At 43.1% G+C, this 134,620-nt stretch overlaps 4 protein-coding genes across 8 annotated transcripts; 1 reads left to right on the top strand and 3 right to left on the bottom strand.

Annotated features, from left to right (window-relative positions):
- Nucleotides 1-30,728: 30,728 nt before the first annotated feature.
- Nucleotides 30,729-46,373, bottom strand: C1QTNF12 (C1q and TNF related 12). The gene is made up of 8 exons (XM_010216220.2): nt 46,132-46,373; nt 40,350-40,469; nt 39,080-39,191; nt 38,648-38,829; nt 34,276-34,384; nt 33,925-34,015; nt 31,648-31,726; nt 30,729-31,051 (listed from the first exon to the last, which is right to left on the bottom strand). The coding sequence occupies exons 1-8, from the start codon at nt 46,300-46,302 to the stop codon at nt 30,953-30,955; spliced, it is 963 nt and encodes a 320-aa protein (XP_010214522.1). The 5' UTR covers nt 46,303-46,373; the 3' UTR covers nt 30,729-30,952.
- A 5,304-nt stretch (nt 46,374-51,677) lies between these two features.
- Nucleotides 51,678-55,776, bottom strand: UBE2J2 (ubiquitin conjugating enzyme E2 J2). Its single transcript, XM_010216217.2, has 6 exons — nt 55,646-55,776; nt 55,370-55,410; nt 54,385-54,487; nt 54,128-54,266; nt 53,765-53,845; nt 51,678-53,445 (listed from the first exon to the last, which is right to left on the bottom strand). Exons 1-6 carry the CDS (start codon nt 55,774-55,776, stop codon nt 53,161-53,163), a joined length of 780 nt encoding a protein of 259 aa, XP_010214519.1. The 3' UTR covers nt 51,678-53,160.
- A 15,478-nt stretch (nt 55,777-71,254) lies between these two features.
- Nucleotides 71,255-95,474, top strand: PIK3CD (phosphatidylinositol-4,5-bisphosphate 3-kinase catalytic subunit delta). 2 transcript variants are annotated; one of them, XM_088536135.1, is made up of 23 exons: nt 71,255-71,287; nt 77,973-78,136; nt 79,587-79,815; nt 79,899-80,128; nt 80,993-81,172; nt 81,775-81,924; nt 82,549-82,638; nt 83,277-83,498; nt 86,237-86,333; nt 86,734-86,864; nt 87,770-87,829; nt 88,031-88,198; nt 88,668-88,789; nt 89,011-89,154; nt 89,926-90,025; nt 90,528-90,706; nt 90,938-91,047; nt 91,708-91,786; nt 92,150-92,317; nt 92,490-92,613; nt 94,226-94,371; nt 94,721-94,853; nt 95,332-95,474. In XM_088536135.1, the coding sequence occupies exons 2-23, from the start codon at nt 77,996-77,998 to the stop codon at nt 95,467-95,469; spliced, it is 3,141 nt and encodes a 1,046-aa protein (XP_088392261.1). In that variant the 5' UTR covers nt 71,255-71,287; nt 77,973-77,995; the 3' UTR covers nt 95,470-95,474. The 2 variants fall into 2 exon arrangements, with proteins under 2 accessions (XP_088392261.1, XP_088392260.1); XM_088536134.1 differs by lacking the exon at nt 71,255-71,287 and adding an exon at nt 72,389-72,555.
- A 4,700-nt stretch (nt 95,475-100,174) lies between these two features.
- On the bottom strand, nt 100,175-134,052 carry CLSTN1 (calsyntenin 1). 4 transcript variants are annotated; one of them, XM_088536121.1, is made up of 19 exons: nt 133,971-134,052; nt 126,069-126,191; nt 118,646-118,675; nt 116,979-117,174; nt 115,922-116,130; nt 114,832-114,981; nt 114,544-114,729; nt 113,254-113,502; nt 111,898-112,019; nt 111,057-111,219; nt 108,848-108,898; nt 106,908-107,065; nt 106,084-106,232; nt 105,624-105,850; nt 105,055-105,225; nt 104,467-104,612; nt 102,823-102,958; nt 101,925-102,109; nt 100,175-101,247 (listed from the first exon to the last, which is right to left on the bottom strand). In XM_088536121.1, exons 1-19 carry the CDS (start codon nt 134,032-134,034, stop codon nt 101,053-101,055), a joined length of 2,910 nt encoding a protein of 969 aa, XP_088392247.1. In that variant the 5' UTR covers nt 134,035-134,052; the 3' UTR covers nt 100,175-101,052. The 4 variants fall into 4 exon arrangements, with proteins under 4 accessions (XP_088392247.1, XP_088392249.1, XP_088392248.1 ...); XM_088536123.1 differs by lacking the exon at nt 108,848-108,898; XM_088536122.1 differs by lacking the exon at nt 118,646-118,675.
- Nucleotides 134,053-134,620: the final 568 nt, after the last annotated feature.

Raw genomic sequence — 134,620 nt, 5'->3', positions numbered from 1 at the left:
GTTGGGAAGGGATGATGAGGCAGGAAGGGAAGCAGAGAGGTTCAGATGATCGTTTTCATGGTGGAGGTGGAGCAACCAATGCTGACATTCCTCATCTTACAACTCCTGGGGGCACAGTACCATTCCTCAGCCTTACAACCGCCTTGCTGACCAGCCTGAGCCTCCATGGAGTGGTGCAACAGTGTCCCCAGAAGCCACCAGGCAGCTTCGTTCATTCTCTTAAAACTCTGACAAACTCCAAATTTCTCCTCTGCTTGTGCTTTTGTATTGCCTGATGAGAGGGTCTGGCCCCAAGATCCCCCAGCTCTGTCAATACACAACGCACTGCCCACCTTCGCATGCCAAATGTTGTTGAAATTGAGGAACAGGAACCTGAGCATTTCACAACCAGGCCATGAGGAAAAGGAGAACCCAGAAAACCTTCCCAAAACTCCCAGGTGCAGCTGGTAATACACACTACTCACATAAGAGGGCACCAGCATGTTTTTAATCGGGTTCCAGCTGCTCATAAGCAAATGCAAGGGAATAAAAACCAGCGAGGTTTTTAGTCTGGTCACTGTACATAAATGCTGCTTGCAAAGACAGCCCTTGGTGACCCCTGGCACCGTACAGGCAGAAAAGGAAGGACTATCATTAAATGCTGAAGAGGAATTACGGCAAATCCTAATTTCAGTCTTCCCCATATGTACCTGGAGTCAGACTCAGCAAGCTGGGGTGTTATTTCAGATTAGACCAGGGTTAGTGAGAATCGAACGTAAATCACTGAACTAAGCAGAAATGACCCCCAAAATACACTGTTCTTGACAGAGCCAGACAGATTCTGAGGTTGATTTTGGGCTTTGTGGTTTGTGTTCAAATCTGGATTGATATCCAAGTCCAGCAGCACTGAGATCTTACAACTTTATATGGAAGGAAAATTTCATAGTGCTCTGAGCTGATGGGATTTCTGCCATACTGAATGGCATAAATCTAGGAAGATTTGCGGAGTACTGGAGCCATTTACTATATTTGGCCCCAACTCCTCTCCTGAGGAGCAGCTATCGCTGGAATGCTTCTATACTCCCAGCTCCCTTGCAGCTCTCTCCATTTCTCAGGCCTTATGCACCAGAAGGGGAAGTGTTCCTGTCTAAAGGAAACCATCCCTCAGACAACTGGGGGCAGCACAGCAGATACAAAGATGTAGCAAAACCCAAAAACAGACAAACAGAACCCTGAAGAGCTGAAGATGGCCAAACAAACACCAAAAAAAGTCTAGCTGCGACTTCATCACATCTACCAAATGAGGGTACAAAAAGGTGCAAATGGAGCTAAGGGCATAAGAGGGGGGCAAAGGTGAAGATAAGAGAAAAAAAAACTCTGGATAATGTCCTAGTATCCACAGCTCACATCCTGCAGGACGACACCTCGACGGCTAATTCATTATTTCCCTCTAGGGACTGCTGTAGAAGTTACTTAATTTCTGTGGGCTCCCAAGGCCCAGCCCCAGCAATGGCCACAGAGCCCTACATCCTCACTCTCAAGACATCAGGTATTTCTTGTTGCATTTACACTCATTTGCCATTGAAATGCCTGATCCAGTGGAACCAATGATTAGCAGAACTCACCATTCATTCATTGATCCAAAGCGCCAGGATCTTTCCTGGACACCAGACTTACCCATTAGAAATAAAATCTTTCATATGCAAATTGCTTTCTGGCATCTGGTGTCCAGAGACTAAAGGCAGATGTTACCACTAATCAGAGTCTTCCAGATGGTCACCAGCCCCAGGATGTTTGTCTTACACAACGTGGAGCCAAGAACCAAAGAGCTCCCTCATAGCCAAAACTCAATATGACCAAGGGAAATACTGTGTTTGTGCTCTCACAGGGGGTGAATATGTCCTAACTCCTTCAGAAAGAGCACTATTTGGCATTTGGGCAGCTTCTTATCCTATCCAAGATCTCCAAGTGCTTTGATAACATTAATTAATGGGGCTTCCTCAAGCCTTACAGGCACATCCTTGTGAGGCAAGCAAGGATTTATTCTGCCTCATACACAGAAGGAAACATAAAGGCATTTCAAAATGAAGTGCCTTGTCTTGGGCAGAGTTATTGAATCTCATAGTCTTAGCATGAATATTGTGATATATTATTAATGCAATATCATACTCATGATGTCTCAAGTCAATTTTTTGAAGCTTTATAATAGGCAACAGTATCAACACAGCCAACTTGCAGAAAATCAGTAGTGCACAACCCCATTTAGTTTTCTTTCAAGCATGGAGAAGTCACAGCTTGGCTAGCAAGCATATACTTGCTAGGAGACACAGGCCCTGCACTCATGGGAAACACCTCATTGCCTGTTTTTAAAGTTTGAATCAACCTCATACATCTTTGTTTGCTTTGTAACTCAGATGATCTAAAAACTGCCTAAACCTCTGCTGTTTACTTTAGAAACAATAGAAAATGACTGGCTTTTACTCACATGTATCCCAAGACTTTTTTTCTTAAAGGTAATTAGAGTCCATGGCTAATTAAATTCTCCAGTCAATGAAAACAAATTTCCTGGAATGAATATCATCTTGATTCGCTTTGGGCAAAGCCAGGCATACGTGCTTGTCCTGCTCTGTTCTCCAAGTGTGTTGGCTCTGTTTCTGAAGCCTTCTTGTCAATGCAGGAGAAGAGTCTGATACTGGAGCATTCGTGCTCATGTCCCAAGAAATGGTGTCTTCTCTATTCCTTTTTTCTGCTTCGTGTGATTTTATAGAGCTTTATTATCTCCATTAATCTATTTTCTAAGCAGAAAAATCATAGTCTATTTAACCTTGTATACTACTAAGACATACGGTAGAAATACAACTCATTTTCTTATGTACAGAACTCAGGATGCCAGTTCTCTACATGGTTTACTTCTTTTCTCGGACATTTCTATGAATTTCTGTCTCCTTATGAGGGTGTTGATGGTAACCGACTGATAAAGGAAATCAAAAGCACTGATTTGGGAACACTGAAGACCCAATATCTTGCTATTCTGTCACGTCTCCCTTCTAAGAAAAGTTTCCATGTACCTGTCACAATTCCTGACATGGTCTACAGGTGCACAGCAGTTGATTTTTATTGCCAATGCAGCCACATATTTGGAAGAAATTCCTAGAACTTAGTCACAATGATTAAGTTAATAAATTATCTTCAATGTCCAACTTCACCAAGAAAACAGTTTAAGAAAATAGCACTGTTTTACCTGAGTGTGGCTCACGGTGAAGAGATGCATCCTTTTGCTTGATCATCCTCTTTTTGATTTGAGAGCTATTTGCTCAAGATCACCAGGAATTAGTTTACAAGACAGTTGGGTGTGAAGTGGGGAAGACACTCCCAACGCAAGCAAAAATCCATACCTGGAAAAATCATCTCTTTTCCTAAGCTTGTTTCCTGGTTCTCACGTCTCTTGCAAGTCTGTGTGTTGTCCTGTGTGTTCCCAGGGGCAAGCAGACATATATTCTGTATTTGGCAGTCAAATGGAGTTGAAATCAGCTTAAAATAGATGATAAATCACTATCCTGGTCAGACTGAGCACATGTCTTTGAAGGCCATCCATTTCAAAGGCAAATCCTTCCCACTCTGACATTTACTTTCCTGTTTATTCTTTTCAAAGCATCCATAAACGGTGCCCAGTTCTCCATCATCTTTTGACACAGAACTGTTGGTGGCCTCCAGTCATGTCTTGATGGTAAACACCATCACACTTCCTCATGCACTGGAAACCCTCATTCTTCAGACACACTTTCAGCTTGTTGTTCTCTCATCCAGTTTCCACCGCCCTGTCAGAAAGGAGATCTGGAAAGATAAGACAGAAACAAGGTGCCACTTCACACCTGATCAAAAGCATGTTGTGATAGAAGGTGGGCTCAGAGGTCCTACAAAGCGGAGCATCTCTTGCTTGTTCACTTAGGTACATGAACCAGGATAGCTGTGTTAGCACATAGATATTTTTCATGGATGTTTAGAGTATGATCAGCTGCATTTTTGTCTAATGAGATATCATTCGTCTTCTGTGCTGCTGTGACTGGTGGTGAGAACACTCCAGGCTCTACAAAAAAAAGATGGAGGTGTCTAACTTGCACCAAACTTAGAAAATTAAGAGCATCCACAAGCACTTCTACAGTTATTTTTTGGATCAATGGTAATACAAAGCCATCTCTTTACTTTGCAAATCATGTTTTTACTTTGCAATGAGAAGCAGCATGGACATGTTCAGATGCCACGTCCCACATGAAGATGGTGGCATATTCCTACCTCTCTCTATTGTCATAATTACCCTCAGAATATTCTGCTTCCAGAACTAAAGTTACTCTGTGGTCATTTGAGTACCTCAATGCTGTGTTCCACCTTGCAGCATAGACAAACTATGAGTTGTCTTCCAACCATCACACAGTTAGATGTGCAACCTGTGTTTGCAGCCCTCTACCCGGAGAAAAATTGCATCCTGACAGTGGTGCAGAAACTAGTTGTCCAGCTCTTACTCTACTCACAAAATTATCTTAAAGCATGAGAATTTTAATTTTTTTTCTTGTGGGATTGGCAGCTGTGGGACTTACATTTTCAACCAGCTATGCATCAGATGTACATTTTAAACAAATGTTGAATGTCCTACATCCTCACATGATTCCATAGTTTGGAACTTTAAGTAAAAAACAGTATCTTAGGATAAAAGTTATGACAGTTGCTAACACCATAGTTCTACAACAATTCTGCTTGGAAGATAGAAACATTTCCTAAGCCTTATATTCAAATTTTAGGTTATCATGAACAATTTTAAATATACTGCAAATCTGTATTTTTTTTACATTTTAGAGCTAAGCCACTTGTTTCCTCTTTTCCCCGCCCCCCCTTCCTTGGAAACACTTCTATTACAAATTCATCATTGGATATTCCCAGCTCTTTGCTAAAATAGCATAAAACAAGTAGACTATTCTCACCTAACGGTCTCAGGCCAGGACAGAACAGAAATGCCGTGTTAGAAATGAAATGGACATGATCTCATTTTGTGAGAACTGTAGCTCCTGGATTACTGTTGTTTACTTAGTAATATGTGAGCTGCTATGTGTGAAATTACAAGTCTACTGAATCAATTAACTTCATTATGCATGGAATATTGAAGAACCTAGCAGTAAAATGCTGATTTCACACATTGCCTTGTGTTGCCAAGACGTTAGCTCATGTGTCTGCTCAAGCACGAGCTGCAGAACGGTGAAGAACTGGAAGACACCAACTCTACTGAGAGCCACCGTTATCACATCTCTTGACCCACTCAATAGCTCAGCTTCCCTCTAGGTAAAATGGAACAGATTCTTAGGATTGGGGGCAGAATTAACATCTGTGGAATGTTTTGGAAGAATAACATGCCATAGAAGAAGATTCTGCTGGATTTTATGCGTCTTTCTGGAGGTAGATTTCCCTAATAGAGGAGAAACAGATGGAAGACACCTCAGCATTAACTGTATCACAAGACAAAATGACCACAGTGACTATGGCAGGATTCCCCTCTCAATAGCATCTAGACAAAAATACTGCCAGAGAGAGAGTCAAATGATTCAGCCAGAAAACACGGGCCTAGGCAGTTGCCTCCAGCACAGCAAGGCCATTCCCTCCTACACATGCCCTGTTGGAAAATAAGGATAATGATGAGTTTATGAAGGGTAAGGAACATTGTGCAAGGTGAAGGGAAGATAGCAGAGAGAGGAAAGCCCTTTCCCTCAGCCGTCTCCTCTTTTTTCACCACCTTTGGCAAGTTCAACAAGGCCAGCTTGGACTAAGAATCAGCTCTGAAACAGAAAGAAATACACCTTAAAACAATTTTCCAAACTGCAACATGCAAATAAACACATTAGCCATCTTTTCCCCAGCAACCACAAGACATCTTCCCAAAAGCAACACAGCAAGTCACTTAATAGAGGCTTAATGAGCTGTGGAAAAATAACACTATTCATTCTCAGCTACTCATTCTCTGTCCCTTCTGAAGTCATAACTCAGGCCACCACAGAACCACACAGGCAGCCTCATGGGCACAAGTACAAGCACACTTCAGCACACAAGTTCCCAAATAGCCTTTACTGGCTCAAGGCTTTGGCTCTGACCTGATTTGACTCCATCCCCAGCTGTGCAAGCCCCAAATCCAAATTGGGCTGATCTCATGAAAGCTGGAAATTACTACCAGAGAATGGTGGGAAGAGTTACTCCACCTAGCAGTTGATTAACCATGCTCCATTCTTACTTTATAGCAACCATAGGTAATACTACAACACTTTTTTAAATCCAGAATCTCAAAGTACATCATGAAATGAATAAGGACCATTCATATCTTAGAATAAGGAAACCATGTACAAAAGGATTAAATGAATTGACCACTTCAGATAGTGTCTAGAAGCATATGGGAACTGTTTTCTATTGTTTCACTAAGCTCCCAAGCACATTGGCTAGTCCAACAAGCTTCTACCAAGTTAAATGGATGCTCTCCTTCCTATGCTCTTCACCTTAATGCTGTGATGAGCACCGATCCCTTCCTTCAAAATCAAAAGGTTTGCCTGTTCTTCTCTCACATTGGCTCTGAGATGCATCACACAGAGAACGTGCTTATACTTTCTTGACCATTACCGATACCTGCGCTACCAGTGCCAGCTCCTTCACTTCCCAGAAATGAAACAGAAGCCTTCAGGAAAGTGGTATTTTTTCATTCCTCATTTTTTTTTTCATTCTTCCCTGTTTTTACATTGCCAATAGGCAGCCCTGAAAAGGCTGTGAGCTCAAGTGGAGTTGCCTGGGCTCCTTTCAATAACACTATTGATCATATTGACTACAGTTCCCAACAGCAATGACACATCTTCTGTTATCAGAGTGCTCCAGGACTCAAACACCCTTCTACATATAGATAAGTTGCAGTCCTGGAGGCTTCTTTTTTGGACCTGGGCTCTTCAGTACTCAATACAGTTGCAAGATGGAAGGTCCATATTACTCCATGCTGAATGCACTGCAGCAGCCGGTGGTAATGAGAAAACGCTGCCCTCTCTCTCAGTTTCTGCCACTCAGTAAATACACAGATAGTATTAAATATTACAAAAACATGGGCACTCCCCATAGAGTTGCTTTCTACTGAAGAAATGTTGGAGACTACTTTAAAGCTTTCTTTGATTTGTTTTTAAAAGGACTAATACGGAATAGACTGCAAGAAGGGGGAAAGGGCTGGCCACTTTGAAGCAGTTTGGAAAACAACTCTAAGCCAAATCCCCTCTGCTTAAGAGAGCTTGAGCCCATATCTCCATGGAAAATACCCTAAGCTTTCAAGCCTTTCTTCTTCATTTTATTTTAGTATTAAACCTTCCATCAATACAGGCAGCATAAAATGAAACCCCGACAGACAATTGCTAAGCAGATAAAGCTGATAAATTCCCATACATATCAAATTATGAAATACAAAAAGTGTTTGAAATATTTGTAACTGGATGAAGGGCTGTATCAACCACAGCGACCGAAGAAGGGACTCTAACACAGCCACGTTTTAGCATCCCCTTTAATATCTCTGAAGAGAGACACTTTCAAATGCAGCTTTCTCTTCTAATTCTTCCTAAGACCTTCACACTGGAGGCCTGAGTTCTGGAAATGAGGTATTTTACACCCGAATCTGAAAGAAGAAGTACTGGATGTTATAGGAAGCGTTCTAGCTTTCACAAGCTTTCTACTTGATTTTTGAAGTAGCTTCGTTAGTCAGAAAAGAAAGGTTGGAGAGCTTCTCCCTAGACATTGCAGCCCTCCCCTACAGCTCTCCATTTATCACCTACACAAGATCAGTGAGAAAAGAAGGGCCCTTCTCAAGCTCAAATCACTCATTTGGGGAGGTCTCAGGCTGCTGTAGTTACATGCCAGGGTGTTAGGCCCAAGAGCGATAAAAGCAGATGGACCTGAACCTCAAAGGGACCAGTTTTGCTTTATAGAAGTGCCAGTCCCAACCCGAGAAGCTCAGTTAATGAGCAGGGAGTTGGCTGGCAGTACACAGGCCTTTCCCAGTCAACTAACTCCCTTTTCCACAGCCAGTCAGGTCCCACGGAAACGCTTAATGGCTGAGCAGGGGTGAATAAAACCATCCTTGCAAAATTTGACCAAGAAAAGTTCATGACTGACTTTTTAAGATGACCTTAATTTGGACTCTTTTCTCCCAGGCTAGGCTGGACCCATCACCCACTTCATTTGCAAGGATGTATCCTTGTACAGCACAAGAAAATAAGCATGTGCAACCATCTATTTCATCCCGTTGTCAAGGACAGGATAAACTACGTGAGGTTGGGGGCATTTTTGTTTGTTTGTTTGCTTGTTGAATGCAAACCTACCTTCAAAAGGGCCACCCGTGAAGCATCAAAGTCACGTACCATCCAGTACCAGTCCTGCTTAAGCCCAGACTGCTGCAACCACCGCTTGAAATCGGTACTTTTTTAAACACTGACTCTAAGGATTTCTCTCAAAAACTTAAGCGGTAGAGAAATGCGAGCAAAGTGACAAAAATGAAAGAAGGTTGTGTTTGTTTCTTCAGTTCGTCAGGCAAAGCAGAGGGAGACACTGCCAGACCACACAGTTCTGTTATTCAGTTAAAAAGAAAAAAGAAAAAAAAAAAGAAAAAAAGAGGGAAAAAAAAAAAGACAGCTTCATTTTTGTTTCTTTGATTCATAAATAGAGCACGTGTGTGGTCTCCGGAGTAACACAGCAGCCTGGCTCTCCCACCTCCTGGTCTCCTCCCAACCATTTTAGGCACTGCTAATACCTGATGGGAACATCATTAGTGTATTTCCCTAGCCAAGGAAAACCCTTCACATGGAATGACGCTGGGGCCGCTCTCCGAAAGGGACAACGAGTCCCTCTTTGCTGCTGCTGCAGCTACCTTCCTTTGTGCCAGGTTTCGTGTTTGCAGTTAAATTTGCAGACACCAGTGCTAGCTTTAAAAAGGTCCTTACTGTTCTAATATTTCTGCAGCTCTTTTGTCCTGCATTATCATAATATACTAAAATTGTTTACTGATATATAACAAATGCATGGTCATGCAAATGTTCAGATACCGATAGAGTATAAACTGAACTCTTTATATTTTTCAGCATGCAATCAGATATTCATTTCGCATGAATCAATATTGACTGAAGTCAGTATTATTATTTCTGAGCTTTGAGGTCTGCAAAGATGGGGTTGTATCTGGTCTCCATGCAAACAGGGAGAAGGGGTAGGTCCATGACACTTGCTTAAAACCATTCAAGAATGAACCAGAACACTCTTTTTATGCAGAAGTATCTATCAACTGTAATCTAAACTAGGCTGCTGCACCAAATCAGTAGATTTAAGCTAACCAGACGATTTCCCTTCCTCTCCCACTCACGGTGCAGTTGTTGAGAAACCCTGTTAGCTTAGCATGCATTTCCCTGCTTTTGAACAACTCTATTTCTAGCCCCAGTGACCCTTCTGCTCCTATTTTCATACTTAATGCAAAGCAGAACAGTCTCCTGGTCCTTCAGGCAAGTCATGGGACCATTTCTTCCTCACCATCTTTTAAATATAAAAAGCATGTAATATAATATTCCCTTCAGTCATGAAAAATACTATATAATCTTAAGTAAATATTAGCATTCCACTTACGTAAATACAAACTGCTGTTGAGGGCTAAAGCACTGAGCCTGTCAAAGCCCCCAACTGAGCGTATTTCTTTGGAAAGGACAGTAAGGGTCAGGAGTGAAAGACATTTTGGTGTTTGTTATGAGTTAGGGGAAGACTGCTGGAAAAAGAATGAGCCAAGAAAGAGCTTCATCCCAAAGCTCTTGGAAGACAGAGACACTGCTTGAGCTCATGTTTTCTAGCTCAATTTCTAAATGAACATCTTGTGATTGCAGTTCTATCTCTGCAAGTTGGAAGGTGCAGGGACACAACATCTTTTTCCAACAGAGTTAAGAGGTGCATCTAGCTCCAAGGAAACATTTGCCAGAAAGGAATACCTCTGGAACTTTGCTGATCAAAGCCAAGCACCCCTTGGCCCTCTTAGGATTCCCATCACGCATCATGAGTCATTCACTTCTGGAGATCAAAGGGTTTCGTATACACTAATGACTGTGTCATGGTCTGGAAAAAGGCAGTTTTATTCTTTATTCTTCTCATTGGATCTGAGAGACCTTAAGTTGCAGGAAAACAAAGCAACATGACTGAAGTCAGCCAAGGACTCAAAGGTAGATATTGAATGTGTATCTTCCAATCCCTGGCCATGAGTTTCACCTTTGGTACTGTCTCCCTCAAGCAGGGCAGAGCAATAAAGAAGGCTGGATCTTTCAGTGACAGTGCTTAATTTCTATCAATTTTTATTAGTCTCTAAATCACTAGAGACATTCTACACTTGGAAGCTGGCTGCAATCACCCCACTATTACTTTCTCTAATCATTAATTTCAGCCCTTTTTCTTCCTGTCTCTTGCCCTTTTCTAATTCTAAATTAAAGACCTGCTTAGTTGTCATGACTTTGATATAGACATTCACTTTCAGAAGAGGATTTCATTAAAATAAAGTTTCTCGCTAACATCATGAGAAGAAATCAAAGTGTGCTGCACATCTCTGCCCTTGGTTTCCTGCATGCAAGAACTGTCCATTGGGCTTTCATACAGCACATCCACAGAAGTGCTGGCTTCAGTAGTCAGGAGCCTTTTTTTCTAATGGAGAGGAATGGGCAGCAGTAAAACACACCCCACAGAAACACCAGATGATATCCAGAAAAAGCCAGGGCAAGTCTAGTCTTCTGCACAGTGATAAACTAGGAGACACCCAAGGCCCTTCCTAGTGCCGCATCCATCCTGTTTGCTCAAATGAATGGGCATCCAGACTTTCAAATTCAGCCCGTAGGCACTGCATGTTACGTGTGCTCAAATATTTTCCTGGAATTCACTAGCAGCACATAGAGGAGCTCTGGTTCCACGCGGTGATAGTGCTCACCTCTGTCACATGCAGACCAGCTTGCTATTTTTACTGAAAACAGCATTTCTCTCTTGCTTGCTCACTAGCAGGAGACAGCTCTTCATTTGTAAATAGTGCCTGCAGCCACAAAAGCATTTACGTGCCAAATCCTCACTGACTTCAGTGGGATTTAGACACCCAAATACCTTTATGAATCTACACCACTTGCACAAAATGTCAAGAGCCAGTAATAGCTAAAATACTTGGGGGAAGGGGGGCAGGAGGGAGATGAATTGATGAGCTTAAACTCTCAGCCTTGCAGTCAGACTAAACGAACCCAGCTTCTTGCCCCGGCTTTTACTCCTTAGTACATACAACTCTGAGCAGCAGAGGATAATCACCTATATTCAGTTGCACTTCCTAAGCCTTCCTCCACCCAGCTCCGCTTTATGACGCTCGGAGCATGCACAACCCATTTTAACATTTTCCAGCCTGAGAGCTGTAGTCCAACCAGGGTGGCAAACAAACGTCTTGTCACCGCCAAGTATGGCCCAACGTTGGCTCCGGCAAGAAATTTCCAGCCACTATGGAGCCAGACACATTTACATTCCTCTATTTGAAGTAAAACCCTAATCCTCTGGAAGATTTGCAGTCTGAGCAAGAGCTGTGCTCTCAGCCGTGCCTCTGAGGTTTCTGTCTGCCTTGCAGCAGCAAGGGGCAGCAGCAGACTTCCAAAGTAAGAAAGGGCTAGGAAAGAAAACGGGCTGGAAGGTCATCACACGAAGGAGGCTTTTCTTTTGTTTCAGACCTCTGAGGACAGTAAAATTTTTACTAACTCTGAAGGCAAAGAGGCACAAAAAGGACCCATCCAGCTTTATGTAATGCGATAACTTCTCCCACCCTTACAAGTGATACCACCCAGGTGTGTCAGCAAATTGGTTTACCCAGGTCACACTGATCCAGCCTCCTGTTATACATCTTTCTTCCTTGGTAAGAATAAGTAGAGAAAGGAGGAGAAAGCGTGGCGGGGGGGAATAATAATAGGGGAATAAATAATACAGAGCTGTCCTTTGTGCACTTTGCAATGCACCACTTTGTGAGCATCCTATAAGGTCCCAAACCACCAGTTGATCTCTACCTTTTGCAGGAGAAGAAACGGTGTTAATGCAGATAATTACAAAGGGAATTCCTCCCGAAGCTGCTGGAAACAGTCACGACCTTGACCCTCTCCCCGCTTCTGAGCTTGCAGACTGACAAACCCTGTTCTCAACACATCAACCCAGACAACCACTTAGGGAACATTTCTGCATGCTCCGTATAGTCCTGCTAAAGCAGATAACAGGCCAGACAAACATCCCAGAGGCAAACACGGCTGAGGTTGTTTGGAGAGAGGAGTAGGAGCAGCAGGTTGTGCAAGGTGCTGCTTCCCGGGTGCTGAGCTGACAGCTTAAAGCACTGAAAAGCCTGAGAGAGCGAAGTGCCAAATTTCTCACACGAACAAAAATACAGAGTGGCCATTCCTGGGACCCAGAGTGCTGAATCTAACCAGGCATCGCCTGCTACGGGCATCTCTGCCAGCACAGCAGGTACATCCAAGCCAGCACCTTCCCTGGGCCATCCAACATCATCTCCTGTTCCACTGATGAGCTGCTGCTGAGCCACGTTGCTCCAGCTGGAGGGCAGCTCGGGGACGAGCGCAGGATGGTTATTGCTGCAGCCTGGATCTCAGCCTTGGCCTACAGGCAAGAGCATCGTTGGTACAAAGGCTCTTCCTCCTTGTCCGACCCAAGGAGCAGCCTCACAGCAAGTCCACGGGTGGCTTTTCACTCGTGGAATTCCATGATGTTACCTAATAAGCCATAAAAATAAGTCCTGCCTCTAGACTTCCAGGCAATGGTTGGACTTGCCGACCTTGTCTCTGGTTGCTTTCAGCACAGACATTGTGAAACTGTCTTTCCTGTTTTCTTCTTCCCTCTCCAATCTTTAACGTCCTTACGTTGGCTAACCTCACTAATCAGTTTTCCAAGCAACAGTGAGCAAGATATCTTGGGTGGCTTGGAGGGTTGCTCAAAAGTCAAGTTTTGCTTCTGGAAAATGATGCACTATCTTTTTCTCTCTTTATTCTGCACAGTTTCCAGATTTTTCCCATGCTCTCCTTCTGAAGCAATCCTTAGACTACCCCATGGCCCTGCCACAAGCAGCTCTTACAGGCTCTGGGCAGCTTTCCAGAACACTCCTCCCAAGAGCAGCATCATTTCCATTCACTAACATCACTGTAATACCAGAAACTGAAGATCCACTCTATTAATGATAGACAATCTCATCACAGCTTGACCAGAAATCACAATGTTTTCCAGTTCATAGACAAATTGTGATGTAAAAATAATTGCTACTAGCCCTGAAAAAGCATTAAATTGGTGGCAGAGCCAAGATCAGTGTCCAGTTGCTAATATAAAAAAAAAAAAAAATGGGGCAAGGAAGCGGTCAGCAATCCTTGATCCTTTAAGTTTTTTCTCTTTTAACATGTAGAGAAAAGGGCACAAACAATGTTGACAGCAGTTTTATGGCATGTTCCAGAAGCCTGAAATGGTATTCAAGTGACAAACCTCTAAATTCCTATAAGATTCCTCTGTATGCTATTGCAAATAAGGAATCTGCTGCCCAAACCACATATATTGAACTGGCCCCGATCCTGCTGCATGGACATTCTGCTGTGTTTTCCTTTCACCCCATTCAAGCCTCTTTGGCCAACTCCAGTCGTTACACACAGTGAATCACAGCTTCCTACTCCCCAAAGCTGATCCAGTAATAATAGCATTATTTGTGCTATAGTCAGCCTATTTTGCTAGACATCACTCCAAAAATGTCGAAAATGACAGTCCTTGCCTTACAGACCTTTCAACAGAATCAGAGATGCCCGTTCATTTTACACAGAGAAGGGGGCCCTTCTTGATTTCACTTATGTATTTGTTGTCTGGAATTGGCCCTCCTATTCCCTCCAATAACTGGTTTCCATGCAAAGCTAAAAGAAAACCCTCACGAGTGGCTTTGTCTCCCATGACCATCCAATGTAGCTCAGACTCTGACGACTTCTTAAGAGTGAATGACGTTTTTCAGATCTGAAAAACCCAAAATTGCAGGGTTCGTGGGTATATGATCGCCGGATGATACATCTTTCGTTGTCTCCCTCCCCATTTCTTCCCTGCCCTATCTGCATTGAATCTACATGGACAAAGGTCATGTAAATTAAACGATAAGATTCGCAGTGAAGTAAATTGCCCAATAGGCCGAGCAAGAGGTGATTTTGGGTTCATCTCTACTGCTTGAGGAGCACAGCGGTGGCACTGCAGACAGGCATGGGGGAAAATGGCTAATATAGCAATTCACTGGGTACAATTTGCAAGGAAACTTGTGATTTTAACTTGAAATTTGTGGTCCCCAAATGTGGCATTCACAGTGTGCTGTCCAGTAGATGGAGCCAGGATACAGGGTGGTAGCAGCCTCTTAAAATTCCAAGTAGGCTCCTTCCTCTCACTGTAATGAGAAGCATCCTCTGAGGATGAAGCCAGCAGGGAAAGACACGTGTTTATTTTTTCCCCTTGCAATTCTAAAGCGAATTTATCACAAAGGTATCAAAGTGATGGCTCTTGGTGGCCAACTGTCTGCATCCTTGTGGAATAACGTCACACAGACACGGTGGGCAATCTTTGTCCTGTCTGCTCTCCACCTCTGATGGAGGTGAGGACACCTGGACCTGGTGAACACTCCATGTTCCACATGCAATACCTTGGGAAGAGAGTGCAAGAACCAAGACAGTCACCCTTCTGCTCTGCTAAAGACACCCAGACCTTTAGGAACGGAGGAGAAACCAACAACTTTGCAACTTTACAGCAGAAAAATCACCATATTGACCGCCAGCCACTAACTGTTATAATTTCCAGAGAGAAACACTGTACTATATATCTTCTTTTTGGCTCTGTGTCACAACAGTCTGCTTTGCCTACCTGTGATATTTCTTCAATATGATACTAGTACACGTTTTCCCAGCATGAAATAGCCATGTGGATTCATTACTGTTTTTCATACGTGTGTACGAATCAACCAGAAAAAAGAGTTTGCATAGTTAAATTGAAAGTGACTTACAAAATTACCAGCAAAACTACCTAATTTTAAATTTTTCTTCCCTTTTTTTAATATTAGATACCTCCAAAGATGTTCAGTACATTTTTTTAAGCAAAAGTGACCTTTGAAAACACATATAGACAAAAACATTTGTTTCCCTCCTGACTGTAGACAAGAAGAGTCACGTCAATCAGCAAAAGAGATGTAACTGTCATCAGCTGACATCTGCTGGGGAAAAGTGCTCATGATTTACTGCTCATTTTTATCATCTCCCTGTGAAATTTGCTTGGAACGAGCTACAAAGCGAGACGGAGACTCCCCCAAAGCTGTTTCACATTCACTCTGGAAAATGCCAAATTTAGTCCAGCCGAATTTAGAGCCGTGGGCTCATAAGCATAAGGAGGGGAAAGGCCGATGTGCTTAATGCAGGAGGTCAGAAGAGCTTGTCTGATTTCTTAGCAATTATGAAATAAGTTTCATAGCCACTCTTCAGCTAAAAATATTTCCAGATTAAAGATTTTCAGGAGCCTGAAGAAATATAAAATCCCCATTTTCAAACTCTTCACCACACGGCTATGTAGAACTGCCCAGGCCACCTCTCCATCTATGCCTCTGAAATAGTTTTTTTTTCATTTCTGAAACTCTCCATTTTTCTAAATTGGGAAAAAGTGGCTGTCTCAAAACCGGAGCGTTTGCAGCCCTCAAAGCAGCGTCTCGCTCCGCTCGGTTATCACCACCTACACGCCTGCACCCAACGGGATGTGCTCCTTGCTGGCAGACCGAAGGTTTGCTGAACCCGAGCCAAGAAAAGAGATGAGGCCAGGGGTGTTAAAAGCTCCTGTCTCGCCTCTTCATACGTATCACACGCGCGGGTGCCCTCAGCACCGAGCGCCTGGAGCCCGGGCAATTCGCTGAACGTCTAACGCGTTTCAGATAAGGCCTTTGACTATTAGCTGGATTGACAGCCGGAGAATGGGAGGAAAAACCCAGGCTCCAGCCTACGCAGCCAAGCAGAAAGCGTCCGCGCTCACAGGCTAACCCGGGTCAAGTGATTTGGCGCCTGGGGGGTATTAAAGCTATTTTGCAAGAGAAGAGGGGGATTTGTAGAATTGGAAGAAAGGGAATCAACTTTCCAAAGCAAAGTTTTGTATTGTTGTTGTTTTGATTCATGATATGGCCTGGCTCTGTGGCCAAGGCAGGGGTAGAAAGGCATTCTCTTTGGTAAAGACAATGAAAAATGAAACAGTAATTCTAAAATAAAATTTAAATCTTCATTTTGTAGCTCATCTGCCTTGCTTTCACGCTAAGGGTCATCACCAGAGAGCTGCTCCTTCAGGTTGGAGGTGAAAGGAATCATGAGTCTGTTACAAGAGCCTTGCGCTCACATGTTCAGAGACATCCAAAAGTACCTGAAAAAAGTAGTAATTGGTATTTCCCTCTTCAGAATCCATTTCAGAAAGACCGATGCTTCTCCTGCCCAGAATCACAGTGATGCAGATCCTTCCACAACTTTCGCCCAAGCAAAGCAATCCTGGGAACTCCAGGACGACGGATACTCTTGAAAGATCTTGGTGTTTCTCACAACAGATGGGGGCCATCAGCTCCAGATGTGGTTGAGGGATGGATTGCAGAACCTGCTGAAATGCCAAAAGACAACAAGAAGTCCAGAAAGGAGAGCACTGACTTCTTCTAAAATCCTCCAATACTTCATTTCTTAAAATATGCCTTATCTGTTACAGGCAGGTGAAGTCCCTGTGAGAGGAACAGTCTAGCATCCTCTCCTCATTAAACTGGCAAGTCCAAAGGCAGAAAATGAACATAGTCGCCAAGGCAGGTGATGGCAGAGGTGGTTTGGGGGCAGCATAAAAACCCTGAATTCTCCAGGACAGTATTTATTTATCCAGGGGGAAAATCCAAAGGGGATTTACTCCTCCTGGAGAGACTGGGCACAGAAAGCTGCCTTTCCCACCGCTTTTTGCTCCCCTTCCAGCCATCGTGCACCAGCACCGGCCATAAATCAGTTGACGCTTCTGCCAAGACTTTCTTCACCACCCTGATTCCCAGATCTTGCCTCAAGTTTCCATGCGGGACACGTCTGATCCTCACAACCCTCCTGTGGCTCTAGATGCGAGTGGGCAGATGGGAGATCCTGTGTGATCAGCAGACTGGAACTAGCCCCAGTTCAGTGACTAACGTCTTCATGGTTTGATCTGAACAGCATCAATGCAATAAGAACAGCCACTCTCAAGAAACTCTCATCTTTCTCCCTGCCCTCCCCTCCTTTCCTTGCCTTTCCCTTGATTGTTTGTTGGGAAATCTAATATTCTGTGACCAGCTTCATCCCCACCCCTGCTCATCCCTGCTATCCCTCTCTACTCTTTGATCTGAAGATCAAAGTGAGAAAAGAGCACAGGCTGGTGACCATAACAATAAATAAATAGATCAACACACACTTGGAAAAAAAGAACACACCTAGTTACAAAGAGGAATAACAACCACCGTCCTTCCACTCGTGACAGCTCCCACACGCAGCTCTGCTCTTTGAATATCTGAACTTATAACAAAACTCCAACAAACATTCCTAGCTGAAAATACTAGGAAGCATGTGATTTGGGAACCCCCAGATGTGGAACACCACTGTATGGATTTTGTACAGCCACTGCAGCTGATTTCTCCTGCAAGGCTCTAGCTCTGTCAGTTTTTTGCGGCACCGAAGCACATCATGGAATCAGCTACTCCTCAGACCAAAGGAAATTTTAGTCCCCAGCAAGCCCTTGATGGATCAGTGCGTATTGGAAAACCACCAAGAGCAGCTCGCTGTGTCCTGAGGCTTTACCTTCAGGAAAACCTCAGCATCCTTCTCCAGGATAAGCACAGGGGCAGAGTAAAGCTCCTGCTTCGCTGCTCAGGCCCAGTTTCTCTGATGAAAAGGGCCAGAAAAACAGCCCCAGATGCCTTTCAAGTGCCTAGCAATTACCAAAAAAAAAAAAAAAAAAAAAAAAAAAAAAAAGATGGGGAGAAGATGAACTACAGAGTGGGTGGATATTGCCTACTGCAAAACAAGGGCTAAAACCAGCATCCTCGGGGGTTGTTAACATACTGCGGCTGTCAGCACTTCTCAGAAGCCATCGGTCACTCATCGCAGGAAAGCAAACGGTCTGGCCACAGCAAGTCCCAGGGGATCAACAGGCTAATTGCTCTAGCCAGTCTCTCTGGCTGTTACACTGCCCAGGAGTCTCACTGAGCTTAAACATTTTTCTCCAGCAATGCCAAAGAGGGCAAAGGAGACCCGGAGCAGCTTCCTCCTGGTGCTTGCACCATGCATTTGTGTTCTGCATTGAGGAATAACACATTGCAGCGTTGCCAATATCCCTGCGCTGAGAAAAGATATGTCATGATGCTTCCCGTGGCACTATGTGACATGATCCTCTGCATGCCACTGCCTGGGCTGCACGAGATTTCCCTCTTTCCAGAGAATAGAAACATGGAATTTCTCCTGGTGTGGACTCTGGGCGATTGCTATTGATTTATCAGGCAGCTCATTTGCAAAATGCACGAGATGAAGGAGCCTGGCCCGCCCAGGCGGCCCCGCGCCGCCGCTCCTCGCGCTGGCAGCGCTCCAGGGCTGTCACTCAGCGTGGGGCAGTGTCCCCGTCTGCATCCCGAGCCGTCCCAGCCCTGCCCTGGCGTCGGGGCAGCCGCGGGAGGATGCTCAGCACAGCCCAGGCTGTCTGGCTGCAGCACAGGGAGAGCAGGGCTTATGCTGGGGGAGGCATCCTAAAAACTCAGCGCTGGAGGCAAAAGGTGGGATGCAAGGAGAAAGGTAGAGAGGCCAAAGAAACAAATACCCCCTTCTTCACCTACTGCTTTTGCACCTACTGCAAACCAACTTTACTCAGCACAGCTAAAGGCATTTTTATCTAGCAAGCGGTAATTCAGTTATTTAGAGCAAGGCAGTTTGCTTTCTATGGTCATCATGACACTTTTGGGCTATTACACGCAGGTTAGGGACAACTGTGACATTTTGCTTCATTGCAAATTCCTACAGACATATACGATAACAGTTACAATTCACCTGCCTCTTGGCAAATCCTGCAGCTTTATCTACTCACCCTTTCTGCTTCTTCTACATCCTGCTTTTTTAGTAAAAATGTCTAATTCTCCACACTCCTTCATATCACATTAAGAGGCAGGGCTGTGTCTGGTTAAAATAAAACAAAACACAGCAGAAATTGCTCCTGGCTTAAGGAAGCATTCTTTTAATGTTATATCACCATTCCTTTCTGTCACATCTCAAATTCTGATCCTGGGACACTGCAAGCAAGCCCGTTCTAAGCAGGAGATGGATAATCCTGATTTTCCTGAGTTCATAGACACCTGGGGAAAGGAGGGAGGAATTCCCACTTAAACTAGGACAGGAAAACAGGAGTTCAGGTGGAAAAGTAGCAGATTTCTCTCAACACACTGGCTCATCATTCATAGCCTCTAACTCCACCAGCATCATTCATAGTCTCATACTCCAACCAGCATCACTTGCTCCCAGTCAGGAAAGCAGCACATCTCCCAGCTTGGTTTTGCTAAGAAATACTGCAGTCTTGGTGCTTTTTAAAAACAGGCTGTCCATGTAGTATTTAGGTGGTGGAAGATGGGTGCTCAGGGAGATCTGGATGGAGGAACAGCAGAGTTGGCAGAGGGTGATGGAAGAAGATGCCTTACATGGGGTGTCTATCTCCCCCTGCTTAAACTTCCTTCTTCTTGCTCCATTTACAAAGGTAGGAAATCTCCTGTATGCTCAGATCAGCCTTTCCCGTAAAAGGCTGTCAGCTACCGTCACCTTGAGTTAATTGAAACAGTTGCCTATCAACTGCATTAGCTCCAAGAGACTGGAAACCAATTAGTGATGTAGCTGCTAAACTCCTTTCTGCACCCAGCAAATTAGAGCAACAAACCCAACACCTGAAGGAATATTCCCTTGTTCACCTGATTTCAGTGAGGTATCCCAAGGAGAGGGACATTTGCACCCTGAGCTCCTTCAGTAGGGCTCCTCAGCAACATAAGTGCTATATAAGTTTTTAAGAGCAATGCATAATGAGCAATAGTCTTCCTACTCCCGTGCATGATGGCAAAGGATAAAGCACGAGGAGAATGCAAAATCCATTCGTGGCCGGGGACACAACGTCGGGAGATGCTCGTCACGATTGCTGGGAGGCTCGTGGGGTTGTGCAAGACACGAGGTCGGTGCAGCTGAGCCCGGGCTCGCGGTGCCTACGTGCCTCAGGTCGTCTTGGGAAGCACCTGCTATGTAGGTGCCAGACAGAGATGATATCGAATGAAACTTTGGCAACAAAATTGACATACTTCTGCAAAGCCAATTAACATTCCTCGCTCTGGGCTTCTGGAGCCAAGAAGAAAAAAAGGAGGAAAAAAAAAAAAAAAAAAAAGGTACTTTGGATCCAAATCTGACTCCGTGGCTCCAGTTTGCATAGCACAGTTCCCCTGGCATAATGTTAAAATGAGGTTCTGGCTCATAGCGCTGTGTCCTAGAAGAGTCCCCAGTGGGTTTTGCAAAGTCTGTCATAAGAGCAGACTGGGAACAAGACGGCAGTTATGAGATTGTGATGAAAAAATGGCCTATTTGTTGCATTGCCCAACCCTGTTCCCATCTCTGTCCTCAAGGGCTTCTTTGCAGACACTGTGATTTGTTTTTTTCCTAACGATGTTGGTTTGAAGAGACTCCCTTTTTTCCACACTCCTGACATACAGCCCCTGTGATTCCATCCTTTCATTTTGCATACATTTTCTTGGGACAATCCCAAGTCTTTTTTGGGCAGCAATAATTTAGGTTATTAGTGATGGGCAATAACTTCCCTGTTATCTCCATCCCTGTATCTCCAGTACTCACATAGACGAGGCAGTTCCACTTATACATCCCTGTGCTGGACCTCGTGATCCCAGCAGCTTTCTCCAGTCCCCCTTTCAGGCCACCAGAGCAAGCATCTTTCAGAAGATTTACATCTTTTTGGACCAAAAGGCAGCTTGTTGTTCTTGCTTCAGTACAATAACTTATTCTCAGACTTCCTGGCTCTATTGCAGTTCTGAGCCTCAGATATCAGTGCCCACTACACGACCTTTCAGGCAAGGTACAATATCTTGTTTCAAACCTTTGCCTTTATCAATATAGAAGAAGAACCAGCAGTGTACACAGACCTGACTAAAATTCATTTTGGAAAGTTCAAAGATCAAAGAACGAGCAAAGAAGATTGATTAATAGTGATTCATTTCTTTGCTTGCATAGATTTTTATTTTTCCCTCGTTGCCCCTTTACAGGATCTCTGCTGCACTGCATCACCCACTGTGCAGATTCCCAGTGGGAAAGGACACATACACTGAAGGATTCCACAAAGCCAGCCAGACATTCCCTTTTCCTGTCTTAATGAACTTATGAGACACTGGTGACATTTCTTCCTGCAGATCAGAGTACTACTGGTCCTTATTGGCAGAGGTAGAGAGCATTTCTAGCTCTTACCCATTTATCACTTCACCTCTGAATGATCCGAGTGGGTTGCTTGGGATATAAATTTAACAAACCCATCTAGTTTGGGAAAAGCTGGTGGAATTCGTCATTTTGAGTAAGAGCTGACTCATTTATACACTGGCCTAAGGTTGCATGGATGCATTCTGAGCATCATTCAGTCTCTCCCAGCCTTTGCCTTCACTCTGCAGAGCCTTAGATCCCTAGGCAGCTACTGAGCACATGGCAGAAGGCACAGAGACCTTTGGAAAAACAGGATTTTGCAGACAGACAGAGACAAACTTCCTGGGTAGCAAGAGAAATATTTAGTCAAAAGTGTTATACAGAAGTCAGACCCAATGCTGTATCTTTTTCCACATGGTTCATATTTAGATATGGTGATAAGAGACAGCAGTCACTCAGAGCTGCTTGAGCAATGGTTTGCTGATTTGTTAATGAAATAAGATCTGTGCACTCATACCTGTGATCCCCGAATGTATTAGGTACTAGCCAAATCTGGCAGCAATGCAAAGCTTTCAGATATATTAAGGTCCTGCAGATATTATGAGAAGAATCACCCAGGTAAAACAAGCAACTTATGGATATAATAAAATATGCAATAATAATTTTAAGACTATGGCAAAAAAAGTTAACCAGCCATCTAGAAGAGAAAAAAAAAATGAAAAAGTGAAATGAGATGTCCAAAAGTCACAAAACAAACTAGAAGTGGCCCCAGGCATCCTGCAGCCGCATTTAATAGCATCAGGCTGGTTCTTTTCATCAGAAAAACAGGGGAAGCAGTTACTGAAGCACCCTGGTCAAGGTGTCCACCACCAACTCAAGCCTGAGCAAGTGTAATGAGGTTCCAGGCTGCAGGGCACCCATGGGACAGGGGGTGACACAGGGCTCGGTGCTGTTGGGAAGGGTGCAAAGGCATCCGCTGCAATGCTGCAAATCCCACGCCTGCCACCCCCTCCTCCTCTCTAGTGTGCAAACACAAGGTACTTTCTCCCTGCAGGGTTCACTCCATGCTCCATTCCCTCTGGATTAGCTATCCCTGACTCCTGCAACACCCCAGCCACCTCCTCATGAGGCCACATCAGTTGATGATTTGCCTTACTTGCACAAGGGACACTTGTATCCCAAGCAAGGACCAGTTATCGGTGCATTAGTGACAGTCACCCATCGCTCAGCCAGCACTTCCCACATCCCACAGAAATTTTCCGTCGCTTTCCCTTCTTTTTCAGGCCCAAGACACTCACTCCATAAACCGCAGGGACTATCAAGGCAGTTCCCTGGCACCGTCACAGTCTTCCTCTCCCGCTCATCCGCCTCCCTCGTTATCAGATCCTGTCCATCGAGACTTAAACTAATGGCTTCCTCGTGTAGAGCCCAGATGATATTGCCAGCGAAGATCCTTATCACTCGGTAATATACCTTAAGGCTCCAGCTCGCAATTGCTAAAACAGGAGGAAAAGAAAGAAGAATGTAACCTATTGAGCCCTAGCGAGGCAAGGGGTAATGGCTGGAGATTCAGCACTGAGATGTCTAGTGGCCTGTCTGACAGTCTCCTTCTTTGCCTAGCACTTTTCTTTAAAAGAAAGAGGGTAAGTATGTAAATACAGGCCAATTCCACAAATACCAGCTCTGCAGGAGCGAGCACAGATGTGATTTCCTCCCTTTCCCTCTTGCTCTCCTCTACATGGTGTCATCAAGCTGATGCCTTGAGCTTTGAAAAGCCTTGCTTTGAGGCCCCGTCCTCACTGACACCTTCTAGAGACAAAAATGACCAACACGTGCAGAAGACTGAACCTTCCTTATCGGACAAGATGTCACATGCAGCCTTTTCCCTGATCTGTTGCTGTTTGTCCTTCTCATTCCTCTTTCCATTCAGTGGTGATGCTAAGCAGCCCGTTCCAACATGTTTGAATGGGGTCAGCCTCGAAAGATAATTGCCACCAAGATGTGCAGATGGAAGCACTTGCTAATTAATGCATGTGTGTTATTGCTCAATGAACAGCCTCCAGATAAGTAACCTGATACTCCTTACTATTAAAAAAAATGAGATTTTTATGTCACGCTTTCTTGTTTCTTTTTCACCCATGAAGACTACATAGTTGACTGATAAAAACAAAAGAAAACACAAGTTACTTTTAACACAGGAGATAATATGAACCCCTTCTTTGCCCAAGGCACTCAAAAGCTCTGACAGAGTGAAGTGGAAAATAAACTCTCCAGTCAGTGAGCAGGCCTGCAAGAGGAGGAGATAAAGAATTCCACATGCCTGTAGGATTGCATTAGTCAGGCACCACGGCATTTTAAAAATAGCCTCTGTCATTAATCATGCAAATGTAAGAGTGAGACCAAGATCAAAGAGGCAGAAGTCTGAAATTCCAGTTCTAGATTCAGTGCACTTCGAAGCAAGGACAAGGCTAGAAAGCAGCCACAGGTGATCGCTAAACGCTTTGACCCAGCTCCGCATCTATTGCTGTAGGAATCACATCTTCTGTACTGAAATCTTCCCTGATTTCAGTGGAATGATTGTAGTTTAGCCCAGGTGAGGATTAGCCAAACTGGCTTATCCAAACCAGAGAAGACAGCAATGTAGGACCAGAAAAACAAGGGATGACCTTTCCAGTAGTTCCTGCCTGTGGCTGAAGCTGGAAACGGCCCCAGGTCAGTGTTTCCTCACCTCCAGCTGCAAAATAACTCTGCAGTGCAAAGGTAGAAATACAATGGAAAAACACAAAGTTGTCCAGTAGTTACCCGGAAAGGTCTCAGAGCAGACACTCCGTGGGCTCCCAATCAAATTTCCATTGGATTTTCATTAGGAAGGCTTAGGGAAGGTATTACCAGCCTTCCTTTTCACGAGGAATATGCTCTTGCAATTGGACAGGAGCAAAAGGAGAATCTTAAACAGAACCTAGGTGAGCTCTGGAACCCAAATTCCTATCCCTTGCCCTGAAAACCACCTGCATCCCAAGTAAATGCACATTCCCTTGGGATGCAGCAGTCACATCCTCAGTACTTCTCACTTTGCACCAAAGATCTCTACCCTAAGGGCAATGACACAGCTACCCTTGTGAGCTCTGCTCCTCACTGGCCATCCCATTATAAAAACATACCCAGAACCTCTATCACTTCATAAAACTTTAAAGCTAAAACCTGGCTGGAGATGATTTATACTGTTTGAGATCATTTCCCCCTAGATTGACTGTCATTCCTGTTTTATAGATTACTGGCAACTCTCATTGCTCTTTGCTGGGAAAAAAGAGGGTTTGAGAATTACAGCAGCTTTTGAGAAATTCTTTTTTTTTTTTTTTTTTTTTGTCTTAGTGGGGGATACAAACACTGCATCACCCTGTAATTTATTAGATTCCAAGTATAAAACACACAGAGCGAATATTCAGTTCCCTGTTAAAGGAGACACCTGAGACATAAATGGGCCAAGTTTCTATGACTGAAAATTGTCCTCAAAGCTTTTCTCACCCCACACATTGACACAGTGTTCTCTAGAGCACTGAACCCCGGACACACAGGCTTCGGATCTGGGTGCCCATCATTACACCTAGTTTGAGAACTTGGAGAAAATCCAAGTTTCAAGACCTTAGGAGCTCACAGGATAGCATCTGCCTTCTATAGTTTGGATAAGACAGTTGGCCTTGTTTTGCTGTAAGAAAAATACTCAAAAGCATCATCAGGAATTATAAACAAGCCTTGGGCGCCTGGATGAAAGACAAAGGATGCCCAGAATGCAGTTTTGCTCCTTTTCTTCCCAAGTTTGGGGCACTTTACTGCTTCCCACTAACCTGGTGCTGCTCCAGCTCCTTGTGTCACCTTGTCCTTGACACTTCCCAGCTCCTTCAGGAAAACAAGCATTGAAATAAAAAGGAAAAAAAAAAAAAAAAAAAGGGATGTTGAAGAGGAATGTTATGTAAACAGAGCAAGGCAACAACCTCTTATCCGATTTCCTCCTGCCAGATAAGGCTCCAAATACTGCAATATCTGCACCACGTAAGCCAAGGCCATGATCACAAGAACACTCTTTCCAAGAAGCTTTTAAGCCTGTCAGTTCTCCGCAGGGCTCAGCAAGCTGGCCACAGCTGGAGCAGTTATATTGCCATCATTACGTGCAGCTGCTTCAGTCCTCATTTAGAATGGATGGGGAATAACTCTCTGTGGTTGTAGGGACCTAAAACCACCCAGAAGCCTTAAAATGCTCCAGTTTTTCTGTAAACCCTCTTCGTGTCAGTAGAGGGTGTAGGTTGGGTGCCTCTCATGAAGACACTTGCAGAAGACTAAACACTGTGGAGTGGCTGTAGTGGTTTATGATCAGTTTGTAGTGAGGTTTTCATGAGGAGAAGACCTCCCATCCTCTCTTTGGGACACCTGAATCCCCTAATGAAATCAGTCTTCATTGATACCAGCCTAATTTCAGTATTGAGAAAAGCTACTGACTAAGAATAAGTCAGGCAATCAATCAGACCCTGATATTTTCATTCAATATATGTGGGCTCGGACACAAAGCAAAGACTCAAGGTTTTCTAGGTATATAGCTCTATTTTTACAGGGCTACCAGCCTACTAATTTTCTCTGGATCCTTAACAGACTCATCCCTCTTATCTCCAGTTAAACCTGCTGTTAAGCCTTTCTCTGTGCAGGTAGTTACAATAGCAAAATATATTATATTAATTCATAAATATAAGGCATATATAAGGCATAAATATAAGGCATTAAGGCATATATAGGACTGAGTTTAGTCTAGAGTCACCAGTTCAGAGTAGCTTTCATATTCCCCCTTAGTTTTCCTTTAAGACTAACTGACCATTTAACTAAACCTCTATTGCTCACTTGCATGTGCAGGCTCCTCTAAGAGAAACATCCTTGGGAAGTTCTCTATTTCTGTTGCATTTCATCATCATCCTTAGGACTGGTTTATAATGTGCCCCTATTTATAACTGAGTTTTATAAGAAAAAGCAATCATTTTGCTTGAAGGTTAATAGCCCACCATTCAAGGGGAGTTTACATCTGCTGGGCTCTCTTCGGCTGTGTGAAGAAAGGCAGGCAATCTGCTGCTAATCCAACATAAATACCCCTGGAGTCAGTCTGGAGCGTGGCATCAAAAACATTTACAAAACTTGAAATTTGAATAGAGCTTAAAACCTCATAACCTGTCAGCTCCCAGCCGTGGAAAATACTCACAGGCTGCCCGTGTTGGGAATCTCAGTGCCTAGAAATTTGCTTTTGAGCAGGGAGCAGAGGTGCAAATTGGACATTACGGAGCTAGCTCTGCTCAGTACATTAACACAGCCTATCCAGGGGCTTCTTCAAGGCCCTGTGGGGATTAAATGGAGAGAGGTCACTACAGAATCTGCATGCAAAATGCTAATTCAGCAGTTTCCTGTGCGCTCCTAAGCTAGCTAGCAAAGGGGTAAACATGGGAGCAGTGGAAAAATCGCAATAAAAGGACAATTCAACAATCTTTTATCCATAAAGCTCATACCATGAGGTTCCTAGCGGCCATGCCAGCAGAAACACACTTGAAAGCAGCTCTAGAGTTAACCCCCAAACTAGACCCACATGTCTGCACTCTGGGGTGAATTGCTGGCATTTGTGCCAGGTTCTCCACAGGCCTTAGGTTCATAAATCACAGTTGTCACCCCGCTTTGTGGGTTGAGGGAGCTGAAAAAGCCATCGAGCAGCACCATGCAGCCTCGAGCTTTGAAGCAAGGCTCATCCTGCAAGCATGAGGTTGTGATATTTATCACCTCACTAAATGAGTAACTCTAGACTGAATCTGGAAACTTTTAGGTGGACTCTGTTTAGAATAAGGAATTATGAGCAAAATATAATCACTTTAATGGACACTGAAATTAGCAGTTATCGCTCATCCTGGTATGCCTTGGTTTATTGTTCCTGAAATCTAAGCCATGCAGCAAAGCAGTCTGTTTACATCATGGTCTGTGCACGAGGGAGCTGTAGCAACCAGCAAGAGCTCTGTGCAATGCAGTATATGACAAGGTTTAGCTCGGAGAGTCGTATGTGATGGGAACATCAAATTAGGGTCAGTATCTTCGAAGCAAAAGGCTCTCTCTGGTAGGGAGAATTCATGCAAGGAATCTCCAAACCCTGAAGAATGAACACGTGTCCCCCATAGAATGGTTATGGTTGGAAGAGACCTTCAAGACCATCAAGTCCAAATCTCCCTCAGTTGAAGGACATCTGCAGAGAGCACTGAATCCAATAAAACTGTTGGGATTTGCACTGTATTTTTCTTCTGAACTGGACGCAGAAAAAGAAGCTTAATACAGATTGTTACAAAGATTTTTAGTGAACCAGACGGAACCTCTCCTCTCTGAGGGACTTTTCATGCGTAGGGCATATAAAGGCCAGGCTGAAGATGCAGACTTCTCAAGAACTGTTTAATTTGAGATTTCTGCCTCTTGCCTGCCAGAGATCTCCTCCATTCCCTTTGGGTGGGATTAACACACTTAGCCATTACACTATACACTCAAGCACATGCGTTTTATTTTGTTATAAACAACCTCCTTGCATTGAACTCAAGACTTTCTAAGTTGTCATCTTTTCTTTGACTATAAATTTTACAACCCCGATCAGAGGAGCTGCAGACAAAGCAGTGCTGAAACTCTGCTCCTCACACCATTAACCTCCTCAACCTCCAAGCAGCACTGAAGCCAGCAGAGCATTTCTCCTAGCCATCGCCCAGGCAGAAGGCTTTTGTTTTCATCTAGGTCCACACTTTTCATGAGTTTTGTGCACATGCAAAGGGCAACCCCAGCTTGCTTCAAACCACTTCGCTTCATCTCACCACCATCTTACTAGTCAAGCTTCCTTGACTGCTGGTAAAGCCCCAGTCTGGGACATTCAGAGCTCAAAGAGTCCATGCTGATGCACAGGAAAACCTCTTAAGCAATGACTCTTCTTGCCTTGAGGACAAGTAGAGATGATCAAAATCCCACAAGCTTTCTCCTGTTGGTGGTGAACTCGGGACACACTCAAAAGAAACAATGATCTATCTCATCCTAAGGAATGCATAGGGGTAAAATGCAATGGGGTGAGAGGAAGGCGACTGCAGAAGGTCGTAAATCCCAAAACAAAGTCAGACAAACACTTTTAGTTCTACAACAAAATAAATATTTTAACTCCGATTTACCAAGAACAGTGAGACTTTGGTCAAAAAAACCCATAACAATGTACATTGAATGTCACAACACACTGATTTTGTTGCTGTAAGTCATATATGAAACAGCCCCATTTATTACAAATATTCACACAATATAGAGTAATACATGTTGGGATATAGGGCCCTTGCCCTGACTACATCTACTCCATTAAAACCCAATGTAAACAGAACCTTTGCTGATAGCGTTGGTGATATTCATGTGTGCTGTGTGCTTTCTGAAGCCCTCAAATCATGACTGGGCTCCTTGCTATGCCATCTGCCAGGGAAGCACCATAGCTTAGGCTTAGAAGTGCATTTTCCCCAAAGGATACTATAAAAAGTCCATAGAAAATGCTAACATGGATTGTGAAACAAGAAATAAGTCAGCGTAATATACACCCTATGGCAGTTCCTATATTTTAGACAGTCACACAGATTCAGCTAGAAGTTTCATTCTACTGACTAGAAGAATGAATTTACCTGTGTATGGAACAGCACTATTAGATTATACCTGCTACTCTCTGCTCTCTCTTCCATTAGGTACCATTGTACCACATTCTTAGCAAAGGGAAAATACTATTTCGTTTTTCCCTAAAGATTTGTCTCCAGGTATTTAGAATAGAGATGAAAAAAAAGCAGTTTCCACCACATTGCAGCAGATTTTTCCGTAACTCTTGAAACAAGACATCCCTTTGCAGCAATCTCAACAGCAGTATTATTGAAGTTTGTAAAAGCAGCATATTTTGATCATTCTGACCTACAGACACAGCAACAAGTTTTGCAACAGATCTTACAAGTCTCCCGGTGTCCCCAGAAGTCTCCGTTTCCATCGCACGAAGGTGTAATGGTGATTCAGTAGACCATCCAAAATTACAACGCCATACAATGGATCTCCTCTTCACCATGGACATCCAGGATCAAGTATCTGGATCCACTTTTGGCCTTGCTACTACCTATTTATCGGATTGTTATCCTGACATCTCCTAGTTAAGTTCCATCAACAGAGCCAAGTCTAAAGGGGAAAGCTACAGAGGTACATGAAATGAGTGTTTTATTTTGATTTGTTATTACAGAGTTGTTAACCACATCTTGGGCAACATACTGACTGATGCATGAAGTGTTAATGTCTTTCAACTTTACTAAAATGAGTTTATAGCCTGGTGCTACAGGGAAAGCTGCTTTTGAGGATCAGCTCTGTATGCTTATATTTGCAAATGGAGACTTGAACAAACCCAGAATTTGGCTTTCATAAGGTCTTTTACAACCTTCAAGAGCTCAGCTAGACTTATTTGACCCTGGGCACCCATAAAAATAAGCCTCATCCTAGGTTTTCTTTCATTATTTCAATGCAAACAAGCACCATAAACAGGTGCCATATCTGATCTGAGGCTGCTATTCTTGCTGTCCTTGCCTGCCTTTTGGTTCTAGTGTAATCTGACACATTTTTAAATGAATATGTGGCCAAAACCAAATCTACATCTTACTAAAACATAAGAATACATGTTGATCATGATCAAGCTGGTACCCTCGCCTGATAAGTCCTTCCCCTTCATAAAAACTATGCAGGCAACAAAGTATTCAGTTACATCAGTAGATCGTGGAAAAAAAGAACCAGCTGAAAAGTTCAGGCCTTGAATTCACACCTGCAAAGTGGGCTTTGAGATTCAACATGCCTCTTTCCAGGTATATTCTGAGCTGAATAAGACAGAGCACCTGCACCTTTTCCAGCTGTATGAAAAACAGTTTTGCTGGCAAATCCTTGTCTTCTTCCTCCACAACACACAGAATATAGCCTCTACTTTACTTCTCATCCGAATCCTTCATTTACAAACTCAAATATCGCAAAAATCAATGCCAAAGACATGCTAATTACAAGTGTTATTGTGACCACATTAAACAAATTCCAAACTTCAGTGTATTGTTCAGTGAGCATCTGGTGAAGCAAGTTGAATAGTATAGAGTTTGTTTCTGATTCATAAAAGCATGGTTTTATGAAGAACTGGTGTGCACCTTGAACACCCATGAAAGCAAGCTGAAGTGTCTGCAAAAGAAAAGGCTCTTCACTGTGTTTAGAAAGATGCCAACAAGTTACAGGAAGCAGTCCTTGAGGGTCAAAGTAAACATTTCTTCAGTCAAATATATACTGCAAGGCTCTAATTCGTATTCTTCCCTGCTACACTGCTGCAGATGTTGATGTTACACACCCATTAACATGCCCATGAAATCTGATCCATTCTGGATGGTGACGGGAGCTCCTGCGCCGTTGTCCACAAATATGGAGGTGTATTGACCAGCCTGTCCAGAAAGAACAAAAGGGAACAAAAAAATGACACTTCAGCCCAGTGTTATACAAGAAATAAAAGTATTTCAGTACCACCAGCTGAGCATGGCTCCCTGTCCTTTTCTGTGATTCCTGGGGATAGGCTCTGATCATTCATTTTCATTGAAGCACTGATGATTTCACTTGGTGGAAGAAACTTTCTGCTGTGAAATTGTGCTCTAGGTTTAGGACTCAAGTAGGTCCTTAATGCACTGGGCTCTGAGTGACTGCAGTCAAGTAACCATCCCTGTTTCAGATCCCACTCCATGAATTACTAATACAACAGCCCTCATATTGACAGGGCAGGACATCTGAATGAAGATTTGAGAAAGAAAAATATTTATTCTCATTTTTTAAAGGGAAGGTTTCCACTGTGCTTTAAGAGCAGAATGTGCAACAGGGAAGTCTGGCTTTTGTTCCTGTCCCTGTCGTAGATTCTGTCCAGTCACCCCGGGCAAGTCATTTAGCCTCTTTAACCTTAGAAAGGAGGCTAATAAAAACTTCTCCTGCCTCTTGGTGGAAAGTCACCCATACCAGAGCAGTGCATTGATTCCAGGTCTGTGAAGGTTACCTGCAGCTGCAGTAAGCCATGCACGTAGACAGTGAAGATTTTGCTGTTACTTTCCAGACCAGCGATGACTTCCAAGGACCTGAACAGTAGCAAAACAAAGGTAGAATAAGCAGGATTAGCAGCTAAGGTTTGGAAAGAGGACAGTGGAACCAGGTCCACTACACTAACCTGTTGAAGACCTACTGAGTTTACAGGATTGTGAATCTGAAACAACTACGAACTAGGAGCCTCCTGTCACAGAGGCCTTTCTAAAGGTCCTGTGGTCTCCATCTCTCAATCTCTCACAGGTGCTAAACACGCACTTTACATTTACCTACACATCACATCCAACTGCTTGCTGTCCTCAGCAGCTTATACTCTTGCTATTCTACAAAAAGCCTTGGTATATTTATTTGGTCAATATATATTATGAGTGGAAGGAGGTGCAAGACAGCAACCATTGGAATAACCATATAAGCACAGCTCTAAAGCAATATAAAAAGCACAGAGATCCTTGCCTGGCTTGTTCTGCTCATATCTGCCATGGCAGTGGATAGCAGCTCTAGTTTTCGCAAAAGAAACCAACTCTTTCCCTCCTTTTCCTTTCTTTTTTCTCTGTCCATGAAGGGGCAATGACAAAACCTTGTAACTGCAAGTGTGCGCTGTTTCCAGCCCCTTTTCCAATAATATGCATGTGAGGCAGGGGCAGCTTGGCCCAGAGAGAGCAAGACACTTGGCACCAGCTTGATTGAAGAGCTCAGTCTATGCATCATATCCTGCCAAAAGCTTAACTTGGGTGGGAACTTCCCACCATTAATCTCTGCTACTCTTGACTGTCTCCTTGCCTCTCAGTTTCCATTTCCCTCCTCTGAAAGCCCTCAGGGCTCTTTCAACTCCCTAAAATGAATGACTGTGTACATAGACATCCTCAGGAAATTCCACAAGTGCTGGTAGCAGCTCAGCCTGAGCCGGTAGAAGGTCTGTCCAGACAGGTTCCCATCCCTCCACCCACCTTCCTTCCACTCCACAGACCAGGCATCTCCTCACCCACCATATGAGACGAGAGATGTCTCAGAAGTAGGACTGATGCCGCTTTGCTGTCACCGCTGCTCAACTCAGTGCAGGACAGCCTTGGAGGACAACAGTTCATACATGGCTAGCCTGGGTAGCTGATGACAACTCTGAGTCAGAGACATCACAGAGCTTGCGCTCCTCTAAACAACCGTTATTTAGGTTGGCCTTGACTAAGCAAAAACAAAAATAAAGTTACTGCTACTGTTCTTTGGAGAATGCGGCTATAAATTCTTCAAAATGGCAAACTACAACCAGGCCTGGGGCCTGGGTGACAAGAAGGTTGTTCACACATATCCCAGCTGGTCCCAGAAGAGTTTGTTTGGAGCTTATGGAGGAAAAACCCTGCAATGTAGGAAGTCATGGTCCTTTCAATGACCTGCAGGAAAGCTTCCTATTCAGCTGAGGCTAAATCCTATCTCCACAACGTACTTTGGTTAAGTTGTGTTTACAAGAACAAGGAAGCAAGGGTAAAGCCTAGCAAAAAGCAGTCAGAGCCTGACATCCCTTCTGCAACAACGGTGCTGTAAGGATGACTAAGACGTACAGCAAAGGGAAAACAGACACACAGAGATGGTGTCCTTGGAGAGAACAGTGTGCCTCCCAGAAGAAAACCATGTTTTTTGCTCTCTGGTGCCTTCATCAAAGCAGAAGGAGTTTGGGGAAGCAAGTAAGAAAGGAAAACTCTCCACTGGTATCTTCTTCTAGTTATCGAAATGGTTTATCTTTCCTGCTTGAAAAAAAATGTATCTACTGTCAATTATTTCCAAAGTGCTTCGAGCTCTAAAAATATCAGGTCTTTAAAACAAACAAATCTCAAGCCAACACACAATGATTTAATTGGTTCTGTAAATCAGAGACTTGTTTTCAAGTAATAAGCAGGGGGTTTAAGAAATATTCTGAAAATAGCTTTCTGATGAAGATATAATCAGAACCTTTCCCATTAGCTCAAAATGCATAGATGCTTAAAAATGACAATCAGATTTCATCTAATATTTAGGCAATTGCTTTCAGCTATCTCAGTTTCCTTGTAGCACTCTAAACCTCAGAGAAATCAGGTCGTGTGTTACTTGAAAATTGGATTTAGGTCCTCTGTATTATTCTGTAATTGAAGACAATGTAAAGCAGAGCACTAAACAAGAGGAATGGCTCTTTTAGGAATAGGAATTTCCTGTTCAAGTGGCATCAGACAAAAATAATCAAGAAGTCAGCATTGCAGTAACTCACGTGTATCGGTGGCAGAGGGATTCAATGCAGATCAACACTCGGATGTTGTCTCTGGCTCGGAGCTGGATTTTACTCTTCAACTCACTGTGGTCTTAGGAAAGCAGTGGAACAAAAATGAGCACTTTTGCAACATAGCTGACAACAATCTGCTGGTGTTTGGCTTAACAGAATCACAGAAGCTGCAATAACATTGTCATTTCTTAGGAAGGCACCCTTAAAGCATCACTGAAGGATGGATATAATTGGAGGAATGCACTGGCACATCACAGTTAAAACTGACTGAATTCGTCTCTACCCCATCACGTTTGTTCTTTCTAATATCTTTTATTGGCTTTTGCAGACCAAACTCACCAATGTGGATGTTGGCTGAAAACTGGTAGATTCCAGACACAGGTGCTGTGAAACGTCCTGTTGCCAAATTTAAGCCTGTCCCCCGAAGAAAAGCTCCTTTAGCCAGAGGCTATAAAATAAAATAAAAATAAGCTGTTGATCCCCAGCAGCCTCAACAATTACATCAGCCTACAACAAAAAGAAAAAGCTAACATGCAGGAAGATAGAACTGGAAAAAAAAATGCCCTATCTCACCAGAATGCACCTTATTAATGAACTCTCTCTAAGCATCTGATGCCCCTACCAAAAGGGAAAATTATCTGTATCAGGTTTGAAGATATCTTTATTATTCACTCTCCAACTCTGCTAAACCATCTTGTCTTTACCTGTTGAGGTATCAAGTCTTTCAGCAGCAGCTCTGTTACCCTCTCTCAGACCTGGCGTATTGCATCCCTAACCTCTGCTGGCCCAAGTGGCCACTAGCCTCCACTAATGGTCTGATATGCAGTATTCCCATTTTCTGAGTCAAGGATTCTCTCCAAATTTCAGAGGTTTTCAAGATGGGTCCAGTAGTGTCTTCAGGCTTAAAAACCTGACATCTCATACGCTATTTTTGTGATACAGAAACAGAGGAAACAATCATATTGGTCTCCAGAGGTTGTCTACTCCCTTCAGGTCTAAGTCAGGCTGCTCTAATGCTGTTAAACAAACACCCCCTTGGATTCTTACAGATTCCATATTTAGCTTCTCCTCTTCTGGCCTTGAATTCAACAGAACAGGCAAAATCCCAGTGAAACAGCATGTAGCATCTCCTTATGGCAAGGAAGCTGTCTGAAGTCAAACTTGCAGCAGATTATCTGACTTAGGCTAAAATAAACTCTGTGTGGAGTGTTTATTGTTAGTTTTGGCCTGCTTGATATGGGTTTGGCTGGAGCTGTGAAGAAGCAGCACTTGGCTTCAGAGGGCCAAGAAAGCGGATTTGTCAGACTCTGCTTCCACCATAAGGGCAATCTGTGCAGTGTAGATGCTCTCCCAAGAGTGCTCTCCTGAGATGTGTCTTGCATTGATCGTGTGGGACAGAAGAGGTGGTCAGACCTGTCTTTTTGAAGATATTCACACATGGTATATTCTATTATATGCACGAATGCATAACTGGATAACCTCTATAGATCTCAGCAGTCCAGCATCTGAATGCACTTACAAACAGAAGAGGTAGAGAGAGGCCAGAGACATGGTGCCAGAATTGGTAGAAATGCTGCTTTAGATGCTCTTAACATTATAGAAAAGCAGTCCTGGAACTTTGTTCAAGTATTGGAGGGAAGTTAAATGGCTTCCCATTCTGAATGATCATGGCCAGAAATGGCAAGTTTTCACAGTGAAGAACAGGAATTGTTTATTCAGCTCTGTCTTTGAAACAAAGCTAAAGATAACTGGGTATAGATATTTGGATGTTTGCACATCGAGTTGCTACACTGCAAAAGGACTGAAATCACTAACCTGCCCTTATCCAGCAAGTCCCAAGCAAGACTCACAGAAGAATAATCCCCAGCTCAAGATCCAGCTAGTTTTAAATTTTACAAAACTTTGCTAGAAATGTTGTGGTGCACATACGGTAGTGAAAATGCATCCATGGACAATAGCAATTGATTTTCTCACTACAACAAATGTGTATAATGAGGAAAACACAGACAACAGACTGCAGAACAAATAGGTCTCAGACCATGATTTCCAAGTCCCTTTATTTATCCATGTGCACTGGTGTGTGCATATACACACACACATAAAAAGAGCTCTATGTTCTTTACACATGCTCACACAGTATAACAGCTACCATAATTGCAAAGACTATGAAATGTTATTGATTCTCTTTTTATGCTATCACCACTCCATCACTTGCGATAGCACTATTCTCGATTTACACCACTGTGAGAGCAGATCCAAGCCTGGTATGTGCAAAACTGTCCCATGTAGTTAATCCATTCCTTTCTTGTTACGGCTATTAACAGAATCAGCAGCCTAATTCCAAAACCACTGGCTGAGCATGGAAGGCAATTTTAGACACCAGTAAATTATCACTGATAAAGCATTCCTGTTTCTTCATGCCCTCTGTGGATTTGTTATTCTTCTGCTCACAGAAGTAGACAATGCAAAGCTCTGAGAAAAGAGAGTTTTTTTCTGGGCAAAAATACTCCTTTAAACTCCATGCCAATTAGGGCTACCCACTGCATTTGCTGCTTCACATCCGCACACTCACTTAGCTGCTTCAAGTGCTGCAGGAATTTTTATCCGAGAAACTACCACCACACACACTTATTTCAACAAGTAGCTCAAAAACAAGTAAAGAAGCTGGTGTACAAACACTCTCTGCAAATCCATCTGCCATAGATGCTTAGTCTGATCTCAAGAGCATAGAGATATCAGAATTTTTGTGATCTTTCAGGAGAAACTGCATATGGGCCACATTAGCCTTAAATGGCTCCAGTGATATTCCTGGGCCTCACATAAAACCTTCTCCCTTAGCCTGTCAGAGGATGCATTTCCTTCAAGTCTTATTATGTAAAGTATATTTCTGAAAGCATTTGCAAGCAGCAAGTGCCAGAAACCTTAAAGATTGAGAGATGGGAGAAGTATCAGCTGTTTCATTCCACATACCAAGGAAATCACGAGACCAAGAGGAAGAAGGAATCTTGGAGGAGAAATAGCAAGGAAGGATAAGAAAACCCTCAAGCTCTCCAACTCCTCTAGGTGACAGAGGGAGCAGACTCAGACAACAGGGTGTAGGAGAGTTGGCCTTTTTCTTGCACACTTATCTCAGAATGTTTTGGAACTAGTCCAAAGCCAGAATAAGATTCATTTCCTATCATTTATTTCCTATCATTTCAATAGGAAGTGTCAAACCCTTGGTTCTCCACACTGTTAAACTGATAGGACAAGGGTAGAGAAATTCTCTCTCTGCTTTGGACTTTCTAAAGACAACAGTTCCATTTTTGCAAGAGCATCCACTGTCTCTCTCCCTGTTAAATTCACCCTGTATCAAGAGCACAAGCTAAAACTAGACACTTCTTGTCCCAAAGCTGAAGGGCTGGCATCCAGAGGCTTGCCAGCCCTCCCACATCAGCATCAGGGCCAGGAGCAATTAGAAAGCAGCTAGGCACATGATAACGAAGCATGGGAAGCATCAGCCTACGCACCGATTGCTGAGATGTCTTTATTCACATTTTTCCTACTAATTAATGAGGCAGCACATCTCTCTAGCCTTGCCCACACTTCAAGTACAATCTTGCGTCTGTGCAAGCACCAAAGTGCTGTCAAACCAGGCTGGTGTGTCTGGGAAAGTCTTTCTAAAAGCAGAGCTACTCCATGGGGAAGGAACTGCTGGACAGGACTGCAGAGACCTGCTAGGACAGTGTTAGCCAACACTGCTTATAGAGAGCAACATTCCCTGTTCACACTCTGCAAAATCATCTTGTCACATCTACATAAACGCTTTGTGCTATTGGAAAGTCTTTTTTGATTGCAAAGTCCAAAATAAATCTTCTCTGCTACCAAGTAACTATTTTGATTTAGCCAGTACTTTCACCTAATGTTTGTACTTCAAATTCAGGTCTTGTTTGCAATTGGTTAATAAGGGGTTTGTAGCAGTTACAATAACTTATCAAACACAAGAGGCTGCTTTTAACTATGCTTGTAATGACCTACACCATCCTCTCATGAAATGCTTACCATTATACCACGAACAAAATGAACTGGTGTAGGTAACACATATTAGTCCTCTGCAAGACATTATATATAGAATTTTATCACCCATCTAACAAAACAGCTCTCATTTGGGGGCTCACCAACCTATGTTGAGTGAATTTTGTCTGCCTCTGACATTCTTCCACCTCTGAAAGTTTCTCTGGAACAAAATAGGGTGTGCACTGAAAACAGAACAGATCCTTCAGACTCATGTGGACAAGTCTGTCTCTCCTACCAACTGAAATGAAGTGACTGACTGTTGTTTGGACCTGCGAGACAGCTCTCTCTTGCACAGACCTGTTAGCCCTTTAGTAAGAACTGTAACGATACTCAACCAAGCTGCAAGAGAAGAAGAAAGTCTGTCTCCAGGTTTGTCAGGAAGGAGTTTTCTCGAAGCTAAATGCTTCTCCTCCTGCAGCTGTGCATTAGGGCTGCTACTGCAATATGAGATGCCACCTCTGTCAACTCCAAAAAAAATAGCGCTGTATTCACAGCATCCAGACCTGAGATGAGCTTCTGGGATCAGGTCTCCCTTTCAGGAAACACCTTCACCTACAGAAGCTCCTGGCAGCTCCGCAGCAAGGGGAGCTACCGCTGATCCACTCACGATGGCTCTTGTGGAGCTGCACGGGTTCAGCCTGTGACTCCCACTCACCGACTGGAAGTTCTGAAGTTCCACCAAGGTCTTCTTATCCACAACGACCTGGCCTTTGAGCTTGCAATGGAAGGCCTCCTCTACACGTCTGTGGGGTGAAACCTCCTCCAAGGAGAGCAGGAGTGGAGGTAGCTGGCTGGGATGGGCTGAGATGGCCAGGGATGCCCGACGCTCGATGGCTTCTGAGAAAAAGTAGAGGAAGAAAGACTCATTTAAGACCTAGTCTATGAAGCCACTACTTGTATGACTAGACCTCTTCTCTACACAGAACCCTTATATTTGGCCTAAGCAGCACTAGGGATTATTTATTTATTTCATTGCCAGCTAAGGGAATGCTTTAGAGTAAACATTTGCAAAGACAGATCCTTTTTTTGCAATGATGTTTACTGAAAGAAATAGGTCACAGAAGCAGAAAGGTCTTAGGATCTTTACCTTTTAATATGTCCTTAAACTCCTGCAGAAGGACTTCCCGGGTGACCTCAGCACCGGGTGCTCCAGGAGGTCCTTGGGGGCCAGGAGGTCCCGGCGGCCCAACAAGGCCACGCTAAGGAAGTAGCCAAGGAAAAATATCAGAATTAGAACCAAGCAATTTCACTGACACCCTGAAAATTCTGTCACCTACGAGCCAGGCCTACAAATCTGCCAGCTGCATGGCCAGCCCTTCTCCACTGTCAACCCATCTAAAGGACTAATGCAGTAAACCTAAAACCGGCTCTCCAGCCATCAGTGGATTCCAACACCTGGAATTTACTCACATATTTATGTGGGAGGGTAAATGTCACTTCAGTAAACACCAATGAACACTACAGGCACTTATAAATAGTATGAAGCACAACAGGCACAAGGCTAAGTTTGCTGCTTCTTTATCTTCCAGTATTACCAAATGAACCTTCCAGTGGCCTTTTAAGCTGCTTCGTATTCTGCCTGCCAGCTAACTAGAACAGCCACCTAGCCACACTTTACATTAATAATATATATTGCTTGATGTAATGATCACGTGAAGTATGTGAATGTTTCATTTGACAAGAGAACTCCCCTCAAAAAGGAAACAGTTAATTCAAAACACCTTGAAGAGGTTTTCCACAAAACACATTAGGGGTTTAAACTGGTAATATGAACCTGCAGCAGAGTTATCAATACCCTTTCAATGTATGTTTTTGCTAGGGATTTTCTGTTTCATCCAGTAAACTGCCGTAAACCTGCCTGGAAGCACTTCTGTCTATCTGCTCACCAGGAAGTAAAAGGAATTCATTTCAATCATATTCAGGATTGACTAAGGGTCTGATTAGGAATGATCAGTCATCACTGACCAGATGATCATTAACTCATTAATTTGAAACAAATATAGCTTGTGATGCCCGTATCTTGATTACAATCCATTGAGATGCCTGCATTTTATGGTGAAAGCAAAACATTAATTTTCTTTCTAGTCAGCAGAAAAAATGGCTTCTCAGTCCAGAAACAGCTCGTTTAAACAATAATCAATGCTGACAGCGGAAAATGAAAACACAACCTTACGAAGTGTATTAAACATTTATTATCCCAAATTTCTCAAAAATTATTTAAAAAATGAAACAAAAATGTGATTTTCGGGGGTAGAAATGCAAAAGCGGGGAACACAAAAAACACCTTGTGTAACAGCAGTGGAAAGGGAAGCCATGGTGCGCATTTGTTAGCTGCTGTCAATCTAGCAATAACCTACTAATTTCTTGTCTTTCCCTTTACATCTCCTTTTGGAGGTGTTGCCATCATCCGGGCGGTGAACAAAGGAGATCCAGGTACGTCGTGGATCTGTGATTCGAGGATCTGGAGACTCTAAAATCTGAGGAGAAATAAGAACAAGGATGGATGTTATTGGGTCCCTTCAGCTGCTAAATGAATTCAGAGAATGCTCAGGCTCCAGACTGTTGTCTGCTGCCTAAACCAGCAGAAACCTTGAAATGCTTCATAGATTTCAAATTATTGCAGAATGACAAATGCACACGCAGAGAAAAAACAAGTCACATGAAAAACAAAGTCCATGCCTGACAAGAGCAAAGATGCGTGTTCACAAATTTAACTATGTGCCCCTTCCTATTTTATGCAACTATATCACAGCTCCTTAAAGCACTAACCTCCTCTCAGAATACCATTTGATAGAATTTCTGTTACTGCTTGTAAGCATAGATTGCCTTTCATCAAACGTTTGGCAGAATACAGTAGGAAGCAATTCACTTTCAGAATGCAGGTAAAGCTATGGTCCCAATACTTGCAAGATGTGTCACTGCCCCAGTTTGCAAATTTTGCCTTAAACTAACAGGCCAAGATGATATAGAAGAAGGAAAAACAGAGTCCGTATGAAAAATTATTGCAAAATGGGTTCCAGCCTGTGTTTATAAGAAATGCTGCTGTTTGTGAGCTCATGTAGAGCCTGGAAAGCTCTCTCTGGGGCATGTATCCGGATGCAGTACAATGCATTATTCCATGCAATGCTGAATTCCTGCAAGCATAAGTATTTATTTTAAACACCTTGGACCAATATATGAGTTACAGACCAGCAGAAGGTGAGCAGTCTCCAAGAAATCACAAATGTGTGTGAGCAATGCTACTTATAAAACATAGATCTGAGCAACTCTGTGAAGCCAACCCTGTATTCTCCATTCCACAGTTTGGGGTGATTTACTGCTCAGATGCAACCCACAGACAGATCAATTCCTACCAAATCTCTCTGTTCAGAGAGTCCACTCATCCTTCCCTCCAGGTAGATGCTGCAAACAGAGTCACTGGTGTCTGTACTCCAAGCCAAAACAAGGCTATCCCGAGTAATTTTGCCATATTGTTCATGCATTCCACTGTAATTAAGTAATTAGTGACAGAGTTATGGTTATCAGGCACACTCCTCCCCCCGTGCTCAGATTCAGCACACATCTCTAAACCAAGAGCAAGACAAGCTATTCATGGCATTCATTATTTCTGTACACAAATTAGCCTTGAACAGACTTTTTTGTATTTATAATCATGCTTACCATCACTTGTACATTGAGTGTTTAACCAAGGGTTCTAGTAAGTCGTTTCTTTTAGCTACATTATTTATTTCCTGACTTTACCCACAGCACCCAGGATTTCTTAAAAAGCTTTCCTAAATTTCACTGGAAATGAAGCTCTGTAGAAAATCCCAGGTATTGTAAATTTAAGTTACCTCCAGAATGCTTTTTAATCTTCTCAGAGATTGCTTGACTGCTAGTTTTTGCAAAGCATAGGGAAATCAAAGGCATGCTGAGATCGTCCAAAACTCTCCTACTCATCAGCTGTCCTTAGAACAGTGCAAGAGGTACAACATGATTCCACAACAGACAAAATATCTTTTATCTGAATTTCATGGAGGCTTGAATGTTTCTGATGGGAGAATCTAGTTCTTTCCTAGTTTGCTCCACCTGAAAGCGCCTGGGCACAGCACCACCATACAGATGTCTACAGACTTTCTGGAGCAGGAAAAAGGCCGGAGAGCAGAGGTTTTGTCAGAGAGAAAAAAAAGAACAAATGGCACATCCCAGAAAAAATAAACAATCAAGGAAACTTCTCAAAGTTTAAAACAAATATTAAGAAAAAAGCCCTCTCTCCAGTGGCATCCTTAAATTACAAATCCCTGAGCAAGTCAGCCATGGCACTCCCCAAATTTTCCAGCACAAGCATGATTGACAGTTAAAATGAATGTTCCATCTTTGTGGTATTATTATTTAATTACTATGGCATGCATGAGCAATCCCAACAATAAGCATGCAAGCCTGTATTTTTCTTGGCAGAGGCAGCCTCCAACAGCCAGAGAGAACTTGCAGCCAACTCAGGTATCACTCAGGACTGAGAAGAGCCCTGGGATCCCAGCACAGGAGACTTGTCCCTCCTGGGCTGCTGGTTACAGAGCAAACCTAACCTTAGGGGGACAGTAAAAATTCCCATGTTAAATACAGTGAAATCAAGCTTAGGTCTTAGCACTTGAACCAGTGCCTTGAAAAAAAATCAATGGGAATCTTGCCATTAATCTCCAAGAACATCTTTCTAACCATTCTGGTCCACAGTCTCCATGCCTGAAGTTACTCCCTTGCAAATTTGCTCAAAGATTTATCAATGTATTTGGGTCCTTCAGTCATGAAAGTTAAGAATTCTCTGCTTAATTATTAAGCAACTGTCAGATAAAAAATGGACATACTCAGCATTTAAATCATCTTAACCCACAAATTTCCATGCTGCTATGCCTGATTTACACCAGCAAAGTACCATCAACTCCATTATGAAATTACGAGCAAATGATTTACTTTGGTATTGGTTAAAAAGTGACAGATCACTTTTTTTTTTTTTATTTTAGCACGAAAAATTCTGTGTCAGCTGCTAATAACTCATGGTTACGCACACTCTTGATTATTAATGAGATGTAAAACCAAGGTCCTGACCACTCGTGGTTTTATAGAACTCTCAGGAGTTTTCCCAAGAGCAGAAGTGTTAGGTTTGGTATCTTAGCCAGATCCCAACTGGAACTCCCATGCAAATTCCTGCTATGTTTTCCTATTGAAAAATTATTCTTCTCTTCTCTAAACAGGTATCTAAGAAGGCATCTTGCCTCCACTTAAATACAAAATCCCTTCAGTGATCACATCCATACTCGATTTATAGTGAATCAAATGGAACTGTTTGTATGAGCAAGAGGTACTCTGGGTGTGAAGAAAAGATAGTTCTTGATTCTCTAACTGTCCCACAATAGTAATGGATGGTATCAGTGGTATCCCAAAACATAGAGTTTGCAAGCAGAAGTCTACCTTTAGGCAAAGACCTTCTCAGAAAGGTAAGGGACTGAGCAGCACTAATAAAACAGATGCAACAGAAAACATCTAGCCCATGAGAACACACCTAATGTGGGACTGTGTGCACTAATAGTGACATTATTAAGGCCAGAACTACATGCACTAGAGCTGCTGACCAATACCCTCAACTAATATTCCACTCCCTGTCCCTCTGCTTTGATAAACCTACCAGTTGGCCACTGAGTCTTCCAAGGTATAAACAGCCTTAATTTTTAGTGTTCAAGGCCTTCAAATATCTGTTTTTTTATTATATACTGTGAAGAAATGAAATAGAGCACTACTGTTGCTTTAGATGCCTGTGCAGGACATCTTTTCACTAAACAAAGCTCCTCATAGAAGTATCTTCATGACTCAGAGCAATCAGCCTTGTGGAGAGCATTACTTTCACCCTTGCTTTAGCTCAACGGGTTAAGTTAGGACAGCTCCACTATTACATAATTTCCTCCCCATGCACTCAACAGGTGAGTCTAATATTGTATTCAAAACAGTATAGAGAAGTTATGCACGTCTCTGCACTGTGGTTGAAGTTCACCCTCTCCATGACTGCCTAACGAGACCAGTTGCCTTGTCAGGGGTATCGGTTACTGCTCACCACAAGATAGGAATTTAGTGGCAATTTTTCAAACCACTAATTTTTGCCTAGTCATCTTTGACATCTAGTGCTTCGCTTTGACGTCTAGTGCTTTATTTACTATGGCATTTAAGCTGCTTTCTGTCAACAGCCAGTTGTCTAAACCCAGAACGAGGAGCTGGCCACTTCATCTTGATGCTGCCTAATGCATGGTATGAGGCAGCATCTGCTTCTGTGCTGCAGAGGGGAATAAAACCTTTGAAAATGCCACCTGAAAGATAAGCAACTTTGCAATAATCACACTCCTTTTAGCCCAGGTTTATTAGCAGACACTAGAGAATGTGGCAATTCATAAGAGCTGCCTTTACAGTATATGTAAAATAAACCCTTAGCTGGAGCAGGTGCAATATAAATATAAAATACAATACAGTCATCCATGACATTTAGAAGCAATGCTTAACTAGAGCGTGGACTTCAATCTTGGGGAGATTCCAAGGAGAATAGCTCACACTGCAAAATTTGGAAGTGGATATCAAGAGTTCATGGGCATTTACATCAAAGATTTGGGTTGCTCCCATCTTTATTTTATGGAACTCATCTTTACTGAGCTCTCCAACTCTGAACACCAGCCAAACCTTCACCATGGAAATTTTAAAGCAAAAATATTTCAATGCAGAAGCTGCTGCTTTCAAATAACATTGGCTTTGACATACAACCACAAGCCTCTAAATGAATATCTTCTAGGAATAATGTGTATATGATGATACCAGAATAAACCAGGACCCGTTTCTGCCTTGCTTTTGCAATCAGAATATATCCTTCTTGTTCTGCAATATATTTCCTGTCAGACCAAATTAATCCCAGAACGGACTGCAACTTAGTTACACCAGATAGGGATCTGGTCCCTTGTGCAAAAGAAGAATGAAGCAGAAAAAAAACCCTATTTAATCTGAGCACCTTAAGAATTTAACAGGCATAAAACCTGTCCTGACAGAGCCCTGCAATAAATACAAAATTAGTTGAAAAAGTGCTGCTTACAGTTCCCTAATGATCATTTTAAGTGCAGCAGCCAGCCTCTTAATACAGAATACTGTTTCCCAGACTTGCCCAACCTTAACCAATTACTCCCACAATGGCTCTGAATGGGATATTTAGAATGTCAGCCCAATTGTTTTAACTCGCCCCTTCCGCCGTGCCCCAATTTTTGACAGGTTGGTTCCTGCATTGCTATAGTGACTGCCCTCCCTAATGCTTGTGATCAAAGTCGTCTTTTAGAGGTCATCTCCATTTGATACAAGGGACATTTTTATGCAAGTTGGAGACACAGAAAAGGGGGATGTGTGTTAGGGAAGACTCCCTCCTTTCTCCCTTTTATTTCATCCTGCTTCTAACCCTAGGACTTGCTTTTAATTCTCTAACTTCTCTCCTATTCCCAAGCATTCTAGGTGAATTTTCATCCTAAGATGTTCTGGGAATTCTGATCAATTTTTGGCAGCCTTCAGCCATGGGTGATTCTCCCCCTTACTTGGGAGGGTTCTGCAGAATCAGAGCACAGATTAAAGTACCATGCACACAATTTACACAGCTACTTATGTGCAATTAGCCCCGTCCTAGCTCCTTTCCTTCAAGAGCCACTGTCACTTGATGCCTCCTTAAACAGATCTTCTGCCTAAACCAAGTTTTTTGAATCACTGCCTCTACAGTGGTAGAAGGTGCAGCACAGAGAAAGCTTAGACATGCTCAGGTGTTTATAATGGGGTGTTTGCATAAGCCACTGCAGACACAATTTTCCAAAGATCCAAGGATTCTCATGCAAGAGATGCACTAATATTCAGTTGTTACAGAAATTGTGTCTTAATGAGCTACAAGCGAACCAGAACCTCATGCATACTCCAAAATAGATTGCCACCATAAATTGCAGTATTGTAATCATTTCTTAAATAAGCCAAAAAAAAAAAAAAAACATGCCAAGGCAAGAGAGAGAAAATTTTAAAAAAGAATTTGGCAAGACTGCTTGAACCAATGAAAATGACCCAGAAATGAGGTCCACCAAGACATGGCAACACATAATCACCTACCTTGGGATGCCCATGCAGTTCCTCACTGTTTGACAGAGTAATATTGAAAGGTTCTGTGTACTGATTAGGTTCTTTCTTCATCTTCCTCTCTCTCTTTGCTGCCATCACTCGGAAGAGGCAAAGCTGCTGGCACAGTAACGTTGCCACCAATACCCAGATGCAGCCCTTCATTTTGCAAAGGGAAGAGCCGAGTCAGGAAGGGAACTCTCCAAGTGCAAAAACTTCCACCAGCAATAGTAGGAATAAACACAGACTTCTCTCTAAAAGAATAATTTAAAAAAGGTTAAAACCATCAGTAATGATCCACTGGGGCACGCAACGTCAAATGAGCAGCAGGTGCAAATACGCTGGTTGCTGGGAAAATCAAGCAGGACACATTGAAAAGGTATAAACTTGTCTAAAAAATCTTATGTTTTTACTTGAAGAAACAATAACTCCACTCAGACCTTTGCAGTTTACATCAGGACAAGAGGCCCCCACCTCGATGTGGCCCTGCAGACACACACCTTGCCCAGTAAATCTTCAGGCTGGATTAAAATGCACACAACTATGAAACCTAGAGAAAGGGCAACAGTTGCTCAGGCCACAGCTGACAACACAAACCCATGAGAGTTGGGGTTTTTTTTAGGTTATTCCTCTTCAACAGAAGATTTAGCCCTGTGTACAGTAGTGTGTTGCATCCCAGTCAGAGGAGGGTGGAACAGGCTCCAGCCACCCTTGCTTCAAGGATACCTCCCCTTCCTCAGCAACAAGCTCCCATCTTCTCCTTCCAGGATGCTGGGGCCTGAAGACACTAGAATTTAGTCAAGAGCTGAGTCTTCTAGGAAGCGAATTGATTTCTCACATAGGATAAAAGCAAAAGCAGGCAAGCAAAGAAGCTCAGGATGTACCTAAGTCCATCAGGAGCAGATCAAGTTTGCCCAAGTCTAGTTGCTCTCCCTCTTCGGCTGCCTTTATCTTCCCTTTTCTTTAATAGGATGATGAGCAGTAAATCCCTGTGCTGCAAACAGCTGTCATGACGAGTCTTGTGAGTTTTTCCATCTTCCTTTCCCTTTACGTTAGGAGAGAGTTGAGGTTCCTCCAACTGTAGGTCACCTCGGATTCTTCTCCTTGCTCCTCTCCCCAGCGGCACACGGGCAAAACCCTCCTCAGCCTTCACTTTACCTCAGCAAATAAGTGCTTCTTTCCTGAAAGAGTTTCCATCAACTTGAAGGAGGGGGAGAGGAGGAGGAGGAGGAGGGATCACATTCTAATGAGCTGTCAAGCCTATTCTCTTCACATTCCTATTAGACTCACTGATAAGTGGAGCTGGCCAGTGTGCCAGGCAGATTTAAATCAGTGCCCGTTCCCTCCTACCCCGTTCCTCCCCTTCATTATCTTGGAGAAAGCATCATTTTTTTTTCTGGGAAGTTTGCAAAACTGTACACGGTAGTGCTAGAAATATGTGACTTGGAATACGCCACCCAGCATCACAACACACACTCGTACGTCCAAACCCATCTTTTATATTCTAGTTACCTCTGCTCCATACAGCATTTTCCCCTAGGTCTCATCAGAGACTCAGTGAGAACTTTTTGAGTTGGGGGATTTTGGAGGGGAAGGGAGGAGAAGGGGACAACTGGTTATTAAAAAGCAACAGAAAACATGTTACTTTCTCCTACAAACATTTCATAAAGATTTTAAAGTCCTTGGACAGAAACAGCTTATTTTTGCTAGGACAAATATTCCTATTTTTGCCCCCAGATGGAGAAAATGAGGCACAAAATAATTGGCATTGCACCAGGAGACTCTTCAAGAACAGTGAAAATTGAAGATGACATAATTTGAAGCCCCCAATTCACTCAGCAAACAGCAGACTTGCTCTCTTTTAATGATTCCCTTTCCATGCCTGCTGTGCTGTAAGCAGTAATGCCAGCGCGCTTCCACCGTGGACTTTAAAGGCAGGCAGGATGGAACAGGAGAATTCTCTCTACTATCTCTATATCTCTGTCCTAGGGAAAGTGAGCCAGAAGTAATCCAAGCACAAAATCAAGAAGTCTTAAGTCAACAGCAGCATAAACATTTGAATAACATCATGAATGAAGAGAAGTTAGAGTGAAGTTAAATAGTTAACAGCACAGCCCCCTCCCCCAGCTAGCTCACATTCCATCAAAACTACGTGGCAGACTTTATTTGTTAATAATATTTAACTTTCTTTGGCGCCTTCTCATACTTAAGCCTCTTTTTCAGGTTAGTTGTAGACAAGCCATGAATTTGTAAAAGTGCACTTGATGACACATTAATAGGACAATCTGTCATATTGCAGCTAAACAGCCTGACAGATCCACACACCATGGCAAGAAATGACATTCAGAGCTGGAACGGGGCGACTGCTTTTTTGCTCTGCTGGTGCAGGCTGCCCTAATTGCAACATCCCCTTCCTCATCCCAAGAGACGAACGCCAGGGCTGTGTTAGCCTCGGAACAGGGGGAAATGAATCTGATCCACGTGCACAAGCACAAGGCAAATTACTTGGTGGTCCATGGGGATAAACCCACTGCAGCTACACTGCCCGTTGCACGCTCCGGGGGCTGAACTAAGCGCGTTGGCATGGTTGGGGCATCTCTCCTAACACCCAAATCACCATCTGTACCATCTGCAGAAACCGCCATGTGTTGCTGCTGCTGTTCTCACTGTGCAGCTGCAAAGCACTTGGATTTTGTCAGTTCATAAACACCTGGAAGGGCATTTCAATACCCTTTGGCAAAAAAAAGGGGGCTGATGTTGTGTTTAATAGCAATGAAAGGCAGGGATCTCAAAGCAAGTGAAATCCCAAGCAGCGCTCGGCACCATACGGCACTCCTGTCATACAGCCCTTAGCTCCAAATCCAAGGATTCCCAACATTAATCAGCTACAAACACAAACCGTGCGTTGGCCTGATAAATCAAGCTCATGGAAGAGCAAACCTAAAGACAACGGCAGCCAAAAAGAGGCCACAGGGAGAAAACCCAAGAGCTCGAGGCCCCATCAGCTGCTGTCCACAGAGCACTCGAGCACAAGCGACTGCATCCCACGTTTCAAATAAACTTCTCAAATAAACTTGGGAATTAGCTATTCCCAAGTGAACGCACATCCCATCACGCCCACACGGGACCTTGGCGGTCTTCTCATGCCATCTTGTGGCAAAGCTATAGAAACAAGAGCCTCTTGCAGCCACTCTCGGGTCCACAAGGCTTGAAACAGGAAAAGCTTCGTGCTAGGAACCCAAATATTCACCCATTTTAAAAAGAAATTCCAGAAATTACTTCCTAATAACATGAGATGAAACCCTTAATTTTCACAAAAGAGAGCAAAATAACCTGTATAGGGTGAAGAAAACACAGAATCTTTCTTTAATAACTTGGCAGCAAAAAAAAAAGGAGGGGGGTATCACCTTGTACACTTTACCATTTGTTACTGGGTTATATAATAAGACATTAATAGAAAATTACCAGCAGAATTTTAGAGTCTTTCTGAAAAAAAAAAAATTCTTTTGAAGCACCGACCTTTTGTGAAAAACCCAGAGCTGGCCATTTTCTGACTGCTTCCACACCTAAGGCAAGTTGGAGAATCCACGGCATGAGTTAGAAGCAACCCATTTTTTTGATTCTGCGTACGCAAAGCTCCTCCAAATATTTGGTTAGATACTTAACTATCAGAACTCTCAACCAGTCCATTTCGAGTCCAAGCACATGCACAAACACAAAAGGAATTTCTTCCTAGAGCATTTGCCTGGCATAGGGGCAAAACGCCTGTCGTCATATGCAAGACGCAAGACTAGACTTGCACCCTGGATACTGCAGCACAGCTATTCCCAACTGACTGGTTCCAGCAATCCCTTTCCTCAAAAACCATCCCATAGAAAGTGTAAATTTTAATATGAATGTTTATTATGAAGAAATAACTTTACAACGCAGTCATTTCTACTCCTGTGTACATGCTCAGGGATATAACTTCTGTGAATTTGAAATGTTGGATGGGAAAAAAACAAGTTATGACTGCACACAAAGCCAAGGTTTTGAAAATCAGGAGATTTTTAAAGGCTACCACTGAGAAGTCGCCTGATTGGAGTCACAAAACTTCCCTACTATCTGTGCATGGCAGTCCCACCTAAACCCATGAAATTGTAGAATGAAAGTAAAGGGCCATACATTTCTTCCAATATACATGAAAGAAAACCTTTTCATTTTAATATATTTTTAATATATTAAGTAATAGAGGGCACAATTACACTTCTGGGTGGCGAAGAGTGGTTTGCTTCATTTACTGACTTTGGTAACAAAAAGATCAGACTGTTAATAAGTGTTTTTTGTTTTTTTTTCTCCAAAAATCAGTACAAGCTACACAGGAGTAAATAAATCTTGTTATCAAAGACAAGGAGCAAGGACATGTATAAAAGTTCTGAAAAAGTGTGCAAGGGTTCAGTCATCTGTCCCTCCTAACTTCTCTCAGACTGCACCTGAATTGACAATTAAGTCTTTCTCTGAAACCTAGGTACTGAAGAGAAACTGGAAGACAAATTCCTTTGAAAAATAACAACAATTTAAAAAAATCAAAACCAAATCCTCAAAATTGAAAGTCTTTTTTAAAAAAGCAACACATCCAGGGTTTAATTAGTGTAAGTTTTTGTTGCTTAGGGGTAGCTTAAGGCCAGCTTCTTGTCACATAACAAAAATGCCTTTCCTAAGAAATTACTATCTCCTGATTTTACCATTTCTTCTCCTTTGGTTAGTTAACGCTTCCCAAGAGAAATGAATACTCCATGCCCAAGGTCTCCTTGCCTTTGTCTGCCTTTATGCGGATAAAAACTTCCAGAAGACAAAAACAGACAACGAGTTAGAAACTTTTGTCTGTAGGCAATGATAGAAAAAGGCACTGTGAGAACACAAACATGTTTGAATTACATTATGCTCTGTAAGGCGTAACAGCCCTACTTTGTATGCTTTGAAGATGAAAATATACACACACACACACACATATATATATGTATCTGTCCTTGGAAATCTTATCATGCCAGGAAAGACAGGACAACCCCCTTTCCCTCTCGGAGACCCCCAGACTGACAGGACATAAACGTTTTGGGGCACAAATACAACTGGTGCTTCTCTTAGGAGAGCCGGTTAAGCACGTACGAGAAGCAAAGTTAAGAGCAGTTAAAAATAAGATGGGATCAAAAGCACAAAAATCAAAAAGTCAAAATTTATAAATACATTTTTTTAAATCCAGCCTTTTTCATGTTCTGCCTACACGCATCTCATTTCTTCCTTCCCTTCCTTACCTCAGTAAGATCTGCTTTAAGATTTCTTTAGCACGGAGCTCTTCCTCTAGTTCTGGTAATTACTACCTATTGCAGAGAACTATTAACTTTTACTTATTTATTGATGCTATAAGCTATATGGCTCATGGGTTTACCACAGTTTGTGGGTTATTTTGTCCCTCCCCAACCCCTCTTGTACAAATCAAGATACCAAGGTAGAAGCAGAGCAATCAAACAAATCTGAAAAGGAAAAATAAAACAGCTTAAAAATTCTTAAATACATGAGGTAATATTTATTGGGCTCTTCACAACATTTAACAAAGAATATGCAGTTAAATGCAGAGCTTTTTACCCTGCCATCACCTTTTACAGTTTGTTAGATCATTAACAGTGAGTGCTTTCTTCCCCAGATGACATCACTGTTAATTATGAAAGGCACAGTAAGTTTGCCTCTGATAAGTCAAAGCATTTGGATAAAACTAATGAGGGAAAGGGAAAGAGAAGGAAATTGAATTGGAAAGTAACTTCGGAAAAAAACTACACTAGGAGTTTTAGTGTTTATCCACAATCATGTAACCTCAGGAGCAAACACTGCTATTTCAGTCATCCATCATCTGAAGGGGAACAGAGGGGAACTTAATTTAGAAGCCAAAAGCTTCGGGGAGCTTGGGTAGAATAGAAAGGTTTAGATTCTCTTTTTTCTTTTTACTAGTTTACCCAAATTTTCAAGCAAAGTAAGCAATACTAATTCTAAGCAGTTCACTTGAGCTAGTGGCACTTCAGATGAATTCAGCTGACTTTGAAGAATCTGGTCCAGTATCCAGCCTCATTTGTCCTTTTAGCTCCACAAGGGCTACTGCTTTTTCATTTACCAAAGGCCAAGAAATCCAGAGAAGCTTTTTCTGAAAACATAATTAACTTTTCATTGTTCCGTGCAGACCTATTAGACAGTGGCACCTTGTGATCAAAATAAAGTATTACAGCTTTAAAATATAACATTTCCCAAAATGGAAATTTGCAACCAAGTGAACAAATTCAAAACAATATTGAGTATCAGTACCCCCACATTACGACTGATTTAATTTTTTTTCTGGTTAATTGTTTTCTCATGGCCAACAACTGCACTTCTTGTAGCCCAAAAGACCTTCTTAAGTTATATTGTGACAATTTAGACAACACATTTAACACACATGGTGTTACTTTCCCACTGATCTAATCACTACTGACTAGATATGCAATGATGTTCATTCTATTTTATAAAAAGAAACCATCTATCTTCTGTAGTATCATTGTTCACATTAACCAGACCCTTACTGTCTCCACTTAACTCCTTTCAACCTTATACAGACTTTTTGCTAATGAACCTAAAATATGATATGCATCAAGTGTGAAATTTTAAAAATTGTTCAATCTAGTAAAAAGCCTTATTTGCTTAATATTTTCAAATTTCAAATAACAGAATGGAGAAATGCTATAAAAATCAAAGCATTAGTAATGCCAGCTTCGCATCAACAATGCTTTGACTTGTTTGAGAGCCACTACTGAGCAGTAGTGAGGACAACAGGATCTGTGAGCAGAACATCTTTTAGTTGTCTGACTAACTGAGCTTACAAACTTAACTCATGAGCCAACCAATGCTTTGTCTGCAAGTCGGTAGCACAAATATTCAACCCAGTAGCAAAGTCAGATGCCCAAAGAGTCCCACTCATTCTGCAACTACCACTATTTTGGTCTTGGATTTCTGTTATGCTCCTCATTCTTGTGCTATGCTCCTCAGTACATACTTGACTGTGTAGGCAAAGGCTGCAAAACCAACTATAACAAACAAGTTCGCCAAAGCTCCTCCTAAGAGTCCATGGTTCCGATTGGCTTGTTGGAGACCCGGATGATTAGCAGGCGCCAGCTGCACGTGCCCGTTAAGGAGGGGGATTCCGTTTTGCCCGTAGTGTGCTTCCCCATCCGGCACAACATCTGGCAAAGGGAGGGATGGAGGTCTGCTACTGAGGTCGTCTTGTGCTTTCTGTTTCTGTTTGATTTCCTACAGAGAGGAAAAAAAAAAAAAAGGAGGGGAAAAACCGCAGGAATATCTGGAGGTGAATACCGTGAAGTTCTTTTGGGTGTAAAACCTTCTCCCAGAAGGCTTTCCCAAAAGGGGAAAAGGGACAGAAAGTACATTATGAATAACAGTGCAAAGGATAATATATAAATCAAGCACCCAAGACTCCACCCAAAAAGGCCTCTTCTGTTCGGACAGAAAGAAAAATACCTCGGGAAAACCCTAACTAGTTAGCTTAGAGATCATTACAGACAAGCTGACAAACTGCCTAAGAGAATCATGCACAGATGAATTCCCTTACCTCCACCACTTCAGGGAAGAGCTCGCAGAAGACTTTATCCTTTAAATTAAATGCTAAACTTTGTGCAGCAAGTTGTCTTTTCTGTGGAGGCAAAAAGAATCATCAGCAGTAGCATATAAATGAAGTTAAGATACTCTGGTTACCTCCCACAAGGATGGTGCAAACTGCTAGCCAACTAATTTCTAATCTTGAGGATAATTTTATATCTGTGAATACCAACACTCCTAAAACCGACTTGTGTTCCCCACTATTCTAAGATTTGGGTTCTGAACTGCTGGGCCTACTCAGCAGACACTTTGAAGGAAGGAAAAGAAGGAGAAGGTTCTAAAAAATATGGTTTACTAAGAATAGTCTGGAGCTTACTGTGAACTCTGAGGTCTCTATGCTGCCCAGTGTGGGACCCTTTTCCACCATAAAACTAAGAAGGCCTGTCAAGATAGTTGAGACTGACCAAGCTGGATTCCATGTATCAGGGTGAAAATCAGTGATTGAAAGACACAACCTTAAAAAAAAAAAAAAAGACAAGCAATACATTTTAATTGTTGCTATTGAAAGGATTACAGATAACCCGTATTGCTAAAAAAGTGTTAATTGCTTAAGTGTTAGAAGAAAATCCTTACCTTGTATTACATTTAAACCTTCCATTAGGAGTAATCATATAAATACTAGGAGGTTTAAAAGGAAATTCTCTGGGGAATATTAGTTTCCCATGATAATAGCCACCTGCATTACATAAAGAGATGAATTACTTATTTTGCAAAAAGATGAATCCTAAGATATTAATAAATCGGGCCAAATAAAACTTCTTTACCTCTCCCCCTCACACTAAAAGGCTCAAATTCAAAATCTTGTGCCTCTGAAACACAGGAATGATGATCCACACCTGCAGTAGTTTTACTTTGGAGGCACTGCTCTAACATATGCAAATAATATTTCAGGTTATGATGTTTGTAACATATTTAGGGCAACATTTCCACACACACTAAGTGGAAATGAAGCTCTATGAAGAGTCTGATTTCAAAAAGAATCTTATGGGAACTTGTGGAATATGGGGCTATCAGAACTTAATGTGGCTTTTCCTTTCCTCTCTTTCTACAAATTCATAAAGACGCTATAGGTCACAGTTCAGTGACAGCATTTATAGGTTAAGTTATAAATGTCATACAGAAAACAAACAAGCCAAAAAAAAAAAAAAAAGCACACCCAACAGTAAGGAATAAAACCCAATGACTTGGGTTATCTAAAATGATCTTTGACTGTCACATGCTATGTAAAGTGAATTATCTGCAAAGATCTTTAGCAATTACTTAACAGAAAGTTGTCTTTCTTCAGTGCTTAAGAGCATCAAGGTACAAAAAATAGATTTATCCTAAACCTGTTTTCCTAAGAAATATTTTTAACACTTAAAAATTACTAATGGGCAGTGTTACCACTATCTCTTTTCAACATCTTCTTTATCATGCAAATCACAAACAACTTTGAAACTGCACTAACAGTTTCTAGAACTGCTTATAGGAGTTAAATTTTACCCACACAGTCATGCAATTTCTCAGATATGAAAATGATAAAAGTACAAGCATGTTTTTGCTACATGCTAGTTTTTACCTTCATATGGAGTCATTTCAGGTCCTCGTACAACATAGTGCCTAAAGCAAAGAAGGAAATAAATTTAAATGTTATCAAAGCCAGCACCCAGTCATTGACTTCCTTGAAAACAACAAAAAAATGGTATCACTTCAGCAAAGTATTTTCATATTCCACCTCCAAAACCAAGATTCCCATACAATCCGTAGGTGGGAGGGAGTTGGACTGAATGAGCTGGAAAATCTTGTTGTCTCCACACGTGTGTGAACAATTCCTTCTAACTCCTCTAATTCTTACCATTCAAGGATATTGGATGGGAGGGGTTCTGCACAGATATAAGGCACTGGATCTTTCTTAATTCGCAGGTAGTCTTGTTTAAGCCTCTGCGTTGCTGTCGTGGGTGCTCTTTTATTACTGTTGTTGCTCATCTAGTTTTTTAAAAAAATACATAAGTAAATGCAACTTCTATACAATCTTAACAGATGCAGTTATGCTTCAGGGAACTCAGCTCTAGATCCTGCAGATTCTACTGCACATACTCTATGCTAAATCCTCTACATTTTTAAAATATAAACACAAACGTTATCATTTTCCAGTTGTAAGAACCATGCACTGTTTTAACCAACTTTTAAGTTAAATCTGCTGCTTGCTCAGGAGCCAGTTAAACTTATGGAAAGATATCTTCAAAGCACTGTTTTTCCAGATAAAGCAAAAGCTCCTTCTAAATGGCAGTGAATACAGGAGGTTCCAGGATGCTCACAGGACAAAGCATTAGTCCTTACAGTGTAGCTTCAAAACACATACCAATTAATTACCTTCATTTAACTCACTTTCCCTTTGAGAAATCTAGCAAGGAACTGAGGCTTCCATTCAGCAATTCCAAAAAAAAGAACCAAAAGAAAATATTTACCAACAGCGCTCATAAACAGATACGCCATGCTCAAGTGGCATCTAACATTAAAACTACATTAAATGCTTTGGAAGGGGCTATTTTTTTAGTTTTTCAGCTCAACCAGATAAGCCAAGAAAGATTTTTTGAAAAGCTGTATTGATAGCACCACAGTTAATTATACATGACCAAATATTCAAGTCAAAACCCTTTAACCTGATCTCTGCCAAAACTATTGTTGATCGCCTTTTGAATAAGCAGTATTTTTGCTGAAGAAAGTCACACTTCCTAATTTTCACGTTTCAAGAGACTTGGAAGGGACTCCTTCCAGCCTCGACCTTAAATAAAGACTAAAATAAATATTCAACTTGTTTGTCCGGTAGCCTCACAGGGGAGCCCCTCGGTACAGACTACAAAATATACTTATGTTCTTATATACAGTTACCGGCGGGTCTGGCAACCCTCAGAGCCCTATCGGAAATACACGAGCGGCCCAGGCCCCGCTCACCTCTCCCCGCTGTCCCGAGCCCCTCCGCCGCCGGCACCGCCGCGTGCCCCGAGCCGGGGGCCGAACGAGAGAAGCTGCGAGCGCCGCAGGGCCGGGCGGGCCGGGCCGGGCCGCGACCCCCGCTCCTCTCCCCGCTGCGGCGGGCGCGACCGCGGCTCCCAGCCAAGATGGCGGCGCCGGCCGCCCCTTCCGCCACGGGGCCGCCCCGCTGCCGGGGCGAGGAGAGCGTCACTTCCGGCCGCGTGAGGCGGGTGTCGCTGCAGGAGGCGCGCGGCACAGAAAATAAAAATAAAAGATACGGAAACATCAAAATTATCAAAAATGACACACTTTGCTTCACAGAATGAACAAATACACCTTGCATACCTCCCTTGACAGCATTTTTAAAAAATATCTCCAACTGTTCTGAGCGTTTGAAACTTGCAGGGCGGATGCTGTAGCTGAACGGGAACTTGTGGAGTTTTGATTCTTTGAGATTTAATTAAAAAAATGAGGCAAAGTTGGCTCTTGAGCGATATGTCTGTGTTGAGCATAGCCACTTGGTGCATTTATTAATCATTAATCTACAGCTTAGTTCAAAGGATGGGCTGCCTTCGCCGCCGGGCTGGAAACCCAGGTTATTGCTCATAACAGGACTGAAAAGCAGACAAATTCTAAAGAGAAAATGAAAACTAAAAGTGACAATGCATAAGTTGCTCAAGGAATAAGCAGTGGACCCATAGTCACAGCCACAGGATTATGATAAAAATCAGATTTTTTTCTTAAAGATCCAAAGGACCCAGGTGTCACCCGTGTGAATATTTCTTGCAATTACTCTGCTCCTGTGTTCCTATTGGGATGACTCCCATGTTTTTGTGCACTTCTGTTTCTGTATTCTATAGAGGGCAGTGGTAGCCCGCAATTTAAGCTCCATTTTTTATTTCTAGCATAGACTGCGGTCCAGGCTAATACTGTAACATCACTTGGCACCCTGGGCTTAGCTAAGTGAAGATCAGTCAACAGCAGGAAGCAAAAATGCAGAAAAGTGGGCGTGAAGTCAATACCTACCAATGAATATGAAATTTGGAACCATCTGTACAGGATAAACTTTGTTTTTACAAGCTGAAGATTACAAGATACCATGTTCTCATAAAAAATAACCATCTCAAACACCTCTGGTCAGCAATATCATTAGAAGTACTTGGTCTGCATATATCTCCTGTTTCCTAAACAGTGAAGCGGTGTGACTGATGCGGACTGACTCTTCCATTAGGCTTCAGTGAGAGCTATATTTGTGTAGCGAACTGAAGTGATATTTTGACTTACAGAATGATGCTGAGAGATGTAACCATTTTCATTGCTTAGACTTCAAACAGGGCAAGAGATATTTTTCAAAAACTAGGAAAAGCCGTTTTTGAGATTTTGAGCACACAAAAAGGCCCACAGATGCCCTGGGGAGGCACACGATGGCTGGTAGGGCTCACCACAACGCGTGCGTGTGGAGGCCTTGGGGTCCTGCACGAAGGCCTGTGACACCTCCCCGAGCCTCCATCCCATGCACGGGTAGGTCTCGTGGAGCTGCACGAAAGCCGGTATCATCCCCTTGGCCCCGTGCGCACAGAGGACCCACGGAGCCCCACAATGTCCCTAAGGGCAGGCCTGAGCACACAGAGGCCTTGCTGGGCCGCACGAAGCCCCAGGAGTCCCAGGGCACTTGAAGGCCCAGGGGGGGTAACACAAAGTCCCGTGGAGCCACCCGGCCCCTTGCACACGGAGGCTCCGGGAGGCCGCATGGAGGCCCGTAGGGCTCCCCTAGTCCTGTGTGCCCAGTGAGACCCAGGAGCCCCCGACCCCACGTGCACAGTGGCCCTGAGGGGCCACACAAAGGCCCGTAGGGCCCCCCCTGGCCCCATGTCCTCGGAGCACCCCACAGGCTGCACGAAGGCCCATAGGGTCCCTCCAGGCCCCATGTGCGCAGATGTCCCCAGGGGCTGCACGGAAGCTTGTGGGGCCTCTCTGGTCCCCATACACATGGATGTCCTGGGGGGCAGCACTAAGTCCCATAGGGCCCCTGTGGGCCTGTGGGGTGGTAGTTAGACCCAGGGGGTCCATATGAATGCCCACAGGCTCCCTCCACCCCCATGACAAAAGACACCCATGGGCTGCTTGAAAGGCCCATGCCCATGGAGGGCCCATGGTCTGCATGGAGGCCCCATGGTCTGCATGGAGGCCCCATGGTCTGCATGGGGGCCCCTAGGACACCCCAAGCCCTGTGCTCACCAGGGTCCCGGCGGTCGCATGAAGCCCTGTGGGCCCCCACAATCCTAATTATATTCACAATTTACCTTTGGTTGCTCAATAGCCTGTACGGCGGAGGGAGCTGCTCCACCGTGTAGGATCTATGTTCACTTTAGCATGCAATCTGTGTTCATGCTTAACGCCGTGTGCTTTAAAGAAATGCCCCGGGCATCCTCTGATAGCTTTGGTCAGCTTTGGTCCTCGCTGGAAAGAGAAGGTTTATTTTTCATTGGAAATCATTACAGTGTTTCTGCTTTGTCTGCTATTAAGTAGAAGGAGAAATTCTTCAGAGGCTTTTTTTTTTTTTTTTTTTTTTTTGTGAGGAATGGAGCTGGATGGCTGCAGATAACTTTTGTTCAAAGCACAACACAAATGGCCACTTCTGAAATGCTATTTTTATCTGTGACATCAAACCCTTGGTTTGCTACATGTTGCTAAGTGCCCTTCACTTCAAAAGCAGCTCCTCTGGTGACATTGCATAGTCCGGAGAAAGGTAAATAGAGGATTAAGTCTCAAGAGCTTGTTCTGGCAATGATTCCTCTCCGCAGGAGGTGGATAGGCAGCCAACTGAGCACAGCTGCTTGCGAAGCTGCTTTGCTTTCCAGACGGTACTGATCAAGGAGATGAAAAATGGGAAAAATTGCATCAATTATTGAGCCTTGTAAAAATAATTAGCAAGGCAACAGCAGGCAAATGGGCAGATGGGGAGAAAACAGCTGCCAAAGCACAGGAAGATAGGACCCAGGCCAAGACAGAAAAGGGTAAGAAGCAAAATGGGTAAGATGTCTCTTTAATCAACTGCTAGGGAGAGATGAAAAATTAATGTATGAGCTTTGTATGTCAGAGCAGTAAGATATGAAGGGACATCTCCTTGTTGAAGCTGTCCATCCTTAGCTTCCACCTAAGATATCTGCAGATAAAATGCCATTTTCATGCCTTGTTTGTTCGCAGATGTTACCATAGTGGGGAGAGGCAAGAAGAGCTTGTACAAATGTTTGCTAAGAAGGAGATGGATTGTCTGTTTTTTCCCACCTTAGCTGGGCTGTAAAGGAGCTGTGGAGAGTGCTGGTCACTCCTGGTTTCCAAATGACAGGGACAAGTTTCCCTTAGGATTTAATTTTCTCCTTTCGACACTTCTCTCCAGAGCCACCAGCCAGCACATGGATGATTTTTGCAGTGTAATGCTGTGGTCCCTAATTTGTGGGCAAAAATGTCTGCTGCCATAAAAGGATATAGTTAATAAGATTTAACAGTGAGCCTCTGCTGGGTGTTGAATGTAACCTCGCTGTCTCTGGGGATTTCGTAGTGATGCCCATTTGCACTTTTCAGTCTTGGACTTCATAGAGGCATTATCCTCCTGGATTTGAATTCATAGAGCCCTTTCCCTCCTGGATTTATTTCCTTCCAGAAATCCTCCACACATTTCTGTCCAGAGCAGCGAGTCCTCTCTCATGCTCCTGGAGAGCTGCATCTGGCTGCTCTCCACCTCTCTGCAGTCGCTTCCAGAGATCATTTTCTATGTTGCCTGAACACATTCTTTTTCAGTAAATTGTGTGTAATACATGCAGACAACACAGGAGTTATGGCCATCTTGCATATTAAAAGAAGCAAGTGTCAGCTGGCAATGCAGAACGTTGTCCTTTCTTTAGGATAACTATAGAGCGTGGAGAATCCCTGCAGGGTGAAGCCCCGTTACAGTCCAATGTCTTCAGCATTTCCAGTTTGCAGAGGGCTGATCTTTCAGAGAGCCAACTACACATATGTAGTAGAGAGTGATTCAGTCACGCCTGATAAGATCTAACAGATCTCTTCATTGAAGTAAATAAACAAGTATCAGCATAAATGTGATGGCTGTCTTTACTAGAGCACTGTTGCCTCTCTGTAATGGAACATTTGAGGGAAACTTCTGGGGAATTTTCACACGTGCAATCAGAGATGCTGACTCCTCATTCGGAACAAAGAAAAACACCGTGTTCAGAATCAGTTTTGTCGCTGTAACTTTTTAATGGCTTCTTCCTCTATTTTTTTTTCTGAGACTCAAGAGGAAGAAGCGCAACTGATTTTGGTTTTCTGCTAAAAGACCGATCTGAAGGGATGAATGAGGAGTCTGCTGGACAATTCATGCTCAGCATCTTCTCCTGATGCTGCCAGCATGGAAGACAACCACTTTCCCCTGCACCACAACAGTGCAAGTCCAGTTGACTGCACAATATTCACTGATTCCCATCTAAAAGTTGACTGTTTGAGTCTATAGACCATTAGGAAAAAGCTGTCTTGTGTGTGTTAAGCACAGGAACAAAAAGGAGTGCTAGTCCTGGCACTGCTGGATGTGACCTCCTAGCACAGGGGAATCACAAGTAGAGAGCATGGGAGTAAGCAGCAGCAATCAACAACGCACTGAAGGAAGAGAAGAATGGTAAATAAATAATGTACACGGAGGAATAATCAGGGCATGACCTGAATGGTCTGTAAGTAGGTGCTAGGGCTGCAGCTGTAAGGTCCGACATTAAAAGCCCAGATGGCATCACCAGGAGCTTGGCGTTATGAGAGGGCACTCATCTGGCCCCAGGATGGGAGCTAGTGAGACAAGTGACAGGCTGGGAAATGGCACAGAAAGAGAAAAGCTTCTTTAAAGAAGGCTGAGGAGGACGAAGGATATATTTTTAGCGTCAAAAGGCTTGTGAATTTCTTTTCTTTCGCCACTAAAGGAATCATGTTTGTCATAGTTAAATATGTTTTTGTTGGGGGCTTCTGCAGATGAGGAGGAGAGGAATGTCTCTGAATGCCCCTTTTCTTCACAAACTTTCCTTTAGCGTTGAGTGAGTGTCTGGGTTCCTCAGAGCGTCCCAAAGGACCCGAGAGACAAGCGGGTGGGCGGCTGCGTGGCCACCGCAGAGGCAGGCAGGAAACGCCCTCGGTAGGGGCTCCTCAGGGTTTCAAGCCATCTGTCTGCAGGGGACTTTAAATACTTTGGGGGTCTGACTGATGGGCCACCCATCCAGTAAGCGGGTGACTTTGATGGGACGCAGTTGGTTCCAGTTTGCTTTTGTCCTGCCTCACCAATGCCTCCTGCATTGCCCTAGACGCTCTCTCGTCGAGTTTGAAGTGTTGCAGCTGTGCTGCAGGGATGACGTTGGGATTGTCCATGGCAGTCTCTGTGCTTTGTGTGTCAGGACCACATGCTCTTTAGCCTGAGTTGAAGCTAGTCCTCACCAGCAAATCAACTACCTCAAGATCTGGTCTCTGCGACCTCTTAGGAAAGCAAAGGGAGATTCCCCACTGGTCCCCAAAGTAGGAGAAGTCCTTTCTGCCTGAGCAGATAACAGGCTGAAATGGGATGACGGAGAGACCATCTCTGCTGACATGAGCATAAATAGTTTCGCTCTTTTGGTGCTGTGTTTCGTGTTGCTAATTCTTTCAATTTTTTTCTTTCCAGAAGTGCAATTTTATGCTCCATGTGTTGGAAATGAGCTATACCGTTTATTGCAGTACTTAGCCCTCTAGCAAATATCTGTATTTTGGTCTAGGACAGCAAATGGATCTAATGGTATCTTCACCGGGAAGCCTAGATGATTTCATTCTCCAAGTCATGCGGAGCAATCTGGCCTAGCAATGTGCTTGCTGATACTACCCTGCTGCATATCGTATGCATGTATCTGAAGCTGGTGCTCATGAGAAGGGACTGCACAAATTCAGCAATTTTCCCACCAGATTTCCAGGTGTGGCTTTACACAGCTTGCCAATGTTGTCTGTAAGGTCGGTGGCACCGTCCACCTTCTTCTCGCAGTGGCCTTGCCCTGGTCTCCTCAGCAGCTCTGCATAAAAACCTTATGCTGCCTCAGACCTCTGCTAGCTACGTGTGCCTGATAGTGTCCACTCCTTACCTGTCTTGTTTCCCACGTTATCCGAGAGACTTTGCACCGTGTCTTTTTACTTATGGCTTTTAGGAAAAGAGCAAATAGAAAATCTGGCTCCTGTCTGTAATTTATACCCTCAAAACACTGAGCAGAAGCAAATAGGAGGAGAGAAATGAGAGGCTGAGTTTTTTCCTGTTGCAGGGAAGAAGGTAATAAAATAGGAAACGCTGCTCCAAGTTGTCTTCTTGCTGTGTCCGTAGTACCTAGACTGCCTGTACTTCACTGCTGTTTCCATCTGATGCTTTGTTTCTCCTTGGTGTCAACCTAAAGCTGGACTTGAGGCACCCACGATGTTGCGGAATGGGCTTGCAGCAGAGATGGGTTGAAAAGGAACTTCCAGGCAGTCTAGATAAGACCAAAATTTTATCTTGACTCTTTTTTTTCTGTTTAAAGTAGATAGGGGTGAGGATAGTGGGTTTTTTGTTTGTTTGTTTTGGGGGTTTTTTTTGTCATACTAGTAGAGAATCTGACTATTGAGGAACTAGTGGAAATAAAGTTGTGTTAGGTTCAGCCTTAAAACTTCACAGTTTCCCAACCAAGTCACAAAGCAGAGGGATTTGTAAAATGTCTGAGCCAGAGCAACTTGTGCTGTGTCACTGTCTTGTTAAAATGGCAAATCAGTTTGAAGGTGTGTTATTCAGAACTGCACAAAATACAAATATGAAGATATTTCCTTATCAGAAGAGTTTACAGTGCAAGGCTCAGTCCACATATAGCAACTACCGTCATTCAATTGATTCAATAATTGTTTTGCTTCCTTGAATTAGGCCATGACAAAAAATGATCTTGGAAAGTTGGATGAAAGCGTTTTTACGTTTTCATGGGGGCTGAAGGAAGACAAGTAACTAGGAGTGACTGTGTGAAGAAAATATGGCATTTTGGATTTGGAAGGCAGTCCTTGGGATGAGGATCTGGACAGTGCGTGTTGAGAAGGTAGTGGCAAATTCCGCGTGTGCGGCACAGCCTGCAACATGTAGTGACACATAATTTTTATAGAAGAATTTGCCTTTTTCACTGAATTGAGTCCTAGTGAAAAAAAGCAAACTTTGAAAATACTGATGATAAAAATTCCAGATCACCCAAAAGGATGTGGTACAAGATACTTATGGGGGAGTAAGTTGGGTTTTTTTTGTCAATAGCTGAGATATGACGCTTATCTAGAATGCACCTTCCCTGTGGCTTGCTTTGCTGTTTTGCATGCTGTTCATCTCATCTCATACGTGAGTGTAATCTGTGTTTCATATGCGTGCTCAAACACAGCACCTTCCCACTGAGCCCTGGCAGAACCCTGCTCATTGGTATCAACTGAAATTGTCTGATTTACCCGGGGAAGAAAGCAACTGCAGGGGGATATGCCCGTCTTGAGCTTTCTAGTACAAAAAGGTGCCTGGGGACCCTTCCCAAATGACCCTGGAACTGTGTCTTGCTGCTGCTTCCTGCACCGGGATGTGTGGGCTGGAATTCTGGCTGGCTGGGACTGTGCATGAAGACTCTTCCTTAGCAGAGCCCCCATCTCTCCAGTTTTTGGTGACTGATTTTAAAGACTTCCCTAGTTCACAGCACTTTTTGTGGAGAGAGCAGAAAAGTCAGCAGAAAAGAGAATAAAACAACTGTTTACACTAAGAAAAGAACAGGAAAAAATATTCTTTATCAAATTTTCTCTATACTAGGCTATTCTGAATAATGGCTTTTAATAATAAAGCATGACAATTTTTTTTTCAATTACTTAAAAAGAGGCTGAGAGCCACGAGGCTCTGGAACATCCATTGTAAGGAAGACTGATTAGACGGTCAGCAAGCAGCTTTGCACAAGGGAGATTTGGGAGCAAATTCTCCCCTCTGCCCCAGATCCTGCACATCCCAGTGCTGGCAAAGCCCTTGGTATTTCTGGGTCTGCATTCAGCAATCGAGGAGGAAAAAAGCAGCAGCCTCCTGTGAGGGGAAAAAAATGCAGAAGAGTATAAAATTCCACTGTAACAAGCTGCCCAAGTCATTTTGGGAGGAAATGTTATTGAACTCTGTTTTTTACCAGCTCAAATTAATAATATCAGTCTTTGCATCGATGGGTAAAAGATCTGTGCGTATCGTACAGAACAGCTTGGTATGGTATCAGTTGCTGTAATTTGCAAATCACATCAGAAATATGAATCTTTTAACTGCTCCCATGGTAAATATTGCTCTTCCCACTCTCTCAAAAGGGAAACCAAGGCAGGGGCTTTGCAGCGTGGCCACAGGCATGGGAAGGAGCAGGGAGAGACCCACAAAAATCCTTCCATGCTGCTAACTTATCTGCATGCAGGTAGGGCAAGAGCAGCCCTGAGCTGACTCAAATCCGAGTTGCTGCCGTGTTGCAAGTGACAGTATAGAAATAACTAATAACTAACAGTGAGTTTTTCTTATTTTGAGAGGTGTGCTTGCCCTGTTATAGTATCAATAATATACAACATAAGTGCTTAATGTAGTTAATATTTGGTTAATACAGCTCAGTCCCAGTTCATTTAGGCTTTTGGCGCACGTACTTCTGTGAAACACATCTCTTCCTGTATATATTTTTAAAGACTTAATGAAAACAAGCATTATTTATTTTTGGACCAAAATTTGAGGGCAAAAATTTTGTCCCTTCTTGCTGCTGAAGAGACTATTTTTCCTTCTACGCTGTTCCCAGGGTAAAAGTTGTAGTTTTACCTCTTACTATGTAAATGACTCTTTACCAATTTGCCTCAGGTGGAAATTCCCCTCTTTCACTAATGGAAATTTTACACAGCTAACAGTAAAAATAACAATTTTCTTTCTACCAAATTCATCTCTCATTTTTTGGAGGAAATAAAAAACCCATTCCTGCACATCCCTTGCAGCCATTGATGACTCATGCAGTGGCCTTTGCTACTTAATTTCTGACTCTAAGTGATTTTTCAGGTGGCTGAAAAATTCTTAAAACATTTGTCGCTGGCATCTGACTCCCTCTGTAAAACCATACATATATTTACTCTGTTTATTATGTGTTAGATTGTATTTGCTTGGGTTCTGAATGTTGCTTAATTTGGAATACATTCTTTAAACATCAAATAAAACTAAACAAGAGCAAAAAAAACCCACCCAAACATAACAAACTCAGAAGTCTGTGCAAAATATTTAGTGCAGGGAGGCACCTGCATCTGTGTGACTTCAGTGTGCAGACAGCCACCCACGCAGAAGTTCATGAGATCCGGTCTTACTGGAAACAATTAATAAGGTCCCCCAAATTCCCAAACTGGGAAGACCAAAGACTTTTTTTTAGAGCTCAGGCTTTATCGCTGAGGTCAATTTTTGCATTTCTGTGCACCCACCAGTGACATGATTGTAAACTGGACCTCTGAACGTGGGAGGGTTGGGTGCTGCTTTTCTCTTGATAGCAAAGAAAAGGATCCAGAATCCCCCAACAGTAATTTCAAGATTAAGCAGTGTGGTTTAGTTAAACAGGCAGCTACGACTCATAATGGAAATTTGTGGTTTTATAGATCACTTACTTTCTGCAAAAAATAAATGTTCCCAAGAAATAGTAATGCAAAAAAAGAGAGGAAAGTTTGTCTTTCCCTCCTGATGAGCTGGCAGTCAGCAATGGGATGGAGCCCCTGTCAGTTTTTGACTCCTGTTTCATTTTTGTATCCAAAAATATCTTCAACAAAAGTTTTTTTGCGTTGCATTCCTTGATGTGTGTGAGAAAATGCTGTGTGCACATGCACAATTATATGTGAAGTGATAAAGAGAAAAATGGTATTTTGTGTTGACGCTCTGATGCTCTGTAGTTCTGTGGCACCACCAGACCTCAGATAACCTGTACAAACAGCAAAGCTTCATGAAATGCCCTGCAAAACACGGCAGTAATAGTATCTGCATGCGGAGAAGGAGGTAAAACAACTTGTTTTTCAGCATCAGTACCTGTATGAGGAGCAGGTTTGAGTGCATTGCTGCAGACCCTGTCCTGGAAGGCGCCGAGTCTTGGGGTTTCAGAACTGTGTGGGGGTCAGTAGCATCTCCTCCTTGTGGCGTTTGACTAATACCTTCCACCCCGTCCTCTGGGATGTTCTGCTGCTTGCACCGTACAATTAACTGAAGCTTTTCCTTCATGCACTACTCTGGCGTGTGCAGAGGTTGTTTCTTCACCAGAATGTCAATGTTGCAGCCAAGGAGGTATCAAATGAAGCCTCCAGGTCCTTTCCAAGAACCTCCAAGGACAGCGGCCTCTGAGGATTTTTCTTTAGAAGCTCTGTGCTCTTGCTGATGATCAGGATAGGAATTTCAGCTGATTTCTGCAGGTAACTCAGGTCAGTCCTTGCTGTTTGTTTCTCCTCTAGGAACATTTATGGAGAAATCACGGGGGAGTGCATTACTCTTAATTCTGCAATGTCCTTCATTTAAATGCATAGTCACACAAATCAAATGGTATCTTCATCTGGGCAAGGACACCAAAATATGTCATTCTGTCCTTGGGCCAGAAAGTCAAGTATCTGTGATGCTGTTCTCCCTCTCCCTGTCATTCAGGAGAGGTTTCAGTTCAAGGATGGTCTTTTGAAGAGTTCTGATCTAACCAGGACTGAAGCTTTTCTTCACTCTGTGGTCTGGGGACTTGCTGTTCTTGCAGGGCTCCTAGGCTTGACCCTATTTAAAGACCCCATGAACAGACAGGCTGCTCATCCCATCTGCTTCTAACTCACTGTTGGCTCCTATACTGATATATTTATACTCCTGTAGATTCCATAGGAAGATTTCACTTAGTGGAGTTTTTTTTTTTTGGTTGGTTGGTTTGTTGCTTTAATGTTTAATGAAAGAAGAGAAAAACACACCAAGATTTTGTTACGATTTTCTTCTCTGAAAAATCTTATTTGTGATGATGTATATAAGCAAATTGTAACCTTGTTCTTTAAAGAAAAACAAGTAATGTGAAAACTGCTGTGCGCGCTCTGCTCTTGATGGGATGGCTGGTAGAGAGCACGTGAAGAGGAGAAAACGAGCGGGTGTTTCAGTGCTGGGTGAGGACGTGCAGCTCCAGCATGGAGCAGGATAGCAGCACCAAGAGGTGCTCAGCCCAGGGCACCCGCGCGTTGGCGCGGCGAGAGCCTTGCCCAGGTGGATGCAGGATGCTGTGCTCGGGATTGCCCTCCCCAGCATCCACGCCTGGTGCCTGTGCCCTCCTCGGCCATCCCTAGCAGCATGTGCTGCTCTGGGGGGCTTGCCCTGCGGGAAGTGGAAGGTGAGATGTGATTGAGACCTCCGGAGAGGGCCGCAGCTCCAGCCGTTGCTTTGGAGAAGCGGGGGTGGTGCTGAAGTTCTCCTCTTGCTTTCATTCGTCGCCCTTTCTCACTAGTTTCTGTTTTCTCAGAAGAGACCCAAGTGGAGAGCTACTGCCCTGCCATGCCCGCGGCTCCTGCTGCGGCGGGTCTGCTCGGCCGGCTGTGCCACCCTTGGGAAACTGTCCACTCGCCCAGTGCTAGAGGTACCCCTGGAGCAAGCATTTCCTTGGCTATGTTTCTGCCTTGTGAGAAATCTGTGTGTGTTGTGTGATGTTCCATCAACAAACAACCGCATGGGACGTGAAATTGAACTGTGAATTTAGATCTGAATTTCTCCTACAGATTCAGGAGGATCTGGATCAGCAGCAGGTTTAGACTAATCAGCGCTCTCTTGAGAGCACTAGCACTGGTCGGGGGAGTGAGGAAGGGCTCTCGGGTACAGCTGGTTCCTCTTCCCATCTCTTCCCTTCTGGGTGTTCAAAGGGAGAATAGGAACCCTCGGAGGTGAGCAGGAATGTACTCGGCAGCTGGAGGCTGCAAGGTGCAATTGCAGCACTTGGTGCAGTTTCTCCCAACGTCTGCTGCAGGGAAGCTCTTGGGAGTCCTGGATGCACCCAGCAGGCACTGGATCTCTTCCCTTCAACTCAGAGTGCACATTCATAGCTCACAGGAGAACCTAGAGGCCAAAAATACATATGTATTAAAACAAAATCCCCACAAAGAACACACAGCCTGCAGTAGTGAGGCATTAGACTATAGCGGAGAGACCTTTTCTGTGAGGTGCTACCAGAAAGGCGTTGAGCTTGGTTGTCGGCTTTTCAGAGCAAGGGATGTATCCTGTGGTCGTACTTATATAGAAGAGCTCTGCCTGGATGGCTGCTCTACACCTCGTGTGGCTGCAATCCTATTTCAGATCTTGTGGCCAAAAAAAGCTCTTTTGACTTTTAAATGAGAGCAAGTTACCAGCTGTATTTGCAGACCAACTGCATAGCTGGTGCAAGAACGCGGTTGTCTGCTTGTTTGGTAGTGTTAACCGCATGGAGCAGATAGTTTCAACTCTCCTAAAACTGCTCTGGCTTCCTGTTTGCTTTGTGGTGCAATTAAATGTGGCTTTTTTTTTTTTCCTCTTGAGTAAGGGGAGAAAAGAGGGTATTCTAGGCCTGTTCGTGCTTGGTCTGCAAAATGGTGAATACAGTTTCATAAATGTTACTTTTTACTGAAATTGCCAATGTTGATGTGGTTAGGGCCAGGTGAGCAGGCATGGTGATTTCCTCTCAAGGTACAGCCTGGGCAGTCGAAAGCGTTCTTGCTAGGTAATCTTGGAAATAAAGGCAGAATCCTGGAAATAAAGGGAAGGAGGTTAAAAACGAAGGCATTTTGGTGAGTAGTTGTTGTGACTTGTGGGCAGTCAAAAGATGAGTAGAAAAACTTGCACTAAGCCTGGGCAGGTCTGCAGCATGCGTCCTATATAATGGAGCCTATGGTAGATGCCCCTTTCTTGTTCTCCAGGACATTTAGTTATGCATGGCAAATATATATATTTTAATTAAAGTCAGTTTGTGTCATCTAGCAATTACTTTCACATCACTTTTAGATATCAATTTATTTTTCTTCTTCACGTGCTGCTTCATGTACAAGCCTGGACCCTATTGATGGTAATTTCAGGGATACAAAATCAGGTTTTTGGCAAATTTGCTAGAATCGGTGGCCTCTGCCGCATGGAAAGAAGCCATGAGACCTGCCAGGAAAATCCACCTGTTTTATGAACAGCTCTGAAGGGGTAAATTATACCGGCTTGGCACTGCACGACATGGGGATGCTTCTCCTCACCTGCCCTGCACAACTTGACGCCTGCTGCACGGGTGCCACTTCCAACCTGTGAGCGCTGCCTCGCTCTCCATAAAGGAAATACGACCCGTCCACCCTTCCCTTCTGCTCTTCCTGGAGGACTCGGATCCTTCGTTTGCAGGTTGCAAGTATTTTTTTCTGACTTTCAGTTCCTTCTCCCCTTTCCTATGGCTGCTCTTGTCCGTTATCGCGTAAGCCATGCGGGCGAGCGTGCTGGAAGTGTTGGGTGCAAGCCTCTGTATGAGACCTGAAATAACGAGTAGAAAAGCTGTTGAAAAGGGAAAAAAATAGCAGAACAGAAACCAGAATTCCAGTAAACAGTCTGTTAAAAATATCTTCAACACATGTCAGTTCCCATGATTTAAAATAGACAGAATCTGAGCTTTAAAAGGTCACATTAAGACGTGATAGTGGATTCACAGAGAGACGCAGAACAAATGTTTCAGCAGGCACATTTTGTGCTGGTAGCGAGATATCTGTGTTGCCAATTTGTAATGTTCGGGGGGGAAACAGATTGCAGGAACAACAAGCTCTTCCTGGACGAAAGCAGGGGGTTTATGCCTGCGCATGTGCTGCCAGCAGCGACCCTGGGCCTCGGGTGCAGCACCGAGCACCTTGCACCAAGATGCTGGGTGTTGCCAACAGAAAACAGACTTTTTTCCAAATGAGCCAGTGGTCTCTGGATGTCTAATTGCTGCTGAGAACGTAATGGGATGGTGGCGAGCGGCAGAATTCTGCTCTCCGCTGGCTGCTCCTTCAGGAGCTGCTGATGGCCCGGAACGGGGTGCCCGGGCGGCAGCGGAGCAAGCACCGGTGCGCGGGGCCTGGCGTGTGACACCCGGCTGCTGGCGCAGGGCAGGTGGCAGCCGCGCGGGGAGGGCTGCGGAGAAGAGGGCAGAGCGGCTGGTGCCAGCACAGGCGCTGCCGCCGTGGGATGCACCGTTACTGGGGCACGGTGCCGGGTCGCCGCTGCGCGATGCCCGAGCACGATGCACAGGGGTGCACGAGCACGACGCGCAGCGCGGGCCGCTCGTGCCCCGCCGCCCCGGGGCCGCGGAGGGAGCCCGGGGCGGGGCGGCGCGGAGCCGCCTCCCTCCGTCCCTCCTTCCTTCCCGCCCTCCGTCCCTGCCCGCGCCCGCCTCGCTCCTCCCTCGGCTGCCGCCGGCCGGCGCCGGGGCCGCGGGTGCCGGGAGGGGCCGCGGGGAGCGCGGCCGCGGTGGCCGCAGCGCAGGTGAGCGCGGGGGGAGGCGCGGGCGGCCGATAGCGCGACCCTGGACGTGACCGTTACCGCGACCGTTAGCGCGGCCGTTTAGCGCGGCCGTTAGCGCAGCCCTTGACGCGGCCGTTAGCGCGGCCGTTAGCGCGACCGTTAGCTCAGCTCTTGACGCGGTCGTTAGCTCAGCTCTTGACGCGGTCGTTAGCGCAGCCCTTGACGCGGTCGTTAGCGCGGCCGTTAGCGCGACCGTTAGCTCAGCTCTTGACGCGGTCGTTAGCGCAGCCCTTGACGCGGCCGTTAGCGCGGCCCCTGACGCGGCCGTTAGCGCGACCCCTGACGCGGCCGTTAGCGCGGCCCCTGACGCGGCCGTTAGCGCGGCCGTTGTCCGGGGCCGCGGGCCCCGGGGACACTGAGCCATCCCACGGGCCATGTCAGCGCCGTCCCAGCGAGCCCCCCGGCTCCGCGGGTCCCCACCACCCTGCAACCCTCTCTGGGCAAAGGGTTCTGCCCGCCAGGGTCGGCAGTGACTCTTCGGGAAGCGGCTCCTGGCACCTAGGCTCGGCAGGGATTCTCCCCCTCGCTTTCGGCAGCGACCTCCTCATCACCATCACCCTGCGGCTGGATGGGGACTTCTCCCGCACCTCCTGCCCGCGGCATGGCCCTTGTCCCCCATGGGGTTCTGGCCATTATCCACAAGGTTTGGTGCTGGTCTCCACCACCCATGGGGAGCTGGGTGGCCTCACCACCTGCGAGGCTGGCGCCAGGCTGCTTGGCGAGCGTTGGTGACGGCGCGCGTTTCCGCTGTGCTTGCCGCGTTGGACGGGTGCTTCGTCAAGGCCTCTGAGAGCCCCTTCATTGACCACAGCGTCCTGCAGCTCCAAGGCTGTGCCCAGGGTCACAGTCATAAATGGCACACAAAGACTCGGGACCACCTTGCTGGTATCTAGGAGTTGCCCCATCCTCCATGAAGCGGGCTTGCGATGGAGGAAGCCGAGGGGCAGAGCATGAGCTGTTTGGGTCACCAACGCGGTGGCGGGTTTGGGAATGGAACTTTGCTGGTTGTCGCTGCTCCAGCTCTCGCTTTAACCACTAAATACGCTGTTTCTCACTAGATGCTTCCTCAGACACCTCTGAAAGCGTAGTTGACTGACTGTGAACTTGCCTAACAAGCTGCTTGAAAGTTTCCATCAGGACGAGGCTCTCAAGTCCTCCTGTCAGATGCTTTTCTTGCTCTCTGATGTTCCTCTGCCTCTCTAGTCATGCTGTTTTACTTCCAGAATGAGGTATGGCCTTAAACTTCTATTTCTCTTAAGCTGCTGCTCTTTCCCTCCCTCTGCCTGTTACTTGTGGCTGGACGCGGGGCCTGGCTGAGCTCAATGATTCCTTTTCTCTTCCCCTAGTTGCTCTGGAGGTGGAAGCCCCATAGCTGTGCAGTCGTTACTACCACACACACGTTCTGCTTTCCTCTCTCCTTCCTTGCTGACAGCCCCTTTACTCGTCAGCTCTGCACACAAACAAGGTTAGCGCCGGTCGAGATTACATTAGTGTAGTTCTGCTTCCCATTACTTTTCACTGTGAGTCTCTTTTATGGTGGTGTGTGTGTACAAGGCAGGCACTGAGTGCTATAAGCTCTCAGAAGGGCATTTTTATTTCAGAAAGGGAAGGATAAGCCAAGGATTCCTTGGATCCAGTGGCGGCTGCTCTGGGCCTGCTCCTTGTAGTGTTGCAGCCAGAGCCACCTCCTTGCAAGGTAGCAAAATCCATGGTGACTGCATTGGTAGCTCTCTGTTGACATCTTGATGCATCGAAGATGCTGATTTTTGTTATGTAGGTGCCAGCTTATACCAACCTTTCTGACAGGGAAAGGGCCCTCTGCTTTAGTCTAATGGGTTGTATAGGCAAAGTGATGAGTAAAGGTGATCAACGAGGGGCTTAGAAATCCCTAATAAAAGGCATCATGGAAACAATGTAAATGAGTGCCTACTATGCAGGCACTGAAAGAACAGCAGGTTACTGTTGGGAGAATGAATGAATCAATGCACGGGATTGTCTGGCAGTATATAGGAGATCAGGATACAGAACAGAAAGCTGATAATATGCAGAAACCTTTCTTTGACTTTTCTATTTGTTAGAAGTAAGTCTTATTAAGTTAAACTAAATAAAGCAGTTTAGAATATTTAACCTAAGGTTTGAGGAAATTAATGTTGAACATACCAAAGCATCAGTTTTGGGGGATGTGCAGTATTTAAATACTTCTCAACCTTACAGGGATCCTAGTTTTCTCCTACTTCAGGAGCCAAGTTTTTTCCTCGTGTGTATGTGCGGGAGGAGGAACCAGAGACACGTGGAGCTGTGGTGCAGCTCTCAGGTTAATGGTGAAGGTGCAATACTCACCCTGGAACTAACGGACAGCAAAGATGGCCTAAAGTGCAGCAGGGCTCCTGGTCTGCACTTTATGGAGAGATGAATGGAAATGGGAAAGGAAGCATCTTTTTTACACAAGAGAGTAAAATCTATCCTGTTAATGCCTCCTCCAAAATTAGTGATGTGAGCAGATATTTGAGAAGGCATCAAAGCTGCTCTGGTGCTGTAAAAGGTGCCACTAGCCGAATGGCCAGGCTGAGTCATTCTCAGTGCCGGGCCGCAGAAGATGGCTGTGAGGTCTCGGTCCAGTTTGCTTCGGGTCGCCCAGACTCTCTAGCTGCCTTGCTGGTGTTTAGAAAGGAGCCACCATCAAGTCTGCATCTGCTGCCTTGAGGGACCCTATTCAGCTGGGGTGAACGGGCAGCACAACAGGCACTTGGAGCTCTCTAGAGAGGCAAACTCCGGTCACCAGGGCTGTGCTTCTAGCACGCTTCACCAGCACGTGTTCCCTATTCCTAAATGAACAAACAGTCAGGTTGTCATGGCTTGTCAGCAATTAGAGCTGCCAAAGCCAGTCTTGCTCTGAGTTTTTGCTGGCTGATCCTCCCCAGGGGAATGGAGCTTGAAATAGGAAATGTTACGTTATGCCACAAGGGAGGCAGAAGTGGCTTGTTTGTGCTGCACAATGAATTTGAGTGCCTGGCATCTTGGTGTGAATATCCAGCTGGTTCTGCAAGGGTAGGAGGCCCCCTCCAAAACTCCCACCTATGGTCACAGTTTGACTGGCTGGTATGTCTCTAGGGGCACGTGCTTACATACTCTGAGAGTTTTCCAAGTCTGTTCTTTGAGGGGAAGTTTTGGGTTAATTTTGTGGTCTGTCAGTGCTCAACTGTCTGGTCGTTGCCATCAATGTACCATAAACAGCCTCTATCAAGCTGTACAGCCCAGGGGACTGTTTTACCCTTGACCCCCTCCAGAAAGGTGAGCACAAACTTGAAACGTCTACAGAGCACTCAGTGACTTGGGTCTGCTCATGAAAGCTCAGGGGTGCTTAAAATGAGCTGAGTGTTTTAGTGGCGTGGTGGAGATGTACCACGCGCATCTGTACGTAAAAATTCCCGTGGTCTCCTCCCCCAGCGAAGCCGATGCCTGCAATGAAAGTGACTTCCTGCTGTCTCCCACGCTGCACGCATCACCTGTGAGCGCTGTGCCACTCGCTTCTTATAAACTTGAAAGGTATTTTTGTCGTCCTAGGGCTTAGTAATTCTGTAATCTGTTTGTAGGCGTTAGAGCTTCCGTGTCTGTCTAAGGCAGCAGCCTCACAGAGGTTTGTGGAGCAGCTCTGGGTGTGAGCTTGCAAGCTCACTGCTTTTTTTTTTCCCTCTTCATTCTCAACAGCAGTTTTGTTGTAAACACCAGAGCTGTGGTTGATAAACTTTATAGGAGATGGTGTTTGTGCTTTCTGTGTTGACTGCTGCTTTAAATCCCGACTGCACCTGTTCCATTCTGCGTAAAAACAGCCTCTATGTCCAACTGTGCAGTCCTCAAGGTGTGTTATGGACTCGGCACACGCTGCCTCCTGCTCCTCGTGTTGTGCCTACTGTAATGCTGGGTTTTACATTCTGACCCAGCGAGCGAATTATAAATGTCACTTCTGCCCTGGTCCTCTCTCTGCTTTGGGAAAGCCGTGCGTTTCTAGCTCTTGCTCTAGCTCATGTGAGATGAAACCTTAAAGGGAAGAAAGCGAGCTGCAGCTTTCTCTCAGAACAATAAACTAAAGCAGAATGGAGAGAGGATATTGAGGGCTTACCCTCAGTAGAAAGCTGCAAGTTACTGGTTTTTATTTATTTATTTATTTATTTCCACTTCTTTTTCTACCCAGTGAGAAAGAGATTGGGCATTTTAAGGTACGTACATGAGCCATAAGGCTCTCAGCGAGGAGGTGATTAGCACCAATGGGTGCAGCTTTCCAGATTGCTCTTCCAGGAAATGGGCTGAATCCACATCTCAAAATTAGAGAATTAAGGAGCAGCTGTCCTCTGCTAATAACTTTTGCCATTTATTGGACAGCTTTTGAACCAGAGATGGAGTCATTCTGCCCATCTGTATTTCATTCCTAGTGTCCTGAGAAAGTTGTTTTTGCACAGATTTTTACTTTTGCTTTGTATTAATACTCCACAGTGCAGGAGTTTCTGTGAAAAGGGGATTACACTTGAATTCCCTAGGAGCTGTCCACAGGCAGTGGGGTGGGGGAATAGCTTCCTCCTTTGAACCTGTGGAAATTTGTTGTTGGGCACCTGCTAAGTGCTTTGGAGGCTGTGTTGTGTGACAACATTCACTTCTCTTCCTCTTTGATTCTATGAGAAATTCGAAGACTTTTAGAAGTTGACACCTACAATGAGGAATCCTTTTCTTAATTTTTATTTCAAAGGCAGCTACAATGAAAGGCAAATAATCTATTTCAAACAACCCTGCATTTGACTATTCAGAAATGGCAGAGTGACCTGCAGAAAAGGAAACTGTAATTGCTAGTACTTGCGAAGCCAAGACAGCGCAAATATGGCCACAGCCTGGAGAACTCTCTTCCGATTCCCCAAGGCAAAAGGGAAGGTGAAAGTGGGGTAGATGCCTTGTCCTGACTCAGTTTGGTGCTGAGTAGCTATTCTAGAAGCTTATTTTCTTGTTAATGAACAGAAGGCAAGGCAGGCTTGTTTTGCTTTATTCAAACTTGTAAACCCTGCCTCCTCCCCATTTTACTTCCCTTCCTCTTAAGGCACATGGGTGGTTTTGTGGTCTCTGTATCCGGTCTCTGTGTGATACAGCATGTGCACTGAGGAAGCAGGACGGATAAAACACAGCTCATGTTTCTGGGAATCCTTCCCTCACTGCAGATGGGGAAGTGTTGTGCTCCCAGGCACTGGTAGATAAGGTGCTGGGCTGTTGTCCCACTGAAGTGACATACTTGTCATACTGCACACACACAGTTGTCATACTGAAGTGAAGGTGCTTTATGAGTAGTTCCCTGCAGGACTTATGAGATGGGGGACGTGGATCTTCAGCAGGGTGTTGCTTGGTTTCTTTCTAAATTTGTACACTGCCTGACAGCTTTATAGATACGTTATAAGCTGTGAATTGAACAAATTTTATACTGATTTTGTTAACTGAGGATGAGTGACGTGGTTAGAATTGCTCAGGGCATGTGCAGACCAGATTCAGAACCTGCAGAGAGTACGATGGCAGAAGGCTGAGGCCTGGGTTTCTATATCCAGCAGCTGGGTAAGCAGCCTCCGAAATGTGCTACTGGCACGTGTCCTGCCGACCTGGTAGGAAAACTCCCTGTGAATGAGGGGCAGTTTAGTCAGGCGAGCTGGTTTCTCTGCTGAGGTGGTTGAACCAGGTTAGTTAGAGCCAGGTGTATGTGGATTGTGTTGCTAATGCCAACGTCATCTATGGAGGAAACTCTCAGAGTCTTCTTACACTGCTGTAGCATTTTGCTTGTGGGCCAACGGACAAAGCTTGAGGGTGTCTCTGAGCTTGGTATTACATATCTTTAAAAAAGAAGCCATACAGTGGGCGTCTGTTGGATGCCTGTTGTTGTAGCTAATCCTGTGTGTGTTTATCCTGTACTTGAAAATGACAACGTGTACCTGATAGCGTTCGGATTCTTCTGTCTTGTGTTCTTTGGAGGTGCTGGGGATAAACTGTAGAGTCCTGCAAAGCAAAGGGATAAAGATAGAATTAACTAACCCATTTTGATTAGCTCAGACTTGTTTTTCTCCTTGTTTTTCTTGACCTTTTCTCAGGGGATGGGGGCAAGAACTATAGTGGAGTCTTATTTGTGTGTGTAGAAGTATATGCATACTGAGAACCAGCAATAGCCACTTCTCCTGCTACAGTCTGGAATTTAGCTCTGGAAAAACAAAATGCAGTTTGGAGAACGTGCTCTGAGGATTATGTTACAAAGCCATGGGTAGGGCCTTGTTGTTTCTGTCGGCTGCTTGGCCCTAGATGAGCTATTGGGGCAAATCTGTTCTCCAGTGAAGATAATTTGTTAACATCTTTGTATAGATGTAAAGCCAATCCAAAAGAGAGTAAGAAAGAGTTGCTTTGAGTGGTTTATATAGCTAGAGCACTCTGGAAGTTTAACGTACTGGCCTGGAAATCTATTTAAAACGCCAATTTTCCTGAGCTGTGCGGATATGAGGATGTGCTTTGCTCTATGTCTACCTTCTTTTTCACACTGCCTTTGTACAGTGCTCAGCACATATTTGCGTTGTGCTTTAAGGAGTTACTATGTATTGAACAGCAACAGACTTTTCCCCTCCTTTTCTTGCAGGTTGTAGCTAAGAAGTGAGCAGGATGCCCCCAGGCATTTACTGCCCTGTGGAATTCTGGTCCAAGGGGGAAAACCAAAACATCCAGGTGGACTTTCTGCTGCCCACAGGCATATACCTAAACCTCTCTGTGTCCTGTAATGCCAGCTTGGGCACCATCAAGCAGGTAACAGCCTTATTGCTTGGTTTGATCTGCAGTCTCCTGGAACTAGGAGTCTGTTCTTGGGAGCACTTGGGGAAGTGTGCTTGGTCTTAACACCAGTTTGGTTTCTTCTGCATTTCTTTAGACAGTTCCTTGTGATTGATTCTCGAGTCCTTCCTTTCTGACATGGCCTCTGCAACCCACTAAAATCATGTCTAGCAGCTGAGATGATTGTCAGAGACAGGGTGCTGATGTCAGTGGCACAGGGGTCAAACTGCTGGCTGCTTGGCCAACCTTGAGATGCTATTTAGTTCTTGAGTAACTATAGGATGAGGCCAGATTTGGGTTGTTAGTGTGGGGTGGACGGACCTAAGCCAACCAGACCCCAGACTGGATTTTTCGTTACGAATGCTCTTGGGTGTGCAGATGCAAGGACAAAAACTCAGCCCTAAGTAATCAAATACAAGTGCTGGACTGCCTCAAAATATTCAGGTGGTCAGCCTAGCCTCCTCTTGCCTCACAGAAACTGAATCCTAAAAACTGACACTGTGATGAGAGAGATTTTTTTCTTGGTGTTTTCATTGTGAAATAAAATACTGTAGTGAAACCATGTGTAAAAGAAATGAAACCGCTTGCTTGTTTCCCCGGGCAGGAAGTGGGGGTATGGGAGAATGAAGGAAAGCAGAATGGAAAAGGTTTTCTTTGCAGCAGCAACCTGGCCTAGATGAGTCACAGATCACAAGGGACAGAAGCACAGTGCCAGATTATTCCAAGTTTTCTCAGGCTGCAGTTTTCAGGTCAAAAAAAAAAAAAAAAGAAAAAAAAAAAGAAAAGAAACCCTGCAAGCAGCGCTTAGTCCCAGCTGCTAAGGTCTGTGTTTTTCAGCCAGCAGGTTCACTGGGTCACATCAAAGGCCTGTCTACCTCAGGATTTTGTCTCCTATAGCAGGTACTTAGTGTATGAATAGGATATGAACAGTCATATGTAAATGTCGTTCCCCTGGAGGGAAGGGTAGTAGAGAATTGGATAGAATTCAAAAGTCTTAGGAAAAAATTCTGGCTTTGTCACAAATTTCATATTTCTGAGGGCGAGTGACTTGATCCACTTTTGCTTCCAGTGGGAGTGACACCTCTATTTCACGAGGCCAGCAGTCAGCAGTACTTACTGTGCAGCATTCAGGTGGGAGTTACTTAAATACCAAGGCAGAGGGATTTACTGTGCCTGAAACAAATGGCAAGTGCAGAAAAGGAAGTCAGTTAAAGACTCTTGCAGATAAATCTACCAGCAGTTCAGCAAGAGTTGCAGCCACCAAGCCTGGCTGAAAAGCAGCCTATGACTACTGGTCCAGGAATGCTGTGACAAGACTTTGCTCTGCATTCCCTTTGTGGAATGACATGTCTTTGCGTGGAGTTGATACTGAGAGGAAGATAAGTCCTGACGGCAGTAGTTTTATTGTGCTGTTGGTCTGCCCTAGGTGGTGTGGCAGCATGCACAGTATGAGCCGCTGTACCATATGCTCAATGATCCTGAGGCCTATGTGTTCACGTGCATCAACCAGACAGCAGAACAGCAAGAGCTGGAAGATGAGCAACGGCGACTCTGTGACATCCAGCCCTTCCTGCCGGTGCTGCGGCTCGTGGCTCGAGAAGGCGACAGGGTCAAGAAGCTCATTAACTCCCAAATCAGCCTGCTCATTGGGAAAGGTCAGTTTTCCCCCATAATTACCAAAGGCTGATTGCCCCTCTTGGGTGCAGGTGCTTATTTTTTCTCTCCCTTTCTCTCTTAGGTTTGCATGAGTTTGATTCTGTGCAAGACCCGGAGGTGAACGATTTCCGCATCAAAATGCGCCAGTTCTGTGAGGAGAGAGCAGCAAAGCGGCAGCAGCTCAGTTGGGCAGCTTGGATGGAGTACAACTTTCCTTTGCAGCTGGAGCCATTGGCCAAAGGCTTTGGGACAGGCCCCCTACAAACCCCCACCAAGAACATTTTTGTCAACGTCAAGTTTCAGTCTGGCGGGGTAAAGCACAAACTTTTCTGTGACAGTGTGTGACTGGTTTGTGCTTTCTCTTCGGGCATTCACAGACAGCATAACGTGTGTGGACAGTGTTTCCATGTGTTCGGTATTTGTCTTCGTTCTCCAGACCCTGTTGCCTGTGGATATGGTTGAGAGGGAATTTTTGAGCCTCTAACCAAGATGCTCCAAGGGAGCCATTACCACTCTTGAACATGCATTGAGGGTCCTGGTTAGCTGGCAGCTGAGGTTACTGTATGCATGTGTGGGAGCAAGCTTTTTATGCATGGGTGGGAAAGGAGCAGAGAGTCCAATATATATCATTCATTTTCAGGCTTAAAGAGTCCACTCAGCTTGTGCTCAGTGTGCACCGCTTGCAAGCACTGGCCTGTGCTGCCCATGGGCCCCTGCTCTTCCTGCTGCCCTTGGTTATTGCTGCTTTGTGCATGCTGAGCCTGCATGTGAAGCAGGAATTGCCCCCGGGGCAGGAGAAGGGCCTTCCAGAGTGATGTATTTGAACAAAGTGACCCCAGCCACCACCTGCTTTGCTGGTAGGAAAGCAGTTGGAATGCTCACAGTGACTTGCAGCCACACATATTGGTGATGGCGCTTACATTGTACTTGAAGTTCCTGATTTCCAGACGTGTGCTTGCATTGCAGAAATATGCTGCTGCCCAGTTTGGCAAGCATCCCTACTTATTTGCTAATGTGTGTGTTGTGAGGGGAGGTAATTCTGCTTTTCTAGCCTTCTCTTTACTGTGTCAGCAATAGCAAAGTTGTCACTTCCCTGCTGAGCTTTGCTTGCTCCTTGTGGTGATTTCAGCTCTTTGCTGATATTTGACAGCATACGCTGTGTTGTTGGGATTGCAGGAGAGCTTCACTTTCCAGATCTCCCCAAAGGAGTTCCCCGTCACGCTCATGAGCTATGCTATCAAGAAGCAGGCTACCGTCTTCCGCCACGAGACTCTGGAGAACCCAGAGGATTATACCCTGCAAGTGAATGGAAAATGTGAATATCTCTATGGGAACTACCCCCTGTACCAGTTCCAGGTGAGCGCTTGGCTTGTTGTCGGTGGGTGAGCACTGCCCCCACGTGTCCCCGTCCTGTTGGGAAGGCAGGGTGAGACCTGCTGTCCTGTGTCAAGGAGGCTCTTTGCAGGAATAGAGCCCACTGATGGCAGGAACCTGGCTGCTGCTTAGGACAGGAGGTACTCTCAAGATCCTAATGGATCCTTTTGCTTTTGGAGGACAACTGATCTAAGCCCATGCCAAGTATTTATAGATTATGATTCTAGAGGTGACTGTTGGCTTAGATGATGGGGTCGACTGCTTTTCCTAAAAGTTGGGCAAGTAATCCTGTATCCTTTGTTCCCTGCTGGCAGGAATGCCGAGTCCTCAGCAGTTTCCTTTAATGCAACTGTCTGAGTGGGTGAGTCAGCTGACAAAATGCTGTATGTGATGCCCATCACATTCCTGGTGCTATCCACATATGTCTAGTGGGATGTGGGTTTATAAAGCCAGAGGATATAATTTAAAACTGAATTTTGATGGCTGCTGGATCCTTTCCATATGCTGTTCACCTGTACCTGCCCTGCTTCACTGCCTTTGCCAGCCTAGGGCCATATCATCTGTGAAATGTCCTGTCTTTGCAGTATATCCGCAGCTGCCTGCACCGAGGCCTGACGCCCCACCTCACCATGGTGCACTCCTCCACTATCATTGCGATGAGAGATGAGCAAACCAACTGCATTGCCAACCCCCCAAAGCTGGCTGCCAAGCCTCCCCCACTCCCTAAGAAGAAGGTAAAAGGATGCAGTGACCCAGCCTGGTCACCCTCAACACACCCATTGATGAGATGCTATTGTAGTCTGGGAACACCTCCTGTAGAAGCTGGTTCCCCCTGACGCTCTCAGGTCAGGTTCCTAGCAAGGCCCCAAGAGCTGGAGATGCCCAGTCTTCCTCTATCCTGCTGCAATACGGTGCTCTTTTCTGCTGGCCCAAAGTCCATGAGGAGAGTCCAGCAGTAGAAGGCCAGCAGCTAGGAAAGCTGATGTCTTACCCTCAGAGTAGCTCTTCGCTTTCCTCCTTGCAGCCTCCCTCAGTGTGGGTGCTAGCAGGAGTGACATTGGCTGGTTGTGGCAGCGGGGAGACGCAGAGGATGTTTGGGTCCCAGACTGTCTCTGACATAGAAACTGTGACAGTGCTGTTGAAGGGGACATAGAAACTATGACAGTGCTCTTTAAGAACTATCCCTGGGCTAGTGTCAGCAGTGCCACTGCTCAGAAGTACATTGCCTGTGTGGCTACAATAATCCCCTCTGACTCCCTCCCCAGGGAATGGAGAAGATAACACAGAGCTGAGAGGTAATTGTGCTGTTTTGGTTTGAGAATTCTTTGTTTCTCATCTGAGCTGTTCTTTCTCTCTAGCCAAACTATGGTTCTCTCTGGTCCCTAGAACAATCCTTCTACATTGAGCTGGTGCAAGGCAGTAAGGTCAATGCAGATGAGAGAATGAAGGTAAGTGCTGACTCTGGTTTGGTTTGGTTTTGTATTTTGGCTTCCTTGCTTTGCCTGTTGCTTGTGTGAGGTGAGGAAAGCAGGGGCTGGCACTCTCCTGTCATGTGGTCCCTCTTTATGTTTCATTCAGCTCTTGGGCTGCTTCTAGCCTCAGGGCAGCAGGAAGGGGAAGGGAACTTGCCAGCCAGCAGCCCAGCCACACGACTGTGTGTTCTTAGAAACATCCCTCTGCTAGAGTTTCAGAGTAGCAAGCAGAACTGCTGCTCAGTGGCAATGATCGCTCGACACTGTAAAAGGGCAGAGAAGCCTGCAGAGAGTGCAGGGGAGGAAGCTCATCTCTGAGAAGAGCGAATGGTAGGAGAAGAGGTAGCTGGTGTAGTTAGGGCACAAAGCATGATACAGCAAAGCCCTGGGATACACAAGGGGGACAGGCCAGTGAGATGAAGGGGGATGGCCACACTTCAAGAAGGGAAGAAAACAAGCCTAGAATATATTAGATATGAGGAAAGAGACAGGAGTAGGGTCTCCTGTTTCCTGGAGTGGACTGTCTGTCCCATTCTTCTACTAGTCAAGTGTCCTTGGCAAACAGATCAGGTCCATGTGGATTCACAGTGTTCTCTTATTTCTCTGTCCCTCAGCTGGTGGTTCAAGCAGGTCTTTTTCATGGCAATGAGATGCTGTGCAAGATGGTGTCAAGCTCTGAAGTGAACGTATGCTCGGAGCCTGTGTGGAAGCAGCGGCTGGATTTTGATATTAACATCTGTGATCTTCCCCGCATGGCGCGGCTCTGCTTTGCCCTCTATGCTGTCATCGAGAAGGCAAAGAAGGCACGTTCCACCAAGAAGAAGTCCAAGAAAGCTGTAAGTAAAGTCAGTGGGGCCTAAGCCAGGCTTTCCAGGGCTGGAGGGGGCACAGGATGCCATTTTGAGACAAATACCTTCTGCTTTCAAAAGAAGACTTACTAGAAAAAGAGCTCACAGTGTGGTGGCCAGTAACCTCCTCATTAGAACAGGAATCAGAGCAGTTCTGCCTGTAGGAAAGGGTGTGTTAACTGAAATTTATTCTCCAGAAAGACAGTTAGGAAACATACCCAGCATGTAAATGCACTTAATGCACTTAAAGTGTTGGTTTCTCTGTTTTGCTTTTCCACAACTTCCTTGTTTTATAGCTGAGGTTAAAACCATCTTGTATGTTGCAGCTTCTTTCTAGCAAGGTCTTTCATGTAAGTCCCTCATGGGGCAAATTAACAACTTAGAAAGGGGAAGAAAATGAAGAATGTAAACACTGCTTACAGCAAAGCTATAGGTGAGATAGAATTTGAAGTGCAGTCTTCAAAGTTACTCCTCAGATGCTGCAGGTGGAGAATGGGAAGTGTTAAATTCATTTTGGAAGCTTTTGTTTTATGTTTCTGATTCAGAGTTGTAGTGATTTGTTTTCTCCTCTATTCCCAAACTTCTCAATCAAAAATAACTATGAAAAAATCTAAATGCAATCTGTAGTTGAATGCTGATTTTCTGGTTTGTAACCACAGTAAGCCTGATTTGCATTTGGAGAGTTTTTTTTTTGTGAGGAAAAAGACCCCTGTTTCTCTGCAAATGATTGTTTATGCAGATATAAAAATACTTTCACTGTGCTTTAAATAGGGAATTAGTTCTGCTTCTTTTTACTAGTGTGCAAATAAAATTGAGAGATTGACAAATGCTGTCACAGAAAACTTTAGCTCTGCTAGCCTCAGTTGTGCTAGCTCCTCTGTATTGTAAGTAGTTTTGTTGAGCTTTCCTGACTTGGTGCCAGTAAGGTTTACAGTGTGTTAGTATCTGGGGACTTTGATGCAATCCATGAGTCCTGTTTGCATGGAGCATTTTCCAGGTTGGCAATTTCAGACTGGAAACATTGTGAGTGAGCACCAGGATGAAGCTTTTATTGTTGTTTTTGTACTTAAGTATAGCAGAGCTCCAACTCCTGCTGGAGGCTTTTGTCTAACAGAATATCTGATTCATCCACAGGCTGCATTTTTGGTGGTCACACAGGAACAATTTGCAGTTTTGAAGTAGTCAGAAGGAAATTCTGCTGTTCTAATTGACAAAACAAAGCCAGTTTGGTTAGCTGAATTGATAGGATCTTGTTCATGTGCATTCCGGTGATGGGGAGAGGTGGGTGGGTTCTCATGGGCTTTTAATGTTCAGTGTTTGCTGGACCCGGACTCTGAAGAATGGATTTGTCTGTGTGTTCTCATTGCAGTTCTGAGTGAGGTACACAGGTCTTGCTTAAAATAGTTGGTGGCTGGAGGTTCCAGTCAAGCTGCACCCTGATTTTATTGCTGATTAATACACTTTTTGCTTATTGCTCAATATTCAGAGGTTAGCTGCCTGCATGTTTGTGATGCAGACAGTCCAGATCAAGAAGGTGGGACTGAATCATTTACTTCCATGAAAATAAGCCTGCAGACTGACTGGGATGAGTCAGAGGGTTAATGTCACTGGTTGGCTTTCAGTGTGTCTTAAGTCATGCAGGAGATATTTCTGTCCTTGTGATGCTGAATTGTTGCTCTGCTGGACCTTATCCTCTCAAAATCTTGCCTTGCATTTTGGCAGGGTCCATGCTGTGGTTTGATGGCATTTAGTTTGATGGAGAGGGTTACTGCTGGTGGTGGTATTGTGACTGCCTCTTCCCTGGGGTCTGGAGCTAATGTCTCAAATGGGATCTTGCTGAAAATGCTTAGTATAATCAAATCAATTAAAAGGCTTATGAGAGGCCATTTGGATATGAGTTGTTTTGTTATATAAAGGGAAAACATTGATACCACTAGCTCCCCCAAGTCCTTTGGTGTGTCTTCTGGGGAAGACTAATATGTGCTCAAGAACTTCTCACTAGAATTTTCCCTTATAGGTTTGGCAAGTGAATTTTTGTGCTCAGTGTTTTCCGAGCAGCTGGGTAAAATGCTGGTGCAGTTGTAACTTACGTGAAGCAGCTGTTCCATCTGGGGAAGCTCAGTGCACAAAAAAATTAGGTCCCTTGTAGAATCTCTTGTTCTAATGGCGGAGAAGTGGGTTAGAGCACAGAGACAGGTTGTCTTTCTTGGCCATGCCCTGGTCTCTTTGCTTATTGGAATCCTCCTCGTCCCAGATGAGCCTGGCTTGTGCTACTGAGCTGGTCTTGGGCTTGCGTATGGGAGGAGATGGCAGCATAAAGTTTGAAATCTGTCAGAAGATGCTGTTAATCGTTGTATCAGTACCTGCTATATCCATGATTCTTTGTCTAGTTTTCCAAACTCATGTCAACTGCCACATTCCCACTTTCAAAGCTAGAGTTCTTCACCTTTGCCTCAAGATGTGAAATACATGACGTGTGAGTCCTGCAGAGTAGCAGTACCATACAGGAAACCTCCAGATTCTAGAGATGTGCAACGGTGGGTGCGACATATTTATGGGAAGATTCTAGTGCCATTCAGCACTACAGTGCACACGCTCCTGGATGTGAAGTTACCTGCCTGTAGCGTTCTGCATAGGGTTTGCTTTGCATCGGTTGTTTCCTTTCTTTCCTTCATCCACCTTTTACAATCGCAGCACTCAGAGCAGCTTCTCTCCTTGCCTTGCAGGACTGCCCAATTGCCTGGGTGAATGTCATGCTTTTTGACTACAAGGACCAGCTGAAAACGGGAGAGTGCTGCTTGCACATGTGGTCCTCCTTTCCAGGTATGCCAGGAGCTAGAGCTCCTGTACTGCTCTGTGTCTTTACTGCCCTCCACGAAGATGGGATTTGTCTTGTGGTCTGTTCTGCTGGCCTAGGTGGTAGCAGTGGCCAGAATAGCTCAGCTCAGACTAATAGTGTTACAGTAACATCCTGGGCTGACAGTCCCACTACAACTACTGCGCTATATTGCAATGGCACCTGGAGCCCTGCCAAGATCAATTTGGTTTGGCATTGCACACATGCTGTAGGAGGTAGCCACTCTCCTAAAGGTATCACATATTCTTGTGTTCTGATGCTAGCAAAATGAAGTGACCTGCTGAGGCCCAAGACAGCTGGAAGCAGTTCTGTGCCCTGCCAGATCTTCAGCTTAGAGTCTATGGATTTATGTCCTTTGCTTTCCAGATGAGAAAGGAGAACTTCTGAACCCCATGGGTACAGTACAGTGCAACCCCAACACAGAGAGTGCAGCAGCCTTGGTCATCTGCTTCCCCAGCATTGCTTCACATCCTGTGTATTACCCGTCATTTGAACAGGTAGGGGACACGGATGCTTTTTGGGGAGATACAGAAATTTCCCTATCTTTGCTGGGTGCAGGAGCATGCAGTGCCACGGTGTCCTGGGTAACCACTGACAAGGGATTAGATGCAAAAAAACCTGGCAAATGGATATTTTTAACTGAAAACTTGGCTCTTTCTCATAACCTCATACACCTTTGGGCAAATAATTTTCCAAGTATGAACTACCAAGTTAAATCTACTCTCTCCTGTAGGCTTTTGTCTACACATAGGTTTAACCAAACTGCCTTTAAACTGCAGGCAGCGTTATTGGGCTTGGCAGGGGGAGGAATGGGGGTAAAGGAGTGTAAGGAGACAGTTTCCTCCTTTTCGGCTAGAGTGCTGGCATGTATGGGCGTTCTCCATCTGTCACTGCACTGGCCAGACATTAAAAGAAGAAGAAATGTGGCTGTTTCAGGAAGGGAAGGAGTTCTGCTCTGTGGGGACATACACTCTGCTCTCCTGTGATGCATGTTCTGGCTCGGAAGCTTGAACAGATCACACCCACGTGCCAGGCGGCTGGGCAGTGCTGTCTGTTTGGCAAACAGGCATCACTTCCAAGAACCTGGAATGGCTTGTGCTGGCCTGGCAGTCAGCGACCAGAGCTTCCTTTCCTTGGCCATATGGGCGTGCAGACATGCCCTTCTCATCCCCTGATTCTCCAGACCTCAGGGGAAAAGGCCCATGGGCAGTTAGGTTACAGCTCCGAGCAGAGGGGTTCCTGTGAGCACGTTATCTACATCTGGGCTATCTGAGAGGCATGACTTGCTTCTCCAGAGGTGGCAAGGGACTGGTCTCAAGTTGTTATAAATACCTGATGTGGTGGTGAGCTAGGATACAGAGGAAATGAGGAGCCCTTCTCAGACTCTGTATTTGTGTACCAGCTGCTGGAGTTGGGGAGAAATGGAGAACAGCCCCGCACTGCCCTGGAAGACCCTGAGGAGGTGAGTCTCTGGCCTGCACAGTTCTGCAGCTGGCTACATGCAAGCTTGGTTTCTTAGATCAAGTCATCTGTTGCCATCTTACCCCCAACCAGCTCTTTTCATCAAACTGGGCCAGGCAACCCTGTGGCCCCAGTCCTACAGTGTCTCCTTGGGTTGAGACTAAGCCCTGTGTATGCTCTTTCCTGCAATTTCCATGAGCAGAAACTACAACTGAAGGAGATACTGGAACGGAGGAGCTACACTGAGCTCTATGAGCACGAGAAAGACCTGGTCTGGAAGATGAGGTATGATGTCCGTGACCAATACCCCCAAGCTTTGGCAAAGCTCCTTATCATCACCAAATGGAACAAGCATGAAGATGTTGCCCAGGTGAGAGTGCAAGAAGTCTCAGTACTGCCAGAAAGGGATGGCAGCAGGTCCCCCTGTTTGACAGTTCTTGCACGTACATGTCCCTGTGCTGTGTCCTTACTTCAGGGACTTTGATAGGACCTTCTAAAGTTCTCTCTCCAGCTAACTATACTGAGGAAAGAGGAAAGAGACTTTCCCCCAAAGACCTTGTTCCACTCACTGCTTACACAGCAGATGTAACTGCCGTGGCCTGGGAGGTCACCTCTCCTGTCAACCTCTCTAGCAAGTTTAGACTGATGTGTTTTGACCTGGCCTCTGCAAAATGTCTCTTTAAGATCTATAAATACCTACTAAGAAGTGAGGCATTTTTGTTTTTCTGTCTCTCTTCTCTCATTAGAGGGTCTGCTCTTCCCTCATTAGAATTTTAGGGGCATATAGATTTTTGAGAATTGTTTTAAAAATCCTTGTTCTTTCCCCCAAACCTTTACAGATGATTTCCCTGCTTCAGACCTGGCCAGAGCTGCCTGTCCTGAATGCCCTGGAACTGCTAGATTTCAGCTTCCCTGACCGTTATGTTGGCTCCTTTGCTATCAACTCATTAAAGAAGCTGACGTAAGTGTTCACAAAGGGTATGGGGAGCCCCTTTCTATTGGCATTTAGGGCTGCTGAAGGTGATTTTTACACCTGTATTATCTATTTACATATATTACTATCTACTTACGTTTAGGGGCTGTTGAAGGGGACTGTAAACAAGACTTTTCTGTGTTTATTTTTTTTTGGGTAACCGAGTAACCTTGTTGCAATGAAGACAACTTTTTCCTTTCTATTCCCAGAGATGGTGAATTGTTCCAATACCTGCTACAACTGGTCCAGGTGCTTAAGTATGAATCCTACTTAGACTGTGAATTAACCAAGTTCCTACTGGACAGGGCGTTAGCCAACCGCAAGATAGGCCACTTCTTATTCTGGCATCTAAGGTAAGGAGCAGATGTCTTGGGCTCTTTGTAATGAAGTGAAACCACCATTTACTGGATTCTCAATTGTGCTGTGAAGTGAAACAACAAGCACATGTGTGTGTGTGGTTCAACTACTGAAAAGCTGTTGGCCCTTTTTTTACCCAATATCTTTCACTGAAGCATTTGTGGGACTTCCTTGCCATGATTATGAGAAGCCAGGAAATGTCAAATCTGGTCTCAACTGAAAATAACTATAAAAATGGCATCGCTGTGGCCCCATTCTCATTCAGCAGATGTGAACTGCTGCTTTTTCCTTGCGAAATTGATTATTTCAGAAGGACAAAAAAAATTCATTTTGCAGCTGTATGTATGTATATTTTGTATATATGTGTGCGTGTATATCCATACATATATGTATATATGTACATATACACGTATACGTACACACACACACACACACATATACAAAGATGAGCATGCCTGGAATTGAAATTTACTTTGGATGTTCCTGGCCACCTGCCAGTTCTGAATCACAGGCTCAGAACTGCCCTTGTTCCCTGAGTAATTTTTCAAAGGCAGAGTTAGCAATTTAGTCATCCAAAAAGCTTTGTCATCAGTTCAAGCAATGGATTTTTCTACAGCACCTTCTGAGGAGGGTGTTTTCTTGCTCCAGTTTATAGAAGGAGTCTAAACTGCAAAGTTAATTTCCCCCCAGCGTATACTGGCATGAATGGGGAAATTAGTCACTCAGAGCAGTGAGTCAGGTTTGCTTCAACCTCTCTCCTTTTCTAGGTCAGAAATGCACGTCCCTGCAGTCGCCTTAAGGTTTGGCCTGATCCTGGAGGCATACTGCAGAGGCAGCACCCACCACATGAAAGTTTTAATGAAACAGGTGAGAATTGCTCTTAGCCGTAAGGTTGACCTCACTCGTGCTTGGACGTGAGGGACACCTCCATATCTAAGATGCTGCTGCTTCTGTTTTCAGGAGTGAATATAGCTTTTTTAATAACCAGTCCTGCCCAACTGCACTGCAGGCCAGGGGCAGTAGGACTCCCAGGCAAGGGGTTTACTACTTTTCCAGCTCATGTACTTAATTTTCCTTCTGTGTTGCTTGATAACCTGCATTACTTTTGGGGTTTTAGGGCCGCACTCATTACCTCACAACTTTTTTTTGTTTGTTTTGTGCAACAGAATCTTCATAGTTCACTATAGATTTCCTTTAAGCCAACACTAGTTTTTTTTTGGTTGCAAAGTACAAAATTTGTTAGAAGTCAAGTGCTGCAACCAATGTTAACATTTCACAGCAGACTATTAAGTCTTTAAGTGTATGTTAAAGCTAATTTTCTGCGTTTCTTGTTTTGTTTAACACTCTTCCATCCCTCCCCTTTTTGCAGGGAGAAGCACTCAACAAGATGAAAGCTCTGAATGACTTTGTCAAAGTGAGTTCTCAGAAGGCCACGAAGCCTCAAACCAAGGAGATGATGCATATGTGCATGAAGCAGGAAACTTACCTTGAAGCACTTTCCCACCTCCAGTCCCCACTGAACCCCAACATTATCCTTGCTGAAGTTTGGTAAGGAAAATAGCTGCCTTTCCTCCTCAGTTGTGCCCTAGGCTCTGTTCAGCAGGAGAGTGAGGCTTCTGGTAACCCTGAGGCCCTCTTCCCTCCTGGTAGTTACCTGCCCAGCAGCATTTGTTGATGCTGTTGAATTTGCAGGTTCCCTGGCCTTTTTTTTTTTTCCTTTTTTTTTTTTAAATAGATGGAAATTCTGATGGTACAATTTTTGTTTTTTTTTTTTTGTAGTGTGGAGCAATGCACTTTTATGGACTCCAAGATGAAACCTTTATGGATTGTGTTTAATAATGAAGAGACAGGTGGAGGTGGAGTGGGTATCATTTTTAAAAACGGAGATGGTAAGTCTTTGATGACATCTCTTTCAGAGATATCGCAGGTACAATATTCATTGTGATGTAGGGACCTAAATAGGGATTGTTAAGACATTGTGTTTATAGTGTCAGGATGTCTGAGGTGTTTGTGTTGTTCTTGTTTTGACAGTAACTGTGAGTAAACTCTCCATGCTTTAGCTACTGCCCTCTTCAGGAAGAGGACACAGTAACCTACTCTTTCTAGCTGGAGGCCCGTGCCTAGTAAAACAAACTGTGAAAGGTCCAAGCATTTTTGAATGGATAGACATGCAGGATTGGTGTGGCTGCTGCTTGATCATGTGTCCGATAGATGCTTTGTGATGTGCTGCATTAACTGCTATGAGAACAGAGCCTTTAGCAAAGTGAAATAACAAATCCATCCATTAGCACAGTCACATCTCAGTTAAGGTGTCTAGTGTGGAGGCTTTACACTGTTACTGCTCTAGGGAAAAAACATGGCTCTGTTTAGACATTGCTTTAGTAGCGACACAGCGAGAGGCAGACATGGGCAAGGGCTCTTCCAGCAAACAGCTTCCTGGGCAGAAGCTGCTGCCTTGGTAGGAGAACAGGAGGGGAGAGCAGGAGGCACAAGAGGAGGGGAGAGCAGGAGGCACTTACAGCTTCCTCTTCCTCTGCCATGCTGCGCAGATCTCCGTCAGGACATGCTGACGCTGCAGATGATACAGCTCATGGACATCCTATGGAAGCAGGAGGGCCTGGACCTGAGGTGAGCCTGCAGCTGCCTCGCCGCAGCATTGGATTGTGTGGTGGGGCCGTTCTGCTGCAGGCTGGGTTATTCTGTCCCCTGTCCCCTGTGTGCTGCCCCAAGCACAAGCTTCCGAAGCGCTTTTGAAGCACCGGGAGCTGAAAGCACCTGGCCCTTCAGCAATACGGATCCTTCTGCTGGCTGAGCACACACAGAACACTGCAGTATTTTCTTTGAGTCCAAATGTGAAGCAGGCACAAAGGCCTCCCATGCTTTTCCCTAGCAATTTGCCCTTGATATGGAAGACACAGGAAATCTTAAGAGTCAAAAGACAACCCAACTCTGGGCAAGATTTCAGTGCAAGGCTTTCTTTCATCTCTGCAGGATGACCCCTTATGGCTGCCTCTCCACAGGCGACAAGACTGGATTGATAGAAGTAGTCATGCACTCAGATACCATTGCCAACATCCAGCTGAACAAGAGCAACATGGTGGCCACTGCTGCATTCAACAAGGACGCGCTGCTGAACTGGCTAAAATCTAAGAACCCGGGGTAGGTGGGCTTATCTTTTCCTCAGCATCTTTCCAGCTGAGACATTTCCTCTGCTTGCTTAATTTCCCCCTTGTTATCCGTATTTCCAAACTATCCAGCAATCTCTCCAGCAATGAAGTATTGGAGCTCAAAGTAAAATTTCCTCTCAATCTCTTTTTCTTGTCCTCTTTAGAGAAGCACTAGACCAAGCTATAGAGGAGTTCACCCTTTCCTGTGCTGGGTACTGCGTGGCAACATACGTGCTGGGCATTGGGGACCGACACAGCGATAACATCATGATCCGTGAGACTGGCCAGGTATGGGGAGTCACTGCTGCTCTTCGAGAGTTGGACGTGGGCATGAACACTGCTCAGCAACGAGCAGAGCCGTCCCCGGGCAGGCCTCCTCTTACCTTCCAGCCAAGAGACACACAGACAAATATTCTCAACACTCAGCTTTTGCCAGTGAGAGGGTGTGTTAAGTTTTGTGATTAGAATTCCACCGCCTCCGGCTGCCAGTGTAACCTCTGAGAGGCTGCTGTTAATATTATAGATAAATTACACATTTTCATGGAGCAAATAACACCTCTCAACCCTAAAACTGTCTGTAAACTTAAGCAGATGCAAACTCATGCTCTGCATTTACTAGTATAAAGACTCATTTTTAGCAGAATTACAAATTGCATTTAGTTGCTAGTCAAGATCCTCAAGTAATTACCCAGTATGAAATTCTCACAGTCTTCCTCCTAGGATTTTTTTTTTTTTTTTGAAATGACTGCAAATGATCAGCATGGTTTTAATCTCACGTTGATACCTGTATCGAGTCCCTTACTCTTCCACAAGATCAGCTGTTAGCATTTGTATCACCTCTTAATGTGTGAAAGACAGGGCAAAAGCAGGAAAAGAGAAATCCCTTTGTTAACAGGACATGTGCTACTCAGCTATAATCAGAGATAACTTGGTCACGGAGGAGAGGTAAAGTACAGCTCTTGCTGCGAGTTCTCCAAGCCAGTGCCAGGTTGCGCGAGGGAAGGCTCTGCAAAGTTCAGTGGTCTCTAGGTCAGCCAGTTCATATTTGTAAATTAGAAACTGGCTGCCTGTGTTTTGAGAATCCTCTCAGCTTCTGGCCCCTGTCCACACTGTTCCCATGCAGCACCCCCTTCCCGGACATCTTACACCCTCAGACCTGTGTTTGGAGTCGCAGAAACGCACTCAGTGTGTGGAGCAGCAGCACCTACCTGGGGCCCATCCTGGTCTCAGGAGAGAAATGAAGCGGGAGGCAGCGAGGCTGCCCCTGCTGAGCAGGGGCCTCTCGGTTGTTGTCCACGTGGGGGAGCTGATGCCCTGCAGTATCTGGCCCTGGTTTTGTTCATACTCGAGGTTTTGAGCAGCTCTGATAATTGTCGTGTGCCGCGATGACAACAGCCAGACATGAATCTCCATCTAGCTCTGCAGTAGCAATGAGATGGCTTCACTGTCTGCCAGCAAAAAAGAAAGCAAATACCTGAGCAAATAATGTTTTATAACACCTTCAAAACAGGACGTCTTGTTTCCACAGTCTGGGACTGCAAACTGCCCTGGTAGAGTAGGACAGCAGCCCATTTTAGTTCTTTCTGCTTCTATTAGTGGTACCCTAAGGCTTTAGGAAAGAAACATAAAATTTTCTTCAGATATACCAAGCACTGATGAGGTAAGCACCTTTCCCGTCCCAGCTAACACTCAAATTATGCTACAGAGGACTATCAGTATCTTAGTAAGTAAATATTGTCTCTTTCCCCAAAGGGGGACATAGGAAAGATAATTTTCTCCCTCTCAAAAGCCCATGATTAGTGTTTTATTGAAGACAGTGATTCTGAAGAAAAAACAACTCTGATTCACTACAAGTGGTACTTTTCTGCTAACTTTTCTGTTGTTTCTTGCTTATTTCCAGCTCTTCCATATTGATTTTGGTCACTTTTTGGGGAACTTCAAGACCAAATTTGGTATTAATAGAGAACGAGTTCCTTTCATCTTAACCTATGACTTTGTGCATGTCATCCAGCAAGGGAAAACTAACAACAACGAGAAATTTGAAAGGTAAGTGTTAGCAGGTAGATTTGACTAAGCTTTTCAAGCTCTGAGTTTTCAGTAGTGAATTCCATGAGGTGACACATAGCCTATAGCTGCCTGCAGAAAAAAGCAACAATTCTGGTGCACAGAAGGCAGTAGAAAAGAGAGAACAGGGAATTACTGAGGTAGGAAACGTCCAGCACACGGTATTCCTGCTCGTGGTACCAAGTCAAGTAATGCTTGTACCAAGAACAAGTAATGATTATTTACCTGTTAGATGTCACCAGCACAGGTAGCTCAGTGACACCTGGTCTCACTGTACAGAACAGTGCAGCTCGCAGTCTCTGTTGCTTTTCTCACCTTCCTTTCTGAACAGATTCAGGGGCTACTGTGAAAAAGCCTACATGATTCTGCGGCGTCACGGTCTGCTCTTCCTGCACTTGTTTGCACTGATGAAAGCTGCCGGCCTGCCAGAACTCAGCTGCTCTAAAGACATTCAGTATCTAAAGGTAAGAGAAGCAGAGCGTGGATAGGGTTAAAACTTAATACCTGTTCTTCTAACTCAGGGGAAGGCCGTGTTTAAAGCCACTGAACTGTAAAAACTGGGAGCAGATGGCCAGCACCCACATGCAGGATGCCAGAAATGCCAGAGCCACCTGACTGGTGCTCAGGAATAACTTCAGTGGATTCTTGAGCATAGAACCAGCTTGAGGGTTAGGAGACAGAGCCTCTCTGAAGCATCACTGCCTGTTCCCAGATTGTCTCTTAAATTATTAGAGCTTAGCCCTGTCCTCCTCTCTATGCTCCCAGCTTTAGGATAGGATGTGTTTATCTGAATAAGAAAATCGTGTGACTACAGTTAATTGTTTACAATAATTCGTGCCTATTTGTTTTCCACCTAGTGTGTTTTCATAGAGTAACTTTTTAGCAAGTAAATATTTTAATGATTGTTTTGAGTCTGCACTGATCTCTGCCTCTCTCCTTCAGGATTCCCTAGCTCTAGCAAAAACAGATGAGGAGGCACTGAAACATTTCAGACTAAAATTTAATGAGGCCCTTCGAGAGAGCTGGAAAACCAAAGTGAACTGGCTGGCACACAACGTATCCAAAGATAACAGGCAGTAGAGCAACCGAGTCAGCCTGTGACCTGCTCCAGGAGAATGTAATCCCACTTGCACTGAGCCCAGCAACTGTAGACAGGTTTCTACAGATGGAGGAATGTTGTCGTGTTGGAGATCCCTCACACACACACCTAAAGATCAGACATTTCTGCGTGACTCAACTGTTGGACTGTCATCAGCTGCACAGTCATGTCTCAGCTAGATCTTTGGGGACGAAGGGGGAGACATAAGGCAATAAAATTACTGCATACAAAGGTAGGTAGGTAGATGTACTGTATTCTTAAGAACTTGTCAAACTTCAAATACATCCTTTAGTGGAAGAATTCAGATGGTTGAAATATCCTTTAAAATGGGTGAGTGTATTAAAGTGTCTGTTTTCTTGAAAATGGAGCTGAACGCTGAGCATGTGCTAGAATGTTCCATCTGTAGCTCTTGCACAGAGGCCCTTGCTCGAGGGACGCCCCGCGCGGCCCCGAGGCAGGACCTCGCCACGGGATCGCGGCTCCTGCCCTGTTCCAGCGCGCAGCGACACTGCCACTAAAACAGACTTGGACAAAATGGTTTATTCTGAGGTGTGACAGGGTAAAAATGCCCATCTTGCCACTCCGCTAGAGAGGCCAAAGTGTTTTTAAACTGAACTGGAATTAATCTATTGCTGTCAAAAACTGGTGCCAGCAGAACAGGTTCTGGGTGGCCAGTGGATTAGATATTTTTGCTTCCTTTCCTAAGCCAGGCTTTATTTCAGCTTCAAGCAGCTCCTGGGTTCCTACATTTATTTCGCTTCTTTTTTTTTTACCTTCCCCCGGCAGCGTCTCTCCCCTCGCCCTCCCCACCCCACCGTGCTGCGGTTCTCACGTATTTCTGCTCCGGGTCACGTTCTCCTCTCCAGCCGCTGTCCCCACGTGGGCGCTGCGGGGCCAGGCGGGCAGGAGCCACGAGCGGCCCGGCTGGCGCCCGCTGCCCTCAGCGGTTCATCCGTACGGAGGCGCTGCCCTTCCTGCCTGCTCCGGAACGGCACAGTCTGATTTTTCACTTTCAGACCTTTTTGCAAGGAAGCTAAATCGCACCTTTGACTTCTACGTCCTTAGCTAGGTAGAGCAGCTCTCTTTTTCCACTCACAGGAAAAGGCAATACTGGCATTCCATACACTGGTCCTGAGCTGGCGAGATGTATGCGGGATCGAATGATGGACTGCTCCAGCATGAGTAACTTTAGCTTTCATACCCATTTTTTTTCAAGAAAACAAAAACAAAAAATTCCTACAAAAAAATCCTACCAAAAAAATGCAGGTTTAGGACACAAACTGAATTGTTCACTAAATGTAGGGCTCATCCGTGTCATGGGAAATGTTTGATAGTATTTTTGCATTCAGCACTAAAGTGCAAGTCATTCCTGACTTTCAGGTCTTTTTAATACTTTAAATAACCCTATATTTGGAGCGGGGGGAACAACTGCCCAATATACTTCCCCTTCCGCCTCCCCCCCGCCTTTTTTTTTTTTTTTTTTTTTGAAAGAGAGAGAGGAGAGTCCAATTTGGCATTTCTTTCTAAAACTAGCGCTGATACAACCTACAGTTTTGTATGTAAGTGTAAACCAGGTTGCCTCTTGTAGCAGCACCTGATCCTGGAAAAAGCAGTTATCCAAAAGTAAACTCATTCCCACCTTACGAGAGCCCTTTCTGGGCCTTTCCGGGGACACGGGGCGCGAGCGGGGGCAGGCGGTGCCCTGGGAGCCGACCCACCTCCCGGCGTGCGGCCGCGGGGCAGGGATCCCGCTCGGACTCTCAATAGGAGAGACAAAAATGGAGAGAAGCCCAAAACTGTCTCAGAGCTGGTGTCGAAGGAGTGTAATGAATGCAGCAGCTTAGATCCCTCTGCCCACTAATCAGGGAATGAGAAAACAGGACTGCCCCCATTGGAATAACCACAGCAGGGAGACGCTCGGAGCCTCCTCGCCCTCCTCCTTTCAGGTTGGCAGCCCTGACTTTGCTTGCAGAGGTGCTGATGGCTGCACAACTTTGCTCTATTGTACAGAATGATAAATATTGCTATTTCCGCCCTTATTCAACTGATTCATGGAGCAGAAAAGTATTCAAAAACTGTCAGGCCACATGCAAGTTGCACTGAAACTCAAAGCACCACAATCTAATCAGTGGTTTGTGCATCCTCATGAGAAGGAAGACACGCACCACAGCTCTATAAACACAAATGCAGTTCTCTTACCACAAACAAAGAAATCCAGGGTGCTGTCTCTGTGCTGCAGCAAGGCCCTCGTACCCGATGGTCTCCTCAGCCACTGCCAGCTCCTGCTCTGCAGCCTCACGGCCGTTCGGACCTTCGGCCGCTGCTGGGACAGCGTTTCCAGGAACTCGGCCCCAGTTTAGTTTTATGGACGCACAAAGCAGCACTGGCTCGTGTCGGCTGTCCTTATTTTTTTAAAGTGCAATAAACAAAATCATATCACCCTAAATTGCAAGAATTGAACAATTCCAAAGGTGTTCCTCAATCCAGCACGGATTGCAGAAGGGTTGCTCGTTTCTGGAAAGCTAACTTACCTGCAAAAAGTAAGAACATCAGTGGGTGAACTTGCTCCTTGTAAACCCCTGGAAGGGCAGCTGTATCTTGAAAACAAGTCCGAAGGTTTTATCAGGTCAGCAAAGATCCTTTCTCTCCAAAATTACAAAGCGGTATCTCATCTGATGGTCTCTAACAAGCTGAATTGTAACAAAGATTGCAACTTAAATCACTTCAAAAATATTAATTTTATTGTAAATAACTACCCTCCCCCTGATGTTATAAATATGCTCAAAGTGATACCTTTTACTATTTCTATTTATTTAGAGATGTTTTTGTGATTTTTTTTAAACTCTGTACAAACCGATTGTGCTTATTCTGTTGCCTTTGGGGAAAAAAAAAAAGTATTTTTTTAAGTCAGGCCATGTTCTGTATGAAAAGAATGTTTACATGTTTCAGTTGCTTGAAGTACATGTTTTGTAAGTCTAAAAATAAAAATGATTGATAAATTATACACACACGCTGTCAGAGTCTTTCTATGCTTTAAATCAGTCAACAAATCTCCCCTTCCAAAAAGGGCACAGCAGTAGCCCTGCCACCAGCAGGGAAAAACTAACACACAGTAGGTGCAACTCGGTTCAACTCTATTGCACTCAATGAGAAATAAATGCAAACAGGCTTTAGAACCAGAAATTTATTGTAGCTTATAGACTTTCCAAACTGACCTGTTACCAATATACACATCTGAAAAGTTATACCCACAGTGGCTACAAACTGCATCAGGACGTTTACAACCTTTCAGTATAACCATTAAGTCATGATCAGTTTTTGTCTAAAATACAGCAGCTACAGTGACAGTATATGGAAGGATAATCTTCTACACATTAACACAGGACAACTGTCAGACATAAGTTAAAAGTTCCCCAGTTTACTTAAAACTAGCAGTTATATTACCACGGAAGTAGTCAAAACCATTTCCCCATTTTAGAAATCTAAAATTTTACATTAAAAAAAAAAAGTAAGCTAGTTGTGTGGGTTTACTCCCCTGCTTCCAGATCCATCTATTATAGTAAAAGGCACTCCACAGAGTCAAGTTTTATCCCAGATAAAACCCACCACTCAATCCCATTACACACATCAGGAGCCAGATGTGCACTAGGTAAGAATAGGTCTGCTGCGAAAATCAAATGAAAACTTTGGAAACACTCGGATCAATTTCCCCTTTTATCTCTCTGAATTGTGACCCTCTGCTCCCGCCGCTCCGCGGGCAGGTTCACCCAGCACAGCATTTCCTCGACGAGCACCTCTGTCCTGGGCACCTGGGCGGCCACGCACCACGTAACAACTAGGACTTGGCTTACCGTGCTGAGGAGCGAACGAGTCCTAGTTCCTGTCGCACGTTAAAGGAGTTACTCTTTAATCCACCTCCAAATAGTAAAAAAAAAAAACAAACAGAAGTAATCAGATATTCACAATGCTCTGCATAACCAAATAAAGTTAAATGAGTAAGACCTGCCTTACGAAAAATCTTCACCGGGGGGATCGTAACTTACTTTTCGTACCTTTCTGCCATTTCTTTTTTAAAAAGTCCTTTGCGAGTCCAAGTTAGAAAGCTGATCATAAACACCCAGAATCAGCTGTCACTTGGAATAGCAACAACAATCACAACGGTCTGGTTGGATAGTTTGTGCTGTAGTTTCACCAGCAAGAAAACACAATTACTAAGTGAGTGTAAACAAAGGCTTAATACACCAACAGTCCCAGTTACTGTACAAGGAGCTACCAGGAACGAGCAGGAGTGTGGTCATTAGGAATGATATAAGCTATGTCCCTAACCCCCCTCTATCCCCACTCCCAAATAAAAAGAAAATCAAAACGCCAATAAAATAAAACACCGCCAATAAAATAAAACCCCTTATCCACGCAGACTGGCGGCCAAGGTGCGCAGGTTCACAGGTCTCAGGCTTCCCAGCATCAGTGACCACTGCTACAACCCGCTGAACAACCGCCTGCCAGCAACGCAAACAGACCATCCCTGTGCTACAGGCAGCCCCCTGTCACTAACAGGAGCTGTGGCAACACCCCACAGCAACAGCAGCCCCATCTCCCCACCATCCAAGTAGTGTTTTTCTCCCAATAACTTAAAAGTCCTTATACTAAAATTTAACTGGAAAATAAAACCCCCAAGTCAAAGCAAACTGTATCAGGCAGGGCAGTTGAGCCTCCACGGAGGTTCCTAAAAGCCTTTACAGTTTCTCAAGCTTCTCTGTTCCCTCTGCAAAAATAAAGGAGGGGAAGGAAAAAAAATCGGAGCAGGGCATGAGTGAACATGGCAGTCAAGGCCAAAGACACTATTATTGAAACATCTACACTAGGTAACTGTGCCCGTGCTCCTGCTGCAGTAGTATGAGACTCGTATTATTTCATGCTTCATGATTTTTTTTTTACTTTAGCATGTTTTAAACCCCAATTCCTGTTTTCACTACCACAAATGACATAATTACATAATTCCAATATATTTACAAAATATTAAAAAGTCTGTTAATCTTCTACATATTAACCTCATTCTGCCACTTTGCACATGCACTAATTTGGGAAAAAATAATAATAAAAAAAAATCAACAGGCTGAAATGAGTAACTTTACCCTTTGTCAACAAGCAATCTTTGCATCTTTCAGAAAGAGTAAAATGAACAAAGCCAAAGTTGTTTCACTGAGCAAAAAAAGACAGTTCAGAAATTCATGTGCAATGGCTACAAATCTGTAGAGTCACTTAGCTGAGATGACATGAAGAAAAAAGTGCAAGGTGATTCCTCACATAGCGTAAAAAAATCCAGTCACTGAGGCATGGCTGAGGGAAAAGAGGTGCTAACTACAATTCTAGGAACAGCATCAGGAACTAGCCAATACAACACAAACACTGGGATGTGTGTTGGTTGAATCTACTGGCCAGAATGACTTTTTTTTTCCTTTTTTTTTTTTTTTTTTGTACACCATGAATCCTTGGGGACAATGGAGTGGATTACAGTGGAGTCTTCTAGAGCCGAAACACAGAGACAAAGGGAACAGCTCGAATCAATAACTGAGGGTAGAGTCATCCCATTCCAGCTGTTGCTGTCTATTGACATTCTGTTGGTCCTCCTCCTGCTCTCCTTCCTCTTCCTCACTGCTTTCAGACTCTGCACTGGTGATATCATCTTCTTCTCCCTCTTCACTTTCTTCCTCCTCTTCCTCCTCCTCCTCTTCACTGCTGTGTTGATCCTCGTAAGTCTGTTAAGACAGAAATTACCTGTTGGTATCATTCTTGCCTAAATTGCTCTATTTTCTTTTGAATTTGGAGCTAAGATACTATATTGAGAAAAAGTTATTAGATTCCATACTGTTTCTTGATGTTCAGCACTAATTAGGCAAACAGTAAAAAAAAGTGGCTCTTTAAAACAGTTCTTTGGTTTTGTAACATTGCTACGAATCCTGTTGATCTAAACAAACAAAACTTTAAGCGTTCACCAGTACTTCAAAGAACATTGGAAAAGACTCTGCCAGTGAGAACACACAAAGAACATTAAGGTTTCATATCTTACTAATTCCTGATTTTCTAAAGATTTTTATATCAATCATGGCAGAAGGCAACATCATAAAAGAGTGTTAAAAATACTTTTTTTCTGACTTTGGAAGAAAAACTTACTTACATTAAGGTACCATGCAGTATGCTAAACACTAGTGTAAGGCACTGAGCCCTTAAACCTGACATGAGATTCGGGTGTTTCTCGACTGATTATGCACAACCCGTCTTGGGACTGGTCACTCTGGGGCATCCATTAACACCCAGTGTCAGTGTCTGCTCTCCTCATTCTGCGGCTGTTCCTGCTCTGCTCCCTTGCTGACAGTGAGACCCCCTCAAAGCTGAAGGGGGGAATTGGCTGGAAGTGCCGAGACATCAGCCTGACCTCCATAGGGTTCACAGTGATGGTCAGCGCAGAGTCATCCCAGTCCATCTCATTTTCCTTCCCAGTGTCCTGGTCACGCATTGTCCTCTGATGGGCGGCTCGGATTCGGAACACTCCCAGAATAATCATAAAAACCAGGAAACTGACACAAACTACAATCACCACCGTGGCTGTACTCGGAACAACTGCCGGAAGAAAATAAAAGGAATTTCTTAGATTATCCTCATAAATAACCCCTACACACTGCTGGTAACTGACCATTCCTATTACCTGTAAGAGGGAAAGGACATTATAGAAATACTGCACATGGGTAAACAGAGGCAGCAGAATGTATAAGGTCACTGCACAAGTCAGTGGGAGAACAAGAACTAAAATTTGGTTCCATACAGAATCAGTCCAAAAGACCACAATGTTTTCATCTGCTTTCAGCAGATTCTACTAAGTAAGCTCCTATCTAAAATTCCTGTTTTTTCCTCACATCCAAAACTCATGCCAAATTTGTGTTCTTAAAATAGAAAGAAATAGAACTTGTATTCTTAAAATACCACAATTCATGAAGGGAATAACACTGCAGTTCTTTTCTCATGCCATTCACACACAAAAAAAATGTCCTAGTTCCTCACAGTCTTTTATCTAGGTCTCAGAGTTCCCTCAGAGCAGTGTGCCTCACATCAATCCATGTACAGACTGGAGCGGGATCCTTCCTGTGGCCTGGGGAAGATATTTCACAGGTCTCCAGTCATCTGCTCCTCCCTGTTTGGGCAGCAGCAGAAAGAGACTGAGCAGCTGCTTAGATTAGTCTAACACACAGCTTTAGCCTCTGGGAGAAAAAAACCTCTTTGCAGAAATTGAAAGCAAGCAAAAAAGCATCTAAGCTTCAGTGACTGAGATTCCTTACCTGAAAATGGATGAGGGTTGGCTAAGTTGTGCCCAGAGAGATCTACGAATGTATGATGCACTGGATGAACAAACTGTGGTTGTGCAGCTATGTGGTTAGCATGTTCAACTGGGTTAGCTGTGTGGATAACATTCACCTGAGAACAAAAGGAAAATGTTCAACCCCAGAAATACACCACCAAAGAAACAGAGGAGATCTATTTCCCACAGTGAGCATCCAATTCTTGCTCAAAATAGCAATGGCTTGTCTCAGGGGCCCTAATTCTCTATTTCAACAATCATCTCAAGCAGTAGCTCCTCATATGTCACAGCTTCTTGCCAACACAACCCTCTAGCACTGCAGTTAACTGCACTCCTCAAACCCGTTTCTGTTAGCGTGCAAGTCTGTGTGCAAACAGCAGCATTGCAGGATAAAAGGATAAAGCCAGTCCATTATCAAATTTGGTATCATGCCATTTGGTATCATGCCATTCTGCCACAGGAATACACACAAAGATATATGCCATATTAACTACATTTTCTTCTTTTCCATCTTCTAATATTCTGCTGTGTATCTTCACCTAACAACAGTGAAGAAACTCAAATTAAAGGCAGAGGGCTAAGGGGCAGCTCCTTGGACACCTGCGACTCAGCGTTCCAGCAGCACATTCCATGTTTCCTTGCCAAAGGAGCAGAGCTAAATATACCCCTGCTGCGGGGGAACACCACGATACAGGGTACCTGACCAGCTGCACAACAGGAAGAGAGCGAGTTTAGCACACACAAGGAAAGCAATTGCAGTTCAATCCTTTGGCAAGATCCCGACTCAGGCACACAGAATTTCCTCAGGAAACAAACCATGTTGCTTAATGAAAAACCCCTCTGTTGTGCAGCACAAGCAGCTCCTTAGCTCTCCCAGCCCTCCATATCCAACCGATGATGGTAAATACAATTATTAACTTTACTTCAAATTTAAAATGCAGAAATTCTAACTCGCAGCTGAAGATAACAGATGCATGACAATTCCTTTCAAAATAGATAACTTCATGTTCGAGCAACTGGAATTGTAGCACCCTTTATTTCCTGCTACACTTTCATATCTTTGGTACAAGTGCACTGAGTAATAATTACCCTGTATTCTAATGCAGATGAAATATAATTTTAGACTCTCTGCTCTCTCTCATCCCACAGCAAACTTATAATTTACAGCATTCTTGCTAGCATTTAGTGTCAGTGCTTAAGCATCACATAGGCAAAAATAGTTAAGGGCCCAGTGAGTTCATTTACAGAATCCTAAAAGTCATACGTGAAGGTTACTCAACTCTCTGGTCAATGCAGCAACACACCTCGTAGTCCATTCGCAAGGATTTTTTTTTTTAATTTGTATGTTGTCTTTCTAATTCAACCTTCCACCCCACACACCTCAATTAACTATATCATTTCTGCTACGACATAGCAGTCTCATCTCTGTTTAGGAAGCTTCATTTAAAAATGAAATGTAGATTTAAGAACACATTAAAATACAAAACACAGTTTAAGATGTTCACTAATATTTACAGAAAAAAATCTAAAGCAATTATTAATCAATGTGTTGAAACAACAACTTCCATCTGTACTGCCACCCAGGCTCCAGTAACTCTCAGAGCCAACAGGCAAGGTCACATACCTCCACTTTAAATTCATTGCTGACATAGCGCCCGTTAAGTTCAGAACAGACTAATTTGAACTTTCTGTCAAAGAGAGAAACAGTGTGCCAATTTCTGTAGCGTATCAAATGCAGAACCTCCTCATAGCTGGCCATTGTATCAACCCCTGCAGAAAGAAAGAAACAAGTGAAACAGTTATTTTACAAAAGACTAGTGAGACACCCTATACTGCACAAACTTCCTGCCTTTCTTCTCGCAAGTTTCCTTGGCTGATTTTTTTCCTGGTGACTGGAAACTTAAACATTTGTTAAATTACACACGTACATACATGTGGCTTCATTGAAATTCTGTGTTTTAATCCTAGACCTAATTAAAATTAGTCTTTAAGGAATCACAGTTAGTCCTAGACCTAATTAAAATTGGTCTTTAAGGAATCACAGTTAGTCTTTAAGAATCACAGTTTTCCATAGAATGGTGGAAACACCTCTGAGCCTGAAGCTCTTGACAAAAAAAGCAGTATCTGTGGTAAGGTGCTACAAAACATCTACCAGGCAGGCAGTTCCCATTACCACCTTCCTAGGACAAGGCCAGAAGTAGTCACCCCTTACCTGTGATGATCATGCCAAGGTTGGAGCTACTCATCTCAATGCCCTTCTGCTGCAATCGTGTCATATCAACCTCCAAGCTTTCTTGTTCCTGATTTAGTTCCTCTCCTAGCACTGTCACCTCACATGTATCCAAGTTATGCATAATCTCTTCAGATACCAAAGACTCTTGTACTAAAGAGCAGAGAAAACGCCAGAGATGAGCAGAAACAAAGGGGAAGTAGACAAGAGCCCAGGAACAATAAAATTGCATATGCAAATACAACATTTTCTCTCAGAACACATACTGAGATCTGAGCCTGAAGCAGAGACCAGGTATGCAAGAAAATCATGATAAAAAAAAAAGATACAAACAAGGGATATTTACCCTAAGATAACTGCCAGAGCTTACTACCATTTATAGGAAAATCTTTCTAGGCCCATAAGATGCCCAACCCCTTCTCACCAGAGATAAAACCTTCCAGTGTCCTACTAGATTCCGCATCAATAGAGAAATCCATGTCTCTTTGGAGAAGGAAGATCCTTGAATGGAGTAAGAGTAGACAACAATCCTACCCTGACAAGGATATTACCTGTAGGATCCTCATCTCCATCCCCTTCTGGCTCCACCTCCCGTGTAATGGTACTTATTATGCGAAGCTCCGGGAAGAGGGAAACACCCTCCGAGCTCTCAAACTCGGAAGCAGAGCGGGCAAAGTGGTTGATGCCACTGAGACTGATTTTCGGTTCCTCTGGTTGCAAGACCATCACGTACCCCTCCACAGAAGGGATGGAGATGCATGCCTCTTCATTGAAACATCTGCAAGACACAGAGGCAGTTTTGCTCACTCCAAGAGTCTATTTGAAGGGGAGGCACAATTGTGCAGAGTAAGTGGTTATTACACAATTAAAACATGAGACATTTCAATCATTTGTGTAGCTATATTAAAATAGTGATGGTTACATACAGCGAGATCCAACCGATACACACATATATTTTTCCAAACTCCACTATCACAATTTAGAAATATAAATTTCAGTATTAGGACATACTTGACAACGCTGGTGATTTTAAGTCTCCGGATCCCAGGTGTTGGGAATTGGCGAGAATTCAAATAGGAAACGCGTTGCATGGCCTTGTCAACTCTGTCAATATCATCCCCCTCTAAGGTCAGTGTTGACTGACTAGGGTTCATATGGATCTGAAACAATAGGGGAGAGAAAGAATATCCAAAAGTAACATAACTGACTATTTAAAACTAAAAGTTCAGCACTGCTCAGCCTGGTGATTGCTGAGATAATCACATCTGTATTCAAAGTAATGAGGTCGCTATTTACTGGCCTGATAGTTAACTCCCCTGCTCACACCCCTATTCCAGTCAAATGTATTTAGTATTTTAATCTTCAAGAAAAAAAAATTAGGTGCTTATCACAGTGCTGACGTACAGATTCTACTAATAAGGAAGACAGACAGCTAATACATAAGAGCAAATCAGCTTTCTTCACACAACTTTACTATTAAAACAGACATGCAGGTCAAGGTCTTTCTATTAAGTCGCTTGTTAAGAAATTCTGCTTTTTATTAGACAACGTTTTACAGCTAGTAAAAAAGGCAGGCTTTGAAATAATAATAATAATAATAATCTCTTCAAGGCTTAAAGAAAACAGTTACTTTGACCCTCAAGTTTACTACACCATATGTATACTAGGAAGACTTGCTAGTTTTCATGGAATTTTTATATAAAATACCCCAAATAATATCCCAGATACATTTGCTTATTTTATGTGGAAAACCCCTACTAGTTATGCCAGCTGATCTTGTATCTGTTATCAGGAAAGCAGTATACATGTTTTCTTTTATTCATATGCAGTTTTACCTTTATGCCTTTGCCAACACCATCAGCACTCTGTAAATCCAGCCCCTCTTTGCAGGTATATAGGCAGTCTATCACCTTCTTGTTTTCCAGTTTACCAGAACGGATCATCAAGCCTGCCAGATTGCCTCGGAAAAACTGAGCCATGTGGAGTTCGCCACCTTCATAAAGGGAGGAGGGAAAAAGTCTTTTATAGGTATTCGCTACCTATACGTTTTTTTTTGAGAAAAAAAAAAAACACCTCTTGCAGTACCACAACATATATACATGCAAGTTAGTTTTTATCCATTCTGGATGTTAACCTTGGGATAACATTCAAGCACAAAGAAGGAATTGAACATTTCACCATGCACATGGCCATCAAGATGCAAAGGTGTGGCCATCTTCGACAGTGTAACTGAGGCAAATATTTCTGTAACAAATATTTCTTTTGCCCATACAGCGAGGTGGTGTTCTTAAGAAATAGAAGACAGAACCAGTGAGATGAACTATGCAACCTGAATCCTCATGTTGAGGGTAACATCTCCAACCTGCTTGCGAGTTCTCTATAAAGTCAGCAATATCCATCAGGATAGAAGACAGTGTCCATCCTCTATATGTTAGTTCTCTAAACCTAAACCAGTTATTTTAGGCTCTCTCTAGACTTGAAGGTGAGAAATCCACCTTACAAGGTGCTTTAGCTCAACCTGAAATGGATGTCCAAGACAGCAGAGCTTAAGTCCTCCCCTCTGAATTGACTGAAGTGAGTAGTTCAAATTCCTTTTTAGACCTCTGAGGTAGGTAGGACAAACCCCAACCCAATATGCATCCTAAGCACTCCTTAGGTTTAGGTGATGTGATATTTACCATCACCTTGCTAATTAATGGGACTCACTGAACACCACCCACAAATTCAAATTTCAAACTCCTCACTTCACTAGGTGTCCTGCTGCAGCAGTGGGGTTGGACTAGATGATCTCTAGAGCTCCCTTCCAACCTCAACCATTCTGCAATTCTGTGTGTGTTTCTATAAGTCAAGAGATTTTTAGAAGGATGTATAAGCCTGTGCAGAAGATTCTGAGGGATGCCCTTTATAATGCAATAGAAGTTTTCAGTAGTTATTTATCCTGTTAGAAATCATTCAATTTGCAGTTCAGATGTATACAGTTCCAATTTCTAGCCCTGAATTGTGTTACATCCTTGCCAGCTTCAAAGATGATGTATAACTAGAATCTCTTCTTACTCATTCTAGATCATTTTAGAAATTTTTGAACCCTACAGAAAGAATACATACTTTGAACATATTCATTTTAGACATATACAGTAATTTAAAATGCCTTGGCTTAAGCTTTAAAATCCACCAAATAATCCCTAAGGTTGTCTAAGAAAAAGAAAACCCTATAGCATCAACCAAAATGTATACCTGGGAGCCAAAGCTTTTATAACAATGCACTGTTATTAGAACCTTACACCAATTTCTGATCAAGTGAATATCTACTGTAAATTATAGGCCTGTCTTTGAGTTATATGTGAGCAACCTCATCAAACTTTAAAATTGGTTTTGCTTTGGGGAGCTGGACTGTCTGACCTCTAGATGTCCCTCACAATCTCCTCAATAATTCCATGATATAGGTGTATGACCTATACGACATTCATTTATGGTTCAACAAAACTGGATCCAAGAAACTGCAGCTAGTATTTTATATTAGCAACTTATTTTACACCACTTCACTGCAATCACAATGGCTGCAAATCTGTACATGGATGTGCATTTGAGTGCAACAGAAAAAAAATCAGTTGGTGAAGCACTGAAAATAAAAGCACAATGAAGAATCAAGCCTAGGAGCAGATTACGTGAAGGTCAATGGCCCAAATGCAATGCTTGCATTTCATGCTATGTGCGAGATGAAGCAACGCCTTGGCTTAAAAATGAAATAAAACAGTAGGGAAAAAACTCCAGCAACCTGCAGAGGTCTCGGGCACAGTTTCATTGTCATTTTCATTTCCTGTATATTCTGTAGGAAAGCAAGACAAAGAACAGACAATAGGGAAGGGACAAAGTAGTTAAGAATAGGCCAATTCTCTCTTATGTCATAGAAAAAAAGAAAAAAAAATACATAGCAATACGTCCCCCCAGAAAGTCTCCACCAGCTTCTCAGGGATTACAAGCTCTTTGAAACACTAACGGCTGCATTTGAGGGAAGAAGCACTACTGTATTGCTACAAGCACATAACAGCCATGACAAAACAACCCTGAGGAGTCCCCTATGCAAGCCGTAGCAAAAATGGTCACACTGGATAATATTTATGGATACCCAATCTCATAAAACCATGATTAACAGTGAGATGTAAATCTATCAGCTGGCATATTTATTATCTTCTCTTCCAACTAATGTAATCTCCTCTTCAACTACTAAAATGCAAAATACAATACAATCGAACCTATATCGGTAGATCTCTAAAAGGTATTAAATACTGATCAACAGGTGCCATTACTAATACAGATTTTAGATAGAATTAACAGCACCGTAAATATTAAGCAGTCAATCTATCAAATGGAAGCTTCTGAAGAAAAAAACATCAGCTTTTAATCTTTCTGGAGAAATGCTTTTAAAATATATATTTGAAATCATAGAACTTCTCCCTCCCTAGGGATGAACTGCATCTATAACTTAGGGCAGCTTGATTTATTAAAAATATTGGTAAGATATAGGCAATGGCCTTAAGCTTAAGCTAACTTCCCCCTGATGCACATATATTTTTGCCATGTTCTAATACTCTAAAACAGTAGCAGATAAAGTCATGCTGTCAGTGGAATTTCTCGCAAGTTCTCGTTGTTACATGTTGTCATAACGGTGCCAATGTCCATCACTGTAAGGAATTATTGTGCATGATAAAGGAAGCACAGGAATTTGTAAACTTTTGTCAGGACATGGCTTTTACAGAAGCTGTAACACAATCCATACACCTTGCTGTAATAGTTTCCCAGATGCAATTTCTTGAAAGTCAGCCACTACAGCTTATTTCTGACTTAGAATGGATAGCTTGAAAGTCACATACAGAATAATAGATCAACTATACAGAAAACATACTATAGAGAAAATTTAAAGGAAGGAACAGCAGAATGAATTTAGGGTTGAAATAGCATTAATACAGAAAGGTAGTGAACTCATCACAAATTGGTAATTTGGAAGGACAGAATATTTTGATAATTTAATGTTCATCCACATTTCAAAGCCTTAAATCTCAAAGAGAAAAGAGACACTGTAAGATAGAAGACTGCTAATTTGATGAAAATACCACAAAGCTTTTTATTTATCATTCACTTAAAAGCTACTTCTATGCATTACTGCAGACTGGGACTATATTCTGAACAACAATAGAACATGAGTGATTTAACATTGCTCTTTCTCTGACCAGAACGATCAGTTATTTACACCAGCAAAGACATAATTTAACCAGTGGGCAAAACATTCCAGTTCATGACTATGAACTAAGAGCTTTGTTACTGAGCTCCCTCGTTACCACCTCGAATGCTCAGTGTTCACATGGATCTTTCACCATTTTCTCAAGCTTTACAGAGCTGTCTTCCTAGTATTAGAGAGTACAAGCAGCTTTTACAGCTTTTACTTGCATAAAATTGTATTTTAAGCCATAGTGTGCATATTTTAATATAGATGCTTTCTATGTTTATTTTTATAAGCACAAATGGTGAAATACCCAAGAAACAGCATCACTTTTGCTTAGCTGAATCCTCTGTTGGGCATGCTTCCATTTATGAGAATACTTACTTTTTCTAAATTACACTTTTCCTATTTAGCCTACTTGAAATTAATGTTCTGCATACTAACTTATAGCATAAGATGTACTCTTATGTGTATTGTTAAAAATAAGCTGTCTATATTCCCATGGTTACCACAAAAATCACTTTGATGGAATGTTGTTTGGCGAGTAGCTTGGTATTTCATACACACCTGTGACCAACGAGCAAAAAAACACTCAAGAAAAAAACGACAAAGAGAAGAAATGTAATATTAGCTAGGAGCAAAAACATGCAAATGATTTAACAAGTTATCTTTCATCACACTAGAAAGATTAGCTATGCACTTATATGCTAACCACAAAGATCCCATTTTAAAAATTTATTAGAACTGTAAAACTGTATATATTTACCTTGCCAGCATGCTCCAACCACTAGCTGGGTTTCAATCTTTGAAGGGTGAAGTGGGTAATCTTCAGTCACTGGGAAAGGATCATATGAAACACCATCTACATAAAGTGTTACGGCTGGAAATTCAACATTGAGGACATAATGATGCCACTCCTTGTCACACACCTGAATAAAGAAAGTTTAAGTTCTCTTTTAATTGTTTAAAAATCTGCAATCAAATAAACATATGATACACATTTTGTGTATATATACATGCACACGTATATACAAATTATAAGCTCGTATAAATATGTTTTGTGTTTCACACATATGGAACACATCTGAAAGAAGCAAGGCAACTGTTAAACACGTTTACTCATTTAAAGACCATAAGTTGTTTCTTTTCTTCTATTGCCAATACAGGAAGTTGCATGTATATCTGCTCCTTTAATTTTTTAAGATCTAAATGATACCAGGTTACATTCAAATCAGCAAATGCATGTGTGTAACCACAGATCACATTTGGATACTATTATTATGCAACACTACTTGACAAATGATCCATCTTTGCTGAGAGAAACGAGCTACAGCAAAAAATGGCCATTTTCAATATAACAGAGCTCTCCATGACAGAATTATTCATGGTGCAAGCTGATTACAGTTCAATTCAAGACTACTAAGGATTTCTGGATATATCTCTGGCAATTTATCACAAAAAAAGTAAATACTGTTGCTTTCTATAAAACATGGCATCGTAAGTCTGGAGGTACAAAAATATTATTAATAAGTATATTATCAGAGAGTTTAGGCTTCTATGGTCCTTACTGTATTCTAACAAACTACCAACTGTTTTTCCAAACTTACTTGGTTTAGTTTCCAATGAAATTCAGCAGGTTTATATGTTTTTCCCTCTGAAGGATCTTGGCGAAATAGGAAAACAAGTCGGCAGTTGTGTAGATAGAGAGCATAGTGGTGCCGGTTCATATCTGCATGAGAGGTTTTAATTCATATTATTTTTTTCTGTAAAACTTAAGAACTGCACAAAATACACTTCTGGTGCTGTGAAATTCCCTAGGTAAATACACAGCTTAATAATAGGAAAAAACAAATGTAGAAGATCAGGTATGTGAAGAGGAATGGGAAATGTTCGCAGAAGTGGGTTGAACAAACATTCTTGAACAGCCTAAGCGTAATACTGATAACAGCGCGACCAACAGTCTCCAAATCCAAGCTGAACCCAGGACTAGGACTTAAGACTCAGAAAGTGAAATCTACTATCTTTTCTTTCCTCCAGTTCACTTCCATTAATTCAAAATTTGGGTTTTGAGTAACAGGAATTGGTGAGGGTAGGAAAAAGAGGTGGATATTTGTTCCTTTTCTGAGAACTAATGCATGAGAAATGATAGCCACGTCTCCCCTTTCAAAGAAATGCTTTTACAGTGTTATGGATAGTATTAAGTCCTCCTTACTTTTAAATCAAATCTAATTGAACTAAAGATGAGAGCTATTGTATTTTGTCTTTATTCAGCCCGGTTTCCTTTGAAAAAGCTAACTGTGTTTTAGCCAAAATATCTTTCTAATACATGGAGCAAAGCGACTTCTCCAGACGACAAAGACAAAAATTCTACTCCATCAGACAGTAATTATGGGAAGAGGGTAATCAGATTTTTTTTTATTATTATTATCAACACCATCTTCAGAATGAATTTTGAGGATGCTGATTGTGAATGCTGATTGTCTACAGCATTCACACAGACTGAAGCCACTCACAGGATAAGAAAAAATTTATCATTGGAGAGAAACTATTTCCTCCTAGGGAAAAAAATACCTAGTAGCAAAATCATTAAACCTGACGCATGACTTTAGGCAGTATCAAGAATAAGACTGTTTTTTCTGAGTTACACAATACAGATTGCATTACCAGATTGCATTTACTACAATGAAAAGAAATATATAACGTATATTGAAACAGAGTTAAAACAGCACGTCTGCCTAATGTGAACTAAACAATTAAAGGGCACATCTCTATATGTAAGCACAAAAAAGTGTCTTTTACAGCTCATTTCCTTTCACTTGCAAGAAAGTCCTAACCTAGAGAAAAGACTTAAGGTATCAGGCTGCTAGAATGTATTAAAAAAGTGTGTGTGGGGTGGGGGGCAGGACCAAGAACAACAATGTGTCTGTTCATATTTGATAATTGCTTATATTTGAATGACAAACCTGTCTTGTCTGAATTGCACAGGATTGTCTCTTTCTCTTTGGTTCCAGGCCCATGCCGCATCCATACTGAAATCATGAAGGGCTCTTTCAGATTGACTGTGACAACACCATCTGGAATCTTCACAGCTTGTGTTCCATTAAATTCAAAGACCTGGTCACTGTCATGCCCATTATCTGTAGGAAGTCCTATTGTCCAGTTAGCAGCATTACTTGGAGGAGGAAGTAGCTCAGCTGTTCCAGAAGAAGCACCTACAATAAAAATGCTCAAATTAAAAAGGCAGAAACTAAAATGATTACAGCTGGTTTCAAATCCTTTTTTTTTTTCTTCCCTTTTTAAAATTTTTCCCTACTATCTGCCAGGATTATGCCCTACCATCATGCATTAGGTAACCATACTTTTGAATATGTTGGCATTAGACACACCTAAGATGACAATGTCTTCCATAAATTAACCTCTTGATAGATAATTGAAAATATTTTGTTTATTGCTCTGCAGATGTAGAGCTTTGTTCTGCTTCCATCTGGGGAACCACTATATTAAAGGCACTTGTCTCTCAGGTCCATACTAGTCGTAAGGCCCATATCCATCCAGTTGAAGAGGGCTCCATAAGACTCTCATTCAGAACCCAAACATTCTCTCACAGATCACTAAGATATCATAGCCAGAAGTAATGACACACTGAGCAGTAGCTCAGCTTGCCGCTTTTTCCCCACTTTCAACTCTAAAATATGACTATCAAAGTGATATAACTGTGGGAATAACTTAGCAATTCCCCGAGGCCTCTAGGTCTGCACTAAATTCACACTTAACTTTAACTGAAGATGAAGATATTGCCCATCAGTGATGATTTGGACTGTAATCTCAGTTCCTCCATTTTGCCCTTCAGAAACATTTCTTTATCCCTTTAACTGCAACATACATGGATGTCAAGATGCCATTTAGACATAGCTTAAATTTATTTAAGTGATGTTTTCCCTCAAACACATTTTCTTGCATTTTTCATCTAATTTTTCACCACGGGTTTCTGACATCCCTCTCATCATTCATGCCTATGGAAAAAGAGAGGCTATGCTCGTCTGCATATGTAACACCCTTCTTCACTGCAGTTGAGAATTACCTTAAAACATTACTCTCAACTGATTTCATGCTTTATATTGTTTGATAGGCAAAAAGTTGGGCAAAAAATTATGCAAATGAAAATGGTGACCACCCACTGATTTGTGCTGTGATGTAATATGCTCCAAAAGATGAATAAGAGACATCACTTTATTCTAACAAAGCATTCTTACCACAGAGTTTGTGAATGGATTTCTCAGAGTAGGTATCTCTGTCACAGCCTTTACCAATATGGCTGGTTTCCAGCTCAACCGTTGCTTGAACGGAGGTTACTGGCTCATCACAGGTCTCCAAATGCATACCAGGGAACAGAGCTAGAGAACCAGTTCCAGGCTCATATTCTATTCTTTTGCTCCAACCTGCACATTTATCCAAAGGAAGAAAAAAATAATTAAAAATCTCTTGTGTTTAAGTAAGGAATTGACATCTGCTAAAAGGAGATGGTAAAAGATCCAACTAACCTTGCCAGCCAGGCTTACACGTAGGCTTAATGCTAATTTTAACCAACACATCCTCAGCAGCTCTCTTCTTCCCACAGTCATATGCAGTAACTGTCAGTTTATACTGATGCTCTTTCCCATAGTTTAATTTCTCTGTGTTTTTTATATAACCTGAAAAATACAGTGATAATCAACCACGAATATCTGTTAATTTCTCAAGCTCACTGCTGCATTAAATGCACAGAGGTATAATGTACGTATTTCATACATGTACTTTCATAAAGACCTGAATTAGCAAGTGCCTTCATTACTTGACTTTTGAATGCTAGGCACCAAACCCAGATTCTTTCAAAAATTGTAAATCCAGATGATTAGCCCAAATACACAGAACAGAGTCTTACCAGTCTCTACAAAATATGCTGTGTTACTGAAACTGCTCACAGGTGGCAAGCAGCAAATAATTTCTTTGACATGCTCAAGGGGTCTTCATCTTTCTTAAATTTTAATGATCCCTGAAAGTCTTCCATTAGCAGTATGGACCCTCCCTTCCCTGAATCAAACTAAAGCAGCTTCTTTGGGCCCCTGAAAATAGCCTATAGCTTTTCAAAGGTCCAAAGATCAGAGGCCAAAGGAAATGGCATGTACAAATCACTACACTTAAAACCCAATATCCACAGCAGAGTTACTTTCCACAGCCAAATAAAATGCATCTCTAATATAAAAAGCACACACAGAATCCCATTTTTGAAAGCTGATTAGCAAAATGAATCCTAATATAGGAAAGAACAACCATAGCAGAAGAAAAAATAATTAAGAGCTAACTTAGATCGTAACACAGCTACCATATTTTCTTTGAGAAGTATTTTACAAGAAACAAAGAACATGCAGTAAATCACTACTCTTTACATTATTGGAGAGCACACATATTGGCACTCAAAGATAACTTCTCATTATAAATTTAAATTGCTAAAAAAAAAAAAATGTCCATTCAATTATACTCTATAAAATGGTTATAGCAGGGTTATTTTGGTTTTATGCTGACCATTTTGAAACACTATTCTTAAGGAGTAAACTACAGTGTTTCCCACCGTGTCTCCCACACTAGTCTTACCGTCTTTATCAATAGCAAAAGGAACATCCGGAGTAACAATTTCATAGCTGCAGATCTGGCTGAACTGAGGTGAACAATCTGCATCCACTGCTTCCACTTTCAGGATGTTGTCATACCTCTTCCCCTCAATAACTGTGGCCTTGTAGGACTTCTCTTTGAACACAGGAGCATACTCATTGACATCATTCACCTGAATGTGGACCGTTGCTCTGGGAATAGGACAAAAAAGTGAGTTTTCTTTGTATTGCAGAACTCCCATTCAGGCAAAGAATTTTTTTAAAAAAGCTCTTTTACAGATGAAGCCATTCAGATTTATTTTTGGTTCTGCTGCCTATTTAAGGTATACAGCTAGTAGAGTAACAATTAATACTAGTCACCAAGATGATGCTACTAGCCTAATCCTCATCTTAGGTCGCTCTTTGCCTAACACAAACAGTAACCTTCACATGCACTGCAGATGTTTCCACCAGGGTGTTGTACAGTTCCTTCTCACATGGATTTTCTAGCAAACATTCTACATTGTGGTTTTCCTTCTAGACACAGATTAGTTGAAGTTAGCTTTGTTCTCATTCTTTAATCTAGGCAGGGAGGAATCTTATGCTATTGATCTTGTTTATTTATTTATTTATTTAGGTGAAGTTGCCCAGAAATGACATGAAACCTTTATTCTTTACCATTTTGTCATGCTTAAGACAATGACTTCCTGAGTCAGTTTCTAGATATTAGAAACTGAATTCCAAGCAATTTCTAAGTTTAATAGACCAAGCAAAACCTTTAGCAACTCAAGCCATAAACTACTTCAGCAGTTTTTCTGGCTCTGTCTAGAAAATTTAAATTTTCTAATGTAAATTCCGAGACAACAGGAAATAGTAGTAACATCTAGAATATAGCTAAAGAGATATCAAAACAGCTCGTTTCAATTTTGCTACTATTTATATTACCATAACATGAAAGTCACTTGGTTCACATTCCCTCTACACATGCAGACCATAAATCGCAATGTGCAAGAGACCACTTGAAAGCAAACTTCCCCTCAGCCAAGCACAAACGGACTTACTTGTGGGATTTTTTTGCATTTGCTCCATCTGGTCCCTTTCCACAGTCATAGGCCTGTATGGTGAACGTGTAGTCCTTCTGCAGTTCACAGTCAAGCTTTTCTTTAGAGCGTATTATTCCCTCACCAGTGGATTTATCCACTACCACTGCTTCAAAGGGGACATTTTGCCCATGAATTTTAAATCCACAAATCTCACCTAGAGATTCAAAGTAACAGAGGTTAGAATTGGTCAAAACTACTATTTTTTTTTCTTTAACAAATGACCAAATATTTTGCAGCCAAGGGTTTGTGAGGGTCTGTGGACAAAGCAAGAGCATTGTGCTTTAAAATGGGCGAGTTCTGGGAACTTTAGTAAAAAGAAGCATACGTCTGCCTTCCAAGCAACTTGTTTACTTTGCATCCATTCATGCAGGAATACGAAAGAGAAATGTAGACAGGCATTTCACAGGAGTACTTGAGGTAACTCTAGGGTAAGAGTAGATCTTATGAGAGCATACAGCCAAGGCCACTGGTAATATCTTCTATGCCAAGCTACTGGGAATAGCTGGGCAGCTTGTTTATTTTGACCAGAGCAAAAGGTTAAAACGCACAGTTACAAGTCAAGAGATGAAAAAGCTTCAAGTACCGGTTCAGCACCATAATTACAGAAATTCTGTCAACAGATCAAAGAACAAAGTCTTCCTGTGCAATGTACCTGGCTAAAATTAGGGAATCAAAATAAACTCCTAAATGAGAATGGTAGAAATACCAACTTCTCAGGCATCCATTTCAACAGCTATCTAATAATACAGCCCAAATGTATTAGTCAAGGAAGCTCTCACATGGAATGATTTATTAGGCTTTCTTTCTATTCAAGCTCTTCATTCTAACAAACTTGAATGAGAATTGTCTAGAACATCATTTGAAAATGCATCTAAGGCCAAGACTACATTACAAGCCATCTTGCTGGCAAAGCTAGCTCAATCTGCCAGCTTGTAATGAGGAGCGAGCCCTTGCTGACCTAGCTGTGCTAACAAAAGCCATGCAATAAACTCTGTTTGATCAGCTACGCTGTTTTTACCTTTGTAACTTATTTTGCTTTGAATATGGTTTTCTTGTACCAGCATAAAACACGCTTTGCTATTATAGCTGCAATGGCACCATGGTACCAAGAATGTGCTCCTACTGTAGACATAGTCTATTTTAAAAGTATGTTTTTATGATTCAGATTTTAAGCAATACAATGTACTCAATATAATAACGTACCCAAGTAAAATAATGTACTCAAGTACATACTCAAGCAAGCATACTATAGAGAAGGTGCTATAATGCTTTGGAAATTAATTATTACTTTACAAAGCATATGAAAAATGTAAAATGCCCAAGAGAAGTAAGCTATCAGTGAAAATATCAGAAAATGCTAGTTTTCCCAAAATATTATACAATGTCCAGGCAATCTAAAACAATACCAAATGGTTCAAATGGATGTCTGATTTACAGATATTTCTAACCAAGGGTTTGGTTACATAAATTTTTTTATCAATATATTTTAAAATAGAAAAAAACTGGGAGAATAAATGGGACAAAAGAACATGACAGGATCTTCTGTTTAAGTGCTGATTCCCCATTTCATAACCAAAGTTAGTGGGTTAATATTCATAAAAGGGATAGAAAGAACCCTTTATCACCTTCTTTGGTGACTGTCACCTCAAAACTCTCTAAAGGGAGAAAAGATAAACCCAAGTCAGTATTACAGGAAAGGTTGAAAGGGAGCAAATAAGGAAAAAGCAAAGATGCAGACATTACACAGAAAAGCTTTGGATAAATTGTATTTAAAAATTCCAGTGGTGATCTGCTGTAACTGTTACAATCCTAGACTTTCAGTTATTTTAAATCCCATTTAACCTTTTATCTCCAGGTTGTCATTTGTAGACTTTTGAAGTGATCTCCTATTTAAGGAAGACGTGTTAAATAATTTACACATTTTTTTGCCTACCATAGTAGAACCATTTCTAGAGTTAAGAATTCCCCTTTGAGTTGCAAGCTAAATATGTTTTTGAAACAGTGACTGGATTTTTGTGTTTACAAATAAAATTGCATTGGCCTATGTTGCATAACAGCTATCATTTGCAAAATTAAAATTCTACATCAGACTTGACAGTATTGTCACAATCTGTGATTATAAATATGCACATTCAGTTGTGATCCTGATGAACATTAAAGCTTTAACTTAAGAAATACAGGAGGGGGGAAGCCTGTATGATTTTTCTCACAGTGTATTTCTTTTCCATATTAAACTAAAAAGCTCCTTCTATCTTTTACTTTGCTGCTGAAATGCTGGAATGCTGAACACAGAGATTCTGGAACCCAAATAGAGTCCTCTGCTAATATCAGAGATGCCCTCGGGTAGCCTGGCGTGCCCACCCCAGGGACACTGGAAGGGTAGGGGCCTTCTCAGTGTCCTGCATCGTACCCCCCACCCTCAGGAAGGGAACTCAGATACAACTAGTTTGAAATGGTAGCTCATGGCTGTGTTTAGGCACTTCGTTAAAGCTTCTCCATTTTAATGCAAAAGACAGCCAACCAGGTTCTTCAGCCCCCTGAAAATTATATTGTCATTAAATCACAATGTCGTTAAAACCCCAGACTACCACCTTTTACCTATCACTTAACGTATCAATTATTTTTCCCGATTATCATTATCTTTGACCTGAATTGCAGTATAACAAAGCAGACTTTCACCCTTAAAATCATTCCCAGTAGATCTCCTGTCAGTTCTCACACTTTCCAATAAACTTGCAATAACACAGCTATTGAAGTCTCTATTCTACAACAGCTTTAAAAAGCGATGAGGCACTACAAGTTGCAGAGAAATATCTTCTTTAAAAATAAAAGGCAAATTTCCGATTCAACATAGAAGCATATATGTCATAGCTTTAATGAAAAATACCTTATAATAGTATTTTAACCATTAAACAGTATTATTAAACAGTATTAAACAGTAGCCCTTCTTTTTAAAAGTAGGAAGTTTCTGAAATAGCTCTCACAAAGGTTCTCCCTGAAACTCAGTTAGGATAATCCCTAGGTTTATAATAGGTTCTTTATTTTAATGCACTAAATATATTGCCTCTTACGGTCTCCACATAATTTATCTCAGTATATTATTACACAGGACATAAATATGACCCTGGATTTTAATATGTTTTAGTAATAGGATCATTCATGAAAATCTTACACTACTAAAATTCCTGGTTGACACCACTGAACACCAGCACTCCAACTGCAGCCTTTTAAATGCTGATTCTCATTTCTTTACACCCATCTTCCTGCCCCCTTCCAGCAATTCTAACATTGAGACAAGTGTGAAATATTAAGATTACAAAAAGAAATATACGGAAGAGAATACTGAAACACAAAATCTGATAAAGGAGGGAGGAGGGAAAAGTTTATTAATATGGCAGTTATCTGTCTGGGAGAAGGGAGGACTTTTAAAGCTGGCCAGTTCTTTACTGTCGAAGTGGCCTCTAACTCTGGCATCGGCACCAAGCTTGGCTGCCAGGAGTTCAGGTATTACAAGCTCCCAAGCGTAAGACACAAATCATCCCTCTGATAAATGGCCATGTGTCTCCAGATGCTTCTTAAGGCATTAAGGCTTCTGTTCAAGATGCATTATAGCTCAGCTCCTGCCAGACATTTCTCAGAAGAACTATTGATCCAGTACAATCATATTTTCCATTTCATACTTGTGAAGTGTTTTTACTACTAAACACCCAAATGCTCGTCATTGAAAAAGTTGTAGTGCATACAAACTACAATGTTACATACGATAAGACTGCTCTAAATAAGCAAATGCACAGCTCCCAAGCAGGCCTTTTAAGCCACAGTATCTCACTTCTCAGTATCTCTGCCATGAAAGGAAGCAAAATGAAATAATTTAATTGCCTAAAGTACGAATTACTTCAGAAATTAAAGCTCTCCCTCCTCTCTCCAAAACATATTAGAGATATTGTTGGAGGACTGTTTCAAGACAGATAAGACAATTTACAGATGAATAGTCCCACATATGGATGATACTCACTTTCATCTCAGTTATAAAATACATATTTATACAGTAGAGGTAAAAAGCCATTTAAAATGCTTTCATATGATTATAGAGCTCTTTCCAGTGATTTTTTTTCTTTGCTATAAAATAAGTTTAGTCCCAATACAATTTGTTTAGTGGGAAATATGCTCCCTAAGGTGTTTTACTATGTGATGCTGCGTCACAGGAGCACACTGCTTTTTCTCATTTCATTCTGAAGGTTGGATACGTTAGTGAAATAACTTTTCTACTCCTAGAAGAGAGCCAAGCTCAATTTGTAAATTAGCTTTTGTTTGATATACTGAGATTTGTTCAGCTATATAAAATGTAACCAAGATAGAACTTTGCAGAGTTCTGCTTGGCAATAAAGATAACGCGAGTTTGTGCAACTTACATTAGCCAGAGAACACAGCAATCCCGTCTCCTTGAAGCACTGTGCATTTCAGCAATTTCCCCTTCCCACTATAGTACAATCAAATGACACTGAGGATTTGTTGAGGGTTTTGTGGAATGAAAACGCAGTGGGATAGCACAAAATGAGAGCATTTATATTCAACCAGCTCTGAGCAAGCAGCAGTCACTCTTGGAAACTCACCCAGGAGAGCCTGCTATTACAGCGTTTTAGAAACTCCTTTAAAACAAGTATTTCTCAGTACCATAAAAAACTGAATGCTTATTAAAAAAGAGATCCAAGTTTAAAGTTCATAATTAGCGCCAAGTGTATTTGCATTAGTATATGTATGTCTGTGACGGGCGTGCTCCTTCCCCAGCGCATCCTGCCTTCCCACACGCAGCCCTGTGCAGGTGTCAACCACCCCATCTTGGTGGGGGCCTCCCTGATTTCTCCCCCACTCAGACATTAACCATCAATAACAGTCCTGATGGCTGCATCCTGACAGGGAGATAAGGCTAATTGTGAATACAGCAGCCAAAAGTGCCCTGAAATGAAAGAAAGACTATTATACAATCATCTCATCCCATAAATGAGGAGACGGCCCGGGAGCCCATGGAGCTCTCCCTGCATGGCAGCGGGCTGCACGCCAGGATCTCCCCTTGGGCAGGAACATCTCTCAAGGATAATCCTCAGGGTTGAGAGATCCTTGCCACTACATGTCCGTGCTAAGCGACTCTAGCACGCTCTCTTTTTGAACTTGGTCAACAGTTTATGACTAAGGATTTTTTTGCCCGGTTATGGCAGTGAAGTTTACAAGTCTGTGATTAGGATTGGATTCAGCCTCACCCAGACTTTGCTCAGGAGGAATCTGGAAGGCAAGGGGGTCCAATCTGAATCCCGGGACTCAACAGGAAGGTGTCCTTGAGAATTCTGTGTATTGTCTTGTACCCCATGCAGTAAATAGGTGACCTTGCCATAGAATCTCGTGAAACCATTGTCCATACCAATAAAACCTATTACTATTTCTTTCACATGAGTGAAGTGCCTTATGTCACTCACCCCCACCACCACTCATTCCTTGACAATGCATAATAGGTACCAAACAAAATGTCACTTATGCATGTCTTAAGTTGGCTGAAATACTATCGCAACAAAATTTACTCTTTGGCTTGCTAACAAACTGCCAACAAACAATATTTGTCAGATGCTCACTGAATAACGCATGCAATTTGACAAGAACAACACCCGTATCTGTTTGATACCACAACGTCATTCATCTTCTGTCCACACCATTTCTTTGCAACCATCACCCAGCTGAGAGCAGCATTACACACCAGGCTACCGCAGACAGGACGTCAGCACCGCTCCCTGCCCTGAACAAACACGGCTTGGCAGCGCGGCGGGGACACACGGCACCGGCAGGACACGGGACTGCACACACCTCCGGGGAGAGGCCAGCAGGGCGCCTCACAGGGTTTGGGTTGGTTGGGCTTTTTAGAGAACGAATAGAGATGCTGCAGAATGAATAGAGATTCTGCAAGACCATTTTGAAAGCTGTAGGAATACTCGTGTTCTAGGCTCCAAAATTCCTAACTCCCACAAAAACGCTTCTTGCATCCTTACTTAACAAAGGGAAAGTAAATATCATGGCTGAAGAACAGTCTTTGCTAGCATTTAGAGAGCTTTTTTAATATATTACCGGTACATTAAAAAAAAAAAAGAAAAAGGAAGCAATTCAAAAATTTTGCTGCTGAAATCCTATTTAGACTATCTAAACAATTCATATTTAACTACATTAACACACAGATATAATGTTATTTCAAACACACCAAAATTTCATTTCTTTTTGCATAGTAAATAGGAGGGAAATCCATACCAAGAGTTTCAGACATTAGTCTCATTTTGGACAGATTACCCTTATGTGTACTAGAAAATGCAGTTGTTTCTTATGCTGTTTTTCAGCAAAGGCATTACGATCAACTTCCAGCTTGATTGAAACTGTAATTAGAAGTTTCACCACAGAATTTAAATAGTCTTTGTCTCAAACAGATCCCTAACAAACATCATGGTACAGGAAAGCAATTCCACAGAGGTTTCTACAAATCAGTTGGTAAAAACACACCAATTATCTCAGAAGAAGTCTCTGTAATCCTACTCATTTATGCACGTATGAATTTCTTTCAAAACATTAAAATTTTAGGATCCTACCTACTGCACAATGGCAGTAAAGCAATAAAATATTACCTTTCTCTGCCCCACAGTTCAAATACTATAACACAGTTAAACGAACTTGTTTCAAGATGCTTTGAGGTGCTTAAAACTGAAACAAAAAAGCTCAACTTTAACACTATAGACGTTTTTGAAGTGCTCGCTGCTCAGCTAGGGGGCACAATTAATTAAAACATCAACCTTTTGAAGCAAGAATAAATTTGATTTTTAGTAAGAATATACTGATTATGGCTGAAATAGACATTTAAGCCTGGAAGCACCATGTTTTGCTGTGAAAATATGTTGTTGCTAATCTAATGGGCTTCTCACACTTCAACACCCACACAGATGCTGCTGGACAATAACGACGCTATTCTCTGGGCTGGGACATGACTACAGTACCACCAACTAGAAGAAGTTGCTAATGCTGATTCAACACCACTCCCACACTTGATATCCTCCACGACAAATTCAAGTATTGTTCCATTTAATGGAAGACAAATACGTTTATAGATTCCCATAAAACATCTGTCATTCAAAACTTGCACAATGCAGATCCAATAATCTCATATTTAAAGAAAAATTTCTGTATGATGTTAGCATCCCATGTTCAGGACTTGGGAGAAGAGCTATTTTTAATATACCATTCTTATGCAGCTGCTTAAGAATTGTTGGATTTTGAAAGCCAAAACATATAATGTTTAACCTTTTTATAGAATCCATTTGCATATGTTAAAAACATTCATTAAGGGAAAGCAAGGTTATAGAATTTGGTTTAGCACAACAGAGAAGCTGTCTCATTTAACATCACTTGATGTGATGCTTTGACATTGAAATTTCCCCTGAAAATCTGACAAACTCCAGGAATATACCCTGCATGTACTTTCCTTAAGCTTAAGCTATTACTTAAATAACCTTCTGCAAATATCTAATTTGAGACTGCAAACCACTACAATTAATTAAAAAAACCAAAGATACCAGACGGTATTTTTCAAACACGGTTCTATAATATCTTGCCAAACCAAAGAAGTATTTTCCACATTACTGAACCCATTTAATGAATATTCTTAAACAGCAGTTTCCAGAAAGAGACTACTGCAGAAGACTGCAAGAGAACTACTGAAACTGTCAGCTCTCGATCCTAAGTCAAATTTAAATTAGACTACACTTCACAAATGGCTTGTGTATCATTCTCTCTACTCTTTGTTAGAAGAGAAAAATGCTCTAAGATGATCCCAGAGCAAAGATATTACAGCACACAGAAGCTAGGAGATTTGAATTCATTACAGACTCCCTGGCAAATGATGTAATGCCTGTCTGTGCTTTAGCACTCCAACCTAAAACTAATGGAGTATAATTCCTTTCCATCTAACTCCCTCTATTTTACCTGCTCAGGCTTCAAATCTTTTAGTTTAGACATGCTTTCTTTATGCAGCTAAACAACACCCTAGAAAAAAAAAGCCTTGACTGTCCCCCACTAACTTAAACAGAAACTTGAAAGACTATTACAAGAAGTCATGTTACTTTTAAATGTCATCATCAGTAAGCATTATGCTACCACACCATGTGAAAAGCTCCATTATCTGTGAAGATACTTTGCACACCAGCAAGACTAGATCCTGCCTACTTACGCAACATTCACCCTCTTCCTAGATGCAGGAACTGCAGAGAATTCTTAGCTGATGTTTAGAGACTTCAAAAGACCCAAGCTAACCAAACAATTCAACACAAAATCTCATGTCTCATATTTATCATAGAAAAGAAAGTATTGAAATCATGTGTTCTCTTATACTCCCCTTCTATTCTCCAATACAGACTAAGCTATACACCAATAGTGCATCTTGTGATTGAAGTCTATTTCTAAAAATATGCCAAACTGTTAGGCAAATTTATCAAAAAAGGCTGAATTTCTATAAAAACTCTCAGTCCAAATACTGCAATCTTGCAGAAGAAATGCAATCTTGATTCTACTAACAACTGTTTTCACTGTGTTTTCACGATCTATTAAGAAAAAGACAAACCAAAAACACTAAGAAAAATGAAAACTCTCATCGGACTAAGAAACTAACTTGTTCAGAATTTCTAGAGAGCATGTGAAATGTGAGAGGACTTAGGAAAAAATTACATGCTATGCAAAAAAAAAATCAGAAAAATTAATGTATATACATGAAACCTAACTGCAATATATACACATGAAAAGAAATACTGCAATCTAGTCTGAATATTTGGCAGATCTAGACAATCACAGTTATAGATATCAATAATAATAATATCTATGTGGTGCATAGACCAACAATTTTTATGGGACAAAAGGTGAGAAACATTATGCTAAGGCTGGGGAAAATACACTAAGTAACACACAACAGTTGCCATGAAAAAAGCATTTATACTTCTTTAAAAAAATTAATAATGCAGATGAATCCCTTACCTGCAAAACGCAGCGGTGCATCTTTGTCCAGAGCTATTAAGGGAGGATCCAAGAGTACTGTGTTGTCATTTTCTGTAACTATACCATGATAGGTTGTTTCAATCCATGGCTTATGTTTGTTAACTAAAAGAAAAACAAAATACAAGCTTAAGAAAGAGGTTTAAACTGACACCTATTTAAATAAAGACGTTTAAGTACTTAATTCATGAACATGCCTAGGATGACCAGTCTTGCTGGTCCAGAAGAGGCCAAACAGTTTTCAGAGTCAGCTTGCAAAAGCAACTTCTCCTAGTACATCATGAAACATACAGGACAAAAATCACATTATCTACTAGCTCATCATGCACTACCTGACATTTCAGTTTGGATTTGTCACTTCATGACATCAAAAACCTGTAACTTTCAAAATAACACAGCTGAGTCCTGTTACTTCACCCAACTAAAGAATTATACAAGTAAATCACCATCAAAGCAGGCAAAGGTGTAAGGCTGGCCTGTATCTCCAACAAAGTAAAATGAACTCCAGGTTTCTGTCATAGGCTTACATGGTGGAAGTCAAAAAACAGTGGTAAAAGAACGCTTCAACAAAATCTTGAAATCTTTTACTGGGTAGTAGCCACAAACTGATAAACATCTTCACACATAAAAATACATAAAAATACAAATTGTTTTAATGCAAGAACTGTTTAATTATTGCTATGTGGTTTTACTCAATATGGCAATACTATCTTTATCGACTCAATACACTGACATGGGCACATTTCCAATACAATATTTCCATAAAAAATAGCCACTTAAATGTCAACCACATTGTTCAATTCACCCAACGAAGTACACTGCTGCAACACTCTCCAGGGAACTTGGTGTTTCAAAACAAACTTCATCATGTTCAAAAGGACTAACACATCATTCCTCCCTGAGACCTCACCAATAACTGCCAAAGCGGCAGGCCCTAATTGAAACATTTCTCCTAATTCAAATCTAAAGAGAGGTGTTTCATTGATTCAGCTATGGCAGTTAGAAGAATAAAGAGAAGGCAAACGTGCACTTTCCTGTTGGCATTTCTAGATCAGTTTTACCTTAATTGAACATATCAGAACCTTTCCATTTGCTCATCTTATTCTTTGCAAGGATGTAGTATAAAGCAGCAAAACAGATTTCTTTGTATCTTTTTTCTAATGCTTCTGAATGTAGATTATAATTTTGTTCAGCACTGAGAACTCTTCTCCTGATTTAGCAACCTATGGTAAATCCCATTACTGTGGCACAGGGACTTCCATAAAGGTTTAAAAGACCATAACCACATATGAACGCAATTACGATGAGTATGATTAGCATAGGCAAAGTCTAGTGAATCTTCAAAAAAGAGACACAGTTAAAAGTGAAGCCATGCCATTATACGGTGCTATGGCTTAAAAACCTAAAGCTTAACCTCCTTTATGATTAGGAACGCTAAAACTTCACCAGCTTTTAAAACATAAACCTTAAATCCCTTTTTGTTTATGAACGCTAAACATCACTGGATTTTAAAATATTCTCAAAACTTACGGCTGAATATCCAGGAAAGGCCGGTTATCCTTACTGGTAAACTTCTGACCCCGGTATAACTGCACAGTCAGAAATTTTCAATCCATCAACTGAAACATTAGATGCATCTTATAAGCAACAGGTTACTAGCAGGTCTACCTTACACCAACTAGAGAATTGAATCAAGTATTATTCTGCCTTTAGATGCATTAAACACCATTATATGTTACAGGGAACACTATCATACTTTTCTCCTCTTTATGTGTTGCGAAATTCCTTAGGTCTGCAGAAAAAGTTGTCTTAAACCACACTACTAATTTCAAACCAAAACAGTCAAACCATTCCAAGCTTGACACTAACAAAGTGCCCTGAGCTGTTAATCTCTTGCCATTTAACAGGGATAAACTACACTGGTTTCCTTGAAATACAATATTCACACTATCTCTAAGCGCCTCAGCAGGAATCTGTTGTAAATCCCAACCAGCACTTAATCCAGTCAAGTGGGGGAGGCTTCCCTGACACATTACAGCAAGCTGACTTCTAGCTAGTTTTTTGTGGCCTTTAAAATAGCTCTGGTATCTACCCATGGTGCTGGAAGTTCTTACAGCACCAAAAATTTTTAAAAATGGCTAAGGATACTTCTTTTTCCTGGTAGCAAATGGGATTGTAAAGCTCAGGCTAGGGCCTCCACTTTTGCCAAGCTACAAATGAACAAGCACCTGCAAGGTCAACATAAGCCATCTGTCCAACTGGGTTTATTCTGAAGATCATCGCTGCTAAGTTTGAGGAGAAAAGGGAACAGATGCCTGATGCAATGAGGCATCTTATGTCTTGAACACAGGTTTCTAACCTAGCATTCACTCTAGGTAAATATGCTCAGTTTCTCATGAGAATGAAGACAGCAGCATCTACTAATACCGGCTAGACGTGTTACCAACTATTCTGCAGAGAGGGAATGCATTTTAAAGATGCTTCACCCAAGGCAATGGCTGATGCTGCAGAGTGCAATTGGTCAGTTCAACTACTAACAACTTTTTTTCCAGCTGTTTAAAAGCATTAATGAATGTAAAGGAATGTGTAGACAAGGCAGTAGGGTTTAAGATAGCTTGGAAACCTTATTTAAAAGTAACAATCGTTAGTGAGAATGAACTCAGTTCTAGTATTTGAATGTGAACATACTCGAAGTTAAATGTACTTTTAAAGTTCGTTCTGAGGACTGCAGTTATCTTCTGAAAACTGCTCAGAAGGTCACTTGATTTAAATGGTATGTAGCACTCACATAACTGAACATTTAAACACAGATCAAGATGTCAAAAAATATCTTAAGAATTAACTGGTAAAATATTTTGAATAAACTCAATATCAAGTATTACAGTACGTTAGCTAGTTACTAAACCTAGTGGCAGTAGGCAAACACGAGGGTTTTTTTAATCCACCTTTAAGACCCCATGAAAAAGAAGAGAATGATATCTGCTGTCAATTCAAATGGATTGAACTCAATGAACTGTGTAAACAGTCCTTGACTCGTGCCCTGAAGGTCAGACATAAATTTTGATTACTGTGCATCTTCTGCCCATTGTCTTCCTCTGGACGTGAGGATACAAGCATGCTTTTCAGAGACAAGGTAAGGATCCTAAAACAAGGTCTTGCCTTGAATATTCCTAAGTTAGTACTAATCTGATGAAATTTCAAGCAATATCAGTAAGAGAAAAGTTCATGAAAAGACAGAGAGCAGAAAAGCATAGTTCAGTATAAAGCATCTGTACAATAAAATATGCCTTCTCCACCCTGAAAGCAAAGTTTAATAAGAAAGGGCGTAGCATGGTTTGATTATAATGCATGTTTTGTTCCTGACCTAAAGTCACCAGCCTGCAATTCAGAGCTGTGCCTCTATTCTCTATTAGGAAAGGGGGAACATTAACTCTGCATATGAGCCTCTTAAAGTATCCCATATCAGTGACAGTGAAAAGGTGTTTATATAACTTCCAGAGGTCTTCACACATCTATAATTTTATCAAAAGTCATTGTATCATAGTAGGTACAAGCAGTGGGATAAAACTGAATGCAAGTTCTCCTCAGATGCTGAGCTTCCTGATAGCATTTAACTTTTCTTATCAATAGTGTGCTTATCTAGGACAAACAATTTCTATTACTGGGACATGAAAACTGTCAATGACGGCAAGGTATAGGGCGTTGAACTAAGAGTTAGGTAAGGGAATTGGCATGTATTAACACTGACTTCTAAGATACTTAGACGAAGGAAAAAAGCAGGGAGGGTGATTGAATTTCATTCCACAGTTTCAGGCCTCTACCTTGGAAGCTGTATTACAGTCACAGAGCACCTGTAATTTGAGCTCTGGAAGCTTAACTGTCATATAGAGGGAGCTGAGGGCAATTTTTATAAATTAAGCCATCAGAGTTTACAGTTTGAGCCTATATAGTTAACACTGATTCTCCAAGCGCTATATTCAAACTAACAGCTGTGGGAATTCAACAAGTTCTGACTTCATTAAACCAGATGCTTAATAGGGAAGGATCTGGTTTATCACCACTTGCAGTGAGTTCCTGTTCTGTATCGGACCACTCACTTAAATCTCATTTTACAAGGATGCACAAAAGAAAACTGAGAAGCTACTGTATATCCAGATGATTGTTTAGTTGCAATTTTGTATAATCCACAACTTCAAGAGAGTAACTGTTCAGAACTCCAAAAATCTTTGTCAGAGGTTATTCTGATCAAATTTTAATTTGGATGAAAGCCTGACAAGGAAAACAAAAATTGCCCCACCACAAAACAGTCTAAGCAACAGTGAGGCAACAAAGCCACAATTTTTTAAGTGAAATTCAGAATGTTTTAAACTAAACTGAAACCTTAGAATAGAAAACACAGGCCTCGCTTTAAACATTCACATAAAAATGTGTTCTCTAAGTGTTGCAAGTTACAGTGCAGGAGGGGAAATCATTTCCAACAGCTGTCATATTTATAAACCTCACTTGAAGGCAGAATCTTATTTACAAACACAACAAACCACCTCAGTACAGACAGCACTTCTAGCTCTCTCTCCTTGTTGACTATTTCCATTTAAAAATGGGGAAACCAACTGGGAGTAGCAGCAGTAAGTTGTTTTCAATCTCAGAATAAAGCAAGTGAGTTTAGTTGCTACTGAAGCCAATGAATCAAGAATCAGTGATAAACTGATTGAAATAGATGCAAAACAAGATTTAAATAAGACCAAGGCTTCCAAATAACCAAATACTTTTGTGTTTTGAGGTGAAGTTTCTATCTTTTACAATAATGATAATGGTACAATATCATGAACAAAATTTCATAGTGATTTCTCTGAATTTAAGTAGACGGAAGCAATAACTGCAGTTGTGAGATAAGGTTCACCAAAATCACAGAAAGTGTTTTTGTTCAGAGCGACACATCATCTTCCCTACCCCGCAGAATAGTTTCATAGCTATAAACTAGTAAACTATCAGATATTTAGATTTCTATAGCAGAAAGTGCTGCTTTACCCAGAATACTCAGAATTCACACTTAGACCTTTTGAGATAAGATTATTATGGACATTATGATGCCCTACGATTTTTTCTGAGTTTAACTTAATATTCATGAGAAATCTGCCTAACTTCTGTACATTCTTTAAATAAATCATTCCAATGATCTGAAAGTCTGCAAAAACATTAAGCTCTCAGACCAAAGATCCATTTAGGAGCCTAGAAAAGTTTCTGTCATTACATTTCCCTGACTATTTGGCAAAGATAGCACAACCTGTAGCTTAATGATATAGGGAAAGACAACTGGCATGATGATGCTGGAAACACAAAGCAAATTATGATTGCTCAGAACATGACCTCTCCTCCATTTCAATTTCTACAGCAGTGTATTATTTTACCAACAATATGGATAGGAAAACATTAATATTGTTCATTAGTTATCTGATCTGAACAGATGACTCAATATTATGTTCTCTTAAGCATAATGCATCATAGAAAGGTTTGGCAAGGAAAGTTGACATTTAAAGCTTTTACTCAGTTATTTGTGTCTCTTCTATCTTCCATGGTCTCTTACCCTTATAAATCCTTGGTGGAGGGAAAAAGGACAAATTTTCTCTCTGCAACGCTTTAGAATAATCTAAAATTTCTTTCCCTCTAAAAAAGCTACCAGGCCCAGAGTATTAGGGCTTTTGCCGTCTCAAACAGATACCTGCAATAAAATACTCGTAGTGAGAAAGCAGTTTGTGGTTTGGAATTAAGGCATTCATACCACCAGAAAACTTCCTGAAATTATCACAGATCAACAACGCTTCCTCGAGACACTAACATTTAGCCCTATATTCTACCTAAAGGACAGTAAGACACAAAGCAGCTGAGGCAAAAGGATATATTATGCTCTACCTGGTCAGTAACTGCAGGAGAACCTGCCATTACAGGCACCGCCTCTCCATCTGAGGAGTCCTCCATTCAACCTCTCTTCAGCTCTGCTGATAAACACCCAATTACTTCACTTGACAAAAACTGTTTTAGTACCCTACTAAGCACTGCTTTTCCACGGTGACAAGTCGAACAAGCTCAGAAATATTTTGTTCAACTTGACCAATTATATGTCACATATAATTAAACTAAGATTTTTGCATCATTTCATCTGGTAAAGAAATATGCTTCTTCAGCATAAAACCACTCTACATTCCCCCTAAAATAGCTACAGAGAAGATAAAAGGAGTATGAGCTATGCGGAGATTACCTACATCTCATCTATATTTCTGTAAGCTTACCCCCAAAAGATATTTCTATTTATTTTCTGTAAAAGAAACCACATTTCGGCCCCCTGGTCTAACTATGGAAATATTCCAGACTGCAGAGTGAAACTGATCCCTCTGGTCCAGGCTTTGAGCCCATTCCTGCACATCGCTGAACAAAACACTATGCAGTTTTCACTACTTACATGACAATACATCTTAGTGACCTTAGGAACAAGGATTTTTAAAATCACAGAGAAAAAAAAATGAAGCTTTACTTAAAAGAAATAGAACAGAACACAACACAAAATGGAAAATTTACAATAAGGGTTGCAAATTAATGTCTCTCGTAACAACAGGCAAATGAAAGTGAGTGGCTGGAGCAGTTTTCCCTAGTCAAGGTGTTCTCCATCATTTACTCGGATATTAAACGCATCCTCATGCAACGTTACAAACAGCTCTGCCCTCGGTAGCCAAAACATCCTGAGGACTAAGTTAAGAGCACACAGCAAGCCAAACCAAACCTCACACTGTAACTCGGTTATATGTAATTAAGTTTAACACAACAGGACTTCCAGGCGGCAGCTCGCTATATTAGATGGAATACAAGGACAACCTCTAACAAATTGCAGATGAAACAGCTGATTTGCAGACTTGCCTGGTACAACGCTATATAAACCTGACATTCACTGGGACAGAGATGTATTAGCTTTCTTCAATAAGATATTTTGACCTGTTTTATTCATAATTTCAAATAAAACCCTGTCAAATCAATGGGCTTGTTTCTGTACTACTCCAGTAAGCATTAAACTACAAATTTTAGTTCCAAAAATACTAATGAAAAGCCTGTACTTAAAAGATTGTATATGAATTAATTATGGACAGTAGGTACACAGTTGGCAGACTTCTTATTCACAGTAGCGGCTTCTTAATCCGACAAAGGGAAAAGGCACCTGTCCTTAAGTCGGTAAAATGATTTTTTTTATTATTATTATTTTAATTTATCGCACTGTATTTGCGAGCCGTTACATCGTGGCGACCGCAGCCTCCGCTCGGGCTGGGCACGGGCCCGGCAGCCCCGGCGCGCGGCGGCCCGAGCGCCGCAGAACTCGGGTAACCTTCAGGTGAGGCGGCGCGCGGCTGCCTCCCCCAAACGGCTCGCAGAGACCCGCAATGCGTCTGCTCCCACTCGCGGAGATCAATCAGCGGCCGCAGGGCCGGCTTTCAAGCGCGGCGGCGCCGCCGAGGGGCCGCGCGGCTCCGCGTGACGGCTGCCCACGAAGCCGGGCGCCCCGCGGGGGTTACGGCCCCTCCGCGGCCGCGCGCGGGCCCCGGCGGGCGGGCGGCCCGGTGGGCTCGGACGTGGCGACCGCCGCCCCCCGCGGCCCTCGCCCCTCCGCAACAAGTGACGCCGCCGCCCGCCCCTGCGCTGCGCTGGTGGCCGCGGAGCCGTTATGTAACGAGCGGCGCGGGCGGGCGGGGGGCGGCCCGAGCCCGCGCGCAGGTGAGCGCCGAGGGATGGGGCGGCCGCGCGCAGGTGCAACGACCGGGCGCCCCCCGGGTGTAACGGCCCCGGGGCGCCCCCGCCAAGGGCGCAGCGAGCCAAGGACGCGGCCCCCCCGCTCTCCCTCACCTCGAGCGGCGCCGGCCGCGGCGCAGAGCAGCGCGGCGAGCAGCAGGCGGGCGGCGGGCGGCATGGCGGAGCGGCGCGGCGGCGGCGGCATGGCAGCGGGGCACGCAGCGCCCAGCGCGGCTCGCGGGGCGGCTGTGGCGCCCCCGCTGGTGCGGGGTCGGCGCGGCGGCGCTCGGCGCGGCTCCGCTCGGCTCCGGGGAGGCGGCGGAGGGAGGGCGAGCGCTGCGCGGCCCCGCTCCGCTCGGCGCCTCTCTCCGCCTCCCGCCCGCCCTCCCTCCCCCGCCCCGCGGCGCGGCGCCCGCCAGCGGCTCCTAAGATGGCGGCGGCGCCGCCCGCTCCCTCCCGCAACCGTTACCAAGGAAGGAACCACCGCGGGCGGCGGCGGGGGGCGGCGCGGTGCGGGGGAGCCCATGGGCACGGCCGGAACCATTGCGGAGCGGGGGGGGGATTGAAATCCCTGCAGTGCCCCCAGGGCCGGGGGAGCTGCGGCCCTCGCGGCCGCGGTGGCTGCAGGCGGGGCCGAAGCTGCTCCCTCGGCCGCAGAGCATCCCAGAAGCCAATAAAACCTTTTAAAAAAACCTTAAAGTACCCTTTGTGCATGTTCTCAGCAAAAGGCAGCCGGTTCTCGGCAAATGCAACATCAAGGGCAG

Source organism: Tinamus guttatus, unplaced genomic scaffold, assembly GCF_059628265.1.
Source record: "Tinamus guttatus ecotype Peru unplaced genomic scaffold, ASM5962826v1 Tinamus_guttatus_pri_ptg000652l, whole genome shotgun sequence".
NCBI lineage: Eukaryota > Metazoa > Chordata > Aves > Tinamiformes > Tinamidae > Tinamus > Tinamus guttatus.
Note: the sequence above shows the minus strand (reverse complement) of the source record. Positions and strands in the feature narration are given on the sequence as shown.

Excerpts from the sequence above, each read along its gene's own strand:
- C1QTNF12 (XM_010216220.2), bottom strand. The coding sequence starts at position 46,302 with ATGAAGGGCTGCATCTGGGTATTGGTGGCAACGTTACTGTGCCAGCAG. Across the intron at positions 40,470-46,131 it reads AACTGCATGGGCATCCCAAG|ATTTTAGAGTCTCCAGATCC; the intron begins GTAGGTGATTAT and ends ATTTCTCCTCAG. Across the intron at positions 31,727-33,924 it reads TCCCTCTGCCACCGATACAC|GTCCTTGGAAGTCATCGCTG; the intron begins GTGAGTTACTGC and ends GCTACTGTTCAG.
- UBE2J2 (XM_010216217.2), bottom strand. The coding sequence starts at position 55,776 with ATGAGCAACAACAGTAATAAAAGAGCACCCACGACAGCAACGCAGAGG. Across the intron at positions 54,488-55,369 it reads TGAAATGACTCCATATGAAG|GTGGCTATTATCATGGGAAA; the intron begins GTAAAAACTAGC and ends TATGTAATGCAG. Across the intron at positions 54,267-54,384 it reads AGGTTTAAATGTAATACAAG|GTTGTGTCTTTCAATCACTG; the intron begins GTAAGGATTTTC and ends TTTTTTTTTAAG.
- PIK3CD (XM_088536135.1), top strand. The coding sequence starts at position 77,996 with ATGCCCCCAGGCATTTACTGCCCTGTGGAATTCTGGTCCAAGGGGGAA. Across the intron at positions 83,499-86,236 it reads AGAAGAAGTCCAAGAAAGCT|GACTGCCCAATTGCCTGGGT; the intron begins GTAAGTAAAGTC and ends CTTGCCTTGCAG. Across the intron at positions 86,865-87,769 it reads ATTACCCGTCATTTGAACAG|CTGCTGGAGTTGGGGAGAAA; the intron begins GTAGGGGACACG and ends TTTGTGTACCAG.
- CLSTN1 (XM_088536121.1), bottom strand. The coding sequence starts at position 134,034 with ATGCCGCCCGCCGCCCGCCTGCTGCTCGCCGCGCTGCTCTGCGCCGCG. Across the intron at positions 113,503-114,543 it reads ATCCATTCACAAACTCTGTG|GTGCTTCTTCTGGAACAGCT; the intron begins GTAAGAATGCTT and ends TTTTTATTGTAG. Across the intron at positions 105,851-106,083 it reads AAAATCACCAGCGTTGTCAA|ATGTTTCAATGAAGAGGCAT; the intron begins GTATGTCCTAAT and ends TGTGTCTTGCAG.